The sequence below is a fragment of the Ochlerotatus camptorhynchus genome, unplaced genomic scaffold (assembly GCF_037179485.1).
Source record: "Ochlerotatus camptorhynchus isolate MF236.1 unplaced genomic scaffold, CSIRO-AGI_Acam_v1.1 ptg000274l, whole genome shotgun sequence".
NCBI classification, from domain to species: domain Eukaryota; kingdom Metazoa; phylum Arthropoda; class Insecta; order Diptera; family Culicidae; genus Ochlerotatus; species Ochlerotatus camptorhynchus.
The window spans coordinates 6359831-6493246 of NW_027040763.1; the positions used below are offsets into that span (position 1 = coordinate 6359831).

At 39.6% G+C, this 133416-nt stretch overlaps 3 protein-coding genes across 5 annotated transcripts; 1 reads left to right on the forward strand and 2 right to left on the reverse strand.

The window, feature by feature from the left end:
- Positions 1-4639: 4639 nt before the first annotated feature.
- On the reverse strand, positions 4640-99063 carry LOC135705709 (calponin homology domain-containing protein DDB_G0272472). 2 transcript variants are annotated; one of them, XM_065227543.1, is made up of 6 exons: positions 98907-99063; positions 91714-92025; positions 26679-26829; positions 5745-5876; positions 4929-5657; positions 4640-4858 (listed from the first exon to the last, which is right to left on the reverse strand). In XM_065227543.1, exons 1-6 carry the CDS (start codon positions 99047-99049, stop codon positions 4775-4777), a joined length of 1551 nt encoding a protein of 516 aa, XP_065083615.1. In that variant the 5' UTR covers positions 99050-99063; the 3' UTR covers positions 4640-4774. The 2 variants fall into 2 exon arrangements, with proteins under 2 accessions (XP_065083615.1, XP_065083616.1); XM_065227544.1 differs by lacking the exons at positions 91714-92025; positions 98907-99063 and adding exons at positions 16204-16302; positions 67873-68027.
- LOC135705740 (procathepsin L-like) lies at positions 78380-90058 on the forward strand. Of its 2 annotated transcripts, XM_065227588.1 has the most exons (5): positions 78380-78576; positions 78655-78807; positions 89245-89574; positions 89637-89729; positions 89783-90058. In XM_065227588.1, exons 1-5 carry the CDS (start codon positions 78463-78465, stop codon positions 89825-89827), a joined length of 735 nt encoding a protein of 244 aa, XP_065083660.1. In that variant the 5' UTR covers positions 78380-78462; the 3' UTR covers positions 89828-90058. The 2 variants fall into 2 exon arrangements, with proteins under 2 accessions (XP_065083660.1, XP_065083659.1); XM_065227587.1 differs by having other exon boundaries at positions 89637-90058.
- A 25063-nt stretch (positions 99064-124126) lies between the features above and the next one.
- LOC135705816 (hybrid signal transduction histidine kinase L-like) lies at positions 124127-125194 on the reverse strand. Its single transcript, XM_065227667.1, has 2 exons — positions 125189-125194; positions 124127-125127 (listed from the first exon to the last, which is right to left on the reverse strand). Exons 1-2 carry the CDS (start codon positions 125192-125194, stop codon positions 124228-124230), a joined length of 906 nt encoding a protein of 301 aa, XP_065083739.1. The 3' UTR covers positions 124127-124227.
- Between the last annotated feature and the right edge of the window lie 8222 nt (positions 125195-133416).

Sequence of the window (133416 nt, forward strand, 5' to 3'; positions counted from 1 at the left end):
TGGAGTGGTTTGAATGTTGACTGGATTCTCCGACACAGTGGGGATTTTTGGAACAAAAAGGATTAAAATTGGCTGCCACTGATGTCCCAAATATGTTTTATATAAAATCTAGACCAACAATTGAAATAGGCGGAACAACTAAACGTAAACAATGACTTGAAACGCAAATTTTCCCAATAATCCAAACACACCTACGCAAACTAACAATGCCATTCGATAAATGAAGTTTGTTCTATCGGATGCTGGTGTTAGATTGGGTGGATGTGTTTTTATTATTGAGAAATTTGCGTTTAATTGTTCCGCCTATTTCAATTGTTGCCCTATTAACATATGTTTTCTTAACCCTTTGCCTATGCCAAAAAAAAAACTTGTTTGTGCCAATTTGACCCCAAATTCAAATTGTCATATCTCAGCGAAGGGTCAACGGATTTTTTAAATTTCAAGTGTTATGTAAATTAAATATAATCTACTTTCAGTTAAAATTATCAGACTTTTTGACTTTTAAATGAAAAAAAAAAATTCATATTGCGGTTTTAGCGGCATCCAATTATAATACTTACATGCATACATTTATTTGTACAACATCACATTTAAGATAAGACATAATCAACAATAGTACGCCACAATACTCGGTTTGCGGCTGCCGCTCTCCATCCTCGGTCATGCCCAATGCTCGCTAGATCACGCGTGCCAACCGGATCAGTAGCGAACACCAACTTTGCAGGGTTGTTGTCCGGCATTCTTGCAACATGCCCTGCCCACCGCATCCTTCCGGCTTTGGCCACCTTCTGGATGCTGGGTTCGCCGTAGAGTGCAGCGAGCTCGTGGTTCATTCTTCGCCGCCACACACCGTTCTCCTGCACACCGCCGAAGATCGTCCTTAGCACATGTCGCTCGAAAACTCCGAGTTGTTGCAGGTCCTCCTCGAGCATAGTCCATGTCTCGTGTCCATACATAGAGGTCCACCGGTCTTATTAGCGTTCTGTACATGGTACATTTGGTGCGGGGGTGAATCTTTTTTGACCGTAGTTTCTTCTGGAGCCCGTAGTAGGCACGACTTCCACTAATGATGCACCTTCGTATTTCACGACTCACATTGTTGTCAGCCGTCATTAAGGATCCAAGGTAAACGAATTCCTCCACTACCTCGAAAGTATCCCCGTCTATCGTGACATTACTTCCTAGACGAATCCTGTCATGTTCGGTTCCGCCTACTAGGATGTACTTTGTTTTTGGCGCACTCACCACCAGTCCGACCTTTGCTGCTTCGTGTTTCAGGCGGGTGTATAGTTCTGCCACCGTTCCAAATGTTCTTGCGATAATGTCCATGTCGTCCGCAAAGCATACAAATTGACCGGATTTCGTAAAAATCGTACCCCGGCTGTTGAGCCCGGCTCGTCGCATTACACCTTCTAGAGCAATGTTGAAGAGTAGGCATGAGAGTCTGTCACCTTGTCGCAGTCCCCGGCGAGATTCGAATGAACTGGATAGTTCACCCGAAACCCTTACGCAGTTTTGCACACCGTCCATCGTTGCTCTGATCAGTCTGATTAGCTTCCCAGGAAAGCCGTTCTCGTCCATGATTTTCCATAGCTCTGTGCGGTCGATACTGTCGTATGCCGCCTTAAAGTCGATGAACAAATGATGCGTTGGGACCTGGTATTCACGGCATTTCTGGAGGATTTGCCGTACGGTGAAGATCTGGTCCGTTGTCGATCGGCCGTCAATGAAGCCGGCTTGATAACTTCCCACGAACTCGGTCATTTTAGGTGATAGACGACGGAAGATGATCTGAGATAGCACTTTGTAGGCGGCATTCAAAATGGTAATCGCTCTGAAGTTCTCACATTCCAAATGGTCGCCTTTCTTGTGAATGGGGCAGATTACCCCCTCCTTCCACTCCTCCGGTAGCTGTTCTGTTTCCCAGATCCTGACTATCATCCGGTGCAGGCAGGTTGCCAACTTTTCTGGGCCCATCTTGATGAGTTCGGCTGCGATACCATCCTTACCAGCTGCTTTGTTGTTTTTGAGCTGCTGAATGGAGTCCTTAACTTCCCTCAGCGTGGGAGTTGGGTCAGTTCTGTCATCTGCTGCACTGACGTAGTCGTTTCCTCCATTGCGCTGGTCTCTCGTGCCTACGTTCTCCTTGCCATTCAGGTGCGCATCGAAGTGCTGCTTCCACCTTTCAATCACCTCACGTCCGTCCGTCAAGAGGCTCCCGTCCTTATCCTTGCACATTTCGGCTCGCGGCACGAAGCCGTTGCGGGATGCGTTGAGCTTCTGGTAGAACTTCCGTGTTTCTTGGGAACGGCACAGCAGTTCCATTTCCTCGCACTCCGCTTCTTCCAGGCGGCGTTTTTTCTCCCGAAAGATGCGGGTCTGCTGTTTCCGCTTCTGTTTATACCGTTCCACGTTCTGTCGGGTTCCATGCTGCAGCATTACCGCCCGCGCTGCGTTCTTCTCCTCCAAAATCGCTATGCACTCCTCGTCGAACCATTCATTCTGTCGACTTCTTTCCACGTACCCGATGGTGCTCTCGGCTGCGCCGGTGATGGCTGCTTTTACTGTACTCCAGCAGTCCTCTAGAGGGGGCACATCGCCCTCCTCTGGCAACGCTGCCTCGAGATTCTGCGCGTATGCTAAAGCGACATCCTGTTGCTTCAGTCGCTCTAGGTTGTACCGTGGCGGGCGTCGGTACCGTACATTGTTGATGACGGAAAGTTTTGGGCGCAGTTTGACCATCACCAGGTAGTGGTCAGAGTCGATATTAGCGCCACGATAGGTCCTGACGTCGATAATGTCGGAGAAGTGCCGTCCATCAATCAGAACGTGGTCGATTTGTGATTCCGTCTGCTGTGGTGATCTCCAGGTGTAACGATACGGGAGGTAGTGTTGGAAGAAGGTGCTACGTATGGCCATGTTCTTGGAGGCGGCGAAATCGATGAGTCGTAGGCCGTTCCCGTTCGTCAGCTGGTGGGCGCTGAACTTTCCAATCGTCGGTCTGAATTCCTCCTCCTGGCCTACCTGAGCGTTTAGGTCTCCTATGATGATCTTGACGTCGTAGCTTGGGCAGCGATCGTACTCGCGGTCGAGCTGCGCGTAAAATGCGTCCTTGTCATCATCAGTGCTTCCGGAGTGAGGGCTGTGCACGTTGATTATGCTAAAGTTGAAGAATCGGCCCTTGATCCTCAACCTGCACATTCTTTCGTCGATCGGCCACCAACCGATCACGCGCTTCTGCATTTCACCCATCACGATGAAAGCTGTGCCCAGCTCGCGTGTGTTGCCGCAACTCTGGTAGATGGTATGATTACCTCTGAACGTTCGCACCATGGATCCTGTCCAACACACCTCCTGCAGCGCTACGATGCCGAATCCGCGGTCCTTCAGTAGATTGGGGAGTATTCGGGTGCTCCCGATGAAATTGAGAGATCGACAGTTCCACGTGCCAAGTTTCCAATCGCAAGTCCTATTTCGTCGCTGGGGTCGTTGCCGTTGGTCTCGGTTCGTATTCCTCTGTTGCTGATTTTCCGTTGCAATGCTTTTTTACGGCTTGCTCGCAGGGCCTGACACCAACCCCCTAACAACGTTTTTCCCAAACCCAGTCGTCATAATCGAGTACCACTTGGTTTAACCTGAAAAGATATAAAAGTGCGCTGCTGTCTAGCCTCCTATGAAAGAAAGGCATGGTTGGCATATGGTTGCATGCTCAGTAAGCATTTACGTTGACGACGACTCTTTAACTATTTCCGCCTATGGTATACTCCCATATGCGTTTGACAATCTGTGCATGAAATCTAGCAGACTTTGTCCTTTCTCTTCACTCCATCATGGTACCATCGAGCCGCCTCTTCACGCAAATATTGACAGTATCTTATGGGATTTTCATATGAGCGAAAGGGTAAGGATATGTGTATCATATTTCATGCACAGACTGACGTTTGCTGATGGGATTTTACCATAGGAGTAAATAGTTACAGAGTGGCCGAAAAGACGAATTGTAAATTGTCAAGGTAATGCGGACATTCTTTTTTCGACTACCCCATTTAAATCAAAGATTTTTTTCAAAATATTTTAAAGGTCATCATGATTTGAGGAGTTTGTGGATTTTTAAAATAGATAGATATGTTAAAAAATGACGGAGTTGATGATAGTTTCAGCATTTTTCAGTACCAGACGTAAGGGTTTGGGAGTTCTAACATGAACTGCTCTTTGACGGATGAAAGCTTATCCGAATGAATATGCTCAAAAATTGTTTTCCTTGACTCTTTCTTTATATTTTTTTTTTCAAATTGCAGCATAAATTTGATATGTTGCCCATAGTAAACTATAAGGCAAAGTTTCATGGAATTCGGAGAGGGTTAAGTTTAATCGATTCGTCAGTTGGCGTCACCTCCAGTTTAGGAAGGTTGTTATTTGAGGTGTCGGCAAACTACTACGTTGTTTTCGATATGTCCAATGTGGTTTCTTCAGATTTTGGATAGATGGAACTATTAGTGACCTATTTGATTTGTTACCTGCTGATCCGCCAGCAAAAACGTTTACCTTGTAAGACCTTTCATTAGAGCTTGTTTGAAATACTATTGTCAAACGTGACCACTGTAAGGAGCATCGGATGATTCGAACTAAGTCACTTCCAAATGATCAACATCGTTTATTCTACAAACTCAACTAATCTACCTTGTTTCATTCATATTATCACAATCAATTTTAGATGCGCCCATCAAGCACATTCACGGACTAGAATTCTGCGAGGCTATCGAACAACCCGTACTTACTTCATTCCAAAACCTTTCTTGGTCTTCTTCTTTTCCAGGACAATGATTTCATCCGCGATGCTGTAAATTTCATTAACAGTCTGCAATTCAAAGCAATCAATCCCATTACTCAACCACATACATGATTAAGCACATAAAGGGAATACTTACATCTGCCTCCTTCAATCTGGTAATTTTCGGATCCTCATTCCGTATCTTGACCTTCTTCTTCTCCAACGCTTTGTTCATCTCTTCTTTCATAGCCTCCGCTTCAGAAGCCTCCACTACATCCACTGCATCCACTGCCTCACTGGTATCGGCATCTTCCGCTTCGGACCCACCAGCTCCCTCGGAAACCTCAACCTGGCTGCTGGCATCGTCCAGCGGATCCGTATCGTCCCCAGAATCCTTACTATCCTTTTCGATCTTGATCATAATCGAAGTCTCCAGATCGCTTGCCATCTCCGGCTGATTCATCGAGCTGTAGCCTTCTTCCGGCGAGGAAATATGCCCTTCCGCTCCGTCCCGCTTCTTGACGGCATGCTTCTTTTGACGTTGCTTCTTCTCCTTGCTCCGATCGGAGTCCATCCGTTTATCATCGTTCAAATCGAAATCACGCTGCTGGATCTTTTCGCCCAGTTCTACACGTTGCTGCATCAGCAGAGACCGAAGATCCATGTCCCGGCAGGGACCTTTCTTCGTTTTCATCCGCAGCAGGTTCAATGCTCGCTCGTTATCCTCAATCATGTAGAGCTTTTCCTTCTCCAGCAAGGCCTCCCGACGGGACCGGCGCTCGATTTCCTTCTGCCGGTTGTAGTCCTCCATCTGGAGGCGTTCCCTCTCCCACCGGAGGCCCTGCTTTATCAATCGTTCGGCATTCTTTTCCCGGATGGTTTTGAGCTGCAATGAAAGGTGGTGGGTTGGAAAAAAATTAAGGCGCAATTCGCATCTCATAATTAATAGCCCCGTCGTCGTGGCGCAACATACCTTCTCGCGTTTGTTGCAGATATGTTGGTTGGTTTTCTTGTTAACGGTGAAAACCGAGCTGCTCAAGTCTTCGGGAATGGAATCTCCGGCTCCGGAAAGGATCAGGTTCCGTTCCCTTTCGAGCTCCTTTGCCTTTAATTGGAGGGGAAATTGGGTTTGAGCGTGTGTCGTGGAATGTGAGAGTTTTTGGTTTGTTAATTAGTGGAATGGTTGGAGCGCGTTTATTTTGAGTTGATTAATTTGCTGCTCAGATATGAGGTATTATTGTATCAAAAGTTTAGATGAAGTTTTTTGTTAATTCAGGAGCATGGATATGATTAAAAATAAAACAGCAAAAAAGTTATCTTCCATTTACTTCCACTTAATTAATGTTCGTATCCATGACAGATACATATTTCGACTACAATGTGCAGTTTTCATCAGTGTTATTCCCACTTATCAAAACCTAACCCCCGTTTAGTACTCATCTCCTATTTAGGTAAAAATGTCCAGATCCTAGGTATAAAAATGAAACTACAATGTGTAGAATCGCAAGATTTAAGAGTTGGTTGGAAATGCTATCTAGAATGATCTTAGAAGAGGGTAGGTGGATAGTTCCGTTAGAGTACGGCAGTATAAAAATTGAATGAAAGTTGAAAATGAGCGAAGGGCCATTAATGCGACAGTACAAGTCAAACGCACACTCTTTGCTTAACCCGTACGATGTACGCGGAGATTTGAAGTATGTCTTCAAATCTACAGGCAAAAAGTGTGTGCCTGACTCTACTCAAATACTGCCTGCGACTGTGGAATAGTTCTAGCGACGTTTCATCACTACCTAAAGCAACACGTTGCCGAAAGCATTTCCAGTCAGTTCTTTCCCCAACCATTGTGTTGTTGCTCTCGTTATGACCAACGTAGTCATCTCAGAGAGAAAGCAGTAGGGTGGTTGTTGCGTGCTGTACTATCATCAAGATTTAATTCCACTTCATTAATTTTGGCATCCATGACAGATACGTATTTTGACTACAATGTTCAGTCTTCATCAGTGTCATACCCACTAAAGAACTTATAAAAACCTAACCCCCTCATCTCCTAGGTAAAAATGTCAAGATCACAGGTATAAAAATGAAGCTACAATGTGTAGAATCGGAGCCTACCTAACTAAAAAACCAAAGCTAACCGAATTCTCATCGAGTTAGGGAAAGATTATACTTCTATTCAATTTCCATACTGCCGTACTCTAGCGAAACTATCAACCTAACCTCTTCAGACCTTTCTCTCTTGCTAATAAATTATCACACTAAAAGCTTTAGGTTAGATAGCATTTCCAACCAACTCTGTAAATCGTAAACTTCAGGTATGAAGTAACATAAAAACACTTAAAATGTAACTTTCTAGATGTGCAGTAATTTTTAAAGTTCTGCTAACTTTGATAAAGCTCAGTGAATTATGTTGAAGCTCAGTAGTTTAAGTTCTTAGTACTTCAGTGAACTTCGTAGAAGTACAGAGCACGTTGTAGAACTTCTTCGTACTTTGGAGAAGTTGAGAGAATTTTGTAGTACTACATCAAATTGACTAGTAATTTAGCGAACTTTATTGAAATTTAAAAGAAACTCTTGGAACCATTTCCATTAACTTCATAGAATGTTCCAATAACTTCATAGAACTTCGTAAAATTTCAAGGAATTTGTTCAGGGAACATCTAAGATATTTAGGAAATGTAATAGAAATGCCGGGAACTTCTTTAATTTTCAGAGAACTTCGTATAAATTCAGAGAGCTTTTTAAACATTCTAGAAAATTTCATACAAGTGACACATTCTACATAACTTTTTGAAGCTAAGCACTGGCTCAGCGAAGGGAGAGGGAGTTTAGGGTTCAAACCCCTTCCTCCATATCCATGAGGCCAATACAAAAGGTTAATCAACTTATACACTTTTTCATGTGAAAAAATTCGTTCCATCCTTTTGTTTGACACATATCATTAAAAAAATATTTTGTTCAAGATCCCCCTATGAAAATTTCTGTAGTAGTCTCAAAATTCAGGGAAAGACTTTTACTTCAAATCGTGAAAATTTTGTGTTTCCGATTTTTTTTTGTATTTATTGCATTGTACCTAACACACCATTGGCTGATAGAAGTCAAAAGAAAAGTAGGTTGAATATTCCATTGTAACTTTTTTGGTAATAAAGTCTAAGAGTTGGTTGGAAATGCTATCTAACATGAAGCTTTAGTGTGATAATTTATTAGCTAGATAATGTTCTTTAGAAGAGAATAGGTGGATAGTTCCGTTAGAGTACGGCAGTATGAAAACTGAATAGAAGTTGAAAATGAGCGAAGGGCCATTAATGCGACAGTACAAAGTCAAACGCACACCTTTTGCCTAACCCGTACGATGTACGCGGAGATTTGAAGTATGTCTTCAAATCTACAGGCAAATAGTGTGCGCCCGCCTTAGCTCATTACTGTCTGCGGCTGTGGAATAGTTCTAGCGACGTTTCATCACTACCTAAGCCCCACGTTGCGAGAGCATTGCCAGTCGATGTTTTTTTTTTAACTTTATTAGAGAGATTTTTAGCCGTTGGCTAGTTCATCTCTAGGCCAGTCGATGGTGTGTTATATTGTAATTCTTCTTTACCCAACTATTGTGTTGCTCCTCTCGTCATGACCAACGTGGTCATCTCAGAGAAAGCAGTAGGGTGGTCAGCATTGTTGACGGCTACTCCCGCCATGAGTTGATACATTCAAAGTGTGATTTAAAGAACATTCTCTAGCTAATAAATTATCACACTAAAGCTTCATGTTAGATAGCATTTCCAACCAACTCTGAAAATCACAAACTTCGCGTATGAAGTAACGAAAATACCCATAAGTGTTAAATAAATTTATAAAATGTTAATATTTTGATGTATCCAGAAAATGATTTTGGAATCCCCCAGAAGTTTTTTCCGACTACCCTGAATTTTTGTGTGTATATGTTCAATATGTTTCATCCAATTACTCGGGAGTTTCTTTTAAATACCTTCGGAAGTATTAATCTGGTTTCCTTTGAAAAATTCCCCGTTAAGATTTTTTTAAAGGTTCTCCAGGAGATTCTTTCAACTTATCATGAATGTGTTTTGACGCAGGATTACTACTTTTGGTAACATATTGGGGTGCAATTTCATAAAAACCAATTTGATCGCGTTACGAAAAGTGGTCAAGTTTTGATCACATATAACTATGTCAATAGCGCGTCAAGCCAATCGATTGGAAACTATTCTACAAATGTCGAACTGTTGCAATGGTGATCAAAATTATCTCCGATTGCCTGCAAAAAGCGCTTTCCCTAACACAGATTTCAAAATAGAATTCCATCCGGTCTCGCCAATCGGTGCTTTTTCAATCACCGTATGTGGTGGTGTCCGGTCGGTCATCATCATCAGCAGCAGCAGCTGCAGCATTGCTTTCAACGCATGGCGTTAAACATTGTTCTCCAGTACACAACGAAAGGCTGCCCGCAAGTAGCGAGCAGCAGCCCACATGAGCGTCCATTCACCGAAGAAGGAGGAAGAAGCCACACCGCTACTGATCGGATTCAGTAGCTCTTCGTGAATCGCTGTGGGCCATCTTTGCCAAGCGCGTCACCCTCATTCCAAACAACATACAACTCGCCAGCCTCATCCGTGTTGAACACCCTAATAGCTCAGCATTTCTCAACCATCACGACAAAACGGTTATTTTCAGGACCACCATACATTATTGTTGTATTAAGAGTTAAATTTCATTGAACGTTCGCTCGCGTGGCTGCCAGCTACAGCACCCCTAAAGCTCTTTGATAATGTACCCAGCAATCAAGCGTTTGTGGTCCAATGCGTAACAATATTGAAGTGGTACGGCAATTACAATGACCGAATACCACATGACCTTGTCAATTAACCAGAAACACTTAGAATTAAGGTAATGCGTAATTTTGTCATCAGAAAACGAGGCGTTTCCGTGATGGGAAAAAGTGGTTTCCCTAACACAGCCACCGAATATTGATACCGACCACGTAACCATAAGTCAAATCTACGATCGAGTCTGGGATAAAAGATGAAAGTCTCGCTATTAAAGATAACCTAAACTAACCGGGTCTGGGATACAACCTCTTAATTTTTTTTTATTCCGCTGAAAAAGTCTCCAGACTACTTCCGGAATTTTGTGCTGACTTTTCTTGGAATTTTCCCAGCAACAGCTTTTCGCGGAAGGATGTTACAGTTTTACTAGGATGCTTTTATGGCTCCCTCTGGAGGCTTCTGATTTCCACCAGAAGATTCCTGAAACTTCTTACTAGCACAAACAATAGTAATAACAATGAATGACGCCAAAATATAAGACAATGAATTTTTGATCCTGAAAACTCATCGGTGATTTTTCCGACGTTTAATTTTGCAAGGTAAAACTCATAGGCGCATAAACCCATGCATGAGATTTGAGTTTTTGAGTTTTTCCGAACACTGCTTCCTCATATAGTTTCTATCAACATCATCTAGGAAATTTTGTCCATACTGGATCTGAAACTTTCTTTTGACTGAAACTGGACGATTTTTTTCTGGAAACTTTTTCCGAGTATTCCAGAAGTTCTGCTAACATACCCTGAAGATGTCTGCCAAATTCCTTTGGAAGCTTCTCTTAACTCGACTACTCTGGAAGTTCTGTCCAACCTCTTTTCAAAAGTGTCCAACAATTGTTGGTTGATAGTTGTGCCCTGCAAATTTCCCAGTAATGGTTTTCTGGCCGGTATGGGTTATTTTTAGTGAAAATGTATATTTAGCATGCCAGGAAACCCTCCCAGATGGAAATCCTCCCAGATGGAAATCCTTCCAGATGGAAATCCTGGCCGGCCTACTGAATCAGATGGATCTACATCTAATTTCAGGAATCTCCGGTGGAAATAAGGAAAAATCAGGAATTCAGGAAACTTGGAATTTAAAGAATTTAAATGATAAAAATTTCAGGATCTTCTTTTAACTTCAGGGCACTCCTTTCAAGTGTAATGGACTTGCAATCGATCAGGGAATTCCGTAGAAGCTCAGAAAATTTTGTAGAACTTCGCGGAAAATCAACGAAAATCTAAAAAGTTCAGGGAACTTCGTAAAAATGTGAAGATCTTCATGTTTGTTCGATATTGTTCGCGCTCTCTCTTTCGCGGTTTGTCGTGCGTGTGTGTGTGTCCCGTAATGGGGAAGCATCGGTTGCGAAGCCCGGCGAAGGTCCAGAACTCCGGTGAAGGAAGCTCCGGTGTGCCTACCTCGAACAGGTTTGCTGTTCTCCCCATGGATGGGAATATCCAGCCGGCTGTGTTGGAAAAACGCAGCAAGAAAAGGAAGGAGATCCGAGGCCAGTCTGATGGCACGATTGGTCGAGACGATGCCTCTGCGACGAACGGAGATTTCGGTGACGCTGCCGATAAAGAAAATGCTGCTGACATGAGCGCGGCAAGAGTGAAGCTACCTCCGCTGGTGGTGAAAAATGCCCATCTCAACGAGCTCATCGCGGATCTGGCGTCGCTGGGCGTCAAAGCCGAATTCAAATTGGGCAGAGTCGGCACCAAGGTGGTGCTCCGTACCAAAGCGGAGTATGACTTGGTCATCGCCCACCTGAGGACTTCCAAGGTGGAATTATTCACCCACGACATCCCCGGTGAAAAACCGTTCAAGGTCGTCATCAGGGGCCTACCAAATTTCGACCCGAAGTTTATCGAACATGAAATCAGGGACAGGTACAAGCTGGCCCCAAGTGCCGTGTACCGAATGACAAGAAGAAACGAGAATGTGAAGGCGTACCCGGATAGCCTTTTCCTGGTACACTTCCAGAAGGGAACGGTGACGCTCAATGCACTGAAAGCCATCCGGTCCATCAATTCCATCATCGTTCGCTGGGAGCCATACCGTGGCGGCCATCGCGATGTGACTCAGTGCCAGCGGTGTCTGAACTTCGGACACGGTACCCGCAACTGCAACATTAAGCCACGCTGCGGAAATTGCGCTCAAGACCATGCCACCTCCGAATGTGCTGCGGATGAAGCAGTGGCGTCCAAATGCGCCAACTGTGGTGGTGCTCACCAAGGATCCAACAAGCAGTGCTCTAAACGCGAGGATTTCAAGCGCATCCGAAATCAAGCGTCCACCAACAATCAACCAGCACGAAGGAAGGATAAGGCCCCGGCTTTCAGGACGGAGGACTTTCCGCCTCTTCATGGACAAGCGAATCCCAGGGTGCGATCCGCGCCCCCTCAAGATACGTCTGGATCTTCTGCTGGACAAAGCTCTCCATCCCCCCCTGGATTCTGGAGACAACCAACAGCTCAAACAAATAATCCCGATCTGTTCTCAGCAGATGAACTTATGGAGATTTTTATCAACATGACCGGTGCTCTACGTAAGTGCCGCAATAAGCCCGAACAGATCCAAGTGCTCGGTAAGTTCATCATCCAATATGGTGTCTAAACCGCTAACCATCGCTACCTGGAACGCTTGCTCTGAAAGAGCTAAACAGATTGAGCTTGCCGACTTCCTCCGCAAGCATAGCATCGACGTGGGTCTTCTAACGGAAACCCACCTAAAGTCCGGTGACAGCTTCTGGTTGCCTGACCACAACATTATCCGGCTTGATCGCACCAGCTCCAGGGGGGGTGGTGTAGCGGTCATCGTCAGAAAGGGAATCAAGTTTTGCACTCTGCCCCACATCCGCACTTCTATCATTGAAGCCATTACTGTGGAGGTGGAAACACCAACTGGAAACGTCCGGTTTATAGCAGTTTACTACCCACGTCAGTGTACCACAAGCAACGGCCTAGACATCCAATTCAAGAACGACCTGACCGCCATCACTCGTACTAGCTCCCGATTCATCGTTGGGGGTGACCTGAACGCCCGCCATGAAGCTTGGCGGAACTACCAGCGGAACCGAAACGGATGTCTATTGTTCGACCACGCACAACATGGACTGTACACTGTGCAATTTCCGGACGAACCAACTTTCATCTCTCCAACGGGAAATCCCTCCACGCTGGACTTCTTCCTGTCGAACATCGGACTATCCAAGCCGGAGGCGCACAATGATCTCAGCTCCGACCACCAACCGGTGGTGACTGAAGTCGGTGTCAATGTGGTTCCTGCTAGAAGCTGCCTGCGTAAAGACTACCACCATGTCAACTGGGTGCAGTACGGTCGAATGGTGGACAGCAACATCGATGAAAATCCACTGCTCGACACCGTAGATGACATCGACCGGGCGTTGGAAGGACTCCAACAGGCCATATCCGAGGCTGACGAGACATGCGTTCGACGAGTTCCTGTGAGGGGTAAATTTGTTGCTATTGATTCCCACACCCAATTATTGATTCGATTGAGAAATGTGCGTAGACGCCAGTTTCAGAGGACTGGAGACCTGGGCAAAAAACGTGAAATGGCCGATCTGAACAGGCAGATTGCTTCCAGAATGGACTCACTCCGAAATGAAAGTTTCGGGCGTGTTGTCCAGAATTTGGACGACCGCTCCAGACCATTCTGGAAGGTAACCAAGGTCCTGAAAACTCATCCCAAACCCGTTCCTCCTCTCAGAGTCGAAAATAATGACGATCGGCTTTTAATCACCCCACAGGAGAAAGCAAATGCGATCGGCAAGCATGTCGCTTCATCGCATTTGCTTGGCTCGACTATCCAAAGTCCGCTCGAAGATCAGGTTGCGCTATGCGTTCAAAACCTAGATGCCTCCCCTTGTGCCGTGCCTCCGGTGGATATGATTACAGTACAACAAATTTGCTCAGCGCTAAAAATGCACCAAGAACATGAAAGCTCACGGGTTTGACGGTATATTCAACTTGATCTTGAAGAGACTCAGCATGAAAGTGCAGTCTCTTCTAACCACTATCTTCAACAGATGCTTGGAACTGCACTACTTTCCAAGCATCTGGAAAGTAGCAAAATCATACCAATCCGCAAGCCTGGTAAGGATCCAACATTGCCTTCAAGCTACAGACCAATCAGCCTCCTTTCAGCGCTGAGCAAACTGTTCGAGAAACTCATTCTCAATCGTTTGCTCAAGTTTGTCGAGGAAAATAACATTCTCCTTCCGGAACAGTTTGGTTTCAGAAAGGGGCACTCCACCAATCACCAGCTAGTGCGGGTGATGAATAACATCCGAAGTAACAAAGCTGTATCCAAGTCCACAGCCATGGCCTTGTTAGACGTTGAGAAAGCGTTTGATAATGTCTGGCACAATGGGCTTGTATTCAAGCTTTGTAACTTCAACTTTCCATTACATCTGGTTAAAATCACCCGTAACTACCTCCAGCAAAGGTCGTTTAAGGTATCGTTGAATGGTTGTCTTTCAGACACGTTTTCCATCCCAGCAGGAGTCCCGCAAGGCAGTCTGCTGGGCCCCTTGCTTTACAGCATTTACACTTCCGACATTCCTCCCCTCGGTGACGGTTGCGTGTTTTTCCTGTTCGCAGATGATACCGCAATAGCCGTCAAAGGAAGGATGCCTCGCGAAATAACGAACAAACTTCAACGATGCCTTAACGCCTTTGCTGATTATGCCACCACGCGGAAAATTAAAATCAATCCCTCCAAAACACAAGCGATCATGTTCCTCCATCGGCAATCGCCCAAATTGAAACCGGCTCCATCTTGTACTGTAATCATGGATGGCACAAGGGTTGAGTGGTCCGCCGAAGTAACCTATCTCGGGATGTTGATCGATGGAAAGCTCCTCTTCCGTTCGCATGTAGAGAAAACTGTAGTCAAGTGTTCTACCTTGGTTAGGTGTCTGTATCCGCTGATTTGCCGCAGATACCGCCTCTCAAGGGTGAACAAACTGGCCGTCTACAAACAAATCATAGCACCTGCGATCCTCTACGCAGCTCCGGTGTGGGAATCATGTGCACAGACTCACAGGAACAAAATTCAGGTCGCTCAGAATAGAGTGCTGAGGATGGTTCTTGATCGTCCTTTCGACACTAGAATAACAAATTTACACGAAGAGGCAGGAATTGCCAAAATAGATTCAAGAATTAACGAAATTAAGACTAAATTTGCAGAAAAATGTAATTTATCAGAACATGCTTTGATAAGCAATTTGTATATAGCAGGTTAGGTGTATATAGTAGTTGTAGTTGTAAATAGTAGTTATAAGTAGTCTCCTTTTTTCCAATTCAAATCAAACCAATCCCACCAAGGTGGTCATACTTTAAAATAGGCCTGATAGGACTAGTAACTGTAAATAATAAATAAAATCTCAAATGAACTAAAGTTGAAAAGACGCATCTGTGTCACTTGAAAAAATCATAAATGTAAACCACACAAACACAAGAAATAAAGATCATTTTAAGTCAGTAAGTCAGTTAAGTCAGGTCGATCAAATAATTAACATTTTCAAGAAAAAGCAAGAGAAATTTTTCAAGTAGTCAAAATCTATATTTCTATAGCTAAAATGTTCACATGTCTGCTAAATATTTAAAAGCCTTCGGAAGCCTTCACATCTTCACAAAGTCTGAAATATCTTCAAAATGTTTGCGGGAATTTTTTTTTCACTAAATTTCAAAATGAAGGCATGTTTAAAAATATGGCCTCCCTTCTTCTTCATCTCCTTCTTCACATTTCATGCTCATTGCTTATCGCATATTAACTTATTGCGCTGTCTCAACGTAGTGCAACCCAAGCAACACACTTCCATCATAAAAAGTTGATGCAACTTCATTGTGACTGAAATAAGCTACATACAAGTTGCCACAACTACTCAGTGACAAGTGTGCTGATATGGTAGATGCACTTTCACATTTGTTTATTGAGATCTTTCGATGCCCGTACCTTTTTTGCATAAGTATAATTGTGTGACAAGTACAATCATACTCACTAGACCAGACCGGGAATTGAACCCAACCACCTCCAGCATGGTCTTGCTTTATAGCTGCGCATTTACCGACTGAGCTAAGGGAGGCCCCTGGCGTCCCTGCCTGCGTTAATTTTGCGTCATTTATGATTTATGTCAAAAGCTACGCTCGTACATGCCGTTCTCAAAATAACACTTGTTTGTCGTGTATGTCTTGGATTTGCTTGTGAAGCATATGTTTCATAGTAGGTATACCAGGTTAATTATAAAACGTTAGATGATTTCTGACAACAAGCTCGCATATCGAAAGCAGCATATGTTGCCAAAATCAAACAATCGCTGAAATTGAAATCAAATGGAATGAGTTTAATATAGCTCAATGTCGCTCAAAAGACAAAGGATGCCGATTTTTTTTAAATGGAAAAACCATTTTGCGTTGACGTCGATTTCCGGAAGTAAATATTAAAATTAAATTTTCGAACGCTATTCCAACAATTTCGATCATGTAAATACGCAAACGGATCACAATCTAAAAAAATCAAATGTTCAAGAGAATCCCATCGGGTACATTTCCCAGCGATGAATGCAAATCTGCACCGCTTCGCCAAATGAATCCTTACCAGTACGACACTGTGCAGCGGAATCAGCTTCCGTGGGCAATTGTGCAGGCTGTATTTCCCATTCAGGATCAGGTACTTTTGACGTTCGAGCTCTTCGTGCTTGATGATGTTCGCAGACCCAGTTCCATTCATTCATTCGGGTGATTTTTCGTGGTTGAAATGAGCAACGACATATGGTGTTGTCGGGTGCCGCCGGATGGGGTTCGCAAGTGAATGTATGAAAGTGAAAATAAATGGATAAGATTAAAGTAAATAAATAAAAATTGTTGTGTAAATAATGATAGTGGGAAAACGTAAAAAAATGAACGGTAATCAGCATTGCTCCGAGAAGCGGTACGATATTGTAGCAGGTAGACTGGTCGCATATGTCGTACGACAACGATAGCGACGACGACGACGGAAGTGTGTACGTATGTAGTTCTGTGCAAACAATGAACGTCGCTCCCTGGTGGCGGTGTCGGTCAGGTGCCATAAGGTTTGCTTTACTCCTGATGTTGGTGGTGAAGGCGGATAGCATTTGCTCAAGGCCCTTACCTACGCAAAACTATGCTACCAACTGGTGATGTTTCTTTTGTATTCCCTTTGTGACCTAACGACCGCAATAGCGGGGGATTGGATGCACTCCACCTTTACTTCCACCACGAAGCATTTACAACGAGACGCTCGGCTAGTAGGTATGTATAACTATAACAATTGTTCAAAGGAATACCAAGAAATGAAGCTCAGCTTGGCGAAACCGTACGATTGTTTCGGTGGTGATGGTGATAAATCGACAAGGTAAATGACGACTAAGCTATCCTTTGATTGATCATCATTGGCTGCATTAAAGTAAGGCACTGGTGCCGTGGATAACGGGTGGCCAATACTGTAAAAACCTGCATTTTTGTATTGCTTAAACCAAAAAGTCAAAGTTAAAATATCATAAACATACTAATAGTAGTTGGGAATTCCCTGCTTCGAAAAGTATGAACAGAATAATGCAGTTTTTTTTCCGGAATGCCCGATCACCTCCGTACCTAGCAAGCTCGCTGATTTTATATTCGCCTGTAGTTATACGCACAGCACCGCCAAACTGCTTCGCCATCGCTCGAACACCGTCCCAAATGGGCATTAAATTTTCAACAAATAGAACGGTAGCTGCAACGACGTTATTTGATTTTTACCCGAGAACAGCACATTTAGTTGGCTGCAATTTCAACGGGAGACGACTGCTGTTGAAGTGAAGTGAAAGCAATAGATATCTCTTTGAAGACTCGAGGGTTTATTTGCTAGGTCCCAGACGCTTTAAGTTGAAATCAAGCAAATTGTTCGACCGAAGTTAGATACACAACCTACCAAGGATTCAAGACGCAAACAGATGCCCCATAAAACGATTCATCCGCATGCAACAAGTGCCTTACTTGAGTAATAAAATCCCCCACCAAAAAAAAAGTCCTAATGCATGATTACTGCCAGATGTCACAATAGCCAGTCACGTCTTCTTCGAAGAATACAACAAATTTATCCCTACGTTCACAAGACCATACAACATGTACATTTCATACCAACCATCTGAAAACACTCAAACTGTGTGCCTTCTTCAAACATGACCATCGGGTGGTGAACCGAAGTACGCCCCCATCCTGGCCACCCTCGCAAGTAGATCAGTCACTGACAGTAAACGCATCTTTACGACCCAAACGTGTCCCATCTTGATAATGCGATTATCACGTAAATGTATGCCGTGTGTGAGTTTGTGCCCATTTTTACGAGGTCCACCCCCAAAGACTTTACACATAAGTTCAACTTTCGCACTGCTAAGCTGGCGCATTGCTGCAGCAACGGTAACAGGCAGAGTAGGGTCATTCGTGATTGGCATTCTGAACCAGTGGGATAATGCTATAGCCTGTATATACCACATGGATGAAACAGCTGGGACTATGTCAGCCTCAAGGTGGGAGATGTTGAAGAGGCTTCTGACTCGTCCTTTCCAATTTCCGTACACTTTTACAACACCTGTTGATTATGACCTACTGCTGGAGTAGGTCGGATTGAACAGCACATGTGGAATGCAGCCGGAATGGTTATGCTTTCTTGTCTGTTATCCTGCACGGTACTTGTGAGACTATGGACTACGATGCATAAGAGTAATATTTATACTCGCATGAGATCTAATTGAGTTTAATTTAGGATTTTTTAAATTAATTTAAATAAATTTTAATCAATACACACCTTGCTGTGATCAAAGCAACCATCAAAAAGTGCTTCAATGTTTCAGAAATACATGGAATGGAATACAGAACAACGGGAGATGCTACGGAGTCTTATAGGCATGAATTAATATGTGTAAGAAAATGAAAAAAAAAAAAAACTGCAAGGGGCAGCCCTACTGCTGGACACGGGTTGACCCGGTGGTTGGAAAGACGCAGTGAAGGATACCTCAACTTGGCTACGAGAAATGGACACTCAGAAGAATCTCGACCCGGTTGCTTCAGGATTGGAAGCTTGGTTGCATCCTCTTACACTGCTGCTTTTCTTGTGGTCGCTGTAGAAAATATTTGTCCTTTTGCGGTCACAATTGCAGACAATGTCAGTAAGTAGTGTCATTTTAAACAGGTGTTTTCTAGCTTCGCATTTCTGAACCATCTATCATATTTTGAGGTAAATTGAGTAACTCGGTCAATTGAACCAACTCTTAGTAGTTCTGTCCTATCAACCTCTCTCAGCCTTTATTAGAGCAGTAATTTGCTGCTTGCAATTGCACGAACCAGAAATTGCAGGCGGACGGCTTCCTCTCGAACGGTTGTCCACAAAAGACTCCATAAGAGCGACAATTTGATGCCTGGAAATGCAGGAGCTAGAATTGCCAAGAGCACGGCTTCCTCTCGAACGGTGAGTCATAGTTGTCGTCTTCAAAATTTTGAAGATAATAATGACGATGTAATTTGATTAACTTGAGAGATGCAAAGATACTACAGGGAAAGCCTGTGATGCGATTCAATAAATATTACGGCACTGGACATCGAACGAAATACTAGATGCTAACGACATCACCAAATGGGAGGAGCTGCGGTCAGCTACTGTATGGACGAAAGCCACAATGATGGACATATCAGCTGAAGTTCATTTTTCGAAAGTTAGAAAATCATGCCCCACCCATTTTGGGTATTTTATCATACACTTCATCTGCTGTGCCTTTCTACACTAAATTATGCATTGTATTGAAACAGCCGGTAGAATATCAGTGTCCACCCAGCTAAAGCTCCTCCCTTTTTTAATTTTTCTCGTTAAACTCTTCTCTCAACAAGTTGGTAAATCTAAGCCTTTAGCAGAAAGACGCTTAACACTTTTTTCGGCGAACTTATGATCCTGTGGGCTGTGCTTCTTCTCTTTGCCTATTCAGATAAACTAGTTCTTTTATTTATTTTCTCTACTGCGCTAAATTAAACGTGTAGAAATAAGAAGGGATATCAGTTACGCGCTCGAATAATTGAAAATTCGATAAATAATTAATCGAATAAATAAACTTTTATGCATCCCTAGAAAATAGTGTAATTTAATGTTTTTTGGTGGTCCTTCGAAAATGTCGAACAGCAGAATTGCAACCAGCAAGTGTATTCCAAGAACCAAAAGCGGTGTGATGCTAGTTTTCAATGCTATGACGACGACTGAATCAAAGGGCTTAGAATCAGAGGGGTGAAAGTCAATTATTTTCGTCGATTTCCTCTTTTGATGACCATGGCTTCCCTAACCTATTCCTCACTATTTCTGCTATGCTCTTCTATCGTCCAGAACAACAAACGTATCAATGAATGTGTTTGCCATCGATTGATTGAAGAAACAGAAAGTCGATGAAGAGAATCGATCAAAATCACTTGTACCCCTGCTTACAAGTCAAGCTAAACATTGCATTATGTCCTAAGTAACATTGACACATTCTCTTCGTCGACTTTCTCTTTGCATAACCGTGGCCATGTAAAGACATTTCCAGGTATTTTCAGCACCCAGATCGATAAAATAAGCTTTTATCTAGGTTCTGTGCTCAAGTTATTAACGAAAGAGTAAGTCGACGAAGAGAGACGATCAATGTTACTTGGGACCTAATGCAATGTTCAGCTCGAAGTTTGGTTACAAAATTACAACTCTGGAGAGCATTTTGCGTGGTCGTTGGGTGCGTGTGGTTCTGAATATGGCGATGAGTGTGCAAAATGTTACGTAATTGCATCCTCCTTATTCGCACACGCCTGAAGATCGGAGGCGAATGCCGCTTCGGTGTGTTTCGTCTACTAACGACTCTCTGGTGACAGTGTGAGGAAAGCTTTCGTCTAGATACGATTCTCTGATGCATGTGTTGGGGAAGCAGCATATGCATGTACGTAATTGGTGGATTTGTTAGTTATTTCGACGCTTTTGGACAATGTTTGACATTTACCACTTTTCAATACTTCTTGTTGAAAATCAACAGTCGAAAGCAGTCGGATGCGTAGAAAAACTTCTGATCGATTGATGATAAAATTATTGAAATTGCTCCAGGGGCAGCTGAGTTATTAACGTTAAAAATCTTTCATAATTGTGCTACATATTCCATTTTTGGTTTTCCCAAAGTGCATTCCCATATAGTAATCATAGACGTAGTCTTACGTAAAAAAAAATACCGGGTGTACAGCCATGTTGATTACTAATAGGCAACGAAGATTGAGTTTTATCTAGCTTCCAAGATGTTCAGAGCTTGCCGAATGTTATTTTAAGAACAGGTCTTAACACTGAAATCGAATCTTACTCATAGAGTGAGTCACTTTTACCCATTCGTATGGGGAAATTTCATAAAGCATAGGCAACTGATAAGATTTTTGGCAGAAATTAATTATCCATTAAAATTTTGTAATTGGCTTTTGGACCAAATTCCATAAGGGGGTCTTCTTCCGTTTTATTGCGAAAATGGATATAGTGGTCACGCAGGATGGGGTCAGTTTATTTTATTTAGAAATAAAAGGATTGGAATTTGTGAAGATGACACATTGAATTTAAGTAAGTTCAAATACTTGTAACGTGACGAATTAAAACTTTGTTGCTCATGAGCAGTACAAAAAATTGAATGGATAAAATCCAACAATAATCATAACAATAGACTCGCATAAGTGATGATCCATTATATGTATAACAAATACATAAACATTTAAATACATATACAAAAGGGAAGGAGAGTCCAACAGGGCACCCGATTGAAGCGATTTCAACGAGGAGACTGGGAATGCCAATTCCATTTTGAGAATATTTCTTGGATAAAGGGCGGGCTCTTCTCCCCACTCATTGAGACATCTTCCTGTTTGGGGGCTCATCTTTTTGACCAATTGTACGATCATGTTGCTAAGAGAAGATTCTTTACTGTCTCGTAGATGCTTATAGGCGACTTTGCTTATCGATCCACCCAATCAGGACAATCAGAGGGTATTAAACTTGATCAAGACAAACAGAGAAGAGAGTCCACTGCTGTCAGACTTATTTTCCGTGCTTCAATGGGTGGTCAACCACTATCATGCATCATCATGATAAAAGAAAGATGTCCAACGTAAGTTAAAAACTGTTCATATTACGAAAAAGATTTGAAATAAACATTACAACAATACAAAAGGAATTTTTAATGATTAGTCCATGCATTTTGTCTGTAAAGCTTGAGTCATTTAATATCTGGACGAAAAAAACCAAAGGAATCTCGAAACCATCTTAATAAAATTAAAATGTTGAGTACTCAAAATGAAGGTCATTTATTGCACTTTAAAGGAAAAAATAACGAAAAAAAATTATTCCGATTTGGATTTTAGGAATTCAAGAACTTTTCTTCAAATACCACTCATCAAATTTTGGACACTCTGTTGACTAACCTGAGCGGCCGTTTTGCTCCAGCATCTTTTCATCTCTGTCGCATTCTGAGTCACCTTCCACTATTCTTCAACTTCTGTTTTCCAATATTTCTCAATTGATCATTTTGTCAAGCTTCTGCATTCATTTTTCATCAGACATTGATGTTGTTTGCGGTGACATCTAACGGAAACTAAACATAATATGTTTTCCGTTAATTGTTCACAGAGGACACTGCAGCGCAAAACATGTCTGGTACCTCTATATAAGCATTTAGATTATTATTCGAAGTCCCTCCTTTTTTACACATTCTGCACACATAATAGCTCACTCCTCACAGAATTTCCCGCCAATTTTTATGTATGAGGCGGGGCAGAAAGAATATTTTGTGCAGAATGTGTAAAAAAGGAGGTACTTCAAATGTTAAACTAAATGCATATATAGAGATACCAGACATGTTTCGTAGTGTCAGGTACTCTATTTTGTAATCCGTGAAAGGGAAATCACAAATCGAGTGTCATCAAAATACATGGCATGTTGAGAGATTGAGGTCGTGAGTAGAGCTTCCATTTCCCGGTGGTTTCCACCATCCCGGGATTCGGTAAATATTTATTTGATATCCCGGGAAGTTAATAAAGATAGTAAATTGTTTTAATATTCGTATGTCTCATCTCCTTCGAAGAAAGATTAAAACATAGAGATTTCTTCAATACTAGGGACACCAGATTTAAAGACATATCTTCATTTGAAGACATTTAAAATTCTGTGAAGGTATTTTTTCATGCAGACATTTTGAAGACATGATTTGTGAAGTTGTTTCAAGACATGCGGAAGCTGAAGCAGGCTTCCGATGGATTTTTTCAAATTTAAAGCAGGAATATGAATATTTTTGTTAAATAAATGAAGTTTTTGTTTTCATATTTTAAGCTTATTCCTGAATATGTTGAATATGAATAATATAACCAAAATCGGATAATTCAGAATAAAACTTGATTAAGTTGAAAATTCACCGGACTTCACTGAAATATTCGATTAGCTGGAGATCTTTTAAATAGTTTCTGAGCAACGTTCATTTTTGGGAGAATATCTTCACAATAATAGTTGATCAACCTGAAGCCTTGAAAAATATCCAGAGGTCTTTGAATCTCCGACCAGTTGTATATCCTTCAAATACTCTCTGATCAAACTTCTGTCTGGGAAGGATGTCCAAAAGACGTCGTTTGAATTTTTGAACAGTTGCAGATCTTCAGAAGATTACTTGATTAAGTCTTGAAGAATATCGAGAGATTTCATCGCAAATCCGTGAATATCAGTTATACGAAGATTCCTATAATTTCAACTTCTTGAACTTAAACTCAATTCCATGAACTCAAAGCCTATATGAAGTTCCCTGAATATGTAGAATATTCGATGAAATCCTGCGATTTTCTGCCAACTTCTTCGTAGTTTGCAGTACTTCAAAAAAATTTCAATAGCTTACATCATCAATAGGTACAATTGAATTTCGGCCCAGCTTGCTGAACTTGTACGAATTTCAAATAATTCATGCGATGTTCCGTAATCATTGTCCACAAAGTTGTTTAAAATTCTACGAAGTATCCTGAAGATCTACGATGTACCCTGAACTTTTATGAAGTTCCACGAACTTCTATGAAGTTCTCTGAAATCAAATGAATGTCTCTTGACATCTAAGAAGATCCCTAATGTGACGTGATGTTATGTTTGTCAAATATCACAATAGTCCGTGCAGATCATGGTTGAATGATTTCTCTCATGAATTATTTGTAAAAACTGTTTTGCCGTGCTTTAGGATTACATAGATTACATACTAACGGGTAACGGTAATGCATACCTTTCAACGTAACGAATCACAGCCAGGGAGAGCTATGGAAGCCAAGATAGAAGTCATTGACATATAGAAGTTCCTCCAGATGAAGTAAGCATTTACAAATTTGTACAGAATAGATCAGACACGACGCTTGCGATGATCCTGCCGATCAATAGTATGCTGCTTACAGAAACGTTTGAGAACACTGCACACAGTCGATTTAGCCAATTTCAACGACTTCGCGATTTTTGAACGTCAGATTTTCCAAGTGGGTGTCCAAACCAAACTTCTTTTAAACAATATGAATCGTGACGCACTTTTCAGCACTGAAAGAGAAAACATTTCAAAACAAACTGCTGTCAAAACAGTCCAGACCCGACCGCTAGGAACACCGCAGTGAAATAAACAGTGCGTCCAGATCTTTAATTACTCAAGCTTTAAGAACTGCCCAAGAAGGAGTAATCTCCAAAAGGGAGATAAGAATTACAAGTATTTTACGTTGGATTATTCAATAGCTTTTATCTGTCAAAAAACTGCTCATGTTATAAAGAAGGAGTCAACTCCAAGGGTGAGAAATAAGTTATTTAGGATTGATATTTTGAAAATCAGTCGGCTTCAATATACTAGAGTCAGTGTATAATTAGTCACGCCAAGAGTGAAGCCATGTCTACCTATTGAACTATCAAACCAGCTACCTTCAAGCAAAATCAACAAACATTACGATGCTATGAAAGCTCCACGGAAGGTAATGCAATAAAATATAAAATATAATCAACTAATCGAGCATAAACAAGTAGTAAGCTTTAAATTGTCCTAGGATACGTTTGGAAATGATCAGAAATGAGAATTTGTATTATTTCGACAGTGAGCATGCATAAAGGCGTATACGCGATGATCGATTCTCTAGGTCGATTTTCTCTTTTGTTAATAAGGGTTGATACATATATTATGTCACGCTCTAAGAGGGGGTCTAAGATTTTGTGATAAGCAATGCATTAGGTATAGGAAAAACGTCCCGATAGGAGGGAGGGGGTAATTTTTTGCACGATTTAACGTGACATAATTAATGCATGGGCCCTAGCTCGCTAGATTTAACGTTTTTTTTGTGGCGGTAAGCTCCAACTCGGATTAACTTTTAATACCGTCCCTGTTTGTATGATCTGAAAAATGTTTGCTCAGAGTTATGTTGATTAACTCTGATGTTGACATCAAACCAGCCGGACAGTCTTAATCGGGATTTAATCCGAGGATAATACCGGTTGGAGCTTACCACCATTGTATGTTTGCTGCTGCTTTTGATAGCCAATACAACCTGTTACAACTCTGCATTGAACAAATTCTAAATATATTTTTCGCTCAGCTGTAGCAATGCAAAGAGAAAATCGATGAAGAGAATCGATCATCGCGTATACGCCCTTATGTATGCTCACTGTCAATTTGTTGTTATGATGTTTCGGAAAAATCACAGATATAATGATTAACTGCAGCTGCTAATTTGTTGTCTCGTTAGAAGCCATTTAAAGTTGATGCAGAAGCCCTCTGTTGCCAAATGAAAGGGAAGGGAATTGTTCGACAACCGTCATAGAAGTTCCAATGTTTTTCTCTTGACGTGGCTCTTATACACATAGTCTACCAAAAACCTGCTCATTTATGACATGTGTAGAAGTGTTAACTAAGAGTGAAACATTAGTTTTGAGTTGAAGTATTCAAAAGCTATTGTCTGTCAAGGAAGGAGACATCTCCATCAGTGATAAAAGTTTTTCTTTTTGTGTCTTTCATGATTCGACCTTTTGTAGCTTTCGACTTTTTTTTCCCATGAACGTTTTGTCCCTTGGACCTTTTATTCTTGTGTATTTTTCATGATTCTACCTTTTGTCCCTTAGATCTTTTATCCTTTCGACTTGTTTTTTTCTTCGACCTTTTATCCTTTTGTATTTTTCATGATTCGACCTTTTGTCATTACAACCTTTTGTCCTGCAACCTTTTGTCCTTTGACCTTTTGTCCTTTGACCTTCTGTCCTTCAACCTTTTGTCCTACAACTTCACCGGGATATTATACGTTTGCAGTAATATTCATAGGGAACAGTCCCATCGTTGTGGGTAAGGTGACCAAGGTAACGACTTTAAATCTCATCCCGGGCCAGTCACGAATGACTCAAGAGTGAAAGAAACCATGAAAACAAACCTAAATTTATCAGATGGATTAGCTTTCAGCAGAGTATTTTGATTTCACAAATTTCCCTAAATCCCTCGTACTGTTCTGTATACATAACGCTTAATTCGCACAATATATTCAACCCTCCGTATGAATTTCAATCGAAGCTCAAATCACAATCCCAGAATCATAATTAGTTTTATGTGGACTAGAATGTAGCACGTTGAATGGGCTCCCCAAAACATAGTTTTTCAGAAACTAATTTCCACTCCCTCATGAAGAATGTGATTACGTGCTGCCAGGAAATTAGCATTAGCAAGGAGATTCCAAATAGGCAACCCACATTCGAGCTAGACCTAACAAAGCTTTCCCTCACATATCCACCAGCTAACTCGTTTCTCCCATGATTGATGATTCAACCCCCGAATTTTTTTTTTCTCTAATTAACTTTGACATCCCACGTCGTCATCGTAACCGTCGTCGTTGTCGCCAGCAACACGTTTGAAGCTGCTGACTGCACATTACCTAACGCCGAAAATCCGTCATCTTCGCCGGTAAACTGCGTTTATGTAAGCAAATCGAAATTTCTGCTATTTCCATACTAAACAGCACTCAATTGATTACGCTTTTCCTATTAGTTGCAGCACCACTTACCTCACGCTCGTTGATCCGTTTCTCTAGGGTGACATTGTAATCTTGCTGGATGCGACGTTGCAGCTCCTGCATGTACTTCCGATCCGTGAGGCGTACCACATTGGTCCCCATCAGTTTTTCCAGCTGGGCGGTCACACGTGGGAGGTTCACACTGCGGTTAGGATATGAAAACGAGATAAGAAGAACGCCAAAGGTGAGCACAATCATCAATCACTGGTCGTTAGGAGGGAACTATCACCTTTTGCGAGTGGGCGGTGCGATTGCTATTAACGAAAAGTGCACAATCGTGGTGCATTCCGTACATTGACGGTGGTACAGAACAAACTACCAGCGAATGGCGCAAGCAGTCCACTGAGGATAGGTCCAAAGTTCGATTGGTTAAACATCATTCGGCAAGAGGAAGGGGGGGGGGAGGTGGAAAAAAACTGGCAGAAATAGTACAACATTTAATCGATAGGATTTTCGGCACGTGTTTCTCTAGCCAAGTTCAGCAAGAGAGCAGCGTGCAATTCTTATGTATTTAGCGGTGGAGGGCCAAAGGGTAGGGTTTCGTATGACAATGAAACATTTTCGATTTGTTTAGCTCCAATGTATGATATGATATATGTAGGGCTGGCGTGCATCGCGTGGCGGATGAATTGTGCTACATACGGTCGAGAACCGTAGACGTGACTAGGGTCAAGCAGAACCCTTCTGCTTCCAACTTGCTGCAATAGTGTGCTGCCAACTTGCTATAATAAACGCTGGCAGCTCTAGAAACCTCTTGGATTGAAGGAAAAAGTTGAACGCGGGTATTTTTGAATATACCCCCCGTCTCGATGAGTCTCATCGTCGCCCACTGGTCACCATAGCCGGTCGCACTCCAGACGTAACTAGAACCGCACTACCATTCATACTGGCGACAACGCTCTGATGAGACAACGAAATCTTACCCCCAAACTCCTTCCCTGATCCTATCCTTCGACAATGTACCTCTCTAACCTCGAGTAAGCCGCGAGTATTCGGCCCAACTCCTACTAGACATAGAATTAAGTGAATTTTGTTACAAACAAAGAACAATGAACTATCGGCTCCGTAAAGCTAACGCGATTGAGCCTCCCAAATAAACGAACTAGTTAAAAAAAATTTTTTGAATATTTGGAAGCTCGCAGTACTTTGAGAGCTTATGTAACTCCTGGAATTCTTGATACTTCGTTAAATGTCGAAACTGCACTTCAAAACCTTCGAAAACCTTTTTAAATTTTAGTGCTTTGTGTACATAACATGCAATACTTCAAACACTTTTGGTACACAAAAAGTTCCGAAATTTGTCAAGCTTTATAGATATTTAAGACGTTTTTTTTTTCTGGAGAATTACAAGACCCCAGTGTTCTAGGATGTCTGTATCTGATTTAGCTGAGTTTCACGAATACCCAGATTTCGAAAATCTTACGGAAATCTGAATATTTCCCATGGGTAAGTTGTCGGAGCTCCCATGGTTTCTAAAGTTCCAGAACTAATCTCGCAGTACCTGGTGTTATTGTCTCACTCACTCATGATTCCTGCAGACCATCAGTGGTTCAAAGGATCAACGTGAAATATTTCCATCCTGGGTGGCAGCTTGCTTTGGCTTTAACCTGAGCCCAGGTCAAATTCCTCAGTAGTGTATTACTATTCAATATTATGCACATCAATTGAGCGTCATATATAATTAAAATTATAATATAAATATGTAAAATTATGAGACATTTCACGAAATATTTCAAATATTTTATAAAACCATCCATTTTTGTGAGCAATATTCCTTGCAATTTGATGGTTTGCGTGAAAATTTCTGCAGTTTTCCAAAGCTTCGAGAGCTCTCCAAACTCCCACAGCAACCGGAACTTCAGTAAGATCGGAAAATATTGGTGATTCGAGAGCATATAGAACTCTAGGACTACTTCTGAAATTGTAGAAAAAAAGTATATTCTATAGTATTTATTTAATCGGCTCAATGCCTTTTAGAGCTATACGAAGCCGATGGACTAATATATTTTTAAAATTGATTTACAATTCTTGCATGCTAGATTTTTTTGTGTTTGGGTACAATATGTTGGAATACATTTTAGGTCTCCGGGGTCATCATGTTCATTTTCACCACCTCTTTATGCAGCACCTCGATCACTTCTTTTGTTTCCTGGTTGTTACCGTTCAACGATGCACCTCCAGCCACTACACCAGCGTTCATAACCCAACAAACAATTTGAGCTGATTAAGAGCTGAATAAGCCATTCTCTAGATTAAGCAGCATATTTTTGCTTGAATAAGCTCATATTCAACTTCCAATGATTGCATGCCTTTTCCGTGTTGTTTGTCCTGCCGATTTTTTTTCATCTGGTGCTCCTCCGGCTTACATAGAAAGCATTTATCCCTATTCCCAGCATAGAATATATCGCCAAATATACTCAATAAGTACCCGGAAATCAGAAAAAAAAAATCTGTACGGTTTTTTACCCTTGCTAGTTTATTTTTGTGCGTGTTTCGTGTGCATACTTCTGAAATCGTAGAAACTGCCAGGGCTGTAGAATCCCCACCAACTTCTGGAAATGTTGTTTTCATCATGGAATTACAATACTTCAAAATACCAATCATCTCGTTCACGAATTTAAGAGCAGAAACTTTAAGAACTGCGAGAACTTTCGAATATATTGGAATTTCTGGACCTTCAGCAATCTACCCTTGGAATTCAAGAGATCTTGAAATACTCCTTGATCTTCAACAAATAACATAATTATTGAAGAATCCAAGAATTTTTTTTATCCTACGTTTTCAAATCTCTTGGTACCTCTGGAACTCTAAGAACTTACAAAGCTTCATATAGAACTCTCAAAACATAGAAGAAAAAAAAAACCGCAAAAGCCCACAGACCATCACGAGTGTTTTAAAACTAGAGCAACCACAGGAATTTGAAAAAAAAAACCAGTACTACGAGAATTATCATACCAACCACCGATTCTCAGAATCAAAGAGCTGCTGAAACTCTGGCAACCGATTTGAACTCTTTATGTCAGAAATTTCGACATTCTGTGTATTTTCACACTACTAAAAAGTCATGTAAATTTCGGTTCCCTGAGACTGACACATATTTGCGGCTCTTTTGACATAAGAATCAGTTTAAACAAACGAAAAAATCAATTCAATCAAACGTTCTCTTCATCGACTTGCTTATGTTTCAGTTTGAGAACAAATGTTTGTTTACGTTCCATGATTTACGTCCAATATGGATTACGTCTCGACTAAAAGTAGTTATTCCTAAGTGTGTATCATACAGCTAGGAGGAATCTATGACAAGCCAGTGCTAGTGGTGTAGTGGTAAGAGTGACTGCTTTTCCACCCCAATGGGTCTGGGTTCAATCCCAGCCGAGGTCGGTGGGATTTTTCTGAGGCATAAAAATCTCTGGTCACGTCTTCGTTCGGAAGGGAAGTAAAGCCGTTGGTACCGGCTCATGTGTGTTGAATGGATGCGATATCCTACGCAGGTGCGGAAGCTGCCTTCCTGCACTGCACATTCGTTAATGGATGGCAATCGATGTCCGTCGGTGATTGGCACTAGATTGCGAAACAGAGACCAACGTCAAATAAAGGAAAGAAGAAGAATATATGACAAAAGGTGAAATTATGACAGGTCGAATGGGCAACAGTTGGGCAAACTTCGAATGAACAAAACGACGAACTTATATTCCGTTCAAAAAATCAAAAGGTCAAAATGGACAAAAGATCGAGTTGAAAAAAGGTTGAAATAGATAAAATGGAGAGTAAACAAACGGTCGAATAAAAAAATTAATTTACAATAGCTCAAAATGGACAAGATGTCAAACGAACAATAGGTTGGAAAAACTTTTGAACATTTTGAGTTGGAGTGTTCAGTAACTTTTATCTGAGTCAGGCTACAAAGCAAGCGTTAGCTCCACGTGAAAGAAACTACTTTCGAGCATGATCAGTGTTTAATAGCTTTTTTTTTCCTTGATTTGTCGATCTTGTTTTCCGTGCTAAGCACCAATGCTACCAACGCCAGGAAGGAAGCTCCCATACCTGGACCTACATATAGACCCATCAACTCATGAACCGGGGACCAACGGCTTTACTTCCCTTTCGAAGGAAGGCGTGATCAGAGATGTTATGCCTCAGAACATACAGTCGGCGCCGACTGGGATTGAACCCAGGCCTGCTTGGGTGAGAGGTAATCACGCTTACCACTAAACCACCAGCGCCGCTGTTGGATAGCTTATATGTGTTAAAAATTACTAATGTTATAAAGAAGGAATTACGTTCAAGGCATAGCTTTCGAATATGTTAGTTAGGTTTCTCAAAGCTTAAGCTTGATTAATTTACTTTACTTATTTGACCTTTTGACCTTTTGTCCAATTCAAACCTTATCGACTTTTAGTCTACTTTAAACTTTTGTCCATACCACCTTTTGTCCTATTGAATTTCATTCTACCTTTTGTTCATTCGAGCTTTCGTCTCTTAGACTTTTGGTCCCTTGGATATTTTGTCAATTCGACATTTGGCGATTCGACTTTTTGTCATACAACTCTTTTGGAGCTCTCTACCTTGAGGACTCGAGAATATCTAGACACATTCAGAACACTCAAAATTCCATGTAATCTCAGAACTCTGATTTTTTTTTTAATTATTGGGATATTGACACTCTTGGGTCATTCGAGACTTGTTCAGGGATAAGATTTGAATTTCAGCGTGAGAGGTATGGATGTCAACCACATTGTCTGGACGGTCTCCAAAACTCTGAAACATTTTCAGAACTCTGAGAATATTAAGAACTCTACCACTTCCACAACTGTTAGAACACCCTGGCTCTAAAACGATTTGGATCTCTAATTACTTGGTGAGTCTCAGATTCTCGAAAAGATCACGTACTGCAAAAGTAAGAATTTTGCTTATTGCATTCATAACAAAGGGGTTGAAAGATATGTGGTTAAAGGACAAAAGGTCAAAGGAAAATAAGGTCGAAGAAAATTTAAAGGGACAAAAGGCCAAAATGGTTTAATGGTCGAATGCTGGATAATTCATCTGAACATACCAAATCAATAAGATAGGGAGATAGTTTGAAACTTCTCTTCCGTTGAAATTAGTGATGGAGCGAGGAGAGGGGGTGTAGTAAGCCTTCCCCTCGCTCCAACTGCGCATATGGGATATAGCTTTTGTTTTTGGATAATTCATCTGAATATACCAAATCGATATGATAAGAAACACCTAAATTAGTTAAGAAGTCATCCAAACGAGCTGCCTTGAAGACATTTTGTAAACTTCGAACGGATGCATCGAATAGGAAGTACAACCTCGTTTACGAACAGTATAAGCGGCTCAACAAGCAGCTTTATCAAGCCCATCAGCGCCATCTACAAACAAAATTCAAAGCAAATCCCAAGAGCTTCTGGAATCATGTGAACGATCAACGGAAGGAATCGGGCTTACCTTCTACAATGTACTATACGGATCAAGAAGAATCAAATACGGATACGGGAATCGCTGACCTGTTCATGTCACAATTCAGCAGTGTCTTCGTCAAAGAAAATTTACTTAACGAGCACATCGTAGCCACCGTAAGTGATGTTCCAGTACTTTCTGCTGTTGGGTCACATCCGCTTATCTCGACTAATGATGTTCGTAGAACAGGCCTTCGTTTGAAAAATTCTTTCAGCACTGGCCCTGACGGAATTTCTTCCGCGGTTATTAAGAACTGTATTGGAGTGCTGGCCGCACCTTTAGCATCCATCTTCACCCTCATCTTTAGATTCTGGGATCTTTTCCGACTGCTGGAAGGATTCTTTTGTTTTCCCTGTCTTCAAAAAAGGCAATAAGCAGTCGGTGTCCAACTACCGTGGTATCGTTGCTTTATGGCCATCAAGTGGATGCTATCTACACCGATCTTTCTGCTGCTTTTGATAGAATCAATCACGAGATTCCAGTGGCCAAACTAGAGCGACTTGGTTTCCACGGTTCCCTTCTTGATTGGCTTCGCTCATACCTCACCGATCGACATAATTGTTGTTTATTAATTTATTTGACAAGGCTCAAATGAATTAACTTTGCAGAGCCGAGGATTCTTACAATACATCTTAAAACTATAGTCAAAAGGTACAACACAATAAACACTTTATCTTCCACTATCCAAAAAGCCTCCTCCATCAGAACTGGAGCCACTTCCAGTGGTTTCATTGTATGACAGTTACACCAACGGGAGTCAGAGCGCTTCCATTGCAGCAATGGACGCAGAACGTGGTCAGCACTACACTGATGCAAAAATTGACTTTTTCGCTCCACAGTGCTTAAATGGTTTCAAATCGGGTCCTGATTAGCCTCCCAAAGTTACAACTCATTTGGTTAGAAACAGACTTCGCACAAGCCATTTGAAGTTTACATGTAAATTACTATGGGAAATCTCAACTTTTTGTTCATTGCCTTCTAGTCTTTTTCCATATTGAGCTGCGAAACAGTTCGTTAGCCATTCTTATAGAAAAATTTTCAGCTACAACTTTGCAGCAGATCGTTTCTATGTAAAACGAGACAGGAAAAAGTTATTAATTATTTAAAAGATTGGTAAACTTATGACATGATCAAGCAGCTGCTCTGTAGGCAACACTGTATTTTGCAGTGTGACATAGTAGCCATGATTTTTGTGTCCTATTCAACGCCTCAGAAACACCAATGTTGCCTGCTGAGCAGTTGATTGAGCATGATCATAAGCATGCTTGGCATACACAGTTTTGGTCACGAACTGCTCATTTGCTAATAACTTTGCACACAGTTGACGGAACATAGTTCTTTTTGAAGCAGTAGATAGAATAGAGTGTAAGCTTGTTATAGATATGTAAAAAAAAATTAAAATTTTAATGCTAGTAGTAAACTGTATTTGTTTTTACGTTGTAAAAATGAGGTGAGAAATGCTCACTACACATCTCGAAATTTAAGTGTTAAATTGATTGGTGTTGATTCAAATGTTAAGCTTTACCTAATTTTCGCATATCTATAGTAAACTATGAGCCTAATCTATCAATTACCGTAAGGAAAAATAAATTTCAACATCTAAGTGAAAAGTTATTAACAAATGAGCAGTTGGTGTGTACAACTGTGCATGCCAAGCATGATCATAAGACATCAGCGCATTGAACCATTTATAACTTTCGATCCTTGCATTTAATCAAAAAGTTGTCTTCAGCAAAGTTGTAGCTGTGAAAACTTCCTACAAGTAAAGTTGAAAGCATTTAAAGCAGACCAATATGGTGAATTATTAGATAGACATGAACAAAAATCTTGGTTTTACAATAGTAATTCCCATACAAACTTTAAATAGTTTGTGCCATCTCAGTTTCTCACCAAATGGCTTCAAATTTTGAGAGGTTAGTCAGGATCCGATTTGGAATCGTTTAAGTATTGTGGAGCGAAAATTTGAAATTTTGCATCACTCTAGTCAGCACTCACGCACTGATCACTAAACGGTTGCTTTCCAAAGTCGACGACGCATCGACCGAAAGAACTGCTGATGGTGAACAATAAGGAGGACACACAATGGTTGCTGCCAAGAAAACAGACGATCGCTTGGCACACATCGATAGTGGCCTGATTTTTTCGACAGCCGAGTGAACACTGTCGTTCTTCGGATATGTCAGTGAAGATTGGAGATCATTTTTCTCAACCGTTCGCTGTTTCTTCTGGTGTACCTCAAGGCAGTCATCTGGGACCGTTCACACTTTTCGATCCGTTGCCTGAAACTGTCTTATGCTGACGATATCAAACTACACACTACGAAAAATTCATGTAAATTACGGTATCCAGAGACCGACAGATATAAGCGGCGCTTTTGGTATAAGAATCAGTTGAAAGAAACGAGAAAATCAATTCAATGCAGTTTGAGAACACTTAGTTTCACATAAAATGTTTGTTTACGTTCCATAATTTACGTCCAATATGTATTACATTTCGTGTAAAAGTAGTTATTTCTAACTGTGTATACTATGTCATCAAAGATCGAAGTGATGCATTGCATTAAATGCTTCTAAATGCGCCATTATAACGTTTTCCAGGGAAAAATCCCCTATCTGTTATGCTTAAACCTGCAGAGGCAAATATTAAGCCGTGAATCTACCATTAAAGACTTAGGCGTCCTACTTGATTCGCAACTCACCTTCAAGGACCATGTGGCTTATGTTTCCGCTAAAGCATCATCTCAGCTTGGTTTCATTTTTCGTTTCGCCAAAGGCTTAAGGGACATTTTATGTTTAAAAATACTCTATTTTTCGCTAGTCAGCACCACATTAGAGTACTATTCCGTAGTATGGGCTTCTTTTTACAGCAACGGGGTGAATCGTATTGAGGCCATTCAGCGAAGATTTGAACGTTTCGCCCTTCGTTGGCTACCCTGGAGTGATCCTTTCAATCTCCCTAGTTATGAAAGTCGCTGTAATTTGATGTCCCTACAATTACTTAGTGTTCGCCAAGGCGTTTCTAAGGCTACCTTCATCGCGGACATTAATTGCGGTTCACTTCTGCAGCAGTTGAATGTCAATATCAGACGCGTAAATTTACGTTCTTATTATTTTTTTTCAATATCCCGTTTATATTCATATTGATTTCAATATCTCCCGTTTTAGGCTTAAGAATCTGTTTTATAATGTACTTTTAACTTCCTGACGGTTTCTGTTTTCTATATTTAAAATAAGTTAATAATGGTATCATTAATATCTTTTTATATGTTTAGGACTTAGTTCAAGCAAATCCCAGACAACCAGAAGTCGTATAACAATGTGCAGACAGTATCATAAATTGCTACAGCTTAAGTCAAAATCGCATGTAAGAACAGCATAACTCGCATTATGTTTAAGTTAAATCGTATAGAATGCAAATTTCCGACTTATATGCGATGGCTCATTTTTCCGTCGTACTGTATCACAAATTAAATCGGATTACATCGTAAGACTTTTCAAAATGAATTTGTGATTACAGATTAAATCGTATATGATCTTAAATAAACTCGTTTAAAATTAAATTAAAATATGCACGTATATGGCCTCCACTTTGTACGTATAAGCCATTTATTTGCATTCTATACGAATTGTTTGTTTATATATATGTTTGTATATCACGAAAACAATTCTGAATATACGTGCATTCTGGTTGTCTGGGATGTATCTGTAGGATTCCATGTTATCTGTTGGTACTGAAATGATGAGGTTTTGCGCCCACTAGTATGGGCTTTTCCCTCCAAATAAATAAACATATTTCATGTCCATTGAAATTCTTTAAATCGTGTTAAATTTAAATGTTCCTTCCAGTCAACGGATGTCAACGTTCAACCATTTTGAATAGTCACACCGTGGCATCACTAATAATGTATCTATATCTTTTTCCGGTACCATGGAGTCAACAAAATAAAAGTGAAAGAAGAGCTGCAATGAACCTAAGTGATACGACAATGGAGTGATACTCGTTAAGGAAATATCCAGGGATTTGCACTGTCTATTTTCCGCACTGGTGTTACGGTTTTATAAGACGCAATTACGAAATCAAGATCACCATACAAAGATAAGAACACATAAGAAATAACATGAGAGACTAGTAGCGATTAACAGTGATTCAGAGGTGGACAATGAGTTCTCAGATAGGCACGAAAATTGGACAGAAGAGTGAAGAAACAGCGAAATTTTGTGAGATCGTTTTATTTTTTTTATTATTATTATTAAAACAATGCTGGGAATGGGGAGAGTGAAAATGTCAACTGACTGTGGTTAACATTTCGTGGATACAGGGTGGGTTTGACTCCTCATTAATTGGAGCATCTTCATGTTGGATGGTTCGTTTTCTGACCATTTGGCTGATCAAGTTGTTGGAAGGAGATTTTTAACTGTCCCAAGGAAATGAATAGGTGAATTGCCTATAAATCCATCCATTCGTTTTTGGCCTTTCATACAGTGAATTGCTGATGACAATCAGAAGTTATTACGCTTGATCAAGTTCAACAGTGATGAGAGCCCACAGTTATCACCCTAGTTTCCGTGCTACATCAGCGAATAGGAGTTAGAAGACCGCATTTTAAAATTTGAATGAGGAATGAGTGCTTGATTAATACCGATTTGCATGAAACTTTGCATAATTGTTTGTTATAAAACTTCAAAATGGCGTATTTGATATTTTTCAACAAATTTTAACTCGAAAACGTCACTTCCAAGCAAAATGACTTGTAAGACAAAGTTAGAGGAAACAATCATTACTCTTTTGGAAAAATAGACATGGTATAAAAAATCAAGTTATGTTGGGAAAAAATATAAAAAAGTGTTCATAACTTAAATGATAAAAACTACCCACTTCAATTTTTTTTTATATATTTTGCATTAATAGGCTTATGAAAAGTTCAATATTCTGTGGAAGCTTCAAGTTAAAAATTGACAAAAATCATAGAACAACAACTTACGGTTATGTTTTCAAACTTTAGCTAGTAAATTTTTTTATATAACTCGCAGAAAACAATTTTGAAAGTCTTAGAAATGATTTTCTTTGTAAAATAAAAATAAAAATGTTTAAAGGAAAAGTTAATGTAACAAATAAGTTAATGTTTTATGATAACTTGTAAATTTATAATTGTCTGACCTGAACATTTTACAGAAGATAACATTTTTCTTAAGCTTTTTAATGAATATAGTTTAAAATTTTGAATAGGGTAATTTTTTTGTATTTAAGTTACTAACTTTATTATTTGATTTCTTACCCTGTAGGGGAAATAACTCATATGTTGGCCAATGGATCTAAGATTAAGCCCACTAAAAATTTGATATTTATCAATTTTATCTAGATGAACGCGTCATTGAAAATTTAGTCGATTGCTGAATTTATGTATGGGTCCAAATTAAGGACATTTAAGTCGACATTAAATCCATTTCCCTTATATTGTTTTAGAAAAGCAATTATTTTTTCCTACCTATCGGGTACACACGTCACTTCGATTAGAAAAGATGTTTTCGAGCTATGAATTTTTGAATTATTTCGAATGAGCCATTTTTAAGATTTCATTGCTAGATTAAAAATGGCTTAATATAATTTGTTAGCTAAATGAAAAATTATTGAGCAAAACAAACAATTATGAACAGCTTTATGCAAATTTTAGAAGGTCGCATCAGATCGATTTGTCATTTGTCGTGGAACTGCTCATATCTACACGGCACATTGATGTATTTTATAGCTTTAGTTGAACCGAAAAACTTTAATTTTATGTGAAGCAGTCAATAATCGATTAATTACATGCATCTGTGTTTTGCACAAAAGTTCAAATGAAATTAGTAGAATTTTCAACGAACAAGGATATAAGTTTACATGAAGATGTAAATTTTATCCTGATGAATGTGGGCGTCTTAGTGGAATACCTGTATAAAGAGAGAGAGAAGGATTAGTATTTTCCATTTAATTCCACTACTTTATTTGCTTATCCTTGACAGATACGCGTATTTCGTCTACAATGTGCAGACTTCTTCAGTGTCTTGTACTAATACTCGACTGAAGAAAAACATCGCATTTACCGAATATATATTAACACAGGTACATTTTCACTTAGAAACTAGGTAAACTTAAATTTAATTTTCTATAGGAGTACCTGTTCCTATAGAAAATTAAATTTAAGTTTACCTAGTTTCTAAGTGAAAATGTACCTGTGTTAATATATATTCGGTAAATGCGATGTTTTTCTTCAGTCGAGTATTAGTACAAGACACTGAAGAAGTCTGCACATTGTAGACGAAATACGCGTATCTGTCAAGGATAAGCAAATAAAGTAGTGGAATTAAATGGAAAATACTAATCCTTCTCTCTCTCATTATTATGTAAATTTTATGTTTTATTTAATTGAAGTACTTTTATCGTGTAATTTAATATTAAAAATCCAGCTGCAGTTAAAAATTTCAAAATATGTTTATCTGTGTAAAGAAGTAAAATAAAGCATATGAAAAGAAAACGATGAAGCGTGAGACACACACACGTGAAGTAACAAAAACAGCAAAGAAAGTAAACAAACACGAGGAAATCTGAACAATAGAAAATAAAACTAAATGGAAGTTGACTAAGCAACTAAACAATAGAAACAACTCCAGGACCGTGCACACCCATGATGTGGAGCTTTTGTGTATCATACATCAACAACGCTGCATAGAAGTCTGTTCTGATCGATTGGAAAAGAACAATGTGCGATACCGCACAGCAAGAGGCCATATGCATGTAAGGGACATAAAAATACAGTCATAATCCTGTAATTTATGTCCCGATGAAATAGGAATTTTATTTCCTCAACATGTGATGCGTGTAGAGACAGTATCCGACGCTTCAGTCACTTTATTGTCATCTTCGGATGGATACTCCTAGTGGGAAATTCGCTTCGCTTGAGCATGCTTTTCTGTTTATGACATTATGTTCCGAGTTGTTTTGGTTGCGGTTGGTAAATAACGTTGTGTAGTAGGTATTGCATATAATCTAAAATCGTACGAATCAGTAGAAAAAGGTGAACACCAATTTTAAGATTTCCAGCGCAAAAAAGCCATCATATTTCCGGTGGTTTATAAAGGATTCTTCTCCCAAGAATCCGACAGCTCTGTTGCTTCACTTCATCACTTCTTCCCACACACTCACAACGCAATTGCACTTGGAGGGTCCTTCCGAGCAAACGATGGAATTATATTCCACTCACCGGTTTTGCCTTTTCCCAGCTTTCTTCTCTTTCGAAAAAAAAGTGAAACACAACGTGCCACCGAAGCGGTTCAAGATCGTCCGTTCTTAATCCTCCCACCTGCCAACAACCGTTTGAAGCAAACCCTCGGCAAAAACTGGCGAGCCAACAACCGGGTGCAATCTGATTTGCCAATCGAAGACAATTAAATCAACTGGTTAGGTCCGCTTGGCACTCGGCGAAATACTCGGAAGGATCACAAAACAAAACAACCTCGCAGGTATAGTTTTCCAGTGTTTTCCGCTCCCTCTGGGGGAAAGCAATCGAAACAATAACAACATAAATAATCATGCACAGAGCGTAGTGGATCGAATAACAATAAATGGTAAAAGTGTGTACATAAGCAGTAGAACTTGGATTCAACCAATACCAAGACGATCGGGGGGAAGCTTGAATGTCACGCGCGCTTCTGATGTCGGTTCCGAAAAAATATCCGCGCAATTGATGGAAATCAAATTTCAAGGCGAATCCGTGGATGGTTCCCTTGTAAAATGCCTCCAATGCGGTGGTGGGCCGTTAAAAGGCCACTCAACCTGTCGGGAGGGATGGTGGCGAAATAGCTGCGATTGTACTCGAGGGCACGTTGTTGCAGGTGGATGAGCCAATCTGACAGTGAAACTGACACTGGCTATACCCTCCACTGTCGCAAGGTTAAGATGGTTTACTTCAGGGATAAGGTTTGATGGTTTTGATGTCTTGGTGAGTTTCGTTTTTATTTACGTTGTATCCGTACTTGGAAATGGAACTTCAAAGCATAAGAATCTGGTTACGGCGCTTTTGTCGATCCTTATGACCGCTTTGGAGAGGCGTATAATCTGACTCTGCCTAATCTGCACTTACGTGCGAAATAAAAGGTATCTCACTTCACATTTTTTCGGGCACACAACTGGCGGAAAATACTGGCTTTGATGTAGAGTGGCAAGAATCCTGTTGAATATCCATATCTGCAGAGTCTAAAATGTTCTATATTTTTCACACAAAAGAAATTAGATGTTGAAAATCTGATCAGACATCCAGAGTTTTGTTCACATGTTTTTACCCTTCTTACAAAGAAGGGTATAGATATCACTTGAAAAACCGACTATCGACTATACCATTCGACTCAGCTCGACGAGATCGGAACATGTCTGTGTGTGTGTGTGTGTGTGTGTGTGTGTGTGTGTGTGTGTGTGTGTGTGTGTGTGTGTGTGTGTGTGTGTGTACGTGTGTATGTGTGTATGTGTGTATGTGTGTATGTGTGTGTGTATGTAACGAAATGAATGCGCTCACGTTTCTCAGCAACCGCTCAACCGATTTGGACAAACTCGGCGCCAAATGATAGGTCTTGGGGTCCCATTGAACGCTATTGAACGGTTTTGTAATCGGTGATTCTTTTCCGGAGATATGGCCGGAATAAGATCCGGTGAATATGGGCCTTCACGCTGGATTTAACGGAAAACGTATCAAAACCATCATGAGACACATCAAATTACTACAGAATTCAAAAATAAGATCAATGCAAGTCGTGTTAAGTGTTCCAGACCACATTGGATACACTTGGACATGTTCCGGGTACCCCGGGGAAGTTGCTTGAATATGAATTGAATTAAAACCCATTAAATCACATTAAAATACGATGATAAGGTGATTGGTAGACCAATTGGCACCAAATAGACTACACCCGGATATATTTCGGGTACCTCCAGGCAGTGGCGTAGCGTCACTGGATGACACGAGGGTGAGGGGCTTGGTCACTGATAATGACAATAAAATAAATAAACTTGAATAAGTAAGAAGGGTCTGATCACACCATAGGTGGATAAATTCGGGTTTTTTTTTTATGAATTTACGGTCCATGGGGTCTCTCGGGTGTACCTTTACGTGACATAAGCTTGCGAATATGTAAATCCTTGAAAACGGTTTGTTGTTTTGGACTCTCAGGCAATCCTCCTAGACTCCTTACGAGTAAATTCTAGATAGTTCCTGCACACTAAGAAAAATTGATGTAAACTTAGGTGCTCTGAGACTGACATATACGAATGTTAATTTTGACATAAAATTGAGTCATAATAGACGCAAAATTCAGCTCAATCAAACGTACTTTTAGTCGAGTAACGATCTTTTCAGTCTTGGAGCACTTAATTTTACATGACATGTTTGTTTACGTCTCATCCTTTATGTCAAAGATGGATCCCGTCACGTGTAAGATTAGGTATTTTTAAGTGTATGGATATTAACTATTGATACGGAAGTAGTCATTCTCTGATGGTTCCGATTTCATTCAACTAAAATTTGTTCACCGCATATCATGCCTCACCAAACTGGAGCTTTTATCGTAACGTTGTTTAGCAGGGTTTTTTAACCGGTAATACCGTGTCATTCTGCAATTTCGAAATACCAGGTTTTAACCTTAAAAAAAACTGGAAATTTCGTGAATTTTTATGTCCATTTTTTGAAGTTTATTAGTTCAATTAGAGCAAACCGCATCGTTCTCTCTTACCGTGTGGATCTATTTTCTTTTTACTGAACGAAGCGTTACTGCTACCTAGAGCTACAAAAAATTTAAACAGCACTTTTCAGTGTTCAAAATTACTTGCAAATTTTCTACCGTTTTCCACTCTTATTCCTCTTCGATCCTTGTTTGGACCCTACCCGAGGTAATCCTGCTTGGACATTGACTTGGGAAATTCCTATTCGATCCTTTGGATTTTTAAAAATCTGCTTGGAAGACGATATACACGGACAGAAAATTGTTTGCATTGAACCAAACAAAACTATAGTTGTATTTTAACAAACAATTCCGGTTGAAATTATATTGCATTTTGTTGTTTCAATAATACTTATTCATATAAATTCAAAATAGGATTCTTTTTGTTTTAATAAGCCACTTTTCAACTGCAACTATTTTAAAAATAACAATATTCTATTATTAAGCCAGCAATAGTTCATTTTAATTTAGCATTTATTTGCTGTGTCTATTCCCCGGGCCATGAATGCAAAAATAACTACCAACCATTCCCTCGTTTTCACGGTTTTCACCCGAACAAAAATGTAAACAATAACAAAACTTGTGAACTTCCGAGGGGGGTGACACATCTAAATCTCAATTCTAGATGCTCAAAAAATCTCACACTAGCGAATAAATCTTCGAAAAATCTTCCTTCATTTCTCGCATCTACTTGCATCGCACATCATCTTTTTGCAGGAAATCTTCAAAATCTTGATAATTTTCTTTCAATCTACTCAGCGTACGCGCAGCAAAACGCAATATTTCTTGCATCGTAGATAGAGTCGTCCCCCTCGTGAATTTCGGGAAATAAGTGCAAAATTTCCGAAAATCTTGAGACTTGAGGTAAGTAAGTATGCTGCAGTACGAGCTGCAGTTGCTAAATATAATCAATTTTCTGTTTTTTCCTTGATTTTTTGTTTCCGTCGATCTTGTTTTCCGTACTGAGTACCAATGCTCCTGACGCCAGGAAGGCAGCTCCCACACCTGGACCCTACATATCGACCCATCAACTAATCAACCGGGGACCAACGGCTTTACTTCCCTTCCGAAGGATGATCAGTGAAAAAGAAAACAAAACATACAAAAATTGGCCATATTATTTCCGGAGTGATTTGAGATTTGGGCGTAATTGCATTTGTAAACAAATACGTCAATCACCGATTTCTCGAGAATAAAAGCTCAATCTCGAAAAGTAATAACACTATGAGGTAGAGAAATGATTCCTCTATCATTAAGTATAGTTTGTTTGTGAGATTGAGCTTTTATTCAAGAGAAATCGGTGATTGACGTTTTTGTTTTCAAAAGCAATTACACCCAAATCTCAAATCACTCCGGATTTTTGAATCAATAAACATATTTTTATTTCTACTGCATGAATTATCAGACTTCATATAATAAATATGATTGAATCAACAAGAAATCTCTTTAAAAACAAACATATTTTTGTTGTTGACCTAGCTGCCAAATTTGACAGCTTACGTCAAAACCATGAAAGCTCTTGTAAATTCGAAAAGATTTCTTTTTTGATATAACAATCCATGGGTTTTGAGGAACAAAAATACTGGATTGTTGAAACAATAATGATTTCTTTTTGCATCCAAAACAAAATGAAATTCTTATTGATTTTACGTCAAATATTATTACGTTTAAAATATTTTTTTCTGCGTGTAGATATACGTTTTACTGCCGCCATGGGGCCTAAAGGCCCAAGCGCAATGACAGCGGAAGCGGAAGGGCAGCGGAAGCGGAACGGCAGCGGCAGCGGAAAAGCCCGATTTGAGTAAGCCTACTTGTTGGATTGAAAACTAGCTAGAACCAAATCGACATCGGTTAGGCTTCTTGATGTCATCTGTGACAATTGTCAAACTTTCCGTTTCCGTTCCGCATCCGTCCACATTGCGTTTGGGCCTTAAGTGCAAAAGAAAAGGGCAACTTCTTGATCCCCTTTTTGATGAAATTGATTTGAGCAATCAATTTGATATGCTCACGGAGTCCACTAAGCTTTTTCGGCTTAATGCCAGAAAGGAAAAGGTCCCTTCAATTGTGATAACCACTTCCGACTGTCATGATCTTCGCACATCACAACAACACATTTTTTTTACTTGCGACATCAAAACTGAACGTCTGTTCAAAGTTGTCTTGAAAGGTCTGCCCAGTGGTGAATCCCTGGATCAGATCAAAGATGAATTGAATAAATTGCTTAGAATTGAGCAAGTTCAAGTAATCAAAATGAAAATTAAATCCCGTCCTGGTGATTTGCGCAACGTGCTTTCTAATGATTTTTATTTAGTTCACTTCAAGTCTAGTGAACTAAACAACCCTATGGCCTTAGAAAAAGCTAGCCTCATGCTCCATGCCCGAGTGAAGTGGGAACACTTCAGGAAGACTGAAGGAAATATCCAAAATCTCACCCAGTGCCGTAAGCGCCAGGGATGGGGTCACGGAACAAAAAATTACTACATACTAAATGCATGAATTGTGATGAAAAGCCCAAATCAATTTTTGAGAATGTAAGACCCGCAAAGCGATCCTACCATCTCGTGCTAAGTGAAAGGTAAAATTTCTCTGCTATTTTGGTCAGCTAAAGGGTGATACGGTCAAAATTTGGTCAATATCAACTTGACGTATTTCTTTCAATTTTGCATTTAAAAAACCTGAACACCCCTCATTTTGAAGGTGTGTGTGTGTAGAATGTTGCTCCTATTTTGATTTTGGAATTCACTCTTCAGTTGTCAAAATGCCGTCCAAGCAAGAAGAGCAGCGTATCAAAATTTTGCTCGCACATCGCGAAAATCCGAGCTACTCGCACGCAAAGTTGGCAAAATCGCTAAAAGTTGCCAAATCAACCGTTACAAATGTAATTAAAGTGTTTGGGGAACGTTTGTCGACAGCCAAGAAGTCTGGATCGGGGGGAAATCGAAACCGGAAGCCGCTGAGACGACAAAGAGAGTTGCCGGTAGTTTCAAGCGAAACCCTAACCTCTCTCTTCGAGATGCCGCAAATAAGCTGGGTGTATCGTCTACAACCGTGCATCGAGCCAAAAAACGAGCCGGACTATCGACTTACAAGAAGGTAGTGACTCCAAATCGCGATGATAAACAAAATACGACCGGCAAAGCGCGATCCCGGAGGCTGTACACGACGATGCTGACGAAGTTTGGCTGCGTGGTAATGGACGACGAAACCTACGTCAAAGCCGACTACAAGCAGCTTCCGGGACAGGAGTTTTATACGGCAAAAGGAAGGGGAAAGGTAGCAGATGTTTTCAAGCACATGAAACTGTCAAAGTTCGCAAAGAAATATCTGGTTTGGCAAGCCATCTGAACCTGTGGCTTGAAAAGCAGCATTTTCATAGCTTCCGGGACTGTCAACCAAGAAATTTACGTGAAAGAGTGTTTGAATAAACGTCTGCTGCCTTTCCTGAAGAAACACGGTTGTTCCGTACTGTTTTGGCCGGATTTGGCATCTTGCCATTACGGTAAAAAGGCCATGGAGTGGTACGCCGCCAACAACGTGCAGGTGGTTCCCAAGGACAAGAACCCTCCCAACACGCCAGAGCTCCGCCCAATTGAGAAATACTGGGCTATTGTCAAGCGGAACCTAAAGAAGACCAAAAAAACTGCTAAGGGCGAGCAGCAGTTCAAGGCAAACTGGCTTTCTGCGGCGAAGAAGGTGGACAAGGTGGCTGTACAAAATCTGATGGCAGGGGTCAAGCGTAAGGCCCGGCAATTCGGATTTGGAAAAGCGGAAGCCTAACTGAATATTTTTCCTGAATTTTATACTAATTGAACTTGAAAAAGAAATTTAATTTGATTTTTTAAATAAACGATTTCACCGATTTACACGCGTTTTCCCTTGACCAAATTTTGACCGTATCACCCTTTAGGAACAAATTTCACATTGGTAGCGGTAGGTACAAACAGCTCTCCTGCTTCAAATTCTTCATCTAATCCTGCTGCTAACAATGTTGCTGCTGCTAGAAGTTGAAATCAAAATACTAGCCATCATAATTATAATGGAAATTTTGATGACATTAAGTTAGGTAACATTATTCCTCCTAAAATGGAATTTTTTGCTGGAATAATTAATCAACATGATTACTGATATGCTGAAAACTAACTCCATGTTTGTGCTATTCAAACTGGAGTTAAATAACCTAATAATATGGTCATTACTTTCAATTTCAGCCAGCGCCGGTTGTCTAGTGGTAAGCGTGACCCCGATGGGTCTGGGTTCAATCCCAGCCGAGGTCGGTGGGATTTTTCTGAGGCATAAAAATCTCTGGTCACGTCTTCCTTCGGAAGGAAAGTAAAGCCGTTGGTCCCGGCCCATGTGTGTTGAATGGGTGCGATATCCTACGCAGGTGTGGAAGCTGCCTTCCTGCACATTCGATTGCCGTCAATGGATGGCAATCGATGTCCGTCGGTGATTGGCACTAGATTGCGGAACAGAGACCGACGTTAAATAAAGGAAAGAACTTTCAATTTCAGTAAAGGATTTTAAATCACTAAATACTTTGGTTTGGAATGCTCGATCTCTTAAAGATAATGAAAATGTGCTATTTAACTTATTGAGCGTTCCTAAACGTGCATATCGCCGTTATAACTGAAACGTTCCTTAAACCTGACAGTAAGGTTAAAAGGAGGGGGGGTTGCTCCCATAGCTCAGTCGGTAAAGGCGCAGCTCCAAAGCAAGACCATGCTGGAGGTGGCTGGGTTCGATTCCCGGTCCGGTCTAGGAATTTTTTGGGTTGGAAAATTTCTCGACTTCCCTGGGCATATAGTATGATTGTACTTGCCACACAATTATACTAATGCAAAAATGGTAAAGGCATCGAAAGCTCTCAATTAATTAGTGTAGAAGTGCATCTAGAACACTAAGTTGAAAGCCCACAATAAGCAAATGTGCGATCAGCAATAAGCTTGAAAGCTTGAAGAAGAAGAAGAAGATGAAGAAGAAGGAAGGGACGCAAATTATTTCAATTATCTTAATGATCGTCTTGATGGAGCTTATGGTGGTGTTGCCATCATTCTTCATAGGCATATCAACCATCAAATTATTTCTTCATTTGAAACCAAAGTTTTTGAAATTTTGGGAGTTTCTGTTGAAACAAAATTTGGACAACTTGCGTTTTTAGCTGCTTATTTGTCATACCAATGTGTAGGCCAGCAAAAGAATTTTCTCAAGGGTGACCTTCAAAAACCTACCCGTTATAGGTCTAAATTCTTCATTGTTGGTGATTTTAATGCAAAACACCGCTCATGGAATATTGCTCAAAGCAATTGTAATATTCTGTGTGATGATTGTTCTGCAGGTTATTACACTATTCAATATCCAAACAGCCCAACATGCTTTTTTTCTTCAAGAAATCCCCAAACTATTGATTTGGTCTTAACTAATTCATGACAACTTTGTAGCCAGTTAGTTATCCATGCTGACTTCCGGTCTGATCACCTTCCATTAACTTTTAAAATATCCCAAGAAATAATTTTTAATCCCAACGGCTCTACTTTCAATTTTCATAGAGCTGATTGGAAACAATATCGAACATTTATGAAATATAGATTTGATCCAAACATTCCTTTGCAAACCAAAGATGCAATCAATTATGCTCTTGAATCTCCAGAGTACCAAATTGCGTTAAATTCGATTCAATTATAATAGACGACAATCTTCAGCTCTTGACCCGTCTGAAAAATGTACGTAGGAGACAATATCAAAGAACATGCGATCCTGCCATGAAAAATATCTGGCGAAATTTGCTAACACAAATAAAAAAGCGATTCTCTGCCCTGTGGAACAAATTTTTTTTTAAATAATGTTTAGAAATTAGACCCGAGTTCGAAACCCTTTTGTAAGCTCACAAATTTTTTGAAAAAACTCAAAAGCCTACTTAAGGGAAGGTGGTAGAATGTTGATTACAAATTCGAAAAAAAGTTCAGAAACTTGCTAAGCAATTTGAGAGTTCCCATAATTTCAGTTTGGGTCTTACTACATGGTCCTATTGAGAAGCAAGTTGCTCGGGATTATCTGAATATTTCCTCTTGGGAAAATATTTTTGTTGATTCCTTGGGCACTTATTTGGACGAAGTAGGATCATTAACTAAAATGTTTATAAATATTTAAAGCTCTAGATGATGATGGAACTTCTTACATCCTCATTAAAAAGCTTCCAGACTGTCTTTCTAGGTAAATATTTTAACAGATGTTTCCATTTGGCATACTTTGCTGATGAATGGAAATATGAAAAAGATTTTCCAATTTTGAAGCCGGATAAGAAAACAGCTGAAGCTTCTAGCTACCATCCAACAAGTTTGCTTTCTTCAAAAAGAAAATTTTATATAAGATCATTTTGAATAGAATGATGCTTCACATCAATGCGAACTTCCGCCATTGGCATTCAACTATTCATCAACTTTTAAGAATTAACAATTTAATTCGTTCAAACAAATCTGAAGTCTGCACAACTGGAATTGCTCTTCTAGGCATATAAAAAGCATTTAACAGTGAAGATATTTCACGTCCAGAAGCTTGCCTTCAAGAGCTGTGACATTTTTCAGGAGGTACGTTTTGGCTGAATACAATTCTTATTATGCCTGAAAATTAATATTTAACACGGAACTGACCAAAACTGGCCCTGGGGGAACTAATGTTCCTCCTCTGATATTATCTTGATCAATGGATACAATATAACCTCAAATAAATAGTCAGTTATACATCCCATCCCTAGAGACATAGATTTAATTGATATATGTAATAATTTCAAACATAATTTTCGGCTCCGCAAAGCTCCAGCTATGCAGCCTATAAATGAAATGAATTGAAGAAAAAAAAATAGAATGATGTGTGCAAAACATAAACCTCACATGTACTCACAGAACAACATTATGGACGTGATCGGAATTATCCAATCGGTGGTTCTTCTGTAGTCTTGCTCCTTCCTCAAATTATTCTGCAATAATTGGGTTCTTTAATTTTTTAAATAAAGGGTGATACGGTCAAAATTTGGTCAAGGGAAAACGCGTGTAAATCGGTGAAATCGTTTATCTAAAAAATCAAATTAAATTTCTTTTTCAAGTTCAATTAGTATAAAATTCAGGAAAAATATTCAGTTAGGCTTCCGCTTTTCCAAATCCGAATTGCCGGGCCTTACGCTTGACCCCTGCCATCAGATTTTGTACAGCCACCTTGTCCACCTTCATCGCCGCAGAAAGCCAGTTTGCCTTGAACTGCTGCTCGCCCTTAGCAGTTTTTTTGGTCTTCTTTAGGTTCCGCTTGACAATAGCCCAGTATTTCTCAATTGGGCGGAGCTCTGGCGTGTTGGGAGGGTTCTTGTCCTTGGGAACCACCTGCACGTTGTTGGCGGCGTACCACTCCATGGCCTTTTTACCGTAATGGCAAGATGCCAAATCCGGCCAAAACAGTACGGAACAACCGTGTTTCTTCAGGAAAGGCAGCAGACGTTTATTCAAACACTCTTTCACGTAAATTTCTTGGTTGACAGTCCCGGAAGCTATGAAAATGCTGCTTTTCAAGCCACAGGTACAGATGGCTTGCCAAACCAGATATTTCTTTGCGAACTTTGACAGTTTCATGTGCTTGAAAACATCTGCTACCTTTCCCCTTCCTTTTGCCGTATAAAACTCCTGTCCCGGAAGCTGCTTGTAGTCGGCTTTGACGTAGGTTTCGTCGTCCATTACCACGCAGTCAAACTTCGTCAGCATCGTCGTGTACAGCCTCCGGGATCGCGCTTTGGCCGTCGTATTTTGTTTATCATCGCGATTTGGAGTCACTACCTTCTTGTAAGTCGATAGTCCGGCTCGTTTTTTGGCTCGATGCACGGTTGTAGACGATACACCCAGCTTATTTGCGGCATCTCGGAGAGAGAGGTTAGGGTTTCGCTTGAAACTACCGGCAACTCTCTTTGTCGTCTCAGCGGCTTCCGGTTTTCGATTTCCCCCCGATCCAGACTTCCTGGCTGTCGACAAACGTTCCCCAAACACTTTAATTGCATTTGTAACGGTTGATTTGGCAACTTTTAGCGATTTTGCCAACTTTGCGTGCGAGTAGCTCGGATTTTCGCGATGCGCGAGCAAAATTTTGATACGCTGATCTTCTTGCTTGGACGGCATTTTGACAACTGAAGAGTGAATTCCAAAATCAAAATAGGAGCAACATTCTACACACACACACCTTCAAAATGACGGGTGTTCAGGTTTTTTAAATGCAAAATTGAAAGAAATACGTCAAGTTGATATTGACCAAATTTTGACCGTATCACCCTTTATATCGATTTAAATACATCATCTGGAAGAGCTTCGTTTTTTGAGCACAACGATATTTTTTCGATTTTTTTTTTAATCATGATTTAAAGCAAAATAATAACTTCACTGTTTGACACTAAACTTACAAATTGACAGCTCGCTACCATACAAAGTCCCATCGAGGGGCGCTAAGATTTTGATTTTTGCTTATGTATTCGTAATTACTTAAAATAGTTCCAATGCACCAAAATTGATGAAATTTTTGGCTTCGGTTTTATTTTTAGTACAGATTACGAATATGCATTTACCTCAACACTCTTAAAGAACCCAATTGAAACCACTTTGTCAAACCTAGGTGAAAATTACAATGCCAGTAAAATATGAACCAGTTGACATTGACAAACAACCTGGACCACCTCCAGGTTCTCTGGTGGGAAATAAGACATCACTAAATTGCTCCATGCTCCATAGAGACACATCAACCTTCATACTATGATGGTTAATAAACTACAATGAATTCCTCTCAAGCTATGTGAATTAAACTTTGTTTATTTTTAAGAAGTCTTGAATTATTTTAAAAAGACCTTATTGCTTTATAAGTTAAAGATCCAAGCAAACCTCACTTTGCACGATCTTGGAGTATTAAAAATATATGTGCTTATTCAAGTTTCTTCCGTACTTTATGGATATGTGGAGAAAAAAAATATTAAAAGAAAAGTTGTTGGGATTCCTCGGTGGATTATTTTCCAAACAGGTGTCAAATTAAAGGTAAAACGATATATTTTCACATGGTGATAGGTTAAGCGATTCTTTTTTTTTTTTTTTTGTTATGAAGCTCCTTCATATACACATCGTGACTTTGCTGAAAACAGCAAATTCCTAGATAAGCAGGGTCGCGTGACATAACGCATAAAGGAAGTTCAAATGCAAATAAACGCCACGTAGTGAGTGAGTTTTCAACTTATGCGAACACTAACGTAAAGACCATTATCCCCTGAACAACTTTTCCAAAGACAGCAACTTTGTATTTGGCCATTATTACGAGATTTTAAATCCAACTTACCCAAACTCCATATGACTTAATTCATATCACTGAACTCGGTAGAATTTTACCAGGTTTTTAAACAACAGAACAAGCCAACAAAACACGTGAGAAATCAATGAAATTGACAAATTTTATTATTTTAATTAAATGGGGTAAATTAAGCAAAGTCTGTACAAGTTCGGAATAACTTTACCAAGCAATGGATTTTTCACTTTTACCGAACGGTTCTGTAGTGCAAAATTTACCAAACGGTGGGGGCCTAGATTAGTGTGTACTATGTCAGTGTACCTAAATGAGCATATGCGTAATCATGCCGAAAAAATTAGAAAATCTTCTGAAACGAATAACTTTCTTAGTTTAAGCTCAATTGAAATTTTATCTTCTCCAAATATAATCTGGAACAATTGCCGGTAGCATGGAGCAATTCAAATTCCATTATGCTAATGGAAAGGCAGTGAATGTATAGGGAGAGGTAATTTAACGGCAACGTTCAACACGTGCGAGTGTACGATAATCCACCAGAATAGCCAGTTGGTTATCTAACGTTGGTGCTAAGAAAATACGGGAACGGAAAGCGTGTCATCCGAGAGAAATTCGTTGCAGAGTTGGGTCTCGACATGTACACAGGCGTGCGAGGTGTATGAAAAAGAACATTTCCTAAATCGGAAGGGGAATCTATTTTATAACGCGCATAAGGAAAAATGTTTCCTCTGTAAGACGGAGGGGAACTGGATGAATTCCTGCTCATAGCGAAAGACCCGGAAGGAACACGAAAAGCAACACCTGAACGGGGAAAAGCAGCAGCACAACGGAAAGCAAAGCAAACAGCCGAAAGGTACGCTGAAGAGTGCTTGATGAAAATCTAGTCGAAATGGATGCGACAACCCCGATTGTCGAGATAACTCTTTTTAGGTGGTATTCCCAACTGAACCTTATGGTAAATGTATCGTATCATTTTAGATAAACATTATGCTAAATTGTTGAAGAAATAGACACGGAGTATGTAACCATCCGAACTCAAATATTTCCCAATAAGCAAAAGCAATTCCGAAACAAGTAAACTAATACTAGTGAACACTACAAACCATTATGCAACACCGGTCGTTTCATGGCACAATACAAAAATAGAAATTAAACAAAAAAAAATTAAACCGGTTCCCCACAGAATATCACCGCCATGATAACGAAACTCCCTCCATCACGATACGGGCACGGTATCGCTGTTTCGTTGTGATCGTTTGTTTGTACATACAACTTCCCCTCGGAAAATGATTGCTCCATTTGTTTGGCTGAGTTTCATTGCATACCGTCAGCATCGCCATCGTTGCCACCGTCGTAGGCGACCTTGGCAATTTCTCGGTCGGTTTACCTGGATTTCTATTTTGTTTGACCCACTGACTAAGCGGAGAACCGCGAAAAAGAGCTCGATTCGCGTGTACTATTTACCCCTCCTGCCAGTGATGACGAGTGTGAAAAAAAAATGAGGATCAAATTGCTTAGCAGTGCCAGTGGGGTGGACGAGCAGCAATTTCAAGGTGGGTGGGTGGTTGAGGTTATGTGAAAAAAAAACACTATCCGTAGCTAAATGAGCAACACCGATGAAATGACGTGCCGGTGGAAAATATACTACTGTCACTCAAACTGGATTCCGCGAGTGAGCATCATCGTTAGAGGGTTGTTGCATGATTTGGATCAGCAGGGCGGAATTCATAGGCCCAGAGCCGGTTTTTCGGAGCACTGTTGGGTGAGGGTCAGTTGAACACGTGAGGCGGGTTGAAAATCAGGAACGGTTATGTTATTGTTCTAGGAATTGGGAAATATATCCTGAGAGGTAAGCAAGGCAGTTTCGAATGGATCTGCTGCATAATGTTTTGAAACGATTTTTACTAGGAACAATTTTCGGCGGGCACATTATCTACCTGTATGAGGAAAGAGAGCAGGATTAGTTATTAACAATTTGATTGCATAGCCTTAATGCTTATCCTTGACGGCGAATTTTATCTACAATGTACAAACTTCCATAGTGTCTTGTACTGATATTTGACTGACACTGAAGAAGTTTGTTGTAATCGTTGTAATCGAAATACGCGTATCTGTCAAGTCAACAAACAATTTGTGCTGATTAAAAGCTGGGTAACCAATTGTTTAGCTGAAGAAGCAAATGTTTGCCTGAATATGCTCTTATTCAACATTCAATGTTTGTTGAGTAGTGGAATCATATAGAAATTACCATCCTTTCTTTCAGGCATCCCACTATAGTCGTATAGCTAAAGCCTTCGGCAGGATTATGGAATATTTATGAAACCAATCCTCTTCTGTTTTAGTTTTTATTTGCTTTCTACAAAATATTTGTGTAACGTATATTGGAATACTTTTCTTCTCCCTATAAAGTCTGGATCTATGGTGAGATCTGGCCCATCTCAATAATTTAAAAAATATGGTTCACTTTAAAATCAATCGGAGATTGGAGATCAGCCATCCTACAGAAAATGTAGAGTTTTTAATCTTATTTCCGTCCTACTAAGCGCTCTTTTCGAACGGATTTGAACTTAAATGGAATGTGTCTACTAAAGATGATGTTTAATCTCGCCACAGTCTAACCCCCCAAGATTTGAAATCTAACTGCGGCGATAACAAATATCCAACCCTCTTTAGTACAAATCGAGTACAACTTCAAGAATATTGGTAGCAAATCGTTCACTGTTCATTGTATTAGTGTACTAGTGTTGTCTTTTATTTATTTTGATTTGAATGATGTTTTGTTTATATTTTGAAAAGCTGCAATTAATGTACCGTGCTGTTGTTTTATTGGTTTGGTTTGGTTTCCGCGTTGCATTTGAAATTTGTATGGAAATTAGTATGGGAAAACCTACTTTTTTGCATCTTTATAACTAGGTACCGTAAAACGGTGTAACATTGATAGTTTTTTAAAGTATATTCAAAATATTTTTTACAGCAATGACTGTTTTTCAAATTTTATATTTTTAAAACAAGTACTGAGGATCCAAGAGTTAATTCGTTAGTAATATGTTGAACGAAAATTAAAGTATTTGCACTATTTTTTTAGCTTTGTGACCGAACTTCAGTATTTTGATTTGGGGTTACTTTGATAATGCTCGATGAATGTAGAAAAACATGTGTAAAAACACACCCACGTTAGGTCGGTCGTCCTCCCTCACACACCTTGGTCTTTAGGACCTTAAAGACTGCCTCTTGTCGAATGAAGTGGCATGACTACCAGTCATTTTCTTTCTAATGCCACTTCAACTTACTCATGCTTATATCATATCGTATAAGTCTAACGCCCTCAGGAAGTTGAGTACAGTTTGCTCTGTACTCCTGTCGTTGAACAATACCTCACGGATTGAACCAACGACACCCATATCTTCCCTTAATTGTGCTCTTGCCGGGCACTCCACCAATAGATGATTTACATCTAATACCGCACCGCATCCCTGGCAGTAGGCCACACTGCCGCTAAATCGAGGTCCATGAGTGAGCCGTGTATGACCAATCCTCAGCCCGAGTCAGAACTTTCTGATCTCGAGAATTAGGTGTATCCTTCCACTCTTGTGTAGTGTTCTTGATACGATGCAGGAATGCATCACGGTTGTTATGCCAAGACACATTCCATGCGTATCGCGAGGTCTCCTTCACCCAGCGGGTAGCGTCACTATAGGGCACCGGAGTGGCCTCTAGTCGAGCAAGACGACCCTGGTTAGCTAGTTTATCAGCAGCCTCATTCCCTGGTATACCTGCGTGTCCAGGTACCCATACAAAGGTTATGTTAGCGTACCGTTGCACCTCTAACAGCCACGGGTGTCCAACATGCCCATGCTCAAGGGCAGAGAGACAACTCGAAGAGTCACAAAATACAACACCAAAGTCGAATTTGTAATAAGTTTTAAATATTATTCAAACTACCGCCGAGCAGGCAGCTCGCCTCTCAGAGGCAATACAATCAACTTGTGGTGTGTAGAGTAAAGTTAAATTAATCATCTTGAAACGAATGAAGAACTTGATTCCAGAGCTATTAGATTCATCCATACATCGCTGCCCACTATTTTCTATGAAATCAAACGTTCAAACACAACGTATGGCCTGGACGGATCAGATGACTTCAAAAATTATTTACCATTCCACACGTACATGGTATGGTATTTACCGCTTGGAGTGGTGGTTAATCCCAAAAAACCAGGCAAAGTTCGGCTTATATGGGATGCGGCTGCTACCATCGATGGAATTTCGCTCAACTCGTTGCTGACCGAAAGCAGATGTCAAGAAGGTGTTCCATCAGGTTTTGATGCGACAATCTGACCGACATTCCCATTTGATCGGTCGAAACAGCTTACCGTGTTTCTCATGAACGTAGCTATATTTGGGTCGTCCTGCTCACCGGCATCGGCACAGTTCGTGAAGAACATGAATGCAGAGGAATTCGGCGGTCGCTATCCACAAGCAGCTCAAGCAATCATACATAATCATTATGTGGATGATTATGTGGATAGCTTTGAAGACGTCGATGAAGCATTGCGGGTGTCACAAGAGGTGAGGATGATCCACAGCAAAAGAGGATTTCACTTTAGAAACTGGCAGTTGAATGAGCATCAACTTCTAGATGGTCTAGGAGAGAACAATAAGAATGACCCTAAATGTCTCATTCTGGACAAGGCGTCCTACTGTTTTCGGGTGCTAGGTATGCTATAGAGAACAAATGAAGATGTCCTCTGCTTCGCAACACAGCTGAAAGAAGGCCTACTAAACGGCAAATGTTGCGGTGCTTGAAGAGTTTCTTCGACCCACTAGGTATACTCAGTGTCGTTCTGGTGAACGGCAGAATCCTTCTTCAAGACGTTTGGCGTACTGGTATCCAGTGGGCTGTGAGCGACAACATCTGGGAATGCTAGAGCAAGTGGGTAGGAGCCCTGAAAATGGTGGACCAAGTTCAAAATCATCGGTGCTACTTCAAGCTATAGCGGTCTACAATTCCATATATTCATGGACGCGAGTGAACTTACCTACTCGGCGGTGGCCTACTTTCGCATCATCAACACTGAAAGAATAGCGGTCTGCGCTCTTGTTGCGGCTAAGGCAAAGGTTGCACCACTGAAACCGTTATCAGTACCAAGACTTGAATTTCAGGCAGCAGTGTTATTAGCTAGGTTAATGCGTTTCGTCGTCGACAGCCATCGTAATCGTTGCCAAGCGGTTCCTGTGGAGCGACTCTTCAACGGTTCTGTCGTGGATACGGTCTGATCATCGACGGTACAAGCAATACGTAGCCTGCAGGATCGGTGAGCTACTCACGCTATCCGATGTCGAAGAATGGAAGTGGATGTCTACGAAGTTGAATCCTGCTGAAGCTGCAACGAAGTGGAGAACAGGTCCTTGTGTTGAAGCTGATGGTGTTTGGTTTGAAGGGCCTGAGTTCCTACGGAAACATGAGGAAGAATTTCCGCAACAGAAAAAAAATCCAGTTAAACGAAGCAGCAGAAGAAGAGTTGCGTCCTTGCCACGCACATCGTAAAGTTCATGTTCTCGGAATTGAAATCGATTTTCAACGATTTTCCCACGTCTGCTGAGAACTGTGGCCTAAGTGTTTTACTGGCAATCTGAAGTAGAAACGAGCGGGTGCTGCGGTACAAAGTGAAATTCTCTCTCGGGACAAGTTGCATCTAGCACAAACTACGTTGTTGCGATCAGTACAGTGACAAACATATCCGGACGAAATTTTTTGATGGCTGAACGAAAACCTTCCTTGGAATGCTCATGTGTTCTCCATTCATTGTGTCCGTTCATGGATCAACAAGAAATTCTGCGTGTGGACAGCCGTATAAATGCAGCAAGTAATATAACGACCGTGATGAAGTACCCTGTTATTCTTCCTAGAACGCACCGACTTACATTGCTGATTATCGACGAGTTTCATCGTAGATTCCGTCACGCCAATTTCGAGACGGTCGTTAATGAAATTCGACGAGAACAGTTACTAAAAAGGTGGACTGTCAACGGTGTAAAATAGACAAAGTAAAGCCGTACAATCCTCGAATGGCTCCGTTACCTCCACCACGTCTAGCAGCATGAGTCCGACCGTTTTCCTACGTGGGGCTGGATCTTTTCGGGTCATTTCTGGAAAAGGTTGGCCGTAGTAATGTGAAGAGATGGATTGCATTGTTCACCTGCCTTTATGTGGAAGTTGTGAGCAGTTGGATCACTAAATCCTGCATAGAAAGCATCCGTCGTTTTGTCTGTAGACGCGGTATTCCGATTGAAATATACACCGAAAACGGAACTAACTTCAGTGGTGCCGCCCTTCTATTGAAGGAGCAGCAGGAAGCGATACGCAAGATAAATCAAAACTTGGTAGGTACGTTCACTAGTACTAAATACTACCAAATGGCAATTGATTCTACCTGCTGCACCCCGTAAGTTGACTGACGAAAGTCTACAAACCCTGGTGATCGAGGCTGAAGCTGTAGTGAATACTCGCCCGTTGACATACCTACGAAAGCGAGGCAATTACACATAATCACTTTCTGCTGCCTCTTGTAGCCATGGAGGAACACAAACAAGCGGGAGAAATTGTTGAAGGGACCTGGAACTCAATACAGCAGCATTTGAACACTTTTTGGAAACGTTGGATCAAGGAGTACCTGCCGGCGTTGACGAAGCGCACTAATTGGTTCGATGAGCAGAAAGCAGTTACAGTAGGAAATCAGGTTCTGGTGGTCGACGGCAATGCGAGAAATTATTGGGTCCGCGGACGTGTCCAAGAATTTACATCAAGAAACGATGGCCGGATTCGTCTCAAGCCGTTGTGCAGACTGCGAGGGGGTTGATGAGGAGGCCAGTGTCGAAGCTTGCGTTTTTGGAAATTAAAGAGAGTGGCTAGGCTTGGTAAAACTGGACCGGTGGTCATTGTTACGGGGTGGGGGGGGGGAGTAGCATGTTGCAAACTGGCGACAGCTGTCAGCAGCAACCACTGCAGCCATCCTTACCGGGAAAAAAGGAATATTGCTTCATGCCATAGCTTAGTGATCTGAGATGGGAAAGTTAAAACATTCCTGCACAGTACAAATTGAATTAAAACCTAAATATCACAGTGAAGTTATCACATATACATAGATTTTGAGACAAACGCGAGGTACACAATACAATACGATATTGTTCAAAGAACAAAGAACACGTAAAACACGCTCAAAGCTGTTTTCGCACCAATCATCGAGTAGCGATCTGCTAAAGAAATCGGAAAAGAGCCCTCTTGTTCTCCGGAACAGTTAGATTTGATAAAGAGTCACTCCTTGTTGCGATATTGTTTAACATCTAACACTGCTTCTGGTTTCTAGCTCCGTCATACAAATTTCAATCCCGTCCAAACGCATTGAAACACCAATGGATTTTCTTCGTCATATAAAGGAAGCAGAACCAACGTATTATTTATTTGTGCACGTTGAAAACATTGATATTATTGATGTTTTCTTCTTGATAGAATGGAAATAGGTGACTACGATAAAGTAGAGCATTACCCCAATTAATGCATTCAAAAAACATTGCGACTATTTTTTCTAAACTTCAATAGTGGCATCAAACATGATTTTTTTATACTTCTCCTATAAGCGTGCGTGCACATATTAGAGATTGGTGATCGATTCGCGAGCTTTTCAAAAGATACGATTCACTATAACTGACTACCCATGGATCATATTGTAGAATTCACAGCTCACACCCATCAGAACCTTCATGACTCTGTAACTCTTGTCTGCTATTGAGCAAATCCATGCCTACTGACGAATCGATACAATTTTATCCTCTACCGACGCGTGTCGATTGATTGATTGATAGCTTATCCATGACTGCAAACAAGTGCAAAGGAGGTGACTTCCACACCTGGAACCTATCAAACCAATCAACGCAGGAGCCGGAACCAATGGCTTTACTTCCCTTCCGCAGGCAGACGTGACCAGTGATTTGTTCCGCCTCAGAAAAATTTCAGCTAAGATTTAACCCACAAACACTGAGACGAGAAAGCAGTCACACTTACCACTCAACCATCGACCCCGACGAAGCTATCCCAGCGTTTTTCATCTCCACTCTTTGTCATTGACTTCATCCAGCAAAGTACTAAGTCTGATAACAGCATGTTCAACAGTGAACACGGCATCTATTCCCTTTAAAAATGCACCAAACTTGAGCAAACAAAAGCATGGCTCATCACAACAACCGAACAATTGATCACGCTCGATCGAGGGCATCAAAAGGCAATTCGGGAGCACAAACAATCAAATCCTCACGTGCAGGGCTTGGAAATAACCTACCCGATAGACTGTTCGAAAAGCACTCATGCGACACCGAAATCATGTGAGGTCAAAAATAAGATCAATTACAGTATAAAGAGAGAGATATAAGGATTAGTAATTTCCATTAAATTTCACTACCTTATTTGCTTATCCTTGACAGATACGCGTATTTCGTTTACATTGTGCAGACTTCTTCAGTGTATTGTACAGTGTTGGAAAAATATAAAAAAATCGAATCTCACCAATGCCCAAGATCACGTTTGATTTTCGTAGACAAAAATCAACAAGCAAACATCTGCAGTTGATTTTGCAAGCTGTGATATCACAGTTCGGAAAATCAAGCTAACAAAGCTCACCAACTGCAAATCTCACCAAACTGTGGTGAGATTGAGTTTAATGATTTTTACTCTACTCCTGAATACAACCGAAACCTCCATAACGGCTGGTAGCAGTCCCTTCGTGTCTGCCATCGGTGAAGAGTAAACAGAGATAGCAAACTATGCTTTCTCTTTCTAAGAAAACGATGTGGAACGGAATCATTTTTGTGTCGAGTCAGCTCTCAGCTTGGTTTTTGCACGTTGTGAACAGTCTCGCAATATCAAAGGAGCTTGTAAAATCAATATCAAGTATGATATTTTGTTCCAATATCACGCGTGATATTCAGAGCGTATGAGAGCAGAAAAAAAATTGTTTGATGATTTTGCCAACACTGATTGAAGATATAATAAAACGCATGGCTACTAGAGCAAGTATTGCTAAAGAACGTAAACATCCTATACAAAACGCAAGAGAGCTTTATAATTGGGCAAATAATCTAAAAGAAGAAGAATTGAAAACATTATCATTCAGAAAATAAAATTAGAGCCAAACATTACACAAACTGTAATAAAAATAAATTATAGATTATCTGTCAATAAGGTTTCCAAATTTAAAAAAAAAATAAAAGAGCTAATATATGTATGGTTTGGATTTAAGTTGATATTTGAAAAAGAGACATCATTTTATCTATGGAATGTGTAAAAATAGCATGGATGAAAAAATAATAATAATAATAATAATAATAATAATAAAACCCATATTGATGGGTGACCCGGTGGCAGGTGAATAGAACCTTTGTTACACAGTATAATCTAGTTTTTGATATTATCCATAGATATACGAGGTCTTAATGTATATTTTTATTTTTATTGGTCTCAGTTTCTGCACTGCTCAATTTAACAGCAACTGCTAGTTTGAATTGGAGTTCAAATCATAATTCAATAATCAATTGATTTATGTCTTCACGTTTATTTCCTAACATGACAATAATTTTAAGATAGAATTGTGGCTTATCTTTGCGGAGCTGATATGAGTTTTACGTAGTGCGTAGTATATTGTAGACCAACAATTGGTACTCTCAGGTTTTATAAACAAAATGTTAATTATTCTTTCCTCGCCAATCGAACGCAAATTACCGGCATCATCGGATAGGAGAATTTTATTATTTTTGTTTTTTTCCTTTGGTTTGTTTTTTCCGTCGATCTTATTTTCCGTGCCGAGCACCAATGCTACCGACGTGCCAGGAAGGCAACTCCCACACCTGTACCCTACCTATCGACCCATCAAGTCATGAACCGGGGACCAACGGCTTTACTTCCCATCCGAAGGAAGGCGTGATCAGAGCTGTTATGCCTCAGAACATCCCGGCGGCGCCGACTGGGATTGAACCCAGGCCTGCTGGGGTGAGAGGCAATCACGCTTACCACTACACCACCGGCGCCGTTAGATAGGAGAAATTTTCTCCAGTCAAAGATGGTGTAAGTTTGCGTAGGCGTGCCTTAAGTCACAAGAAAATGGGTTTCGGAAGTTTTGTTCGCAATAGCTCATGCGCTCTTTTCTGTTGTTGGTCGTGATTTGACAGCTCAATTGGTCAAACAGCTATTTGACAGCTCAATTGGTTCCCAAGATTCCTTCCACCAGGCTATGAATATAGCGTCTATACAGCTAACATCATATTCTGTCGAGCTATTTGCTATTTTGCTGCGCCTGTTTTGATTTGATTTCAATGGCACAAATTTTCATGGCGAGAAAAATAAGTTGACAATGAATTCCGTGTGTGCTATCTGCTTTCCCTCCCAGGTCAACATAAGCATCGCTCCTTACAATGACGTCACTGTTTACGTTTCCGATATTTACGAATAAAGCCACATTTGTAGTTTTGTGCTACCTCCCTCCTGTGTTCATTGCTGCTTACCGTCACGACAACATTTAAATGAATATTATAAAGGAAATAATTTCTTGGGGTTCCATCATAAACAAGCGTATTAAAATAAAAATCAAAAGATCGATTCTTTGGTACAGATTTAATCAGTGGATCGATTATAGAGCCAAAAATAAGATCGATCCGTCACGATCGATCTTTCTCTGAAGATCGCCCAATCCTAGTTGCCGTCGTAAATCAAAGAGAAAGCCGATGAAGAGAATCGATTAACGAGGATAGGCCCTTTTCAAATGTTACGCGAGAATACAGAATTTAATTCGAAAAAATGTGGCATAACTGCCTACTAGCTACGTCAACAGGGCTCATAGGTCAGGGTTTCCAAATTTCTTTCACAATGTACCAGTTCTAACAGCGATTTTTTAAAATGAGGGTGATGTTTAATACATAGGATTTCCAGTGAAAACTAGATGTATGAGTGCTCATTGCAAGACAATATGATGTATAGATGTATAGAGCTTTATTAAACAAATTAGTGGGAAAACAAACCGTCCGTTGAGTAAACAAAGTTGGGACTGACAAGATGACGAATGAACACCTGAATCCGAATGTTAATTTGATATATTGTCATTTACAATCTTGTTTGCTCAATATTGGATAGTCCTACTTCTTATGGAAATGAGTAGATCTTACTGAATTGGATGTTTAGAAATAACGTGTGCAGAAAGGTGGAAAAACACACTCTACACGGCCAACGACATCAACCCAAATTTGATTTTCCTTTACTACTCATCGCGAAAAGTGCAGAAATTCAGCAATGAGTAAATTTGCTTCATGTTTTCCAGCTTGTTCGCGCTTTTTCAAGGAAAAAATTCCAGAATATGTTAACAGTAACGATTGGATTTTCTCGATCTATTGGTACTACTACTAGACTGAGTAGCTTTTTCGTAAATTTTCCTCATTTTCCAGCAGATTATTGAGGTTTTTATTTTGGTTGATCTCATCGGCCGTGCTCAAATTAAAAAGGACAACATCTGGCTGGCCTTATAGAGCTTTTCGACGTTTAATCGGCGCACACTATTGGACCATTTAAATACAACGAGTGCGAGCAAGAGGGAAATAGATTAGTGGGAAAATACATCGTCGATTCATACATGTGTTATAGATAGAGAAAGACGATTAAGCATCGATTTTGAGTACGATTTCTTCTTCTGATGATAACGCCCAAACTAAACATGAAGCCTTTCCCTGACTTAAAAAAACGGAGTTAAACGACATGCACGTATCAACCATATTGATCGGATAAGCCATCTCGAAAAAAGCTTGCCTAGATGAAACGCACATACAGACATCAGCAAATTTCATCTTGCCGGGTCGATTTTTCATGATCAATTGGATTCTACGATGTCGTAATCAAACTGTCGAGCCAGATCAAGCCGAGTTCTATCGATTGGGAATGTTTTATACAGGTGAGATAGCTTGGGTGGATGGCTATCGATCACAGTCGGCAAGACGTTTGAAAATCGATTCTAATGTTACGGTAATAACAAAGGTGATACATTTTATAAATGGATTGTTTGATTGCTTTGATGCCTTGAGGAATATTCTGCATAGTTATCATGCGATTCTTAAAAAATATACACAGTTAAAAAAATGCGCCTAAAATAAAAATTTTAAGAACCCAAAATTTTCAAAAGTCTTACCTCTTTTTGTGTAGCTTAGCTACTGCAATTTTTTTTTTCAAAAATGAGCTATTTGTGAAATTATTTTTTTTTAACTAATATCAATCGAACATACTGTTCGACAAAATTTATATTTTAACTCATTAGTGTACCCAACCGGGGTACGTAAGATTCGCTTAAAATTATGCGGGATTCATCATCAGAGGATGTTAGTGGAGACCGCATGAACCGAGGATGCGATATACCAAGCTGCGGTCCAATTCAAGAAAATTGGAGATCGAAAAATGTGAAGTGTATTAGCGAGTGAAATTAATTATGTCGAAAAAAATAGGAAAAAGGTTGCCAACTGGACTCGAAACACGAACGTTGTGATTATCAGATCTATCTCCTGTGCTTTCTCAACTGCTCTCTCCATGCTTCTGAATATGGATAGAGCATTTTCGGTTTCCAATTTCCTTGCATTGGACCGCAGCTCGGTATATCACCTCCTCCGTTCAGGCGGTCTCCTCTAACATCCTGCGATGATGAATCCCACAAGCAAATCTTACATCCCCCGGTTGGGTGTGTTGTTTTTACACAGACCCTGTTCGAAAAGTAGTCGTGACCCAATATGAAGTATTGATATCATAAAATGACAACTTTACTAAAAAGGAAAAACTGTTCAACATTTCAGCTAAATTGTAAATGATCTTCCAGGATCGATTCGCGAGCCACCGTGGGAATGCCTCTTCAGATCTCACCATACCGGGATATTTTCAGGATTTTCATGGGTATTTTTGTGTTTTTAAAATACTTCTGTGTTAGTTTTATTTTTTTTTATAGCAACTGCAACTGAATATTGTTGATGGCCATTTTTCAATTATTATTGGCAAATTCAAGATTTTTAATTACCAAGCCAAATCTAGATAAACATTTCAAAAAGTCCAATCTGCATTGATCGATCCTCTTCATTGATTTTCTCTTTCGTTAATAATTCAGCTGCAAAACCTTTCCCTGTAGTATTTGACGTTTTGGACACTAGATAAGAACCTCCTTTATCAAACTACCTATTTGGTAGAATTAGCGCGAAATCTGTTTGCATAGCAGTGGTTATGAAAAGAGACAGTCGATTAAGAGAATCGATCAAAGCAGATAGGACAATTTTAAATGTTCATTGAGAAATGAAATCTATAGCAAATCTATCCGGGCTGATTTTTGCTTTGGGCGTAACTGTTGTTGTAAACAATGACATCAATCACTGATTTCGCATCTAGCAAACTAGCGACAAAATCAGGTAGGGGAGTGATTTATCCAGCAGATAGTAGGGGAAATGGCTCTAATGTTGGTCTATGAATCTAACATTGGGCCCATCGCTTAAAATCTGCTATTTATCAATGTTATTGGGACGGTACTAATGGATATTTTTGGTCGCTATTGAAAATTTAGTCGATTGCTTAATTTATTTAAGGAACCAAATTAGGGGCATTTAGGCCGAAATTACATCCATTTCCCCTATATGTTAGTTATTTACGAGAAATCGATTATTCAAGTCATTGTTTACAAACACCCCTATTCTGTATTTCGTTTCGAACGAAATTCTCATACAAAAAAATATTTTTTTGTATGAGAATTTCGTTCGAAACGAAATACAGAATAGGAGTGAAAATCAGTTACGCCCAATTTCCAAATCAGTCCGGATATACTTTAAAAAGCCATGAATGTAGAGTTTTTATGAAGCTGCCTGCTAATGTTTATTGTTTAATTTAGTTTGGCAGCAATTATAAATTAGCTGTCAACCAATCCCACTATCCATGCCAGTGAAAGCTTTGCCTCCCAAAACGGAAGAGTGCTTGGTACGTTCATGTGAGGATAAATGATCCTACCGTCACCTAATCCGCAGAATGGAACACCTTCACCGTGCTACCCTCCAGATACACTAGTACTTTTAACCAAGAAGCTACCGGAAGCTGTTAGCGTTATTAACGTGGCAAGACTAAACGCTATCATTTGATGCTCTGCGCAAGGGGAAATATATCGCTCTAGCTCTTGGTCACCAGATATAGAGCATCCTTTTTTACAGTCATGCTTGCGAAAATGTGGATGAGCCACTACATACAAACTGCGAGATATGATGTTGCAGTATGTTTTGCGACACCCACTTTCTCCGGAAGGCGAGCATTATCCAGGAATCAGGCACACACACCCTCCCACCCACGTTGCGGAAAAACAAGAACCTTGCCATGCTTTAAATATCTCGACTTTAAGCGAAACTTGATATCCAGGATTGCAATTACATGTGATATTGAATAACAACGCTGTTTGATAATGACATAAAGCATTCATCAAACACCAGGTGTTGCTGCTGTATCACATGTAATTGCATAAAACTGAGCTGAACACGTTGTGATTAGCTTCATTTAGATAGTGTAAACCTATAACTGCATGCGCTAAGCCCTCGGAACTGGAAATAGTATACCCGATGCAATTTCGATGGAAATCACCGTGGTAATATGTTAACATGCTATATTGTTTCACATCCGCGGGAATGATACATATGCGGAACGAAGGAAGGTGAGGCCTATCAGTTACAGTTTGACAGATATCAGTAATTGTTATCGTTTGTACGGGGTAGCGTCGGGCATATTTGCGGAAGGTTTCCATTGAATGAAAGCCAATGGTTTTAATTAAAACTGCTATTCCTCATATTTGTGGGAGTATTTGCTGCTTCATTTCTGCGCTATTAAAAGTGGAGTGTGCAATTAATTGTAAAATTGTTGGAATTAAAACCGGTTAGCATTGGGTATTGAAAAAAAATGATAAGTGATCGAAAGTATGGTTCACATCGTCTCTTTGCATTGTATGCCAAGTAGTAGATAGCAGATAGTAGAATTGTGAAAAATTAAAGTAATTACAACACATGAGGAGAATGGTTCCAGCTGTTGGTTTTTGCTCCACATAACGCAATCCAATCGAAACCAGGTCCACTCAAAATTATATCACAAATAGGGATAATGGCTCTAATGTTGGCCTATGGATCTAAGATTGGGCCCATCGCTTAAAATCTGCTATTTATCAATTTTATCTACAGGGTGCGTGACGAATTTTTGCAGTAAATGGCATATTTAAGAAAAAATACACCAGTTAGTTATTCTAGCAATGAATTTTGTGCGATTTATTTTTTTTCGTAACATATGGAAGTTGTAAGTAAATTTATTCAAAAAAATTGCCTTCCCTTTCGACAACTGTAGTATGCACGTTTTAAAATGTTTCGATCCATAGATGTCATCACTGCCTCGATTTTAGCTTTTAGCGACTTAAGTGTGGTGTGAGGGGTTCTATTGGTATCCCGTTGGACGACGCCCTATACAAAATAATCCAACGGATTGATATCGGGACTGCTTGGGGGCCAAATTTCTTCCTCCCAAACTTACGAAATATTTTCCGTAAGCCATTTCTGTGCTTTATTAGCAGTATGATCAGGTGCTCCGTCTTATCACTTTCCCAAGCCTTTTTTAATATTATACACTGTTCTTTCAGACACATTTACCGACCGAATTATTTCTTTCATGCATACTCCGGCGCGCAACAAAGCGACAACGGCTGACAGATTGCTCTCTTGTTTCGACATCTTTACGTTTACTCAACATTGTTTGTTTAAATCTTACACCTAACAGTATAAGCTATCCAGTGCTGCCAAATATATCTAAATCATGATGCACAAGCATGAGAAATTACTATTTGAAATTTACTGCAAAAATTCGTCACGCACTCTGTGGATGAACGCGTCATTGAGACGGTACTAATAAATATTTTTGGTCGCTTTTGAAAATTTAGTCGATTACTGAATTTATGTATGGGCCCAAATTAGGGGCATTTAGGCCGACATCCATTTTCCCTAGTTGCATCGTGAAACTGCAGTGACCTTTTGAAGGGTTCTAGGAATTACTATGTCGAGATGAAGTTTCTTTTTGTTTACCTCGCTATTCCCATTTGTCACGTTTTTCTAGACGTAAGGTCACGGTATTCCAAATATATCCGTATTTTGACCTATTGCCATAGAACAAAGGTCAGAGCATGTGTCTGAAAAAATTATCGTCACGAAATAAATTATAACTCTTACTCAATGCAAACACCTACTCCGAATATTTTTTATAATTTTTGTTTTCATCTTGAGAATTCTCCTGTTTCAATGTCAAAACATCACTTACTGTATTTTATCTATTGTGTCTGAATATATTTATTCTGTCCTATCTTTTAATTATCAATCATCATCATCCTGCAGGGTGGAGGAAACCACAAGATGAAGAACGCATTTCCCAAATTCACAACTTTCCTCAATCTGTTTCGTGCGTGTGTAGCAACCCAAACAGAAGATTCGCTAAATGATTCACTTCCATCAACTCACCTAAATAAATCCATCGTTCAATCCTTCTCATCCCAAAATAAACTACATACTATCAACACAACAATCCTCCGAAGACAGAGGCAGAGACTTACTCTTTCTTGCGGGTCCTGGGCAGCGGCTTAATGTGAAAGTTGCACTCACAGAGCGTGAAATCCTCCGGTTTCGCTTTTGTCAGTGCCAGGAATTCTTTGTCCCCGAGAAAGCGGGAAATGTTTTTGCTGCCACCCACTGCTGCTTTCCGTCCCATTATTTTTAGGAGGAGAAATCACCGCCAACGACAACGACAACACCCCCACCGAAATGAATGCTTAGTAATAGCTCCTTCGTTCCCATTAAAGTACGACGTCGCAGTGTGCGTAATCCGCAGAGGACGTCGGTCTGCGGCGTCCGATGACCGAAGGAAAGCTTCACACGCTTCGAGTTAAAGTGCTGTTGGTTGTACCGACCTGAAGTAACGTCCTTACGTGAGGATATCCACAATTTGACTGATTCCCCCCGGGCTAATGGTCGTCCGGCGCCAAATTTGAAATCCGAGGCAGTCAGTCAGGCGGCCGATGATGGCGGAGATAGAGTAAGTGTTTGGTGCCGATTGCCACAAGTGCCCTCTGTATCACACTGCTGACGTGACACGTCAAGGCGAAAAAATGTATATTTGAATGCTTTGATGCACGCTGGATTGCCTGACGACGGACGGTGAAGCTTTTTTTTTCGCTTGTTCTGGTGTGAGGCGTATGAAATAAACCTACTTTATTCACACTTCTTGTTCTGTTGTTTTTTATTTGCATGAAGATGATTGGTGGTGGTTTTGGGTGCAAATCGTGGGACTGCTCGGTGAAAAAGTGGCAAAATTAGATAATTTTATCACAGAAAAACTGTACACCTTAAGGATCAATTGGGTTCTTTAGGGGTTTTCAGGTAATTGGATATTCGTAAGCTGCATTACAAATGGATCCGAAATCCAAAATTTCATCAATTTTGGAGCACTGGAACTGTTTTAAATAAGTGCATATATAAGCAAAAATCACCATCTTAGCGCCCCTCAGTGGTACTTTGTATGGGAGTGAGCTGTCAATTTGTTAGTTTTGTGTCAAACAGTGAAGTGAATAGTTTGCTTTAAATCTTGATTTAAACATCAAGATAGAAGTAAATGGGATAGAAAAAATATCGTTGTGCTCAGAAAACGAAGCTCTTTCAGGTGGTGGATATAAACCGACATATTTTCAAAATTTTAGATCCCAATTGATGCATTTTCGAAAAATTCAAATGCATTTTTAATGCATTATTTCAAATTGCGAAAAACTCGTGTCATTCTATTCCTTTTGTTATTTACACAAAATGACGTAATCTCAAATGAAGGCGTCGAAAAAGACTGTTTCGATAAATGTTCAGCTACAGTTGGTATAAAACGAAATTGTTCACAAGCTTGTATACATCATAACTGATTTGTGTGACAAATATTATTGTGCCTGTAACTATAAACCGGTTGGTTGAAACTTCAAGGTGCATGTTGGAAATTTAGTGCACTTGTTGAAAAACATAAGTCATTGAGGGTAAAATACGATAAACATGTGAAAAAGTTATATACTTTAAATATTTGGCTTGTATTACTTCTGCGTGAAGTTTTTTTTTCTTTGGTTTGTTTTCCGTCGATCTTGTTTTCCGTGCTGAGCACCAATGCTATATCACTCACCATCCCTCTCCTACGAGGGAGTTTGGTAAAAAGAGATAATCACACCGATTTGTACCTTCCTAAAGTTGTGCTTGCTCGCTTTTTACTCTCTACATTCAATTTTCACACTGCCGTACTCTAACGGAACTATCAACTCTATACTTTCATCTCCTCATCTATCGTATAAAAATAACCACTTTAGTCTGTTATTTGAAATTAGCATCTTCAACTATGTGAAAAAGGCTTGTACACAGGATACAAACATATGTTTTGAGTTGTGAGGAAATGCTACACTAATATCAACATGAGGCTTTAGTGCGATATTTTATTTGCTAGAGAAAGTTGTGAAGTGGATAGATTGATATTTTTCGAATTTATTTTCTAAACATCTCGAAAATGGCTGCATTTATCCCTGACCTTTAGTTCAGTGAGGGTTAGGGCCAAGGTTGCAAAGACTCATTTCAGCTAAAACAATGTTTTTCTAAATTATGAAATAATTAGATGCCATCATCAAATTTTGAATTGGTAGTATACAAGAAGAGGTTGCAAAGAATGTGTTTGACATATTAAACCTGTTTATTTCACTTCATGAGAGTCACAGTCAGCGATTTTTTCACAAACTCACTCACTTACTCACTCACTCACTCACTCACTCAGCGATCAGCAAATCGCTGATTGTGACTCATAGAAAGCAAAATTTACAGGTTTTATGTTTCCAACGCATACTTTGTAACCTCTTCTTGTAAGTTACAAGTAAAACATGCCATCATACCATCTTTTGGTTTTATTATTCCGAAAAACATTATTTTAGCTGAAATGAGTCTTTGCAACCTTGGTTAGGGCACGTTCTGTCAGGTTGGTCAAGGCAGATTTCATGTGTGAGTACTTGAGTGTAGTTCCAAAGATCGTGAATGAAATGTGGTGCTTGCGAAGATCACTTGAAGATACGATAAGACGGAACATTGATACTAATTGTATAAAACACAAGTAAATTCTTCCAGAAATTAGTTAAGATAACAAATTGAAAAATTTGTTAATTGTTAGTCACAAATTTAATGTTGCATTTAAATACTTTAAATCGTGTTATATTTCAATGTTCGCTCATTTCAGAACTACGCAAAATTGATGTAAATATGTCATGCATTTTTGACAATTGTACTTTATCTTAATATTTCAAGTAGGGGAAATGTATGTAATGTCGGCCTAAGTGTCCCTAATGTGGGCCCATACATAAATTCAGCAATCGACTAAATTTTCAATAGCAATCAAAAATATCCATTAGTACCGTCCCAATGACGCGTTCATCTAGATACAATTGATAAATAGCAGATTTTTAGCGATGGGCCCAATCTTAGATCCATAGGCCAACATTAGAGCCATTTCCCCTATTTCAATGTTTTTGTTACGGTTCAATGTTGGTTCAAGTATTTTTCCTGAAATGTAATAAATTATGAAAATTCAAACGGGGGATTCTAAACAAGCCGTTACATGTTTTGGAGTAGCACCCCAGTATAGACCACAAAGACGCCATGCATGTTGTGGGATAACACAATTGCCAAAAAATACGTTATTTTTTTCAGTAGCCCCATCATTATTTTTAAATTCTGTCTCTGAAGCAGAGAAGAGAGTGAAGGTTGCATTTTATTATAACGCAACAGGCAGTTGTTTTCCTTGTCAGAAGACGGTACTTTCAATATTGAACAAAATGTTGGTTCATGTGACAGCGAAGAAGGGGAGGAAGGGGTATAACGATCCGACGGGGTTTAAACACCTCTTTGTTCTCAAATTAGTAGGACAACACTAACCTAAAATTATCATGTATCATAATTATGTTGTTAACAGCGAGTTCGTAGAATGAAGCAAAATAGAATACTGACTTTTCTCAAATCAAACGTTTGGTTTCAAATAAGTAGGTGCTTAGTACAACATTTATTGGAAATTAGGGGGATTCAGTTATTGAATTTCTAAGTCAGAACAAAATCTCGTATGAGGCATGAGGCAAATTGCGACCTCAAACGAATAAAACTTATCATGTGACACGTCAAATCACATTAGAATTAAACAATTAGTTCAATTGAAGTCGTTCGGGGGGCCCTGTGCCACATTGGCCAAACTGGCCACTTTTCCGAGGCCAGTGCACATATTCTGCTTTATTTTCATTCGTTATCGCCAGATATGACGCTCTGCTAGTTTAGCTTGAACGAACCTATGTGTATGTAAAATCGAATGGGTAAATGTGTGTGTGTGTATGAGAGAGTATTACAACCAAATGGCACTCGCTAATTTTCAAAATTTACAGTATCTACCTCAAAAGTGAAATACTTTATGGGGTAAACGGTCTGTGATAAACATTGAATTACAAGGCAAAGAAACCTTACTCTTGCTACACACACAAATTATAAAGATAAACTAATGTCACATGGTTTTTCTAGCGTTACACTCCTTTATGCTAGTACATCAATTGAGGTACTAGATTAAAACCCTTAGCAACATTAGTAAAATAATGCTGGCCATGGGTATCAACCGGGAGCAGTTTACTGAAGTGTAATTTTAATCTAGTACCACAATTGATGTACTAGATTAAAGAAGTAGTACTTGGTAAGATTGTCACAGGAAACAGTACCACCAACAATCAATACGAAACTAACGATTTTAAATTGGCTCACCACTTGACTAGCCTATTGGTCCCAAGCAAACGATTAACGTACCCTATTCTAGTCGAAATTCTAGTACTACGCAATGTTTGTTTTGATTCGCTATGGAAGTTTGACAGATAAAATGAGGGGTTATTGGTTTTTCCTATGTTTCGAGGGGTGAATCATTAGCATGGGACCGAAGAGAGTACCAGAGCTGAGCCAAAAAGTTGAGCACGTTATTTCGGGACCTTCTAGTCTTAGAGTTACCTCTATGGTACCACTGGCGCTAGAGAGAAGAGTTGTTATTCACATCGTCGTGATTGTGCGCTGCTAAATTTGTCGATTTTTTATCACACGGGCTATCGTTATTCGTTTTTTTCCGTTCGGTATACCTGTAATATTGTACTGGTTGTTAGTGGAAAGTGCAGTTCGTTGCGATAATCATCTAATTAGAGCATATTTTGTGTTGTGAAAACAGTGAAAAAGTTATCCAATCAGACATATTGTAGTGTATACTGTCTAGCATTGGGCGATCTTGAGAATCCAATTCCTCTTTGCGTATTAGAGCATCTCCACCGCTGTTTCTAAATCACTTTTGGAAACTGAGTCAGCATGACTTCCGCCTGTGACCAATGCGCTAAACCAGTTAAAGGCGATGAAGAATCCGTTTCCTGCATGGCTTTTTTGCGACAGGATGATTCACCTAAAGTGCGGGTGCAATTTCGAACGCCTTCGGATACGGTTGTGTTTTAAATTTGTTCTCTGTTTTGTGCGTGCGTTCGCTCTCATAGTTTTCGGCTGCAATTGCCGGATTATCGCTGGCGCTCTGCCTCCCGGACGTTTATACGTGTGTGATTGGTAGTTTTCTCGCTTTCCGGGAAGTTTTAGAATAGAGAAAGAAACGTGATTCAACATGTTTGCAAGCATCAGAAGAGATGTCGCGATCTGCGTTGTTTGATTTTCTCCCGGACCAGAAATTAGTGGCATCGCGAGTGATGATTTCAGTTTATGTACGCGCTGCAAGGTGCGTGAAAGAGCTCGGCACATTCGGTGTTGATGTTGGCTCGCTTGTAACTTTTTTGGTTGTGTTTTCCAAAGAAATTGATCGAAATTGTACCAAAAGTGCTTCTGAACGTGTTTCGCAGTTGGGTGTGGTGAAATTCGTGAATTCGCGGTTTATGTTCAGTGAAAATTCCGTGTCACAAAATTGCTCACCGAGTTTCCTTTTTTTGCCGTTCGACGACGACGGGTTTGCGAGAGAAAAATAAGCATCGGGAATTTGCTCCCGGATGTATTGATTTGGTGAGTACGTTCCAGTTGAAGATTGTTCATATACATATCTCGTTTGCATTTTCGAGGGGACGTTCAGAGAGCTTTGAGATTTAGGCGTTGTTGCATTTGCGGGCAGATGAGTTGGTCGGCGGTAAGGGCCAGTAAGTGCTGCCAGCAGATGAATCAGGAGGTATTCGAAACAAAATTGATAAGAAATGTCCATTCAAATCGATTTAATACAGTTGAACAAATTTCAAAACTATATACGTGCCAGATTTGGAAATAATATTTTTTGAATCTGGAAGTGTGTTTATGACACCATTATCCATTTGATAAAGGTAGAGTGAACATGCGGGGCTTATTGTAAGTAAAAGTAACCTCGGAGTGGTCATGAATTACCAGGTATTCTGAAATGGGTCACTGGAGCTGCAATAGAGCTAACACCTTCTAACTCCCGGACTAAACCTGCTTTAATTTAAGGGTAATAAAAAGCAGTTTTCTTCCATAATAACACTGCCGGACAGTGGGGGTAAGGTTGTCACACACACACACACACACACACACACACACACACACACACACACACACACACACACACAGACACACACACACACACACACACACACACACACACGCACACACACACACACACACACACACACACACACACACACACACACACACACACATACACACACACACACACACACACACACACACACACACACACACACACACGCACACACACACACACACACACACACACACACACACACACACACACATACACACACACACATACACACACACACACACACACACACACACACACACACACACACGCACACACACACACACACACGCACACACACACACACACACACACACACACACACACACACACACACACACACACACACACACACACACACACACACACACACACACACACACACACACACGCACACACACACAGACACACACACACACACACACACACACACACACACACACACACACACACACACACACAGTACTCGGTAAGTTTGTCATAGGTATCTGCAGAAAACCGTTGTGTTACGGAAGTTTTCTGGAAGTATGGCCTTATAAAGGGATAAAATTTTGCCACGAAATGATGCAAAACATGCCAAATGGCTCGCAATCGCAAATCCGGACGACTCCGGACGAAATTCTAATGCCAATGTGTTCATAATAACGTGAACTTTCATTCGTCCATAGATTATATGATCTGATAGCGCAAGATTCTACAACTTTTTCAAGTCTGAAACAGCACAAAAAAACATAAAAAATACATTTTTTTTCATATTGTTGAAAAAATAAGACATTATTTAAATGTAAAGGTTTTTATCTCATAACTTGTTAGAAGAGAGCCCAAAGTACCCATTTTATTATAATACTTGTCTCTTGATCAAATTGTTTATATCTGGTAGGCGTAATTATTACATGGTTACTTTTTGGAAAACAAGAAGCTTCGAATTTCTTCAGCTTTTGAACACGTCTCAAAATTTGTACACAAAATGTAACGTTTTTATTTCGTTGTTACTTTATGCTACATATATTGAAATATATAAAAAAAAATAAAGAAGCATGAAAAATCAAGAAAATCTTGTTTTCTTATTTTGGCCAGGTTTTTGTTCCAGTTTCTCCTCTGTGTGCTGGCAGAAGCATGAATAATTGATATCGATAAATGCAATATTTCAGATATGTTTTAGGATTTCTTTTGAATGGATCGATTATCCTTGTTTTATTTGAATTTCAACATTGTTTGATCCATGAGATCCATGTTGAAGTGTACAATAAACTGGTCCCTCGCTAAGATCATCCGGTAAAGGCATAGTTGAATCAACGCCTCGTGCATTCCAGAAACATTAAAAACGTAAAACAATATAAAGAAGTATGTAGAAATAGTAAAGATCCACATCTATTTCAACTTATGAACCTGTATTCTGCAATTTGATAATAAATGGAATGAGATACGATATAGAAACATTTAATATGATTTCTTTTTATAAAGAAGCATTTAATAACAACAAAAATTAAAAGAATAATATTAAATAAGGTTGAATCCCGAAATGTACACAATGTAAACGTGTCGCCAAAATCGGGTCTATACTGCAGAAGCATGAATTAAGTAAGTAAGATAATACTATTGAACGAAAGACTTGGCACCATAAAGCATAGTGTCATCAATAAAAAAATAAATGAATATAAACGTATTAAAAATTACTGCTGTTGTTTGCTCATGTAAATGAAATCTAAAGTTCAAAAACCCAACTGTTCTAAAAAACATAACTGATTACTTCAGGAATATATTCTTAATTGGACACATTTGACCTTTAAACAAATACTCAAATGCCAGACTTCAAAAAATCCCAGCCCATCCATTTTAAATTTAAGAAGCAATCGTGTTAGTATTCATAATATTCAAAATTTCATTGAATGGGTAGCAATGCAACACTTATCTTATTCATCGCATAAAACCCCGTTATGTAAAACATCAAGATCTAAACTCCATCATATTTAGTTAATATGTCACTTGATGTTATGCGTTCTTACGGAGTTGCACGGATTCGTATACTAAATCTGGACATCATACAAGCCTTTGTTGAGCGTGATGAACATCAAGACCTAATCATCACAATAACTTGTTAATAATTTTGTCATTAGAACTATATATCCCGCATAATAATATGGGGCTCCATGATTTCGGTTCAAAAATTTAGTCGAGACATCGTACAATATCTCGTTGAATCTTGTTCTACAGATTGACATGATCTGAACTCCAGGATAATTCGGAGACTGGAACATATTTTGATAACACCGTTGTATGCCTCACATGATGTTATGGGTCTCTATGATGCGGGTTGGGTTAAACAAATCTGTTGGTACATCGTACAAGACACCGTTGAGCCTATAGACCTTGAAGATATAAACTTCACGATGGTTTGTAGAACCATAGCTATTTTGTCAATATAACTATGTATCCTACAGAATGCTATTGGGCTTCACGAAGCTCTAAGGGACCAATAATTCGATCACGACATTGTATACTACTTTGGTACATCGTATAATCCTTTGTTGAATCTGTAGAACTTCTCAATAAATCATAGCTCAAAAATGGCTCATCAAATCTGTTTGACGGCTGAGGCAAAGTTGTAGAAAAATGGATTACAATTTCAAAAAAATACACACTGAAAAATAAATCACAAACTTTTGTCAAAAATGACAAAAATATACTGTTAAAATTTCAAATACAAACAAATGAACGCATTTTTTAGATGTTTAAAGGTATGTGTATTTTGAAGTTGGGATTTTTTCGTGCTATGGTTTATTTAAAAAAATATCGAATACACCATTCTTTTTTAAATTATATTACAGACAAAATAGCCGAATTCCAGCACATACTTGGTCCATTGCATTTGCATGTTTCATGGAGCTCAAAGAGGCTAAAATCATAGATTCGTCAGTTGGCGTGGATTTGCTGTGTAGATTAGAGTGGCTCAATTTTGTGGCGGCTTCTTATCGCTGATGACAGATGACGCATCTGTCATCTGTCAAGCGCCAAGAACTAATACTTATATTGAAAAAAAAAATCAATTGGAATCTTAGTAGTTTATCACCGCTAATCCCACTGTGCATTCAAGTTTCTTGTCGTGCTTCAGCACATCATTTACAATATGAAAATCGTTTTATTTTTACCACCTCATGGAACTCTGTGCTAGGTGCTCTTGCTATTGTGGCTATGTCAGTTCTCAAACGAGACCAAAAATAAATGTTCGAAGGTTTCGGCAGTAATCGTTGCCAAGTTCTAGGTTGTGCAGCACCGCCCGGTCCGGAGTTTGATTGGCTCCCACAACAAGTCACCACGGGCATCCAATAATAAACTCACCAGATTTATGACAGTATGGCAGACGAGCAGAGGCAAAAGCGGATCCGTCTTGGACGAGGTGCAAACAATGAATCATTTTGAATTTATTATGCTGCAATTTTTCGATGCTTTTGAAACAACCAGTCGGATCAGATTACTTCGATAGGCTTTTTCAGATGTGGAAAGTTTGTTCTCGATCAGATAGAGGAAGTCACTTTAGTTGAATCACTCAACGGTGCAGAGGGGATCTGAAATTATTATTGCTGACGACAATGTCAAATGGCGTTGCTTGCAATCACGAACGGTAAACTTTGATGGCTGGAATCACTTTCGCTTTGCGGGGGGTGGGAGGAGGTCAGCTCTCGACTTTGCGTTCGATAAAATCGTGCCTCCGAGGCCGTCAGCAACAGCACTAGCAAGACATGGCTCAACAATGTCACTGGATCTTTAAACGATTTTATCGTTCAAGCAGGAATCATACTTTTACTCAAATAGGTAGGGAAATTGACGAAGTCCCATCAATCTAAGCAGCGTCCGTGCTTCTATTAGCATTTTCTCAGCGTCACGCACACACATATGATGTGTTTGTTTGTTTACATTGGCATGTGGCTTGCGTTTCTATCCATTGCAATCGACAGAATTGTCCAAAACTGTTTTAAAGCGTTTTTACAATGAGCAGAACTTTTCAGGTGAGTGTGACTATTGTCAGCAGTCTCCTTATTTTCGGCAACCCTTCCATTTGACCCAGCTGTTTTATTATTGGCAACTCAAATTCAGTCTCATTTTACGCTTCGTATATTTCATTTAAAGAAAAATCTGACATAACAAGGAATCGTTTGAAGTGTTTTGATTGAAAAATATAGTGATATTAGCGTTAGGTTGCTGAAGTCGACATTTACCCTATCAGAAAAAATATACATACATTACAAACCATCGAAACTCAACCAAGACCATACTGGTAGCTTAGAACAGCAAATGTGTACGTCTTGCATACATGCCGGCACCGTATCGGATTCTACAGTGTTATGATGACCCAAGCAAGTGTCGTGACATAATTAAAACTCCGCCTTTATAGAATCATTAACCACGGCGGCGGTCAACGAGCACTGCAGTTGGCGAATGACGTGGTCAGATCCAAGTGATAATTCCAACGACGTGCGTCAGTTTACAGCGCGGATCGAAACTACGATTGGTTTTCGTGGGTGGCTTGTGAAAAATGATAAAGTGTCTGCTATGGATCCTGACAGTGCAAATAGCACTTGTCGCAGTAGCAGCAGACCTCGAAGACCGAGTGAATCCCGACAACATCACCAACTTTGACACGTTCTTGGTGCGTTCACTTTCACTCTAAGCCGTCGTCGTCGTCGTCGTTGTCTGTGCTAACAGTGTGTGTCTGATTTTCCCGCAGGGTACATTCAACAAACGATACAAAGCCAGATACCGGATGGACCGCAGGAAGAGGGCTTTCAAGACTAACGTGAAGGAAATCGAAGAGCACAACAAGATCTACAAGGAGGGTCAGAGCACCTTTGTGATGGGTGTCAATGAATTTGCCGATATGGTAAGTTTGGTGAATGTTCTTGGAAAAGAGAGTTCATAGGGAGGAATGTAATTTGATCAGAGGATAGCACTATGTGAGACTTGACGGTGTCCTGCAATTCTATGTAAATCAGGTATGGATAATAGTTCATTTCCCGTACTTGTTTTGTTTTGCTTCTGCTGTAAGTTGCTGTGAGAAAATAATATGGTGGAACATACTTTTGCATTTTGCTGTGCAGAATCTTACAAAAAAGCAAGTGTGGGATGGTAACAGACCTACTGTAGCCCTGTGAGATTATCCAAAAGCCAGTATGGTTTACGAGGACTCATGAGAAAGCATTGTAGACTGTTTTAAAGTAGAAAACAACTTTTGAGGGTTTCATTAAGTTTTGAACTTTGTTAACAATTAAAATGACATCGTAATTGTTAAAAATTAGGTTCGGAATTTGTTGGGGTCATGGAAGTAGGTGTATGTCCACGTCCACACTTGGGGTCATGGAAGTAGGTGTATATCTACACTTAGGAATGATTACCGACTTCTGTATTTTTTACGGAACTTTCATCAACTGTTTGGCATTTTAATTCATTAGTTTGAAAGCTTCAAAACAAGGAAAACTTCACCACAATGTCAAGACTCGATTATTTTAACAAGGCTGACAGTGTTTTGAAATTCAAATTTAGTGAATCTGCTTTTGAAATGAGGACTTGGTAATAATTTCTAATTATTTATGTGTTGCAAATTTGACCCAAGGGACACACCATGTAATTGTGTTGTTGTAATGATTTTCAGCTCCATAAGAGAAATTTACGATCTGATTATTTTTACTACAGTCTACGAAAAACTCGTATGTGCGTAACGTAACGGTCTGTGCGTGTGTGTGGTTACCGTGCACACATTGTATTGTTTTATTATGGGGGTAGTTTAAAAAACATGCTGCTCTTACATGGGAAGCATGTAAGCAACAGAGTAAATATTTGAGATTTTCAAGCATTTGTTTTTACAATTGTTAAAAATAAAGTTGAGTTTAGTAAGACCATAACCTTTTATCTGTACCTTGGAGTCGGAAGTGAAGTGGAATTGACGCTAGGAAACTTTGACAGGCTAACATTTTTTAAATGGCAATTAATTTCAGTGTTGGGAAAATATCAAAAAATCAAATCTCACCAACGCCCAAGATCACGCTTGATTTTCGTAGACAAAAATCAACAAGCAAACTACTGCGGCTGATTTTGCAAGCTGTGATATCGCAGCTCGGAATATCAAGCTAACAAAACTCACCAGCTGCAAATCTCACCAAACTGTGGTGAGATCGAGTATAATGATTTTTGCTTTACACCCGAATGCAGCCGAAACTTCCATAACGGCTTGCAACAGTCCCTTCGCGTCTGCCATCGGTGAAGATTAAAAAGAGATAGCAAACTATGCTTTTTCTTTCTAAGAAAACGATGTGCAATGGAATCATTTTTGTGTCGAGTCAACTCTCAGTTCGATTTTTGCATGTTGTGAATAGTCTCTCAATATCAAAGGAGCTTATTAAATCAATATCAAGCATGATATTTTGTTCCAATATCACGCGTGATATTGCGAGCGCATGAGAGCGGAAAAATATCAATTTATTTCTGATTTTGCCAACACTGATTAATTTATCTAATTCTTTCTTGATAAATTGTGTCTTAATGACATCTATTCCTAGATGAGATCTGTTACTATATACTAGAGAAATTATCTCTTGCATAAATTATCTTGAAAACATACGGTAGTGTTAATCTGTGTAAAAAATTCAAATTACCATGCATCAGAGAGTTTTTAATGATTTTTTTTAAATTTCAACTGTTTTTCAAAGTAAATGTTTAAGTTAAAACTTAAGTCGAAGGGACCATCGATTTTAGAACTATCAATTTGTAAAATAAAAATATATGCTAAGAATAATCCCCAATTGTTCCAGTTCCAGGTGAATCTCAGAATGTCATAAAAACTGGTAGTTTTGTTTCTTATCGCTAAATATTAGACCCTTATTTTTTATTTTGTCACTAGGGTGACCAGTTACATGTAAGAGTGGTCAAAAATTCATGTTTCATCAATTAATCATTCATCATTCATATATTACTTTTTTCAAAAAAATCATAACTATGAACTACTGAGCAGATTTCAAAGATGAAAATATTAAATGAAAAGTAAATAAAAATATGTCATAGAAAAATATAATGACATTAAAACTATTGAAATTAAGATTTTGTATTGAAAACATTGATTATATTAGTTTGTTATGGATTTCATGGTTGTAGATAGAGGGCTAATATGTTTTTATATTTTTCATTGATAATTTAGGCTTTTTTACATAACATATCCAAATATCAACTAAGGCAAATGGATGTAATGCCGGTCTAAATGCCCCTAATTTGGGCCCATGCATAAATTCAGCAATCGACTAAATTTTCAAAAGCGACCAAAAATATCCATTAGTACCGTCGTTAGTTGGACACAAAAAGGTTTCCATTGCACATCGTTTTCTTAGAAAGAGAAAGCATAGTTTGCTATCTATTTTTAATCTTCACCGATGGCAGACGCGAAGCGACTGTTGCAAGCCGTTATGGAAGTTTCGGTTGCATTCGGGTGTAAAGCAAAAATCATTAAACTCAATCTCACCACAGTTTGGTGAGATTTGCAGTTGGTGAGTTTTGTTAGCTTCATATTCCGGGCTGCAATATCACAGCTTGCAAAATCAACCGCAGTTGTTTGCTTGTTGATTTTTGTCTATGAAAATCAAGCGTGATCTTGGGCGTTGGTGAGATTTGATTTTTTGATATTTTACCAACACTGCTCCTATGTGACTTGACTACCATGCATCTCCATTGTTATATAGCGACTCTAACAAAGGAAATGGTCACCCTAATAGTAGAATAAAAAAAATGTGTTAAGAAACAAAACTACCCTAATAGCTCAGCATTACTCAACCATCACGACAAAACGGTCCTTATCAGGACCACCATAAATTTTTGAAAGAGTGTTTTCTGAACATTGATCAAGGTCATCAATCGGATGTCAGTTCCCATAAGTTTAATTCTAACATACCATGTATTTTTAAAAGCAACATTGGGAGTATAATTTAAAAAAAAAAACCATAGTCTGTTGCGGCATGAGAGTAGTCTGATTTTGATCCAGAGATGATGGATTTAAATTCTTAATACGCCAATCGATAGGACATTGTTCTACAAATCTGTTAAAATTAATACTTTATCAAATCTTAAAAGATCACTATTGAAAACTGCATGAATGTGCAACTGTTGCTATGATAGTTAAAATAATCACCGATTGCCCGCGAAAAGCGCTTTCCCTAACACAAATTTCAAAATCGAATTTCATCCGATCTCGCTGTACTCTAAAGGAACTATCAACTCTACACACTACTAAAAAGTCATGTAAATTTCGGTTCCCTGAGACCGACACATGTAAGCGGGCCTTTTGACATAAGAATCAGTTGAAAGAAACGTGAAAATCAATTCAATCAAACGTTCTCTTCGTCGACTAGCTGATGTTTCGGTTTGAGAACACTTAATTATACATGAAATGTTTGTTTACGTTCTATGATTTACGTCCAATATGGATTAAGTCTCGTGTAAAAGTAATTATTTCTAAGTGTGTATACTTTCATCTCCTCAGCTACCTTTTTAAATTTTTAGTCTGATGCTTGACGTTAAGCATCATCAACTATTCATTTATTTAATTATACAACAATAAAATGTGTCGTTTGATTGATTTATTTTACGTTTAATGATCAACTGTTCAAAATTCCGTTATACTTTTACCAACGTCGGCGATCTGAATTCAGTAAACCAATGGGCAATAAGCTGAAAAATCAGTAATTTTGTTCCGAAATTATTAGAATCACTAAATTGTTTTTTTTATGGAATGGCTGTATAGCGTAATATATGGCCATTGTAATGCAAATAAATTCAATTTTTCGCATTAAATGTTGCCGCTCATGGCAAGTCCGTCCCATAGCCCAAATCATCAAGCCTAGAAAAACGAGTTTTAAGATAGCTTCATACCATTGCTTTTTATGTAATGGGACAACTCGTTTGGCTGTTTTCCAAAGTTTTCCAGAACAAAGTTGTTTAGTTCATGCAGTATAACGAATCTAATCTAAGGGTGATTAGCTAACACTTCCATTGAAAAACTCAGTTTTGACAAAAACCGCAAATGAGACCGACTTGCGATGAGCGGCAGTATAGGTTTTGTCCATTTACCTCAATATCGCCGAAAAAATGCAGGATGTGTATGTAGTTCATTATTATCACAAATCATTGAATCATTTAAAATCATTAGATTTGATCACTAGCACAACGGGTATTTTTTCTAGACTGGATTTGATCACTGGAACATTTCAGGATCTATGGAGTACTCAGGAAGACCGGTTTGATTTGCCTTATGATAGATTTGGGTAAGAATTAAAGAAACGGGCCATTTCCGGGTACACCATAATCATGTTCTGATGAGGCCGATGGATTCTGGGTACTCAATATGCCCACTAGTCTTTGATGTTCAATCAAGATCACAGATCATCAACTTAATATAAAGGTCCTTCAAAATTTTCCCGAAGTTCTGGACGTTTTTGAAGTTCTCAGAGCTATCAGAAATTCCTTTAAATTCTCGTAATTATCATGAAATCCTCAAAACATTTTTCTTTTCTCCTGCTATTTTTATGATGTTAAGAAGAAGCTTAAAGGCCCGAAAAAACTGCGTTTTGATGTTTTTCTAAAAATATTGGAAAATATATCTGAATGTATTTTTTCTAAGGAAGGGTAAGATCAGGTTTTCCTAAGATTGCTGAGAAAACTTACATGCAAATTTTTTTTTCGCATCATGAAAAAACTTCGACTCTTAACACAACTGAATGGTCGATTTATGCGCTTTTTTGAATCAAACTTTGCCGTGATGACTTCTAAAACATGTTTTAACTCGTAATTTTAAAAGAAAAAAAGTTTAAAAAAAAGCGATGGTTCTATACATATATAATATATTATATATTAATGGAAGGACTAACATGGTGTCTTCAGAATTTTCCTGAAGTTTTCGGAAATTCATTAAAGATCCTATAATTTTCCTGGCCTTCATGACACTCTTAAATTCTTTGAAGTTTTCTGAACATTGTTCTTGGAGCATAAGCTTCATTGGTTTTTTTTTTTCTTTTTTTAATTAATCGAACGGCCTTGAAAGAGGCCATCACTTTTTTGATTCGCCGATTTGTTTGCACTTTCACTTCTCTTCAATGCAGTTTGTTGATTCACAATGTTTTATAACATATTTCAAAATCAACTACTTCAGCTACTAATAATGCTTTAAAATTTATTTAACATCAAAACGTGAAATAAGCTTTGGCAATTTTTCAAATGACCAGTAACGGAAATCAAGCTAAACATTACATTAGGTCCTAAGTAACATTAACAGATTCTCTTCGTTGACTTTCTCTTTGTATCGCCACGGTCATATGAAAACATTCCCAGATATTTTCAGCACACAGATCGATAAAAGAAGTCACTATTATCAAGTCATAAAAAGAAACAAGCATAAAAATGTAATCCTTTGATTACTGGAAAATCCTGATTCCCTAGTTTGAAGTTGTCACGACTAGGGTTCGGTGGTAGATCTGCACCCTTGGAAAAATTCTTGTAAATTTAGGTGCTATGAGACTGACATATACGAGCGTCAATTTTGACATAAAATTGAGTCGTAATAGACGCAAAACTCAACTAAAACAAACGTACTTTTCGTCGAGCAACGAACTTTTCAGTCTCGGAGCACTTAATATTACATGATATGTTTGTTTACGTCTCATCTTTTATGTCAAAGATGGATTCCATCACGTGTAAAATTAATTATTTCTAAGTGTGTGATACCAGTAACGCACCACAAAAAGGTGATCTCCCAACGTTACTGGTTGGAAGAGAAAAAAATTAACAAAATGGAACGAACTCACCAAGTTTAGCCAATTGAACCTGAAGGCTGCCTGACATGTGTTGATGTAGAAGTTCAAATTGTAGACGAAGCTTGACGAAGAACTAGTCCGGTTTATGGTAGTTGTGCGGAATGTCTTCCGTCGATTTGAGATAAAGAAATGTTCGAATGTATGTAGTCGATTTTTGGTGTGCATTGGCAAGCCTTTTCGTGGCCAATAGTCAGGTTCAACGCTGCGACTCAACGAATGATGGGACGAATGATGGGACGAATGATGGGACGAATGATGGAGGTTCCTGTAGCCAAGTAGAACAGGAAGCTTTTATCTAGCATCTTATATGACAAACACAACAAGAAACGGTTATGTACTCAAGCTATTAACGAAAGAGAAAGTCGACGAAGAAAATCGATCAATGTTACTTAGGAGCTAATGCAATGTTCAGCTTGAAATATCGGTATTTTCACGTACCAGTACCGGTATTTTAGTACCAAAAAATCACTTTATTCGCATTGTACGCCTCGAAACCACTCTACGTCTCCGAACGCGTTCGAAAGAACGAATCAAAGCAAGCATTCCCGAGCGATGCGAGCGATGCATTGATGTGAGTCTCCGTGAGTGACCAACGAGCGAGGAGCAAGATGGAAGGTGATTAGGTACTCAAGGTCCGCTAGTGTTGGTGAGTTATTTGCCGTTGATGCTCTTGAAAATTTCACTGTTTTGCCATTAACAGCAAAAAACAAAAAGCGTTGATTTGGACTGATTTGAACCTGTTTCATGCGGCCATACGATCACAAATGCCTTGCCAAATTGATTTCCTACGAAAGTGATTAATCTTTGATAAGAATTACGCGAATAAACACGAGGAGCATTGATTATAACAAAACTCGCCATAGAGATTTTCACATCCGGTTTTATTGGTGCGATATGTGAGAAAGTGTTAGTGAAAATCGGAGGAAACTACATAACAAATCGCTGTCAAACTCATTTCGGCAGATCTAATTTCATACATTTTTTAGGTTAGCCACAGGAAAATAATAAACAACTTTACACGCCGGTGCACCCGCTAGTGTGCGTGCGTTAAACGTCACTAATCTTTATATACAATCTGCATGGATCATTTTAGTAAACAAACAAACACCTCTTCCTTGTGTGTCACCTTTATATTAAGTGCCTAGAGCGAGGAGTATTCATGCTGTTACTACTGTCCAATGAGCTGGATTACCGAGGTAAAGCAATCGGTTAAGTTGTGTGAGTAAAACCCCTGTACGATACAAACAATTAGTGACGTCACTACTTGCGTTTACGTTGATTTTTTGGTTTACTAATACAACAATATTTCACGATCTGCTTCACCTCTCTCTGTACCTCATTGATTGCTGTCCTCCTTTCAAAGAAAGATCGATCTTGACGGATCGATCTTATATTTGGCTCTAGAATCGATCCACTGATTGAATCGGTACTAAAGAATCGATCTTTGGTAGATCGATCTTTTGATTTTTATTTTAATACTCTTGTTTACATTGGTACCATAAGAAACTAGGTAAACTTAAATTTAATTTTTTATAGGAACAGGTACTCCGCTGCTTACTCGTTTATGTGTCCTAGGTAGTAACTTGACACACATGACTTTTCAAGTTACTACCTAGGACACATCAACAAGTAAGCAGCGGAGTACCTGTTCCTATAGAAAATTAAATTTAAGTTTACCTAGTTTCTAAGTGAAAATGTACCTGTGTTAATATAATTTCGGTAAATGCGATGTTTTTCTTCAGTCGAGTATTAGTACAAGACACTGAAGAAGTCTGCACATTGTAGACGAAATACGCGTATCTGTCAAGGATAAGCAAATAAAGTAGTGGAATTAAATGGAAAATACTAATCCTTCTCTCTCTCTCTCATTATAAACCTGGGAGAGTTGTTCCAAATGCCATCACCTTAAACTGCAAAGGGTGATCCTTAACAATCCCTCGCGGACTCAAAATTCTGAGATCCACCTCCTGGCTGGAATTCAGACATTAGAAGTGATCTAGCACGTTAGGTTAATTTATACTCTTAGTTAGGTTTGTTATCGGATTTTTCAATTCAAGCAAAACACATGTCCTCCTTTTTCAATAATTTTTCTACATCCTTCTTTTACCCGAAAACGTCCTCCTTTTAAACCTTGCATTTTTTTTCAGTAACATATTCATAAAATTGTTTTCAAAGAGCGTTGTTTGCATAGCTTATTTATTTAATTATGTCGCAACCTAGCAAATGCCGTTCGATGGTGGGACTAGGAGTATACTACAGCTGTCAACCCCCCTACATTAAGGCTGCGGTTCATATGGTGAATTATAACTTATAATCGATAGATGGAAAAATTTCAAATAAACCTGTTATTTTACCAGAATTATTTCAGACAAACCAGGAATCAAATTTGACAAACAATTTCTCGAAAATCGTACAACAACAGAGGGATTTTCGAACATTATAATTTATTTTACTAAAATTTGACATTCCGAAAATAAATTATTATGTTTTCGAGAAGATGATTGTCAAAATTGATTCCTGGTCTGCCAGAAATAAGTCTGGTACAATAGCAGGTTTATTTGAAAATTTCCTATCTGTCAAATTTAAGTTAAAATTCACCAAATGGAACACAGCCACACAGATTAAATCTAACATGTGTTAGATTTTGACGTTCTGGTTCAATAGGATTTTAGGTATTTTATTAAGGCCGCTGCCATATTGAGGCCGAAGAGGCACGCGATGCGTTAAATCGAATGTAAGGAATAATATCAATATTATGAAGTATTTTGTATAGAACGCTAAGCGCGCCTCTTCGCTCCCTCTATGGCAGCGGCCGTAGAGTCCTATGCTGAATCAATGGTAAAATTAACAGGATGCTTAGATGTTCCATGTTGGTATCAATAAGCGATGACATGTCAGGTGTAACATCTGATAACGGCTCTTTACACGCGAATCGAAGTACGCCAACGCAAAGCAATACAATTATCGAAAAGGGGAAAATTACCCCCAGCCGATGATACTGTTAGTTTACGTGGGCGTTCTTTGGTTCACGTGTAACGGGCCTTACAACTTTTGTTTACAAAAACTTTTGTGCCGTAATCAAATGTATCCTGATTTTTGTACACGATAAAAGTTAGCTGTAGTTTTCATGCAAATCAACTAGCCTAGATCATTTCCAAGGATCAAAAATAAATTATGAAGGCAAGTTTGATGCATTTTTCAGAAGCATAACGAGATGAATTGAATTGGTGTCGACTAAAAGTTATGAACAATCTCAATTGAACCTTTCCAATTCATGAATTTTGTGATAGCGCACATATTATTGAAACGTTTGATAAAACTCATTGTCGTCATTTAATGTTAAGAAAGGGAATCATCATCCTCCTTAGTCTCTAAACCTCAAATTAAATGTCCTCTTGTTCAAGTTTTTGATATGGTAACCCTACTGGTGAAAACCTGTTTGCGCGCGAAAATGACAAGGTAAAGCTGAAATGGTAATAGTTTCAAAAGCAACAGAAAATATTGGCAGCTTCTACATTTCGTCGAGAAAGTCTAAATATTCATAGAAACCACAATGTAATCATAATCAACATAAATAAATGTAATTTTACTACTATTCTGCTGTCGTGCAAAAACATTTTCCTCGCAGCGAACGGCGTGATGATCTTGATAACAAGCGATGGGGTGGAAGGAGACTCATCTCTCATCACTCTTGTGTAAAAAACCTCTTAAAATCAGTCTACGTAGATTATGAACAGCCCCTTATCTGCTTTGATTAACGATTTATTGTTTAAATCAGTGTTGGGAAAATATCAAAAAATCAAATCTCACCAACGCCCAAGATCACGCTTGATTTTCATAGACAAAAATCAACAAGCAAACAACTGCGGTTGATATTGCAAGCTGTGATATCGCAGCTCGGAATATCAAGCTAACAAAACTCACCAACTGCAAATCTCACCAAACTGTGGTGAGATTGAGTTTAATGATTTTTGCTTTACACCCGAATGCAACCGAAACTTCCATAACGGCTTGCAGCAGTCCCTTCGCGTCTGCCATCGGTGAGGATTTAAAAGAGATAGCAAACTATGTTTTCTCTTTCTAAAAAAAAACGATGTACAATGGAATCATTTTTGCGTCGAGTCAACTCTCAGCTTGATTTTTGCACATTGTGAATAGTCTCGCAATATCAAAGGAGCTTGTAAAATCAATATCAAGCATGATATTTTGTTCCAATAGCACGCGTGATATTTCGAGCGCATGAGAGCGGCAAAATATCAATTGATTTCTGATTTTGCCAACACTGGTTTAAATGATCCAACCACTGGTCCAGACTGGTGTCCCTTTGAAGAATAATTTATTTAAAACGCCTATGATCGTAACTTGTTATGATGCAAACATAGAAAAAATTAATATACCGAATTAGTTAGAATTCCAAATCCTTCAACACCGTTCAGTCGAACTGATTTTTATTTGCAACCTTTTCCCGCTAGGATCGGACAACCTACCTGAAGAAAATGACTCGAATGAAGCCCCAGGTCGACCACCGTCGTATGAACGTCAAGTTCAACGATGATATGCTTAAGGCAACCCGAAACATGCCGGAAGCAATGCTCGGGGCCAGTGCTACCGGCATGCCGGACAGTTTAGATTGGCGAGACAAAGGCTTCAAAACGGAAACGGTCAATCAGAAAACGTGCGGTTCCTGCTACGCCTTCAGCATATCGTATGCAATCGATGCACAGATCATGAGACGCATCAATAGGATCGAGTACGTCAGTCAACAGCAGATGGTGGATTGCTCCACCAGCACCGGAAATCAGGTTGGTTCAAAATGTCTTAGCTCTCGGGTGGTTTCTGATAGAAATGAGTTTTTTATCCCTAGGGATGCGCTGGAGGTTCTTTGCGGTATACTCTCCAATATCTGCAAAGTAGCGGTGGCTGCATGCGGGAATCAGATTACCCCTACACTTCCTCGGTAAGTATCAGTCGCGTCATGGGTTATTTGATTTTCCTGAATTTCCAATACAGTACGCAGCCGACCAACACATTCTCATACCCCGAGAGAATAACTGATTACTTCCGAGAATATTAATCAAACAAATTCCCATTAGCATCAGTGCTACAAGGAACACACCTAACTTAGGGTGCGAAAGCAACAATTTGTAACATGCAAAGCAGAAAAATCAAACTTTGGTTAGGTTCGTGTAGTTCACACTTCCAACATAGGTACAACCCCAAGAGAGCGATGAGGCTCCGACGGTTCTGGAAAGGAGCAACTTTGTCGTGCTACCAGTCATTCAATTTCGGAGAATGGCGAAGAGTGGAAAATCGTTTTTCAAAGAATCATCGTTGGAAGTCAACCAGCAAGACGGGGGCTTGTAGCGTGTTGAAGAGTTATTTACACACCTTTTTGTGCTGGGCCAAGGAGCGATGGAAAACTAGGAGACTAGGATGATGAAGTAAATTGGTGAAACGAATGCGGTAAGTGATTTGTTGTTGTATCGCAATGATGAAGGGTGTTAATGTGGAAAATACCCTAATTTGATTTTCGTGTTGTTTAGCATTGTATATACATGGCTAAACTATCCTATTGGCACACTAAGCTTATCCCGAATGTCGCAAGTATTAAGCGAACATTTATTATCTAGCAAACCATGCAGACGAGAAACTTTTTCTGGTTGGAAATGTTCTCGACTTCCGCACTAACGGAAAATTGGGACGATTCGACTCAATTTAGTCAAAAGTGGAATGCTCAAAAATTGAGTTGAATTTTCTGAGCTTCTCGAATATGAGCAAAATTCTTGAAAATTTTACTCGCTATTAGGAGTATAATGAGTTTTTCCTGGAAAAGCCCGGAAAATTTATCTCACTTTGGAGTAAATCCGCTTCTGACGAAATTGAGTCAACTCTACTTAATTTTATGTCTGTCTGATCGTCCGTGTAGGATTAGAAACCTCGAATTTTCAAGCTGAACATTGCATTAGGTAAAATTCACAGATTTTCTCCGTCGACTTTCTCTTTGCATCCCACGGCCATGTAAAACCATTCCCAGGTTTTTTCAGCACACAGATCGATAAAAGAATCTTTTATATAGCATCCAATATGACAAACACAACAAGAAACGGTTATGTGCTCATGTTATTAACGAAAGAGAAAGTCAACGACGAGCATCGATCAATGTTACTTAGGACTTAATGTAATGTTCAGCTTGATTTAACAGCCGTGGAAGTGCTCAATAAATATTAAGTGGGAACAGGTCGTAAAGTTCCAGTTGGGACGTAGCAACCAAACAAGTACAATACATAAAACAAGTCTGCTTTCCCCTCCATACACGACCATTAAATTTACCTCAGTGACTGAGTATAATTGTATTGTATTGCTATCTCTTTTCTCTCACGGAAATATTACTCAATTATCATAAATACTAGTTACACAGAGCTCTGCGTAACTCCAGTTTTGAAGAAAATTGAGTAAAATTTCCGTGAGAGAAAAAGAGATAGCCATCGAATTTAACTCAGTCACTGAGTTAGGTTGAACAGCCGTGTATCATCTACTGCGCGCTATTCAGCACATAAGCTTTCAACGAAAAGTTTCACCGAAAGCTTTCAACGAGCCATCCCTTCACCACCACCTACAGTTGGGAGTCATAATCTAAACGAAACGAAAGCTTTTTCGTGCAGTTCATGCTCACCCCCCCCCCCCACAAACGAAAGATTTGCGTGATTCAAGCCCATTAACGCTAATCTGCCCCTCGTTCATTCATTCGTCCACCAACCAAGTCATTCAAAATCTCACTTCGCCTCTCCATTTCGAGCTTTCCACAGAAGCACCTTAGATCCTAGATAATAAATTCATTACGGAGTGCAATTCGTGCCATGCAAAATTAACAACCACGGTGCATCTTGCTCCCAGCCCCTACGGGTGCAATTTATTCCACTCGCCCTTTACACATTACATACGTATACTCGATCTTCGGCCCCATGTACTCGACTGGCAGCACTTCCATATCGTGCAGCTGCTTGAGCTTCGGTTTCAGCAATCGTAGCTTTTTGCGGCCCTTGCCTTTGCAGTCCCCTCCAGCGGTACCACCTCCACTGCCATTCAAATCGCAATTGTTTTGATCGGCTCCAATCAGCTGATTGCCGCCGACCGATTGTTGAAAAATCGATGGGAAATTCAGAGAACCACCTCCACCACCACTACCAACACTGCCGGCCGTCGAGAGTGACGTGAAATCGCTGCCCGTCGAGCCGAATCCACCGCTGTCGTCACTACAAAAGAGAGAAAAGGGCTGGATTGAGCGTGAATTTTGGATGAGCGTTTGTGCGGTTGGATGAAGATGGATGAGATTGTTCGTGAAACCGATTGCACGCTTATTAACGATTTCATGCTCAATAAAAGCATTAGTTCGGGGATTAGAGAGGTGAACGTAGGTGGCATCTCGTGTGTCACAGCGATGATGAAATGTGTTGATGCATATTAATCGTGAGGTAAGTGTGCCAGTTTTTGGCATTAGTGGTTATCTTATTGATCCTTCCATAAATTTCACATATTTTTTCTATACAGACTGAGAGAAGGATTAGTAATTTCCATTTAATTCTACTACCTTACTTGGTTATCCTTGACAGATACGCGTATTTCATCTACAATGAGCGGACTTCTTCAGTGTCTTGTACTAATAACAGTCGAGTATCAGTACCGTATGTGTGATAATGTTTGTACCATTGAGCAATGAGCAAATATTCAAAGGGGGGGATGTTTCTCAAAGTCTTAAACTATGTTAATCATCGATCGAGTTTCCACTTGCTGCAATTACAGCCGCCACACGCTTCCGGAATTCACGGCAAGTTCTAATAATGTAGTATGGATCCATTTCTCTCCAGGTACTGGTCAATGTTTGTCTGAGGTTTGCTGTACTCGGGTGGCGTTTAGAACAGGCCTTGCCCTTCATGACGCGCCATATTGAGTAATCCAGCGGATTAAGATCGGGGCTGCATGGCGGCCACATATCCTTCGCCCAGAACGGAAGATGTTCCTGCAACCACTTCTGAGTGCGGTTCGAGGTGTGGCATGGCGCCCCATCTTGTTGAAATACAACATTTGGCTTCGGACCGTACTGTTCTTTGATCCACGAAAGAACATACTTACTTAAAATCCCGATATAGTCCTCCGTGGTGACCTTGTCGCCTTCTGGAATGAACACCGGGTCCATTTTTTGCCATCGGAAGCCACCAATCCAAACACTATAACGCTAGCAGGATGCTTGGTCAGATACACGTTCTTGTGCTCGTCGGCCACGTCTTTTACCGGAAGAGAACTAATATACCGGTCGGTTCTGGAATTTGAGACGGGATTGACGGTAAACATGCTCTCGTCGGTGAACAGGATTACCGGCTCTTTTCGCTTAAGAAAGTTCAAGATTTTCTTGTATCGTTCGACTCGTAGCTCCCGAATGCGGTTGGTAATCATGTGAGTTTTTTTTTCCGTGTCCTCGACTTCGCCCCGCAATCTTCCTTTACGATCTTCCGTGCCGTAAAGTCACTGATCCCGTGTTCCTTTGCCATTTTCCTTATTGAGCGCACTGGATTCACCCGAATCTTCCTTTTGATAGCAGCGATAACCCTTGGAACCCGAGCTGACCTCGGACGAACTGTGGCCACCTTCGCGGATAGTTGTCCTTTCTTTTCTCGGTCTAAAACCCTTTTGACGGTCCACCGGGACACTCCCACGGCGATTGAAATGTCTTTTTGCGACATTTGCGCGTGGGACAAATCACGAATACGCTGCCACTTCGTCATGGTGCAACTGTCAAACTAAGTAAATCATTTTCTTTTATACACAGCCTGCTACGGTATGTGCTATAGGTTACGTGCATGCAAAGAAAACCAAGGCATTGTATGCACAGGTGAAACGGGAACCTTATTTGTACGATGGTGCAAACATTATCACGCATATGGTACAAGACACTGAAGAAGTCTGCACATTATAGACGAAATACGCGTATCTGTAAAGGATAAGCAAATAAGGTAGTGGAATTGAATGGAAATTAAAAATCCTTCTCTCTCTTTCTTAATACAGGTCACAAAATGTATCTCGATACATGGTTTAAACATATATTTTGTCATACATATGTCAGGTGAATAACACCATGGACATTCATTTCAAATTTGATTTAAGCTCTGGGTGAAAACTGTAACAGTAGTGGCTCGGTTACCCTATACTAACACACAAATTGGTATAGTTTTGAAAACTCTGAATTAACAGCTGTGGAAGAGACACTGAGTTGAAGGCGTAAGGTTCCAGAATTGTTATAATATTCATGAGAAAGTCTGCAAATTATGAAGTGTTCCATTTTGAAAATTTCACAACATCCAAAATGGCCGAATTTAACAAAAAGTGAAGCATTTCCCATAACAAACAATTATGCAAAGTTTCATGCAAATCGATCTAGTTTTTCAGATTCGTCATTTGGTGTGGAACAACTGCTCATTTGCCGCGTCGGATCAGATCCGGATGCAATGTGCGTTGGTGACTCTTTACAGTCTAAAAAATGTCACTATCAAAAAATCAAATTCTTGAAAATATTGAAAGCGCAAATTCAAAATTAAATCGTTTAGTTTCAAACCTTGATAATTTCTCCAAGTTGAACAAGTTTTAAGTCCCGAAAGTCGAACATAAAAAACTTCCGGACAATTTGGAGGATTCATTAGCTTGAGGACAAAATCAATCTTGTTGGCAGCATACCATTCCAGAACCACCTTGGAGTGTTGGCAACTGGCCAAATCGGGCCAAAAGATGACTTTGCCCCTATGCTTGCGGAAGAACGGCAATACACACTTTTCATAAACCACAGGCCACAACTGCAAATCGCTTGCCAAATCACGGGCTTCTTCGCGAACTTGTCGGCAAACACGAATTTGAATCTTCCCGACACATTGCCACGTCCAGTCGCGATGTAAAACTTTTGACCGGGAAGCTGCTTAAAATCGAGTTTGACGTATGTTTCTTCATCGATCAAAGTGCAGTTCTTGTGTTTCGTCAAAACACCGGCGCACAAGAGCCTTGCATGCTTTTTGGCCTCGGAATTCTGCTACATGTGCCGGTTCGGATGTTTACTTGCTTTGTACGACTTGTATCCATCCCAGGCAAAGATGTTCAAAAATACCCATATTGTGGGGTATTTGGCAGAATTTCCATGTTTTTATGTAACCGGAAGTTGCATCTAGGATTTCAAAATGGCGTCAGACATTGATTTCCGGTCCCTACACGTCACTCCGATTCCAAAAATACCCATATTGTGGGGGTATTTGGCAGAATTTCCAAGTTTTTCTATAACCGGAAGTCGCCATCTTGGATTTCAAAATGGCATCATACATCGATTTTTGATCCCTAAACGTCACTCCGATTTCAAAAATACCCATATTGTGGGGTATTTGGCAGAATTTCCATGTTTTTATGTAGCCGGAAGTTGCATCTAGGATTTCAAAATGGCGTCAGACATTGATTTCCGGTCCCTACACGTCACTCCGATTCCAAAAATACCCATATTGTGGGGGTATTTGGCAGAATTTCCAAGTTTTTCTATAACCGGAAGTCGCCATCTTGGATTTCAAAATGGCATCATACATCGATTTTTGATCCCTAAACGTCACTCCGATTTCAAAAATACCCATATTGTGGGGTATTTGGCAGAATTTCCATGTTTTTATGTAGCCGGAAGTTGCATCTAGGATTTCAAAATGGCGTCAGACATTGATTTCCGGTCCCTACACGTCACTCCGATTCCAAAAATACCCATATTGTGGGGGTATTTGGCAGAATTTCCAAGTTTTTCTATAACCGGAAGTCGCCATCTTGGATTTCAAAATGGCATCATACATCGATTTTTGATCCCTAAACGTCACTCCGATTTCAAAAATACCCATATTGTGGGGTATTTGGCAGAATTTCCATGTTTTTATGTAGCCGGAAGTTGCATCTAGGATTTCAAAATGGCGTCAGACATTGATTTCCGGTCCCTACACGTCACTCCGATTCCAAAAATACCCATATTGTGGGGGTATTTGGCAGAATTTCCAAGTTTTTCTATAACCGGAAGTCGCCATCTTGGATTTCAAAATGGCATCATACATCGATTTTTGATCCCTAAACGTCAATCCGATTCCAAAAATACCCATATTGTGGGGTATTAGGCAGAATGTTCAAGTTTTCCTGTAACCGGAAGCCGCCATCTTGGATTTTAAAATGGCGTCAGACATCGATTTCCGGTCCCTACACGTCACTTCGATTCCAACAATACCCATATTGTGAGGTATTTCACAGTATATCCCAGTTTCCCAAAATCACAAAAAAAAACTCGTTATTTGGAATTTACTTCGTAAAAAGAAAACTCGTTATTTGGAATTTACTTCGTAAAAAGGAAACTCGTTATTTGGGATTTACTTCGTAAAAAAAAACCTCGTTAGGGGCTGTTCATAAACTCCGTAGACAGTTTAGGGGGGGTGGGGGTCGGTTGAAAATTATCCACAGCCCATACAAATTTTAAAATTTTTGTATGGACAATTGTCTACGCAGGGGGAGGGGGGTCAAGAATCCCAAAAAAAACTGTCTACGTAGTTTATGAACAGCCCCTTATTTGGGATTTACTTCGTAAAAAGAGGGACGTAAATTGAATACTGCGTAAAAAAAAGTCTTCGTAAACGGAGGTTTCAGTATATATTCATTTCACTGTTGCAATAATTTCACAATATTTTATTACCGTGCACCCATTTCTATTTCTCTGCTGTCCTTCAACCAATGGAGCTGATTTTTGTGGATAACTAATTAAAGGTTGACACAAATCACATTCAAAAAATCAGCGTAATTGGTTGAAGGATAACCGAGAAACAGTGGTGGGTGGACGGTACTACCCACCGCATAAATGGAGAGATCACTGTATTTGTAACTCACTGCAAAAGACGCACATTATTCATCAAACACAGCTGAGAGATTGTGCCGCCACTCGCTACTTCAGTTAGTCATCACCACTCACCCCTTGGAGTCCATCACTGATTAAATGACGAGTATCTTAATCCGACAAAGTTATTTCTATAGACACTGCCAGTCCTGAAAATACTATCACTCAATCACTCCGATCCAGCTGGATCGGTGTTGACAACTGTTTTTAAAATGTTTAGGCAGTAAACTATTTTACAGTTAGCCTTGCATCCCACGTCATAATACTATAATCGAACCTAGACCAAATCGTCTAGGCTTTTTTCGATTTCTTCTCGTGTGACATATCATAATAACACAGCAACAGTAGGTATCCAATGGCTGGGGTTCAATGTCAAGAAGTATCGATAAAATATCCAATCGACCCGCAGTGGCTGTAATTTGTTGGCCAGAATAACTGTTTACGACAAAGACAGACACATAGCAATTGCTTTCGGTTCTACTCCACGCGTTGGGCAATAAACAATTTCCCTATTCATAGGAGGAGTGGAATCCCCATTGTCGAATACGCATCAAGGGGAAATTTACATTTATTGCACGTCGTTCCAACCTTTCTCAAAGGACGCGAAAGAGTTGAATCGAAAAACTCATATGTGATCATCCGCTAGGATCGGTTACTGTCCTGGTGGTCGATGTTCCCAGGCACAAACATGCGATGGTGTAGGAGAGGAAAATTTTCAACTCAAAGCCGCAGCATCGACCAATTTTATGGCCCAGCACTAAACCTAGAGCAGACATTTTCCACCAGCCTATCACCCGTTTGTTTGGGGGCGGGTAGCCCATGTGCCACTGATTTATGGCAGTCGCGTGCGCTCGAGACGTTTTGGCGACGAGACAAGATAACAATTGCTGTATAGTGCCATCATACGCCACATAACAAACCGCAACGTGCCAACCACCACCTCCCCCAGTGCCATCGGTAGGCACGCGGCTGGTAACTGTTCCCATCCAAGACAAGAATGAAGCTTTCTCGGGAATACCATAGAATATCCTACCACAATCGGTTCAATGTACCCTCATTCCGCCACGACGACCAAGCAAGCAGCCTGTGACAAGTGAGAAGCAATAAAAATAGCAACTCTGGGTAGAATGAGCTGAATTGTTGATTGTTTGAACTGATAGCAAAGGTTGTGTAATGTTCCATCCTGGAAGTGACGGGTTCCAGTTAACTTGCAAAGAAATTTAGGTTAGCACAGCAGCAATTGTACGCTCCTTTGGACAATCACAACACCCTTGCAGTTAGCACGCTATCACAATACATAGGTATTTGTTTGCAGCAACCCCCGAGCAATGACACAGATGTGTCACTCATTAAAAAACCCTCGCAAAAGGCGTATTTATTTGTTTCAATGATTCTCGCGAGTCACTATCAATTGGGAGCTGTTCGTGAAATTGAACATGCATGGTGGAGCCCGGGAAGGTCTTCGGAAGAAAGTTTTCCCCCCGGTGGAAATGAACATTGAAAGTGGCAATACAATTTCTACATCCTTGAACGTTTCAAGTACTTTCTGGTGTTGAACTAGTCAAAATTTTCCCGATTTGTTATGCAGTCTTCCTTGAAAGAAAATGATATCCGGGAAAATGTGTATTACGCATATTATTATGCTATCGCGTATTGCAGTAAGGCGTCAGTAAGATATATGATCCAAGGAGAAAGTGTTTGAGTCATTGGAAGCTATCAACGAAATTAGCTCAAATTTTGTGGAACAGCAGCAACACATTGGAAGCATGTATACTATCAATTATTCAAGATCATTCTAAGGTTCTTGACCTCATCACACATAAAACAGCAATTACCTAAATTACCCACCTAACAAGTGTCACATTTAACGTTTCCCCCCTCTGTTTGCCTAGCGTGACTATTTGGTGCACAGACAAATCAAACGAAATGTGTCAGGTAAAATGTCCAATATTAATAAAAGACATACAAACCTGTCGTCAAATTATCGCTGCTCTATAAACAAACTGACTGCCTGTCACACCCCCAGCCATTAAGCAAAGTAATTATTAACTATCGTTACATTTACCTGCGCAGCAGGTGAACGATTAATGACTACCGCCAGCCACCCACAATTTCTCATTAAAACCCCAAGGGGTGCTGTGAACAATGGCTTTGATGAACGATTAAAAAAAATGAGAAAAGCAAATTAATACTCACCCGTGCCCAACGCCATGTTTCCGCACCCCGGCGTACGCCGACATCCACGTTCCGACCTTGAGCGCATCCTGGCCGCCGTGCTTCTGTGCTTCCCGGCCCAGCAACAGATCGAAGGTGCCCCAGAAGCTGCTGGCATTCATCATTCGTCGTTGTCGTTGTCGTCGTCGTCGACTTCGTCGCCGTCCTCGCCGTAAAATTGCAATATTGATGGCAATGATAACTGTCGGTATAGACGGGAGGGGAAAGTGCACTTGTTGTCGTCGTCGATGGCGTCCTTGCCGTGTGGCACTGGTGGAAGTGGATGATGAATTTTATGGTTGGTTATAAGTATATGAGCAACATCCTTGTCCTTTTTTCCGTCGTTATTCGCTCGTCGTTTGCAGGATACTACACGGTGCACTATTGTTGATGGAATAGCTCACTTGGGCGCGGCTGTTGTTTGTGTGTGTGTGGGAGTTTCACTTTTGTAATCTCACAGTTCAGTCGATTTGTTGACAATACTTCGGTTTGCAGTACCTAACAGCTCGGAGTTGCTACACTTGAGTCGGAAACAGAAACGTACTAAGGGGCAGGTCATATACTACGTAGACTGATTTTTGAGATTTCAGACTCTTTTGAGATTTCAGACTCTTCCATACAAATTATTTCAACATTCCAACCAGCGTTGCCAGACATACCGATTTATCGGTATCTATACCGATTTCCTAACTAGATACCGGTATACAGATAAGGTTCCTCAGAATACCGATTTTTAATATTTTATATTTTAATATATTTATATTTTAATAATAAAAATGAGTATTGCCTCCTTAATAAAAATAACCATAAAAGATAGCTTAACGACGTGTTCGGGGTATCATCAAAACCATTTGTGGGATAGTTTACCCATCCACGATACAGTTCGTTTATGGTATTTGTTTATTAGGGCTGTCCACGCTCGAATTTTTGAGAAAATTTTTGTGAAAAACTTGTATCTTTTTGAATACCTCATATTTTTTTAGCGTTCAAAATTTAAAAAAATCATGCCTTATCCTTGATACTATTTCGACTACGGGTTGCATTTCCTCCTTTTGATTGGCTACCCATCAATCGAGAAAAAGTCGATGGCCCTTTCCGGTAATTCATATGGAATCTAGAAATATGTTGTTTAAAACTTCGTGAAGCTTCATACAACTTTCCCTGGAATTTTCTGCCACCATACCTTGGAAGTTTCTTCAGCCTTCGCTCGAATGATTCTTTAATCTTATCTAGCCAGTTTTTTCAACTTTCCCGGAACTTCAAGGATGCTATCAGATTTTCATTGCGGATCCACACTAGCTGCAGGAACATTTAAGAAGTTCTGAAGCTTCAGAAAAGTCCAGACTTTTGAGTAAGTTTCGATAAATTAAAGACAGTTTCATAAACTTCTGTTAAAATTCGAAAACCCGGAAATTTCAGAAAAGTCCAGCGATCTCCAGTGAACTTAAGGAAACATCATATATAAAGGGTGATACGGTCAAAATTTGGTCAATATCAACTTGACGTATTTCTTTCAATTTTGCATTTAAAAAACCTGAACACCCCTCATTTTGAAGGTGTGTGTGTGTAGAATGTTGCTCCTATTTTGATTTTGGATTTCACTCTTCAGTTGTCAAAATGCCGTCCAAGCAAGAAGAGCAGCGTATCAAAATTTTGCTCGCGCATCGCGAAAATCCGAGCTACTCGCACGCAAAGTTGGCAAAATTGCTAAAAGTTGCCAAATCAACCGTTACAAATGTAATTAAAGTGTTTGGGGAACGTTTGTCGACAGCCAGGAAGTCTGGATCGGGGGGAAATCGAAAACCGGAAGCCGCTGAGACGACAAAGAGAGTTGCCGGTAGTTTCAAGCGAAACCCTAACCTCTCTCTCCGAGATGCCGCAAATAAGCTGGGTTTATCGTCTACAACCGTGCATCGAGCCAAAAAACGAGCCGGACTATCGACTTACAAGAAGGTAGTGACTCCAAATCGCGATGATAAACAAAATACGACGGCCAAAGCGCGATCCCGGAGGCTGTACACGACGATGCTGACGAAGTTTGACTGCGTGGTAATGGACGACGAAACCTACGTCAAATAGCAGCTTCCGGGACAGGAGTTTTATACGGCAAAAGGAAGGGGAAAGGTAGCAGATGTTTTCAAGCACATGAAACTGTCAAAGTTCGCAAAGAAATATCTGGTTTGGCAAGCCATCTGTACCTGTGGCTTGAAAAGCAGCATTTTCATAGCTTCCGGGACTGTCAACCAAGAAATTTACGTGAAAGAGTGTTTGAATAAACGTCTGCTGCCTTTCCTGAAGAAACACGGTTGTTCCGTACTGTTTTGGCCGGATTTGGCATCTTGCCATTACGGTAAAAAGGGCATGGAGTGGTACGCCGCCAACAACGTGCAGGTGGTTCCCAAGGACAAGAACCCTCCCAACACGCCAGAGCTCCGCCCAATTGAGAAATACTGGGCTATTGTCAAGCGGAACCTAAAGAAGACCAAAAAAACTGCTAAGGGCGAGCAGCAGTTCAAGGCAAACTGGCTTTATGCGGCGAAGAAGGTGGACAAGGTGGCTGTACAAAATCTGATGGCAGGGGTCAAGCGTAAGGCCCGGCAATTCGGATTTGGAAAAGCGGAAGCCTAACTGAATATTTTTCCTGAATTTTATACTAATTGAACTTGAAAAAGAAATTTAATTTGATTTTTTAAATAAACGATTTCACCGATTTACACGCGTTTCCCTTGACCAAATGTTGACCGTATCACCCTTTATTATGGAAACTTTTAAAAGTTCAAAAAAATTCAGGGAAATTTAATGGTTTTCAGGAACTTTAGTGAAGCTCAGAGAACATCAGGACAGATCAATGTATTTCAATGAAATTGCTGAAATTATAAAGGATTTCCGAGAAACACAGGCGATTTCCGAAAACTTAAGTAATGTCCTGAGGGACTCATGCAAACTTAGGAAACGTAAGGGAAGTTACATGAACATTAGAACATTGTGAGAACATTTTATGGGAAGTTCTATGCTTTTTTAATGGCAGCCCTAAAAAAACAAATACCATAAACGAACTGTATCCCGGATGGGAAAACTATCCCACAAATGGTTTGGATGATACCCCGAACACGTCGTTAAGCTCTCTTTTATGGTCATTTTTATTAGGGAGTGTCGATAACTTTTAAAAATTAAAAAAAAAATCTGGAAGATCAGAGAGCTTCAATGCTGATGTCACAATAAATTCAAAAAAAAAAATGTGAGAGCGCTAAAGAGATTTCGTAATCTTCAAGAAAATCCAGAGACCTTCAAAGATGATTAGAGATATTCCGGTATCCTCATTATAATCAGGGAAATTCCGAGCACTTCGAGGATGACCAGAGAACTCCAAAACAGCCCATAATTTCAGGAAAATTACAAGAACTTTTGAGGAATTTCGAGGAATTATGGAATATTCCTAAGTGCATTTCAGGAACATTCCGAACAATTCAGGAAAATTGCGAAGCCTTCAGGGATGTTTTATGAATATCATGAAAATTTTCTGGATCATTAGAACATCCCCCAGGAATCTCTTGCTTCTGGAATTTTGTCCATGTTTCTTCCATGTCCACTTTCTTCAGATGTTTCTTCCAATCTACCTTAGGAAGTTTCTACGACTCCAGGAAGTTTCTTTCGTCTTCCCCAGGAAGTTCAATTAATTCTCCAAGAAGTTTCTTTCGTTTTCTTCTGGAAGTTTGACCATAATAGTACGTTAGAGTTATAACATGTTATAGCGCTATCTTGATGGTGGTTTCTGTGTTGCAATTAATTGACAACCGTTATAACATGTTATAACTGCTCAGTCTGGACAGCGTTTTAAACACTGCAACGGCTACGATGTAAGCTGCCCAACATTTCGGCCATGGGTTGTAGCTTTTTTCAAAGGAAAATGTTGTTTGTCGTTATTGTCAATAGTTTAGTCGTTGTTGTAGCTGATTTTCCAATATTTTGGTTTGATTTAATGATATTTAATTGAAAAAAACTACTTGGTCACAATTTCGATCAACATTTGAGGACAACGATAATTTTAAAAATTAAATTAATAAAATAAAGAGTGTTTTAAGGCTGAGAACGTCATTCTTTTCAAATCCCAGTCGTCACCATTGTTAAAATTTTTGCTTTCAAAAACGGCAAACATATAAAATTAATTAAATAGTAAATACCGATAAATACCGACTTTTTAAAACCTTCGATACCGACAAGCTTTAAAACAATCTGGCAACGCTGATTCCAACAAACAAACCATATGCCACGATTGCCCGGAACTGTCTACGTGGCTCTAGGCGGGTAATACAAAGGTGACACAGTAGGAAGAAGTGTTAGTTTGTTTAATAAATTGAACTATGCCCATTTTGTTATGGCAAGTTTTGCTATAAGAAATGCTCCTCGTGTTTATTAGCGAAATTCACATCAAAGGTTGATTAATTGCGTAGGAAATCAGTTTGGCACGGCATTTGTGACCAGCATACACCTTCCGGTCGTATGAAGCAGGTCAAAAACTGTCCAAATCCGCCCATCAAATTTTTTGTTTTGAATTTCTGTATGGCAAAATAGTGCACTTTTCGTGAACATTAACGGCAAAGAACTCACCAACACTGGGATACCGTGAGCTCCTGCCCACCTGTGATATTACCCGCCTAGTACGTGTGGCTTATGAACAGCTCCAAACATGCACACTTAGAAATACCTAATCTTACACGTGACGGAATCCATCTTTGACATAAAGGATGAGACGTAAACAAACATGTCATGTAAAATTAAGAGCTCCGAGACTGAAAAGTTCGAAAGTACGTTTGATTGAGCTGAATTTCGAGTCTATTATGACTCAATTTTATGTCAAAATTGACGCTCGTATATGTCACTCTCAGAGCACCTAAATTTACATGATTTTTTCTAAATTTGTGGTTTGGAGGATTCATTCTTCTTCTTCTAGGCTTTTTACGCTTCTGTAGCTTATATTTGCTGATTATTTAATAGACAATACATCATGAGTACGAAAATTGTTAAGTTGTTGGCAGATTTAGCTTCGATAAGCATGTTTTGAAAAATGGAACGATGAACTGTGGTCTCCTTATTGTAAAAATGTAATTAGGGTCTTCTTATTCGCATTTCAAGCTTATTGCTTAGTTTTTTTTTTTTTTTAATTCTTTACTTGAGAGATTTTTAGCCATAGGCTAGTTCATCTCTTATTATTGCTTAGTGCATATTAGCTTATTGTGGGTTCTCAACTTAGTGTTCTAAATACACTTCCACAGCAATTAATTGAAAGCTTTCGATGTCAATACCAACACATGAATTTGTACAGTCAGGAATCCTTATTACCGGGGTAACGGGGGCGTGAATAAGGAACCGCGAATAAGGATACCCACAGCTTATGGGTTTTTCACTAATGGGGGCTGTGGTGGATTATCTCATTTGTTACAATATATAGAGCTATACTGTCTTCGATAAAGTGGTTGTACTGAGATAGCCCAACAAGCCTGTGTCATTGGATTCAGGTTTAATTGGGAACTACGCCACTAGGGACGCTTAACTTTCATGTTACTTATAGGTGCTATAATATATGGATCTTAGGTCCAACATACAATATTTCGTGATCCTGGCCTTATAGAAAGTTGCTGTTTTGAGAAAAGTTGATCAAGTGACCAAGTCCATTCGGATGGTGGCCATATTAGTTCAGAACTCTCTCACTACACAGCGCTAGTGTGCACATGAGCTTCCTATATAAGCTGCATCTCAAAATACTGGCCATATAGAAGGTTACTGTCTACAGCAAAGTTGTTCAGGCGACCAAGTCCTTTCGGATGGTGGGCATATTAGTTCATAACTTTCTCACTACGCAGCGTTAGTGTGCATGTGAACTTCCTATATAAACTGTATTTCGAGAACCTGGCCATATAAACGTTGCTGTCTTGAGCAAAGTTGTTCAGGTGACCACCCAACAAGCAATTCACAGTCACAAATAAGCATACACATTTAATAAATGCTGTATAACAGTGTACAATGCTGAATAAAACAGGATGTCGAATAATGTGCTGAAAAAAGCTCATTGAGATCGATGGGCCTTTATTCCGCCGTTTGCTCTGATATGATTAATTTACTTAATAAAAGCTTTATAAACGTTGACTGTCTTCCTGATTAAGAACCAGAAGTTTGATCTTATAACAAACTGAATAAGTGTAATTTGCACATACATTGTCGCTTTAATTTGACTGTTTTCAATTGCTTTAATAAAATGCTTTATAAGACGTCTTATAAATGTTTTCTAGCTCCAATATTAGATTTCATTGCATTACTCTACAATATTGCTGTATAATGGTGAATACAGTCAGCAAAATAGCTCTTATACCACTATGCGTCCATGTTTTAGTTGAATGCTTTGTAAATGCTTTATAAACGACGCATTAGATTCATTATTCCACAACACTGCCCAAAAAACAATTCAGAGTCACAAATAAGCGTATAGATTGAATAAATGCTTTATAACAGTGTACAATGCTGAATAAAACGGGTTGTCAAGTTATGTGTTCAGAAAACCTCATTGAGATCGATGGTGCGCCTCTATTCCGCTCATTGCTCTGATTTGATTATTATACTTATTAAAATCTATACAAACGATGACTGTCTTCCTGATTCAACACCAGAAGTTTTATCTAATAACATACCGAATAAGTGTAATTTGCACATACATTGACGTTTTAATCCGACTGTTGCAATTGATTTAATACATGCTTTATTATACGTCTAATAATTGTTTTCTAGCTCCATTACTAGATTCCATTGCATTGCTTAACAATAATGCTGAATAAAGGTGAATACAGTCAGCATAATAGCTCTTATACCACTATGCGTCCATGTTTTAATTGCATGCTTTGTAAATGCTTTACAAACGGCGTATTCATTCATTATTCGACAACACTGCTTCAGGCTAACAACAAAACGAAATTGGTAGCATAATGATTACCGTTTCCGCTTTCCAAGTAGAAGGTCGCGAGTTCAATCCCAGCCTCAACCCTTTTTTTTATATATTGTCTACGCCTAATTAATTTAAATCGTAATCATAAATCTTATAACTCACGACAACCAATTCATAGATCTATCGAAAAGAATAGCATCCTTTCCATTGAAATTAGAGAGATGGAGAGGTAACGTTGGTCTAATGTTAAACAACTATGAATGAATTAATCATTCTCACATCTCCTTTAATTAGCTAGAGTTACGGCTGGAAGTGCTGATAGGTTTTCAGATTCAAGCTTGTATTGCTTATTTAGCTGCCCATATGATGTAATCTAGGATAGCTCAGATGGCAAGGCTAGCGGCTGGTGATCGGAAGGTCATGGTTCGAATCCCATATAAACGATATGTGTGTGTATGTATGTAATAAATTTTCTAGATCTGTGTGGTGGGTGCGTGCTTCGACAGAAATAAATGACACAACAATCACTGACGAGAGAACACAACCCTGCTCTGTGCCGTTCTTATTTTCGGATTAATTATCCCGTAGTTGAATAATCGTTTAATATAAATGTATAATAGAGTCTTATTAAACATTATTTCACATGAGAGTCAAGCGTCTATAATACACCTTTATACCATCGCTGTTTAAGGAAGTAAAGATGTCTAATAAACGCTGAATAATCAAACATTTGATCGAATAAGCTCTGTTACAACTCTTTTAAGCCGAATAAAAGCTTCTCGACATACCTTATTCAACACCAAATATTTCGATGTTTGTGGTTGAATAAATTCTCCAGATTTGTGTGAACAGAGCCTGAACAGAAGATTTAATTAAAAATAATACAAGTATTATTAAGCATGAAGTAGAATAAAATCGTCAAGTAGTCGTTTCTTCAATAGGCCATTGTTTGTTGGGTTGTCCATATAAGATGTTGCTGTGCAATGCGAGGACACGAAACGGAATAGGGATGACGTGTAAAGAGGCTGTAAATCAATTTCGGACGCCATTTTAAAATCCAAGATGGCGGTCATCGATTCAAGAAAAACTGTCAAATACCCTACAATATGGATACTTTTGGAAAGGGGATGACGTGTAGAGGCTGGAAATTCATGCCAGATGTCATTTTGGAATCCAAGATGGCAGCCGTCGGTTCAAGAAAAACTGTCAAATACCCTACAATATGGGTATTTTCGGAAAGGGAACGATGTGTAGAGTCTGGAAATCTGGAAATCCATGCCAGACGTCATTTTAGAATCCAAAATGGTGGCAATCGGTTCAAGAAAAACTGTCACATACGCTACAGTATGGGTATTCTCGGAAAGGGGATGACGTGTAGAGACCAGAAATCAATGCCAGACGGCATTTTGGAATCCAAGATGTCGATCGCCAGTTAAAAAAAAAAACTGTCAAATACTTTACAATATGGGTATTTCTGGATAGGGATGACGTGTAGAGACTGTAAACCGATGCCAGACGTAATTTTGTAATCCAAGATGGCAACAATTGGTCGAGAAAAACTGTCAAATACTTTTTAATATGGGTATTTTCGGAAAGGGAATGACGTGTAGGGGACGACGGAGGAGTTTTGCGCAGCCAAGAACATTAGCTTCAAGGCTTTGCTGCTCCTTGATAACGCTCCGTCGCATCCGCCCACCATAAGCAATCCCACCATAATGCTTCTATAAATGCCACCAAAGATCACATATTTGATTCAACCTCTTGATCAAGGCATCATCCTAAATTTCAAGCTGAAGTATGTCAAGAGAAGCTACAGTTTTATTCTGGAAACAGCCGAGAATGAAGGCCTTTCACTAGCGGATACACGAAAGTAGTTCATCATCAAGAATTGTTTCGACTGCTTGGATTTGGTTCTAAAGGACATAAAACAAAGCACGTTGGTAAACTGCTTGAAGAAAATTCTTCCGTCGTATTACGGGAATTCACAATGCAATGAAGACGACAACGAGGATTTGCAGATCATGTCCGAAATTCAACAAATTCACGAAAATTTTAGTGCGACGGGGATAAGAAAGACGGTGAAATCAACGAAATCATAAGATATGCACCGGCTACAGCAGATGAAATTGTTAGCGAACTGGACCCATCCATAATGGATTATATTTTCATCCCACCACGGCCGAAATCGAGTTTAAAATAAATCAACTCTCCGAGTTCGAAAGCTTCTGCACATTGGAAAGTAATGTCGAACAGAGTGCGACAATGCAAGATTTACTAAAGGATGTCGAAACGTTGCTTTAAGAAAAAAAAAGTTGGTTTTGTGTCCTCACTTGCGCCATTCTCTATTAAAAGCTTATGAAGTAATGGAAAAATAAAGATAAAAGTTGTTATAACTTTACAAGGAATAATTGTAATGTTTCATGATCTTGAGCAAAAACGTGTGTTTTTATTGTTTTAATAATTGTCTAGAATATTGTATACTTGAAAAATGAAATTTAAAGAAATTAAGTGTGAAAAACTAAATTTAAGGGAACTGTCATAGAAAAAGCTCCATAACTCTGAAAATACAGGATTAAGAATTTTGACGTCTTGAGTGAAGTTGCTTGTTTTTACATTGTCTACAACTTTGCTGAGGACATTGTTCCCCTATATCCTCAAAGAAAAAAGTTAGTGTTTTATTTTTTGCATAGTAAGACATGACTAATTGTTGACAGTTTTATATTATGGATGATATTCATACAAACATTTTTTCCCAAGACACTATATGGCTAAAATGTAAAGGCTAGACACTAGAAATAAAGTTCCACTTTTTGCCGTTTTGGACCACAGTGGGGTGGTCTTCATGTTATCCTCAATCAGAAATCTTATTTTTTTTTGTCTGAGGTTATGGATTGTTACATTCTTGAGCAAAGTTGTAGAAAAAATATGTTTAGCAACTCAGCTGAAGAAATTTTTTTTTTACTATGACCATCCTATAGCTATTTTCTGCTTTAAGTTAGGGTGTCCCTAAAAAATTAGTTTATTCTTCCCACTTTTTTTATTCAAATATTACGAATAAAAGATCTTCAGGACAGTTCTGGACCAACAAATAGAAAAGGGGCCATCAGCATTTGTAAACAAACCATTCTAAAGCCATTTCCTCAGAAATCGAAGGCCATCCACACAAAGAAAAAACATCATCGTGTAGGGGGAACTTTGTCACTTTGTTCACATATGCTGATGGTTCCCTTTCCTACACTCCGTTTCATAACAATAGATCCACTGAAAAAACGCGCACATTTATTTGATAGTGTATTTTTTTACTTCATCCATAAGTACATGATGACCGTGTGAGAGAGCTAAAATACACCTTAATACATATGTATCTATAAACATGATTTGTGAATAGAAAAAAAAGGCAAATGTGTGAAATTTGCTGTTTCACAACTATAGAACCAATTCATGTGAAGTCATTCGCTTCAGTTGCAGTCCAGTTTTCTTTCACCAATGATCGTGTTGTGACGCGTTTGTGTAAGCTCTAGAATGCCGCGTGGAACGTATTTGTCGGAACAAGAGAAAGGCAAAATTTTGGCTTATCGCGAATGTTAGTTATGAAACACAGATTAATTTTTGTTTCTGTTATTACGCACCTTACCAAAATAGTTTGATGTATGAACATACTCCAGTTAATACAAGTAGTACTAATCTCTCCTTCTATGAACGTCATTTTGAACAAGCTCTCCTACATCTCTGGAATCTCATAAAAAAATACTCTCTCTATAGTTATGACACGAAGTCTTTTATTGCTCCAAAGTTGAGCGAATTTTATATCACACATTTTTACTGAACAATGTATTTGGGTATAATTTAAAAACCAATAGTTTTTGGTATTTTTATCCCAAAAAGCATGCAGTCTTCAAATGTCAATATATCATGTAGTTGCATAGATAATAGCAATCTTGAAATCTTTCCTAAAGGCCATAAATAACGCAACATTTTAGATTAAATTATCTCTAAAGATAACTAAAAAATAATTCGAAAATTAAGTAACACTCACAAAGGTCTCAACATAGCAAATTACAATCTTTTACAACAATGTAGATAGAAACAGGTTCTAAAAGTCGTTTTAAAACTACTTTTAGCTGAAATGAAAAACAAAAAAGTTAAAAAGAAACGTCTGTATTTAAAAAAGACACCCTAATATATATTTCCATTCATGCTGAAAGATTCATCAATTTAAAAAAAATAAGGTTTTCTAATTTAAGCTATATACTGTTTCATTCTTCAGTAAAGCTATAGGCAGGGCTGGCAAATGTAATTTTCAATGAAAGATCTCACGCGATATTTACAGAGATACTTCTGTCACTATCATTGGATGAGAAAACGGTGATAGAGATTTTCTTTAAAATCTCATCGAAATTTCTGTCATGACATAACGGGACATAATTACTTGCTCATTTAATGCTATTAAAGTTACTTGTACCGAGGAAAGCATAATCATATATATTCACTCTACCGATTACATACGGTTGAATGCTTAAATTCATCTAAATCAGTTAGAAATTTTGATGCCAAAACCGCATAAGAATTAATCTCATGAGTGCTTGATCATTGAAAAATGACAAAAAAAGCTAATGATAAGTATTTTCGTCTCGTGATAGTGAGAGAACCTGTTTTCTCATCGTCACATGACGGCCGTGATATTTACCAGCTCTGGTTATAGGCGAGATTTGTACAAGCAACTTTTCTGATAATATCATATGCCTATCTCTTTATTTGGCCACTCAAGAGCTATTTCTGGATCAACAATAGAAAAGGACCCATTAGCATTTGTAAACAAACCGTTCCAAAGCCCTTTACTAACAAACCGAAGGCCACCCACGCAAACCAACACCATCATAGGATAGGGGAAACTTCTACCTAAACGATGATGGTGCTGGTTTGTGTGAGCGGCTTTCGATTTATGAGGAATGGGCTTTGGAACGGTTTGTTTACAAATGCTGATGGGCTATTTTCTGTTGTTGATCCAGATTTATTTGTTTTTTATTAGGGTGTCTCCAATAAAAACAAGTTTTTTGGGGTGGAATCGTCATCATCTTCCTCGCTTGAATACGAAATTTACAGGAAACCAACAAGCACCAAAAGTGTTATCCCCTATACTTCCAACCATTCGTTCCAGCCGAAAATGGCCGCCTTTCACCACATGATTCATCGAATGCAGACTCTTCCACTAAGCGATACAGGAAAGGTTAAGGAATTACAGTACATCTTCGAAACAGCAAGACTCAACGGATACAAGGAGACCACAATCCAGTCAATCATCGATAAAAAAGCGAGAATTCTACAAAGGAGATTATTTACAACCCTCACCGCAGCACCCGAACCATTGAAACGAGTGTCCGTTCCATTTGATCAAGATATTACTTGTAAGCTAAGACCACAGTTAAAACAATTCGGATTAGATTTAGTTTTCACCAGTAGACATAACCAGTTGAAATCATTGTTAGGATCCACTAAAGACCCAGTTAATGTTTTAGGTAAGGCAGGTGTATATAAAAATAAGCTGTAATCATTGTAACAAAGTATATGTAGGACAAACCAAGAGAACTTTAGCAAATAGATTTAAATAACATATAGCGGAGGTTAATAAGGCCAAAAAGCAAGAGGAAAAAGGCCTAACATATGATTTCAAATCAAAGGCTGCAGAACACATCTTCACAGAGGACCACCAACTATCGACGGAGGACATCACGATTTTACGAACCGTATCCACACCATGGAAAATGTTGTTGCAGAAAGTATCGAGATCAACAAACAACGTAATTCAACTTTACTCAACGGGGATCAAGGAAACGGGCATACATGGCTTTTCAAATTACTACCTAGGACACATCAACGAGTAAGCAGAGGAGTACCTGTTCCTATAGAAAATTAGATTTAAGTTTACCTAGTTTCTAAGTGAAAATGTACCTGTGTTAATATATATTCGGTAAATGCGATGTTTTTTCTGCAGTCGAGTATTAGTACAAGCCACTGAAGAAGTCTGCACATTGTAGACGAAATACGCGTATCTGTCAAGGATAAGCAAATAAAGTAGTGGAATTAAATGGAATTCTCTCTCTCAAGATACAATCAATGTTGTTCAATACAAAATCTCAATTGTTTAATATCATTTAGAGGCGGATGTTGATTTTCCGCTTCTGCTCATCAAGCCTATCCCGTAGATACCCATTTTGCATGGGTTTAGATGCATATACGCTGTCTGGAGCTGCCATGTAGAATTTTGGTCCGCCATCTTGGAATCTAAAATGGCGGCAGATGTCGATTTTCCGTTTTTACTCATCGAGCCCATTCCATAGATACCCATATTGCATGGGTTTGGAGGCATTTGATAATCTGTCCGGAGGCCACCAATGTTCACAATCGACATCCGCAGCGAGTTTGTAATCCAAGATGGCAGACCAAAAACTGGATTACAAACTCGCTTCGGATGTCGATTTTCCGTTCCTACTCATCGAGCCCGTCCCGTAGATACCCATATTGCATGGGTTTAGATTCAGATTCGATGTCTAGAGGCCATATTTGATTTTGCTCCGCTATTTTGGAATCCAAGATGGTAGCGGATGTCGATTTTCCACTTCTACTCATCAAGCCCATTCCATAGATACCCATATTGCATGGGTTTAGATGCATATACGCTGTTTAGAGGCCGCCATACTGGATTTTGGCTCACCATCTTGGATTCCATAATGGCGGCGGATGTCGATTTTCCACTTCTACTCGTCGAGCCCATTCCATAGATACCCATATAGCATGGGTTTAGATGCATATACGCTGTTTAGAGGCCACCATACTGGATTTTGGCTCACCATCTTGGATTCCAAAATGGCGGCGGATGGCGGTTTCTTACTTTAACTGTAATACCAAGGTATTGATTTTCCGTTTGGTGATTTTGTTACCTCAAAATCAGCTAAGGTTATAATCAACCGTGATTTTCTGTTTGTGATTTTGCTGATCTCAAGATCAGCAGTGATTTTCGGCCGTTCCTGATTTGTGATTTTTTTGATTTTTCCCATCACTGGCCTTAGATAGATATTGGCATGAATTAATGATACGGACTATTTCTTCAAGGACACCGAAAACATGTTCTTATGTTGCCGATGGGTTCTGGGTGCTCAATATGCCCAGCAGTTATAATGTTTTCAAAGTCTCTTTAATTTTAAGATCAAATGCACAGATTTCAGAAGCTCTGCCATGTACATATCGAGTTATAGAATAAAAATAACACTACTTAGAACATCGACCAAAGGAGACATCGACTTGTGGAAAAATCAACTTATGGAGAGAGTACGTTATATGGAAAAATTAAGGGACCACCAAATCCATCGAGTGATAGAAAATATCGGGTTGATTTTATTTTTTTAAAAGCTCATGAGAAATGCAAACTTTAAAAATATTTAAAATTTGGACACTTAAAAATTGACAAAAATCGTAGTACAAGAACTTTTGGTTAAATTGTGGAACTTTTTGTTAAAACGTTCTTTTAAGTTATTTATACTCTGATAACAATGTTTGAAACATTTCAAATCATTTTCTGTGAAAAAATACTCAAAAAAAGTACTAACAAAAAGTTCAAAAGTTTTACCAAAAGTTCATTTTTGTAGGATTTTTGTCAGTTTTTTTTTCTTGATGGAGAAGGCCAAGAAGTTCCAGGAAGAATCAGCACTAAACCAGTCAACACGGAGTGCGGACACCGCCAGTACACATGGTACAATGGACCGTGTGTGCCTGCCGCAAATCAAGCTGCAGACTTTCGACGGAGACATCGATGACTGGCTGAGTTTCAGGGATCTCTACACGTCCTTGATTCATGAGAAAGCAGAACTTCCGGATGTGGAGAAATTTCACTATTTGAAAGGTTGCTTAGCAGGCGAAGCTAAGGTGCTAGTCGATCCGCTAAAGATAACTAGCGTCAGTTATAAAATAGCTTGGGAGTCGTTGCTAAAACGCTCCAATAAGAGCACGCTACTGACGAGGAAACAGGTACAAGCGCTGGTCAAACTACCTTCACTCGCCAAGGAATCGGTCACGGATCTCCACAGATTGGCTAATGGATTCGACCCGGCGATTCAGATATTGGATCAAGTCATCGAACCAGCCGAATACAAGGATTTGCTACTGGTAGAACTGCTGAGTTCTCGTCTGGATCCAGTCACTCGACGTGGCTGGGAGGAATACACGTCCGCTAAGGAGCAAGATACTTTACAGGACATGCAGGAGTTCCTACAACGGAGAATTCAAATCCTCGAGACTCTACCAGCGAAGGCAGAACCCAAAAACGAGCCACAACAACCCAAACGGAAGCTGTTTTCACCGAAGGTCAGCCACAACGCCGTACAATGGAACACCGCTAAGTGCCCATCGTGTACGGAGGTTCATGGACTACATACGTGTCCAGCCTTCCTGAAAATGTCGCTGTCCAGCAGGGAGTCGTTTCTACGAGCACAGTCACTCTGCCGAAACTGTCTCAAGCGAGGACATCTAGGTAGCTCGAGATTGCTCGTCAAAGTTCTCGTGTCGCAACTGCAAGGCTCGACACCACACACTACTATGCTTCAAGGGCGAAGGAAGAAGCAGTAGGAATGGATCACCGGAGAAGGCCAATTCGGGTAAAAGTGGCCACCGGAACAACTTGAGTTCTGAGCCCAAGGCAGCGAATGCAGCATCGGTCGAGACAGCATCGTCAAACACGGCGCAGCTTCCGATATCGCAGGTACTTCTGGCTACCGCAATTGTTGTGATCGAGGACAGCCAGGGTTCTCGCTATCCGGCACGTGCGCTATTAGATTCCGGGTCGGAATGCAACTTCATTCCTGAAAGTCTGAGTCAGTTGATGAAAGTTGCTAGCCAGAAGGTCGATATTTCAATATTGGGCATCGGACAATCCGGCTCGAAGGACCTCGACATTTTTCAAGCATTTTCATAAGCTTTTGACATATTTGGGATTTTTTTCCTAAAATAAGCAGAAACATCTCAGACGTCGTTTCGAACAGAAATGCCGCTGCCGTACTAAATTTTTCTGCAAAATTTCAAGGATTAAATTTTTCTGCAAAATTTCAAGGATGCCATTTTGAACATTTTACAAGATCCAAAATGGCCGGATTTGCGCCAAAAATTAAGTCGTTGCTCATAAAAAACAATTACGTAAAGTTTCATAGAAATCGGAAAAGTCAATAAAGTTGGAATGTTCAAGCGACGTTCCCAGAAATATAATTTATGGACGACGCCTTCATCGGGATGAGTCTTTTTTCAACTAAAAACTTCACTGAAGGCGCCATATTTATTAAACTTAATCTTCATGCCCTTTTTATTTTATTTTTTCTTGAAATTCACCCTTCTGGGCCACTGTGCATTGGTACAAAGCTGGTAAAAAATAGCTGTGTAGTTGTGTTTTAGAAAACCAGAAAGCACTTTTAAGGAAAAATGACTCTAATGGATCTAAAGTCTTATGCTTCTTGGCAACATTTTTTTTTAAATTTTTGGTTGCATATAAACATTTGTTCAACAATTCTTTCTGCTGCAATTTAAGCATAAATAGGCCTAATATTTGGGATATTTAGACCAACATAAAAGACATCCACTCTTTAATAATAACTTATTGTATTTTATGCTCAATAATCAAAGGTGTGGAACGATAGAGTAAGCATCCTCTCAACTAACAAACTCGAACGTAAAAATCAAAAAAAAAAAAACAACGAAAAAGAAGATCAAACTGAACACAACGTTTCATCAGCATTTTTAATCAATGATTATTCTGTCACTAATCACTCACTAATTAAAACGAACATGTTAGATTTGATCGTCGCGCAAAACGATTAACGCTTGTACATGATGTCAAATAAGGCACACATCGTAAATTATATCACACCGTATTAGTAACAACCAGACCAACACATGGTCCAACATCACAGCACAGTAACACAATGGCACCAGCAGAGACAATCTTCGCGGATGGTGCGATCGAAAATTAACTCACAAATCAAGAAGCACCAACTCCGGGTCTCACTTTTCACGCATCGCAAATCCACCTGGAGGTCATCGCGAGTGACCAATTAGCACTTTTCACACACAACAACCCAAGCCGAACAACGAGGACGCCATCGAGAAGAGACTCTCGTCCGTTCAGTTACAACCGTAGCAGAAGCAGCAGCAGTAGTAGTAGTAGTAATAGTATTAGGTGGTGGGCGACGTTATCGTAACAACTTTTGGAGCACGACTAACGTTAACCCTATGACGATGGCTCTGCTCGGCAGCAGCCCCAAACCGTAGGCTTTCGCTCTCGTTGGAGCTGGGTGGATGGCGAGACAACCAAAACGAGGAGGCAGGAAAAAAAACTATCATACACTTACACATTGCTGCCAGCCAGGTTTTACCCTTTTATCAAAACCCATCAATGGGTACGAAGGGCTCCGACCTTTGCCATGCCATCTACATATGTACATACTGGTACACAGTGCCATCGGAGGAAGGTAGAGTACTTCTATTCGTTATAAAGCTCCACTGAATGGTCTTGCGTGTCTCCGGGAGGGGGCGGATAGCTTCTGAATGTATCAAAATGAATAATACGATGACTGCCACAGACACTACTAGGAGGTGCATCACTTCGTTTGGGGGGTGGTAAAGAATGGAATACCGGTGGAGATATGAAGTTTGTGATACTGTTTTGTACGGAATTGTTCGATGGTTGTTTTTCACCGATCCGGTGCGATACAAACTTTAGTTGGTAGTTAATTGGTTAAAATGTAAACAACTGGCAAGGTTTTCCCGGGAGGATTTAAGGCCATCGGGCTCAGTAAATTGGTGCGATCAGGAAGGTGGAGAAGAACGCTTGAAATTTGAAATGAGGATTACGAGGAGGAATGAGCATTACTATGCTAACAAACTAAGGCTGGAAGCTTGAATAGCAAATCAAGATCTAAACAAGGCGCCAGACAACTTTTATATATGTTTACATATATTATCAAATATTGATTAAAGAGACGAACTTGCTAAAATAATCTCTAACAAAGGGAAAAAATATTAACGAAAACATTAGCATAATTCCAAAAACTTCTACACGCAAAATTAGTTTCATACAATGTAAGGTTGGATTTATTATAATGGACTGCCGCACGCTATGCCTGAAGGCACTTTTTGCAACATTCGTGTACCTCAGATGTTTCTTCACATGATGTTACATGTTTTTTGTGTCTGTGATGGTTTTAAAATATTTCATCTTGGGTTTTTTGAGAACAAGTGTTTTGAAGTTTACAAAGCTGATTATGAAGGCGTATATGGACTATTGACCATACAACAGCATACAAATGCAGTCAAATAAGGTTCAAAAGTTGATTGCATTAATCCAAATGGCATTATAGAAGTTTTCTTTGACTCCCAAGTAAGATCCATATTGATTTTGTCGACTTTGTGATAAATCAATTGATATTTGTTCGTAGCACAATATCTTGTCTAATTTCTCTTCCCTCATAATAGTAAAAGAGAAAAAAGCGAGCAGGACAGTCCGAGACAGCCACATAATCATAGTAGGCGTTGATTTTCGTCCTATTTTGAGTGTTTTTTATGGATGTATCGTGTAGAAAATCTGGAAAAATTAAAAAAATCTCATGAAGAAAATGTCGTGCTTCGAAAAGCAACTCTGTAAAAAAATGAAGCCACTTTAGTAGCGACGATCATTGAAAGATTTTTACCGGAGTTAAATAAAGGAGATAGTAGGTATCCGAAACTTTTGTGTCTTGTACTCAGCAGCTGACGAATTACCATTTACCACTAAATCATCCTGAGGGGCGGAAAATTTGTTTGGATTTTTAAAAATAAATAGGGGAATTTACGTATTCTCGTCAATCTAAGCAGCTTCCGCACTTCTATTAGCATTTTCTCAGTGTCACGCACACATATGACGTGTCTGTTTGTTTACATTCATCTGCTGCTAGCTATTCTATCCATTCCAATCAACAAAACTGTCCAAAACGGTTTGAAAACGTTTTTAAGGCGCTCCAAACTTCTCAGGTGAGTGTGACTATTGTCGGCAGCCTCTTTTACTTCGGCAACCTTTCCGTTTAAACTGCGTGTTAACCAGCTGTTCTATTATCGGCAACTCGAAATCAGCCGTATTTTGATGTGCTTATGTTTCTTTTGAAGAAACACCTAGCATAACAGGTTTGCTCAGTCGTAAAAATGTATTAGGATTGAAGCTGAAAGACTAAGGAATCGTTTAAATACATTCAGCGAAGTGTTTTAGTAAGAAAATACATCGAAATTAACGTTTAAATTGTGGTTGCCGAAAACAGTCGATGGCTGCCGAAGCCAACATTTACCCTAGATATGTTTGACTCAACGGCGAGATCGAAAATAAATTCTAGCAACCATGACGATATTTTTTAAAAATCGTTTAACCGATAATGCCGATAATACAGGAATGAAACTCACATGAGGTTAGTTACTCTTGCCCAGTGAGTTTAGGTAGTCCTCACCTTGAATTACTACAGAGTTGCTAGAGCTTCATTGCAGTTCCCATATTTTGCCTATGGAAATTTTCAGCGACCTTCTAGGAAATTCTGCGAGCTATAGGGAACTGTGATGAATTTTAGGAAAGTACTGCAAACTTTAAATAATTTCCTCCAATAAAGCAGAGAAATCCAAAAACTTTCAGATAAGTTCATTGAACTTCAGGGAAGTTCTACAAACTTCAGGAAAATTATTAAAACTTTAAAGATGTGCTTCGATCTTTAGAGAAGCTCTATAAACAACAGGAAAATTCTGCCGACTTTAGGGACGTTTTGTGAGCTTCTGGGGAGTTCAATGTCGTTCTGGTAAGTTCTACGAACTTCAAGAGAGTTCTGTGAACTATAGCAACATTTTATGAATCTCAATGATGCTCTGCAAAAAGTTCATTAAACGTGAAGAAATTTTGGCAAACTTTAGGATGGTATGTGAACCACAGGGAAAATTTAATAACATTAGGAAAGTAGGGTTTTTGATCTAATTTCCGTCCTACTAAGCACAACCCGCGCTTTACCTCTCTTTTCTGAACGAGTTTAAACCAAAAATAAAACATTTCTGTCAAAGATGACTTGCAAATTTATTTACCTTTCCATACGTACCGTTGGATTTGATAAAGAGTCACAAATTGTTGAGATATTGTCTAAAATCTAACTCTGCTTCTTGATTCTAAATTCGTTCTACGAGTTTCAATTCCGTCCTAACGCATTGAAACGCCATTATATTTTCTTCGTCCTACGGATAAACGTAGAAAAAGGGGATTCGCTAGGGGCGCTTTTTTTGTTTTGAGAACAATGAGCGTAAATATTCATACAATGCGCTCTAACAGGATTTATGTTGTAGCTAATGAACTAACGCATCGGAACAAACCTATTTTTGATTTGTGCACGGTGAAATCATTGATATTATTGATCTTTTCTGGCCGATAGAACGGAAATGGGCGATTACGACGAAGTAGCGCTCTACCCTACTGTGAACTTTAAGAAATATCTGAGAATTTCAGGAAAAAAGTCAAACTTTTTAAATCAAAATCCATAATGCGACACCTCAAATCACATGATAATTGAAAGCCATAACAATTGGCGGTCATATTGAGGGCCGTACCCAAATAACATTAAAAGCTTTATAAAGGTTTTATACCATTCTACAAGTCCAAATCATGGTCTACAGAACCCTAATAAAACCAAAATTGTTACTTGGGTAAGAACTATATTGGTCACATCATCGGGACATGTTCCGGATACCCTAAGGGAAGTCGACAGAATCTGTTATGAGTCAAATCTCATGAAGCGATATATTGTCTAACAATCTTAACTCTATAGCAAGCCTAAAAGTATAGCTGTGACCATATAAAACGGTTTGTTTAATGAAATCATATTTTTTACCCTAATTGGATTCACTAGCAGTTACTTTTCGCTTTGGTACAATTTGAATTGGTATTGTTTTTTTTTCTTGAGCAACCTTTTTTCTAAAGCACAGCTCCAAAAACATAAAACAAAAATTGAATAATGATACAAACTCAAAATAGATGCAAAAATACTGCTGGGACTGACTTGCGGCTACCGGCAGTATAGGTAGTGTAAATGGCTCTGAATGTTAATACCATTGCAAATTTGGGTGAAACTAGTTCAGTGCGTATTGTTTACTCTTCATAAGTTTCACTGGCAGCTTTGAAGATGTTTTTATTTTGAAGATGTTTTTATTTTGAAGACATTTGAAATTCTGTAAAGACAGTATGCGGACAGACGGACGGACGGACGGACGGACGGACGGACGGACGGACGGACAGACAGACAGACAGACAGACAGACAGACAGACAGACAGACAGACAGACAGACAGACAGACAGACAGACAGACAGACAGACAGACAGACAGACAGACAGACAGACAGACAGACAGACAGACAGACAGACAGACAGACAGACAGACAGACAGACAGACAGACAGACAGACAGACAGACAGACAGACAGACAGACAGACAGACAGACAGACAGACAGACAGACAGACAGACAGACAGACAGACAGACAGACAGACAGACAGACAGACAGACAGACAGACAGACAGACAGACAGACAGACAGACAGACAGACAGACAGACAGACAGACAGACAGACAGACAGACAGACAGACAGACAGACAGACAGACAGACAGACAGACAGACAGACAGACAGACAGACAGACAGACAGACAGACAGACAGACAGACAGACAGACAGACAGACAGACAGACAGACAGACAGACAGACAGACAGACAGACAGACAGACAGACAGACAGACAGACAGACAGACAGACAGACAGACAGACAGACAGACAGACAGACAGACAGACAGACAGACAGACAGACAGACAGACAGACAGACAGACAGACAGACAGACAGACAGACAGACAGACAGACAGACAGACAGACAGACAGACAGACAGACAGACAGACAGACAGACAGACAGACAGACAGACAGACAGACAGACAGACAGACAGACAGACAGACAGACAGACAGACAGACAGACAGACAGACAGACAGACAGACAGACAGACAGACAGACAGACAGACAGACAGACAGACAGACAGACAGACAGACAGACAGACAGACAGACAGACTGTCTGTCAGACAGACAGACAGACAGACAGACAGACAGACAGACAGACAGACAGACAGACAGACAGACAGACAGACAGACAGACAGACAGACAGACAGACAGACAGACAGACAGACAGACAGACAGACAGACAGACAGACAGACAGACAGACAGACAGACAGACAGACAGACAGACAGACAGACAGACAGACAGACAGACAGACAGACAGACAGACAGACAGACAGACAGACAGACAGACAGACAGACAGACAGACAGACAGACAGACAGACAGACAGACAGACAGACAGACAGACAGACAGACAGACAGACAGACAGACAGACAGACAGACAGACAGACAGACAGACAGACAGACAGACAGACAGACAGACAGACAGACAGACAGACAGACAGACAGACAGACAGACAGACAGACAGACAGACAGACAGACAGACAGACAGACAGACAGACAGACAGACAGACAGACAGACAGACAGACAGACAGACAGACAGACAGACAGACAGACAGACAGACAGACAGACAGACAGACAGACAGACAGACAGACAGACAGACAGACAGACAGACAGACAGACAGACAGACAGACAGACAGACAGACAGACAGACAGACAGACAGACAGACAGACAGACAGACAGACAGACAGACAGACAGACAGACAGACAGACAGACAGACAGACAGACAGACAGACAGACAGACAGACAGACAGACAGACAGACAGACAGACAGACAGACAGACAGACAGACAGACAGACAGACAGACAGACAGACAGACAGACAGACAGACAGACAGACAGACAGACAGACAGACAGACAGACAGACAGACAGACTGTCTGTCAGACAGACAGACAGACAGACAGACAGACAGACAGACAGACAGACAGACAGACAGACAGACAGACAGACAGACAGACAGACAGACAGACAGACAGACAGACAGACAGACAGACAGACAGACAGACAGACAGACAGACAGACAGACAGACAGACAGACAGACAGACAGACAGACAGACAGACAGACAGACAGACAGACAGACAGACAGACAGACAGACAGACAGACAGACAGACAGACAGACAGACAGACAGACAGACAGACAGACAGACAGACAGACAGACAGACAGACAGACAGACAGACAGACAGACAGACAGACAGACAGACAGACAGACAGACAGACAGACAGACAGACAGACAGACAGACAGACAGACAGACAGACAGACAGACAGACAGACAGACAGACAGACAGACAGACAGACAGACAGACAGACAGACAGACAGACAGACAGACAGACAGACAGACAGACAGACAGACAGACAGACAGACAGACAGACAGACAGACAGACAGACAGACAGACAGACAGACAGACAGACAGACAGACAGACAGACTGTCTGTCAGACAGACAGACAGACAGACAGACAGACAGACAGACAGACAGACAGACAGACAGACAGACAGACAGACAGACAGACAGACAGACAGACAGACAGACAGACAGACAGACAGACAGACAGACAGACAGACAGACAGACAGACAGACAGACAGACAGACAGACAGACAGACAGACAGACAGACAGACAGACAGACAGACAGACAGACAGACAGACAGACAGACAGACAGACAGACAGACAGACAGACAGACAGACAGACAGACAGACAGACAGACAGACAGACAGACAGACAGACAGACAGACAGACAGACAGACAGACAGACAGACAGACAGACAGACAGACAGACAGACAGACAGACAGACAGACAGACAGACAGACAGACAGACAGACAGACAGACAGACAGACAGACAGACAGACAGACAGACAGACAGACAGACAGACAGACAGACAGACAGACAGACAGACAGACAGACAGACAGACAGACAGACAGACAGACAGACAGACAGACTGTCTGTCAGACAGACAGACAGACAGACAGACAGACAGACAGACAGACAGACAGACAGACAGACAGACAGACAGACAGACAGACAGACAGACAGACAGACAGACAGACAGACAGACAGACAGACAGACAGACAGACAGACAGACAGACAGACAGACAGACAGACAGACAGACAGACAGACAGACAGACAGACAGACAGACAGACAGACAGACAGACAGACAGACAGACAGACAGACAGACAGACGAGGAGCGGACTGGCTGATTTTGAGCCAAACAAACTGTCAAAACCAGAGCTAATCCAGCAGCACCTATCTTGAATGCATTGGCAGTGCTGCTAGAAACCACTAAGGCACAGGTTGCCAAGGAAGTTTGTTTTCAATCTGCTCCTTATTTATACTAGACCCTCTTTTATTTCTATCATTTTCCAGGATTATTTCTGGCACAAGTAGTGGCTGTGCATGCAGACTAGACTAGACACGTAGCTCAAAAACCCGAACCTTTCCCATGGTAATGATGTTGGGAATCGTTCAATCTACTGTTTCCCGTGTCATACAACGTTTTTGACAACGTTTCACCTTCGATCGTAAGATTCTGAAAATGGAGCACCCCTTCCTTCCATCAACTACTATACCATGGATTCTAAAAACTTTCATTCCCCAAAAACAGATGGTAAACAATGTAAAATCAAATGAACTTACGCGTATATGACGCTGGGTCTCTCCCACCATTCCAAAGTCTCTTTTTGGGGTAAAAAATCCTGGAAATAGAGTATTTGGACCTGATCAACGATCCGCCAACAAAGGAAATCTGCACCAATCAACCTACCTTCATTTTGTACCAACCCAATATACAACACGTGTCGAAATCTGTCCCCTACAACTGAATCTCTCAGCAAAACACTTCTCGAAAGCAAACAACCCGCACAACCCAGCAGCACTGATATCAATCTTTCACTCTGCAATATTTCCCCTCAACAGACGCAACCAACTGACAGCTATAGGATCCTATAAATTAGAGCAATCGCCTACTACACTAAGGATTTCAAATCCACTCGATCTCGTATGAGCACATTGCATTCGGAATCGGTTTACAACATTTGTAAAGCTTGAATTTGCATATGCATTGGATTCGAACACAATTAAAGCCCTTAATTGGCATTTGTGTAATTGAGCAACATCAGTAGCGGAGTCAGTGGGCAAAAGAAAACAGATTTAAGCACTTTTCAACACATTTTCGATTTATTACAACTAGTCAACAATTCGTCGATTTACGTATGCATGTCACAATCACTCCAAAGTGGTTCTCGTTTCGGTGTCATTACCAGCTTCCACCGGGGTTCACGAACTTGTGCGAAACCGTATGTCCCGGCAGTGGGGCAATGTGGATCGATCCGGGTGTGATGGCAACGTACTTGGCGACCGAATGTGGCACTTTGGCGATATCGTGCGAGGGCTGGTGGTGGTGGCGGTGCGAGTGTTGGTTGTTGTTCCATGGGTTCCATTTGGCTACATTGTTGTTGTAGACGGCCACGGGTGCTTGGGTGGGTTTGGAGAACGGTGCTGGAGCAGTGAAGACATTAGCGGCGGGCATAAATGGGACTGGAGCGATCATAACTGGAGCAACAGGAGCGGCTGGCCAGTACGTGTTGTACCGGTTGACGTTGGAGAACGACGTTGCCCAATCGGGATGAGTTACCTGAACGGCAACGGATGATGGAGCGTTGTGGTTTTGATAATGACCTTGCTGCTGATGCTGTTCTTGATGGTGATGATGCTGTTGCTGATAGCCCTGATTATTGCTGCCATGCTGTTCTGGAGCGTAATAGGAACTTTGCTGGGCGACGTCGATCTGTTGATCAGGCTGATACTGCTGCTGATCTTGCTGACAGTTCTGGCTATTGGTGCCATGCTGAACTGTAGCGTAGGAAGTTTGCTGAGCGACGTCGATCTGTTGATGAGGCTGATACTGCTGCTGTTCTTGCTGATATGCCTGATTATTGTTGCCATGCTGCACTTCTGTATAATAGGAACTTTGCTGAGGGACATGAATCGGTTGATTAGGATCTGCAGCTGGTCTCCATGCGTTTTCCTTCACCCACGGAGCGTTAAAGTTATTCGAGGTATGATGTTCAACCGGAGGTTGAAGATGCGAATTGGGCTGCTGGATTGACACGTCACCTGCCACAGCTGCTACTAGAGCAAGAACCGCCACGAATGCCTTATAAACAAATTCAAATCATTAGAATTTCATCTACCTTCTGCAATCCACAGAAAACTACCTTCATTTTCCAAAAAAAAACCCTAAAATTGTTCCACCACAACCCTGCTACCAAACACTAGACCACACTGCACTGCCGAAAGATCAAACAAGCTATAATTGATGACACCCTCTGAAGCCACCTTTTATAGTGAACCCACCGTATCAGTGATAACACCGACAAAATTCGACCTCTACCCGGGTATCAGAAAGGGTACCCATGCGTTGAAGGATTCGTTGGCAATTTTCCGAAAGAAGTACGACGAAGACAGTTGCCTCGTCAAATTTTCTCCCTCATTGAAAACCAAATTTTTTTTTCGTCGTCGTCGTCTCGTTTTCACGGCTCTGGTGTCTGCTAGGTGCAGTGATGCAGTAAAGCAACCTCCGCGTGTCGTTTGATGAGATTTTCCAAGACCGAAGATGTAACTGCAGGTATCAAGAGAGATAATGCGCGGGTGCAATCGAATCGAAACCTGCCTGCATCCAACGTTAGGTAAGGTTCAGTCAAGGAGATTGATTGTCGTGGTGAACAAGTAAATGTTTGGCTGTATCGTTTTCTGAAAATTTGTAGTGAATTTAATCTGGTGAGGATTTTCAATTAGAGTGGTGAGTTATTTTAAATAACAGGTGATAAGAATAGACACGATATGTGTTAACGTTTGCGTCCATAATGGAATACCTCTACGGAGAGAAAGATTTGAAAATACGGTGAAAATCTGATTTTTCAAAACACGTAGATTTTTCGTTTCTTGAGCCTACTTTAAGTTAATTTCCGAGAATCCAGATGTTTGACCTGTGCATGTTTTCTTCAAATTTTTTTTTTTTTTTTGTTAATTACTTTATTTGTACAGGCTCAATCGAATAAACTTTACAGAGCCAAGTTATCATTTTCTTTATACATTATGAATGTCTTAAATCTAAAATTAAAGGATTGGAACCGATTACTCGCGGTCTTCTCGAGGTTATTGGATGACAATTGTTTGGATCGGGAGAGGGAAAAGGAGATTTGGAATATGATTCTAAAATTTCACTATTTCTAAAACATATACTTAATCCTATCGACGTTATATCAACTCTGTAATTATACAATTATTACAGAAACAAATCTACAAAAAAAAAAAAATACACACACACATACAAAACACAAACTAAACACAAGGTTAATCAAACTTACAATCTATGGTTAATATTCTTCAAGAAAACATATATGAGTTGCATAAACTCCAGATCGCGTCTAGCCAAAATATCCCGAACTGGAACATTAGGTTGTCTACCTCGAGCCCGAAGGGAATCGTACAACTCGGATCTGACTCCACGGTGCTCAGCACATGACCAAATAATGTGATCTGCGTCCTGGTAACCTTGTCCACATTCTTCAAATATGTCAGAATGTAGTTATGGTCATAACATTTGATGTTTTCATCTATGACATCAATAACCTCAGCAAATATCTTGTAAAAAAAAGTTATGGAGCTCAAATCACAGTTTTAAAGTAATCAATGTATAAAAACGTTCATTTACTGAAGCAAATGACACTGACTTCAATTCAAGTATACACCTTTGAAATACGTACGATATACCAATTTGTTTTTAAATTTAAAGTGATTTTTTTTAATTTAAAAATGTTGTTTTTACACTTTTTAATCTCACAGCAGTACATTTATCATTTTGAAATAGTTAGAAATCCATCGGAGCAGTCTGAAGATGATTGTCATATGTCATCGTCAGACCCTGTTACCGGTTATTGAATGACACTCGATAAATGGGATGAGGTACTTGCCACCCAGTGAATGACGACTGCATTTGTATTTTAAGAAACCTAAAAGAGAGGAACAGGTAGAATGCTCTCAAGGACGTTGTTTACCACCGGACGATAATAGAATAAGGTATTGCCAAATTCGGCATTTACACTATCTAAAAAAATCTCAGATTTTTTTTTTATTTTAGAAATACACGATTATTGAAACATTTTCTAATTTTAGGAACCTACTAGAATTTACTTTTTTATGTGCGCGATCTCCAAACTGTCGTGAGATGTCAAAATGACGTAAACGCCACCATGGTCAATATTCAACTTTCACCATATTTGAGTTCTGCATCCATAACGACACTCAATACACTCAACATTTGCACAAAATCTGCTTTTGAAGCATGCAGACAAAGTGACGTTACCATAAATTTTCGGAAAAACAGTGAAAGTGCTGAAAAATTAAAAGCTATTTTAAACATCAAGGTTTATAGTTTTAGTTTTATCACATTAAACAGATCTGGTAAAAAATTGTAAAATTTTCACAATAATCGCAAGAATGAACAAAAATAACTGTTTTCAGAACAGTTGGATTTCCGTCACATTGTCATCTCACGGCAGCAAAGCTTTTCAAAGTATCTGATATTTTAAATTTTTACAGAAAAAAGTGTGTGAACGCTACTAAGATAAATAAGAATTATAAATTGTTTTGGACATTTAAAAATTGAATTAAATTAGACCCGAAACATTTTTTTTTTAATTTGATTGGTTGAAGAATCTCTAAGATTGTGAGATTTAATATAAATTTCAAATTCATAAGTAAGATTCCTCAGATTCTGAAAAAAAAATAAAATGCTATAGGCTGTCAAAAATTTTCGTATCCTGGTCTTTGAAAAAAAAAAATCAAAGCTTGAAGAAATTTCCAAGATTCTTGAACGAAGACTTAGACTTCGGATCTTGTCATGTTTTCTAAGATCCCAGATTTGATAGCAAATATTAATAAAATGGATCGTACAAAATTTTCAAGGCTTATGGACTTGAAGAAAATATTCATGTTCCTGGAATTTCATGGTAAGGTACACCGGGGCAGTGAATAATCACTGATTTTATTTCTAACCAAGTAATACACAATGCCTCCTAAAAATAACTGCAGTGAATATTCACTTGCGCTAAAAGATACACTTACCGTTTCAACTTGCCCCGGTATACCTTATAAACTTAAGAATTTCTGAAGGACTTTGAGGCAACTTTAAAAGGAATTCTAAGGAGTATAGTAAAAGAGGTCTAACTGGAATTCCATTTCAGTTTTGAGGAGAACTTAGAGAAAAATCTATGGAATGCTTGCAAGGTAATTCTGAGGTTCTTTAGATTCCTGATAAATGATCAGGAGATTTCCAAGGGAGTTTTGAGAGGAATTTTTATGTTCTTCTGAGAAGAATTCGAATGAGAAGAGCTTCAATTTTATTCTATGCAAAATTTCAAAGCGAGAAGAAAATTCAAATGATTATTTAAACATAATTACTACGCAAATGTGAGAATAAGTCCAAGTGGGTTTTGAAAGAATTCCAATTGAATTCAGAGCAGAAACTCAACGAAAAATCGAAGCAAGAGAAAAGAAGACTACTTAATGAGTGCCAAGAAATATTGGCTAGGACCTGTGAAGAAAGTTACCAGAGAATTTTATGGGACATTTTAAAAGAATTTTGAGAATTCCAAGGGTGATCTGATTATAATTTCAGGGCAACTATAAAGAGAATTGGATGGAAGTTCTGAGGATAAATCAAATTAAAATTCGAAGAGAGCCTGAAAGAAATTCCATGGAGTATTACAAAGCAATTCCTTTGTGAATTTCATGGAAACTTAGAAAGCGGAATTCCATGAAAATTCTGAAGTATATATTGCGAAATTTCTGAGTATATTTCAAAAATATTTCCATCGAATTTTTGTAGAAAAACTAAGAAAATGCTGCGGAAAATTCCAAAATAATCAAAAGAATTTGTAGGTAATTATGATGCAATTACAAGAGATTTCTTAAGATAATTTCTAGAGTGTTTTAAAGAAAATTATGTGATTACTACAACAGAGTATCTGAGTCCCAATATTGGTTTTTCTATTTTAAAGAAATATTTGGACAAATCCTAAAGATATCCTACGAAAGGTTCCAAGTTAAATCTAACTAGGTAAAAATTTAGATTTTGAAACGTCTTTTCACAAAATTTAAGATCTTATATGAATAAATCGAAGATGCATGATTTATTGAAATATTATAAATGCTGGACTGCAATGTTAAAAGCAAATTTCAAATAATTTAAATGTCTAAGACTTCGTAGCATTTTGTTCAATTTTATGCATTTTTTTTAAATTTAGACGATACTGAACTCAAACAATTTTTTGAAACTCTAGGGAATTTTTGAGTTCTGGAATTTAAAATAATTTCCGATGCATCGAAATGTGAACACATTTAAAATTTCAGATTTGAAGAATTTTTATTCAAGATTCCGAGACTTAGAAATTATTTGTCACCCCCTCTATTTTGATACCTGGTGGCAACCTTGCTGATAAGAACCATTATTTTAGAAGTTGCTAATAATTTATTAAATGCTTAGACTGGTACGTATGAACGTATGGAGTTTTTTTTTTATATGGCTGTCTCAGTCTAGAGTAATCCAAAAAGTTATTTTTGCATTTCCCGACGTTTCGGCCGTTTATTGTGGCCTTTTTAAAGGGTTAAACATTCTACCATTTGTCGTTAAATGGCAACAAACCAAATTTAACGACAAACAGTAGACTGTTTAACCCTTGAAAAAGGCCACTATAAACGGGAAATGTAGAACTAACTGTTTGGATTACCCTAGATTGAAAAAGCAATATATTTAAAAAAAAAGTAGTTGCTAAGAATATGAAGAAAAATTTACTTCAATCTCCAAGTGTGCCACATGAAATGTCTACAAAATGTCTGCGGAAAATAAAAGTCTTAACGGGATTTAAAATGTCTTCAATATGAAGACATGCCTTCAACTCTGGTATCTCTGACTCAGAGCGATAGTGCCACACAGCTTCAAATAAATGATCTTAAAGCAATACCTGCTGTGCGATACATAAATTCTCATTCATATTAAATCATTTTTGATTATATTGAACCGCATACAAATCCAGCATTTTTTTCGGATTCCACGATCATACTACACTGGCTTGCAGGAGAACCATCGTCATTCAAGACCTTCATAGCCAACCAGGTTGCTGAAGTGCAACAATCTCAACCTGCATCTTGGAATTATGTCTCAACACATGATAACCTTGCAGATCACATTTCACACGGCTTGGACCCCGATGATCTTGCCACGAATCAATTGTGGTGGCAGGCTACAGATTGGCTGCGGAAACCTATGCAAATCTGGCCAGAATAATCACTGGCTTAGAGAAGCCATCCTGTTCTTCGCGGGCATCTGGAATCGCGTGAATCACCAGTAGTCTCCCATGTCATCCTGCATCAAGATTGTTGGTTAGAGACAACGTTTGAATGCTACGAGTAATTTTAGAAGGTTTTAAGAGTTCTTGGACTCTGCAATCGTTTCATCGCTAATTGTAAACGCACGTCATCGATTGAGGCACACATGCTGAGATCCGCTGAGAGGCAAGTTATTCATCAAATACAACTTTTATCCTTTTCTGAAGAGTTTCGACAGAGCTGTCCCGAGGCATGCAAATCACCAAGCGATCTCCAATGCGTCTACTCAATCCATTCATGCAAGTCGACGAACACATAAACCGAGTTCTAGGCGGGAAATATCACAGGTGGGCAGGAGCACCCGTACTCCCAGTGTTGGTGAGTTTGCCGTTAATGTTCACGAAAAGTTCACTTTTTTGCCATGGACGAGTGCACCGATGAATTTGAGTTCACGCACTCGAGAAAAAGTGACACAAGCTGCGGGCAATGTTTACTAAACATGAACACTCAATGTTCATTATTCCACAATGACTCACGAAGAGCTACTGATTCCGATCAATAGCGGTGCGGCTTCTTCCTCCTTCTATGGATGCTCATGTCGGCTGCAGCTCGCTGCTTGCAGGCAGCCTTTCGTTGTGTACTGGAGAACAACACCACTCACCACGCGGTGATAGAATAAACACCGTTTGGTGAGACTGGATGGAACTCAACTTTGAAATCTGTGTTAGGGAAATCGCTTTTCGCAGGCAATCGGTGATAATTTTAATTATCATAGCAACAGTTGCACATTCGTGCAACTTTCAATAGTGACAATTTGAAATATGATAAAGTCTTAGTTTAAACAGATTAGTAGAAAAAATTCCTATCAATTGACGTATTAGGAATTAAAATCCATCATCTCTGGATCAAAATCAGACCACTTTCATGCCGCGACCGACTTTGGTTTTTTTTTAATTGCACCCCTAATGTTACCTTAAAGTACATGGTATGTTAGATTTAAACATATCTAGATAGAGCTGGAATGAGGCGTAACAGCTTTTGTAAACAATGACTTCCCTAGATGATTTTTAGGAATTCAAGGCACGCCCACGCAAACCAACATTATCGTCGGATAGGGGAAGTCTTACCATACCTGATGTTGATGTTAATTTGCGTGGGCGAGCCTTGACTTTCAAGACATCATCGAAAGAAGTCATTGTTTACAAAAGATGTTAAGCCCAAATTCCAGTTCTATCATGATATGGAAACTGACATCCGGTTGATGACCTTGACAGATGTCCAGAAAATACTCTTTATTTATGGTGGACCGTTTTGTCGAGATGGTTGAGTAATGCTGAGTTATTAGGGTGTTGAACACAGATGAGGCTGGTAAGCTGTATAATGTTTGGAATGAGGGTGACGCGCTTGGCATAGATGACCCACAGCGACGCACGAAGAGCTACTGATTCCGATCAATAGCGGTGCGGCTTCTTCCTCCTTCTATGTATGCTCATGTGGGCTGCAGCTCACTGCTTGCAGGCAGCCTTTCGTTGTATACTAGAGAACAATGTTCAGCGCCACGCGCCGAAAGCACTGCTGCTGCTGATGCCGACGACCGGACACCACTACACACGGTGATTGGAACTGAATCCGATCAGCGGTTGAGGCTAGCCTTGGTAGTTAGCTGCTTGCGAGAGCCTTTCGTTGTGTACTGGAGAACACCACCACTCACCACGTGGTGATTGAATAAACACCGTTTGTTGAGACCGGATTGAATTGAACTTTGAAATCTGTGCTAGGGAAATCGCTTTTCGCAGGCAATCGGTGATAATTTTAATTATCAAAGCAACAGTTTCACATTCGTGCTATTTTCAATAGAGACATTTTTTAATGATAAAATCTTAAATTTCGTGCGTAGAAATATATCTGATCGATTGGTGATAAAATTATTGAAATTGGTCCAGAGGCAGTTGAGTTATTAACGTTCAAAATCTTTCATAATTTTGTTACATGTTACATTTTCGGTTTTCACAAAGTGTATCCCCATATAGAAATCATAGACGTAGTTGTACGTCAAAAAATGTATGGGTGGATTTGGACCGTTTTTGACCTGCTTCATACGACCGGTCACAAATGCCGTGCCAAACTGATTTCCTACGCAATTAATTTTTCGCTAATAAACACGAGGAGCATTCCTTATAGCAAAACTTGCCATAACAAAATGGGCATAGTTCATTTTAGTAAACAAACTGACACTTCTTCCTACACGCTAAGAAAAAAGTATGCATTAATGCTTAGAGTTCAACCAGTTTCGAGAAAACCCGCACATACTCATAAAATGAATAAACACTGTTTACTCATCGGATGAATAAACGCGTTTTTCTCGAAACTGGTTAAATTTTAATCATTAATGACTAAAGACGTTTTTCTCAAATGTGGTTAAATTGTGTACACCGGAACGATTTTAAATGGTTGATTTCGTATATTTCCATCATATTTTATTAAAAATAGTAGCAAAACAACAATAATGAAGAACGTTTATTTCTTGGTGACTTCAACATGGTGACGCAGATATCGGGGAAATCTTCAGCCAGCTTCCCCTCTTGAACCAACCATTCCGTGACGTAGGCGTGCCAGTTTTGGAACTTTTCCAGTACTCCATATCGCGGAAACATCGACGAAAACTTGCTGCGCATCCTAGGCTAACTCAATCAGAGACACTTCAAATTCAGCCACTTTCTACGTGTCCGGCGACCTTCCCGTTCCATTGCCCACTGAACTCGATCCGGATCGTGCTACCGTTGGAAACCCTCTGTAATGTACACACCAAAAAATTCTGAATTTTACTGGCGATGTAAACATCCATGCATGCAAACATTCATACATGTAAACTTCCTGTTCACGTAAACTAGCAGCTTGCAAGAAATGTTGCAAACAAAAGTGGACAGTTATATACAATATATGAAAAATTGCATGATATGTCTCATAAATTTACACGATCTATAATCTAAACTTGTATGATATATGACGCTCCATTTATGTGCATCATAGTAACGGAAATTTACACTACTTTTTT

Bases quoted from the DNA above. Each gene is read 5' to 3' on its own strand.
- LOC135705740 (XM_065227587.1), top strand. From the start codon at position 78,463: ATGATAAAGTGTCTGCTATGGATCCTGACAGTGCAAATAGCACTTGTC. The intron at 78,577-78,654 runs GTGCGTTCACTT...ATTTTCCCGCAG, and splicing joins CCAACTTTGACACGTTCTTG to GGTACATTCAACAAACGATA. The intron at 89,575-89,636 runs GTTGGTTCAAAA...TTTTATCCCTAG, and splicing joins CCACCAGCACCGGAAATCAG to GGATGCGCTGGAGGTTCTTT.
- LOC135705709 (XM_065227543.1), bottom strand. From the start codon at position 99,049: ATGATGAATGCCAGCAGCTTCTGGGGCACCTTCGATCTGTTGCTGGGC. The intron at 26,830-91,713 runs GTATGTAATGTG...TCCTAACCGCAG, and splicing joins GGGCCGAAGATCGAGTATAC to TGTGAACCTCCCACGTGTGA. The intron at 5,877-26,678 runs GTAAGTGGTGCT...CTCCAATTAAAG, and splicing joins AACGGATCAACGAGCGTGAG to GCAAAGGAGCTCGAAAGGGA.